Source organism: Brassica napus, chromosome C1 (genome assembly GCF_020379485.1).
Source record: "Brassica napus cultivar Da-Ae chromosome C1, Da-Ae, whole genome shotgun sequence".
Lineage (NCBI taxonomy): Eukaryota > Viridiplantae > Streptophyta > Magnoliopsida > Brassicales > Brassicaceae > Brassica > Brassica napus.
In genome coordinates, this window is record NC_063444.1 from 31955335 (window position 1) to 32099513 (window position 144179).

The 144179-nt window shown below is 40.6% G+C and overlaps 4 protein-coding genes, 1 non-coding gene and 1 pseudogene across 9 annotated transcripts; 2 read left to right on the forward strand and 4 right to left on the reverse strand.

The window, feature by feature from the left end:
• Positions 1-14528: 14528 nt before the first annotated feature.
• Positions 14529-17972, forward strand: BNAC01G28490D (protein RICE SALT SENSITIVE 3). 2 transcript variants are annotated; one of them, XM_013832754.3, is made up of 7 exons: positions 14529-14780; positions 14937-14990; positions 15084-15269; positions 16755-16860; positions 17054-17095; positions 17208-17264; positions 17351-17972. In XM_013832754.3, exons 1-7 carry the CDS (start codon positions 14644-14646, stop codon positions 17894-17896), a joined length of 1128 nt encoding a protein of 375 aa, XP_013688208.1. In that variant the 5' UTR covers positions 14529-14643; the 3' UTR covers positions 17897-17972. The 2 variants fall into 2 exon arrangements, with proteins under 2 accessions (XP_013688208.1, XP_013688209.1); XM_013832755.3 differs by having other exon boundaries at positions 14940-14990.
• Positions 17973-31939: 13967 nt separating this feature from the next.
• On the reverse strand, positions 31940-33312 carry LOC125579940. The gene is made up of 2 exons (XM_048743851.1): positions 32563-33312; positions 31940-32470 (listed from the first exon to the last, which is right to left on the reverse strand). The coding sequence occupies exons 1-2, from the start codon at positions 33310-33312 to the stop codon at positions 31940-31942; spliced, it is 1281 nt and encodes a 426-aa protein (XP_048599808.1).
• Positions 33313-39331: 6019 nt separating this feature from the next.
• Positions 39332-40136, forward strand: LOC125579941 (exosome complex component RRP43-like). Its single transcript, XM_048743852.1, has 4 exons — positions 39332-39355; positions 39455-39518; positions 39687-39995; positions 40081-40136. The coding sequence occupies exons 1-4, from the start codon at positions 39332-39334 to the stop codon at positions 40134-40136; spliced, it is 453 nt and encodes a 150-aa protein (XP_048599809.1).
• Positions 40137-51915: 11779 nt separating this feature from the next.
• LOC106393080 lies at positions 51916-80711 on the reverse strand (annotated as a pseudogene).
• A 23903-nt stretch (positions 80712-104614) lies between these two features.
• Positions 104615-104721, reverse strand: LOC125581005. Its single transcript, XR_007318716.1, has one exon. It is a non-coding gene; the product is annotated as a small nucleolar RNA R71 (small nucleolar RNA).
• Positions 104722-110580: 5859 nt separating this feature from the next.
• On the reverse strand, positions 110581-114514 carry LOC106377222 (probable alpha,alpha-trehalose-phosphate synthase [UDP-forming] 10). Of its 4 annotated transcripts, none has more exons than XM_013817421.3 (5): positions 114263-114514; positions 113632-113738; positions 111570-113553; positions 111197-111470; positions 110581-111073 (listed from the first exon to the last, which is right to left on the reverse strand). In XM_013817421.3, exons 3-5 carry the CDS (start codon positions 113549-113551, stop codon positions 110756-110758), a joined length of 2574 nt encoding a protein of 857 aa, XP_013672875.1. In that variant the 5' UTR covers positions 113552-113553; positions 113632-113738; positions 114263-114514; the 3' UTR covers positions 110581-110755. The 4 variants fall into 4 exon arrangements, with proteins under 4 accessions (XP_013672875.1, XP_013672873.1, XP_013672872.1 ...); XM_013817419.3 differs by having other exon boundaries at positions 113632-113790; positions 114263-114466; XM_013817418.3 differs by having other exon boundaries at positions 113632-113798; positions 114263-114466.
• Positions 114515-144179: the final 29665 nt, after the last annotated feature.

Here is a 144179-nt window from a genome sequence, read left to right on the forward strand (position 1 = left end):
CCATGAACTTTTTTCCGTTGTCAATACGAACTATCTTGGCTACCTTGTTAAACTGTTTCTCAGCATAGAGAAGTTTTCAAAACTGTTTTAACTTCTGATTTTTCGAGTAGAAGAAACGTCCATACAGCTCGTGAGAAATCTTCCACGGCTGTTAGAAAATAAACTGCTCCACAATGATGCATGAATTTGATATGGTGCCCAGACATCCACATGAACTAAAGAAAAAAATAATGTAGTTTATTCAAACTATCATAAAAGCCTTCACGAGTTTACCTAGTTCTAAAACAAATATCACACGGACTAGAGTAAGCTGATTTAGAAACATCAAAAAGAAAAAAAAATCCAAATGTACTCATAATATGGATGTCCCAAACGTCGATGCCACAAGGTCTGATCTAAACTGCAAACAGCCCTATGACTCCTTGCTGAAACTATATCCGTAAAGTAATACATACCATCACACTGTTCACCGGTTCCAATCTGAGTTGTCGAAAAATGGTCCCGCAAAACGCCAATTGTATCAGTGAAAGATGCTAAGCAGTTTGTCTGTTTCAATAACGTTTTGACTGAAACCATTGTGCTATTCAAATATGGTACATAAAGAACTTGCCCCAGAGTTATTTTTGTTGATAGTGGTAACAGTCTAACGTATGCAGCAAAGGCTTTATTTCCATCGGCAAATGCCACTGAACAAGGCTATATATTCTCGATATTTGTCAACAACGAGCAATCGCCAATCATGTGGTGAGAAGCTCATGTATCAAGAATTACATCATCAAAGAATTTTTTACCAGAGAGCTTGTATGAAGAATTTGTTCTAGCTTTTTTATTGATCATTTGATTCAGTATCATTCATTGATCGGAAAAAAAACTCAGGAAAAGGAGACAATTTTGAGCTTGTTGTGTCAGTCACATTTGGCTTGACCTCATCCTCGTCCTCCAAAAGAGCCACAACCACCTCTGCCTCTAAAACTGCAGGACTGACCACTTCCACCACCTTGTTCAGTAAACCATTCCAAAATGCCTATTAACTGCCAACATTCATGTTTGTCATGACCTGCACTGCCACAGTGAGAACAGAGAGATCAAGGTTTGATGATTAAATTCTCTGTTCTGTTTTGACTATCGGATTTTTTGAAGTACATGTCCGACTGTTGATCTTGTCTCGGTGCAAAGGATCCTTGTCTTCCTACAAAACTACATGTATCATGTTGCTGCTCTAGATTCCTTGCAGAAGTAATCCTCTGTTCTTCTCTTACTATTTTGTTAAATATTTCTCAAGTGATGGCAACAGATCAGTACCAATAATAGCCATACAAATACTTCCAAAGCGTGAATCATCTAACCCCATCACGAATTTGTGTATCTTCTCATGTTTTTTTTTCTTTTGCAATCTCTGTTGCTGATCCAAAGGAGCATACATGAATAAATTTGCACACCTGCAATTATTTCCATAAACTGATAGCCACCCAAAATAATACAAGACCCTCTGCCCTTCCTGTCTGCAAGATGCAAGTTGAGCTTTCATTTTATGTACTCTGAGTGTGTTTTCAACTGAAAAATGTTGCTTCAAGTCTCCCCATAGTTGGTGTGCATCTGTTATATATGTAACAGATGATCTTACGTTCAACTCTTTGGAAGCACGGATCCACTCAACGATCACTGAATTAACTTTTAAACAGTTTTCAATATTAACACTATTTTATTCTCTTTTCTTCAAAGTACATTTGATAAAACCCATCTTTCGTTTAGTCTGGAGAACATTGAGCATCTCCGACAACCATTCATTGTAATTTTCTCCGTTCAACTGAACCGAAGAAACTATCGCTCTTGGATTATCAGAAGCATAACGTAAATATGGTGAGTTTGACATGATTTCATCTTTCTTCTGCGTTTCGCTAGACATAATTTGATAAGGATTTTAGAGTAAGTGGACAACAAATTCAGAAAAAAAATTCTTTTAGGTTTTATGCTCCGATATCATGTAAGTTTAGATATCATAATGACTTGGTTTATTAGAAAGCTCATACAAGATTTTATATACAACTCGATTCATTCCTAAACATGAGTGAAATAAATCCTTGTCTTAAGATAATTTAAACGATATGTTAAGATAACTCCAAGCTAGAGGACTTCATGTTTATCTTCTTATTCTTCAATGTTGAGCTTTCATTTTATGTACTCTGAGCGTGTTTTCAATTGAAAAATTCTGCTTCAAGTCTTCCCATAGTTGGTGTGCATCTGTTATATATGTAACAGATGATCTTACGTTCAACTCTTTGGAAGCACAGATCCACCCAACGATCACTGAATTAACTTTTAAACAGTTTTCATTATTAACACTATTTTATTCTCTTTTCTTCAACGTACATTTGATAAAACCCATCTTTCATTTAGTCTGGAGAACATTGAGCACTCCGACAACCATTGTAATTTTCTTCGTTCAACTTAACCGAAGAAACCATCGCTCTTGGATTATCAGAAGCATAACATAAATATGGTGAGTTTGACATGATTTCATCTTTCTTCTGCGTTTCGCTAGACATAATTTGATAAGGATTATAGAGTAAGTGGACAACAAATTCAGAAAAAAATTCTTTTAGGTTTTATGCCCCGATAACATGTAAGTTTAGATATCATAATGACTTGGTTTATTAGAAAGCTCATACAAGATTTTATATACAACTCGATTCATTCCTAAACATGAGTGAAATAAATCATTGTCTTAAAGATAACTCCAAGCTAGAGGACTTCATGTTTATCTTCTTATTCTTTAATGTTTATCCTCTAATAATTGAACAGTTTATATGATTATAACATATAAAAATCAAACATGAGAGAGAGAGAGAGCATGTAAAGTAACATTTTTATTCTATATTTCTTAAAAATATAGTCACTTTAACTACTATAAATAAAATTTATAAAAATATATGTCTCTTTTAAAATTTTCAAAACATATCATAATATCATATGTAAGAAAAATATATGTGTTTTATGTATAAATTATGAGATTCCATAATTGTATTTTATAAAGTTAAAGATGATTAAGATTAGAAGGGGAAAACATTTTGTAATTAAAAAAAATCATGTGTGTATAAAAAGGGTAAAATGGTAATTAATACACATTATACATAGTATATCATAACTTCTATATTGATATAGTCATTTCATGAATTATAGTTTCTTGGGTTATAGAGTCAAATTTCCCTAGAAGAAATTTTAATGTGTCTTTGTGAGAAACAAAAAATTCAATGTATGTGCCTATCTAGAAAATCTAAGAGGTACCGACAAATTTATAGACCTATGAACATTAAAGACTATGCATGTGAAATTTTCATATATTTTTTCTCATGAATTAGGAAACATATTTTTGTTTTTTTTATACAAAATACCCCTGTTTTTTTTTTTTTGCAACAAACGGCTATTGTATTACTCAAACATGGGTGGTCTGGATAACCGTATCGGAATAGAACAACCAATAAAACATAGAGATCTGTGAAAAGAACAAGCATTCCTAGCTTCTCAAATTCAAAATTAAGAGTATATTTATATATGATATATTTACTTACATTTATAGTTTTCTATCTACCTGTTTCATTGACATAATATAATCATCTCCCCTAAAATTATGAGAAGTAGAACCAATATGTCTATCGATTCTTAACATTTAGACCAAAAAAAAAAAAAAAAATATGTGTATCGATAATTAGATTATCAGAGAACCTGGTTAGTTGAAAATAAGAGGAGAGAAGGTAGGAAGAACGGTCAAAGACAAGAGCATATAATGGTCTGCCCGAAACACTTTCTTGGTGTCAGCCTCAGAGCTGAATTAAAAGCACTGAAAGCTCCTTTTAGTCATCATGTCCTTTTCCTCCAATCTATTTTTTTTTTTCAAAATAAAAAATATATCCTCTAATCTATTTTCATTATATACATGATTCTAACATTTTCCTCATTTTTTATTAATTAGTTATATCCGTATAGAGAGGGATGTATGATACATTAAATGAAGCACACAATCTTCGTACTAAAATGATATATACTGTTTTTTTTGTAACTTATATACACTGTTTTTTATGTTTTTTTGTTTCAATGTATGGAGGGACTGTTCCAATTCTAGCTTAGCAATTATCTTCGAATCTTTCATATATTTAGAATATTTTAGTAAATAGCTTTAGTTTAAAAACACGTATCTGCAAATATAACTATGATTTTCTTACCACGCTGACGCTCCTTCAAGTATGTGAAGCATAATATTTGATGATGCATGCATGCCATCTAAAATTAAAATTAGAACAAAACAAGCAAGACTTGTCTAAAGAAAAAAGAAAAAGAAGACAGGTGGCAAGTTTTACTTAGTGAATGTCTGGATAAAAGAGAAACGAAGAAAAATAATATTGATTCCTCTATTCCCGAAACTAAGATTTTCTAAAGTGTTCACATTTATTAAGAATTCAATAAATGTTTATAATTTAATTTTTCTTTTCCTTTATTATACATTTTCCAATAATTTTTCACCAATGAAATTTAATCAATTCAAATATTTTCATTTAATGTTTCTTAAAAATATAAAAAGTACCTTAAACATATAGAAAATCTATCTTTGTGGAACAAGTAAAAAATCTAAAACATCTTATCTTTAAGAACGGAGAGAGTAATTAAAATGAGTAGTATTAGAAATGGAATACTGTAACAATATGATCGAGTATTAGAAACACTATTTGAGAAAATTAATTTCTATTTAGTAAATGTTTGGATAAAAGAGAAGCGAAGAAAGATAATATTAGATTTTTTTTTTTTTTGATGTCAAATAACCATTCTATTACTCAAGTTTGAGGTGGTCTGGGTAACCAAACCGGAATAGAACAACCAATGAAAAGTAACTCTCTACGAAAGGTCCTAGCAGTCTTAGCTAAAAAGTCCGAAAACTGATCGCGCACTCGCAGAACATGGGTGATTTTGAAGTCTGGAAAGCAAATCAGCAACGTCTCTATCTTCTCCAATTCTGTCGCAAATCTTGGCCACTTTTGGGGTTCCTTTACCATTGCAATCAGCTCCTTACAGTCTGTTCCAAAGCTATGGCATGGCGAGTGTTGAAGCATATTCTCCATCGCCCAGTGCAGTGCTTCCACCTCAGAATGTAATGCTGATTCACATCGAGTGATGTTCCGTGTACCCATAAGTTGTATGTTCTCCCCACTATCCATCCAAGCCCATCCACATCCACTAAAGCGATCAGAAGCTGTCCACGATCCATCCAGGAGGCAAATATTACCCAAGCTTAAGACTTGGTTATCCTCACCATTGTTGACTTGCACTACCGATGGTATCATCTCGTTTGCACTGAACCAGGCTTGGCATTCGCTTTCTGCATATCGGACTAGTTCCAAAGGATCTCTGTTTATTCCCCTGAAGAGCTTATCATTGCGGGCCTTCTAAATATATCATATTATCCAGGGATAAGGATCTCTGTCTTGATCTAGTTCTATGATATTCTTCTTCCTCCAGAATAGATAGTCTATGTTTGTATAGACGCTTGACACTGGGAATGTGCCTGGACCGGTAGGAGTTGCCGATAAGGACCATGCTTGCAGAGCAGGAGGGCATTCAAATATAGCATGAGTTACCGATTCCTCTGCTTCCCCACACCTCGGGCAGTATATATCACACCTCATATTCCTCCTTACTAGATTTCTCGTTACTGCCACCTAACCCGTTATCACTTGCCATATAAGATGACACATCTTCCTAGGCGCTTTCAACTTCCAAGCAAAGGCTTGAAGTTTAGTGATACTTGGTTCCAGTATCTCCTTTTCCTCATCTGCTTCAACAAATTTTGAGCAACCCAATATCCAGACTTAACTATGTATTGACCATTTCTCGTGTATTCCCAGCAGAAAGTATCGTGGCGATGAGTAGAGCTTATGGCCATATTGCGAATGAGTGGTATATCACCAGGATGGACATAGTCCTCTAATACCCATTCGTCCCATTCCTTCGATTCCTGATTAATGATATCGCTAACTCTCATATTCAGGTTCATCACAGGCGCTACAGGTATAGCTGGTCTAGCAGGTCTCGTTGGGATCCATGGATCCTCCCACACCCTGACTTCATAGCCAGAATGAATCTTATGTCTGATCCCCAGGAGTAATAGTTTCCGTGCGGAGGAAATGCTTGTCCACACATATGATGGACTACATGTAGAGACTGCTCGCAATGGCGAGGTCATCCTATAATATCTGCCCTTCAAGACTCTGGCAACAAGTGAATCAGGATACTGGACCAATCTCCATAATTTTTTTGCCAGTAACGCTAAATTGAACTCATAAATCAATCTGAACCCAATCCCTCCCTCCTCTTTTGGTAGACAAACCTTTTCCCATTTCGCCCAGTGTATGCCTCTTTTTGCGGATTCGAACTCCACCAAAATTGTGCAATGGCACTAGCAAGGTTCTCACAAATCTCCAATGGGAGCAAAAACGTCGACATGACGTATGTCGGGAGAGCGAGTAAAATGGACTTGATCATTACCTCCTTCCCCCCTTTTGAGAGCCATCTACCAGTCCACCCGTTTACCCTGTGCATCAAGTTGTCCTTTAGAAATGCAAAGAGTTTGCATTTGGATCTACTAATATCCTCTGGGATTCCCAATTACTTCCCCATCCCACCATCATTATGAATTCCAAGTACATCTTTAATCTCCTGCCTTGTAGCTGCATTAATCATCTTACCAAAGAGTAAAGAGGATTTGTCGAAGTTAATACATTGGCCAGATGCTTTACCATATGTCCTGACTACTTTTATTACTTCTTCACATTCACGGGGCTCTGCCTTACAGAAGAAAAGGCTATCATCAGCAAAGAGAAGGTGGGATACAGAAGGACATGCGCGTGTGACGCGCATCCCCGTTATCTTTCCTTGGTTCTCTGCATGATTGAGAAGGCTAACGAGCGCTTCCATGCACAGAATAAAAATTAAAGGAGACAAAGGATCTCCTTGTCGTAGGCCTCTACCTGGAACAATATTCCCTCTTGGTTGGCCATTCATAAGAACCTTATATTTTACTGACGTGATGCACCTCATAATCCATGTGACCCGTGTTGAAATCCCATCTTTCGCATCACAGCTTCGATAAACGACCATTCCATCCTGTCATATGCTTTACTCATGTCTATTTTGATGGCCATCCTCTTATTACGTCCACTCGGTTTGGTTCGCAGGGCGTGGAACATTTTTGAGCAATCATGATATTATCTGATATCTTTCTCCCAGCTACAAAGGCTGACTGGGTTTCTGATATCAACCCAGGTAATACTTTCTTTAGTCTCTGGCATAAGACATTGGAGACGATCTGGTAGCTGACATTGCACAAACTTATGGGTTTGAATTGAGCCATATCATTAGGCTTTGTTGTCTTTGGGATAAGACAAATATTTGTATCGTTCAACCCATTGGCGATATTCCCTTCAAAGAGGAATTTATTAACCATAAAGTTAAATCCTCCTTGACTATATCCCAAAACTTCTGGTAAAAAAGTGCAGTCATCCTGTCTGGTCCCGGCGCCTTATCTGGATACATGGCAAAGAGAGCTAGTTTGACTTCCCATTCAGAAACGGGAGCCGTGAGGCTGTCATTCATATCTCCTGTGATCGTCGTGGGAACTTATGATAGCGCCTCTTCAATGTCTTCTGGAATAGACGACTCAAAGATTTGCCAAAAATAGCTAGTCGCAATGGCTACCAGACCTTCCTCATCCTCAACTATGTTGCCATCTGCATCCAATAGCTGCGTGATTTTGTTCCGTGCTCTCCTTTGCTTCGTCAATGCATGAAAATATTTTGTATTCTTGTCCCCCTCTCGCAGCCAAAACACTCTACTCTTCTGTTTCCAAAACATTTCTTCTGCCTTAAGAGCATCAGAAAGTTCCTTCAACGCTGCTGCAATTTGCTCAGTTGTCGCATTATCATCTGCGTATAAGCCATCGACCTTCTCCTTTAGTTCATCCACTAACTTTGCAGAGTTAATGTTATGTTGTCTCCTCCAATCACTCAAGGCTTTCCGACAGCTAGAGATATGTTCCATTATACTCGCATCCGGGGGAAGATCAGGAGATTTCCATCCCTCTAAAATGACTTGCCTTAGCTCTTCGTTATCTAGTCATCTTTTGTCGAATTTGAATTTTTTATCTTCTCGTTGGCTTTTTGAGTATGTCAGCGAGAATCGGACGATGATCCGACCCCCATAACCTAATGTACTTAACATTAGAATGTGGGAACTTCTCATGCCAATCAGCATTTCCTACTGCTCCGTCTAGACGACATCGAACAGTGACATGTCATGCTCTCTTCCCTACCCATGAAAGCATGTCTCCCGTAAAAGGAAACTCTAACATCCCACAATCTGTAAGCATTTGCTTAAAGGGTAGAAACGAGCTATCAGGGCGCTGTCTCCCTCCTTCCTTTTCATTATGACCTATAATTTCATTGAAGTCTCCTGTCATGAACCAAGGTCCATTTCTAGTTGTTGAGAAACGCGTAAGACGTTCCCAAACTTGATCTCGTCGTTCCAAAACAGGGGCACCATAAACAAACGTCATGAAAACTTTTATTCCATCAATGACTGCCTCAATGTCAATCATTTTGTTATTCGAAAATAAAACATTAACTTGAAAATCATCCATAAAAATTAAAGCTAAACCTCCGCTGAGTCCAAGTGGATCAACGGTAAACAACTGGTCAAATCCTAAGTCGGCCTGAATGTTTTGCAATAGCAGCCTTCTGTTGATAAAATGAGTAGATAATATTAGATTAAAATGAGTAGAACTAGAGATAAAATATTGTATCAGTATGATCGAGTATCAGAAACACTATTTGAAAAAATTCATTTTCTATATGACGCTTCCATGATAAACACATTTAGCTACACCATGTTAGAAATTGGAAAAAAAAATATTATTTATCGTTATTGATTTTCGGATAAAAGTCTTACATGCTTTTAATTAAAAAGAAAATATATATAAAATTCACACACTATTAATGAATCTACCGTACTTTTTCTTTAATTTGCTCCTAAGAAATATGATAAAAATAAATTATATCATTATTTCATCTATCGAATCAAGTGTTCTCGTCTCATTTCTCTCTCTTCTTATTCCTTTTCTTCTTTCTCCTCTCATATTCGTGCTGTTCTTTCTCTCTCTTCCTATACACTATTGCTTCGAACTTATTTTCCATTTGATTCAATTAATACCCACCACTACATTAAGCATTTTTTTACGGTTATTAGTGTACATTCATACCCATAACTACATTAAATGTTACATGTGTACCCAACACTACATTAAACACTACATATTTTTTCAATTGATTCAATTAGAGCACCATTAACCCTTAAAACCCCATTTGGGTTCTTTTTTTTTTTTTAATTAAAAAAGGACCGCCACGTGTCAGTGGGGCTCGCGAACAGTACAAGAACCCTACCAAACTTGGCTCTTGCAGAAGAGAAGGAAGAGGTGGTTTTAAAAAAAAATTGTGGGACCCACCTCTTAAGAACATACTTAAGAGGTGGGGTTAATCATGCTCTTAATACCCAACTCTAATGTTATAATTTTGTATAACTTGGTATTAACTATATTGGTAAAATTGGTATAACTTAGTATTAGTTGAACAGTAAAATCGTAAAATCGTAAAACTTGTATAACTAGATTAGTTAAACTGTAGAACCAAACCGAAATGAAATTATTATATTATAAAACTTATATATTTTATGAAATTACATATTTTATTAGATGGTTAGATGAGAATTGATTATAGAAACCTGAATATAAATAACACTACATGTGTACTCAACACTACATTATGTACTACATCTTTCCCAATTGATTCAATTCGTACCCATCACTAATGGTATAACTTTTTATAACTTGACAAAACTACATTGGTACAACCGGTATAATTTAGTATTAGTTTAACCATAAAACTTGTATAACTGACATTTTTTTAAAAGGTTTTTCCCATTTCTACAATCCTCCCGATCCTTTCAACCTTATTTTCCCTCATCTCCTCTCTCTCTCATAATGAGCAGTCCGTCTGGTTCCTCTTCCACGAGTGGTGTTGTCATAGGTGTTGTCAGTTCCTGTAAACCAAGTAATAGGTGTTGTCGGTTCTTACTCCTCTTTCGATGGGTAATTCGATTTAGGATTGACCCGATGGATATACAATTGGAATGGATAGTCCACCTGGATGGATTGTAATTCGTTAAATTATACCCTGATTTTGTGGTCTTACACTCTGATTTCGGAATTAAATTAAAAAAAAAATAGAAAAAGGAAATAGAGCATATGAAAAAAAAAATTGGCTGGGGAGAGCCAGCCATCGACGAAACTGAACTTACAGTTGCAATTCACATCATTGAGACCTATAGTGAGAAACTGATGTTGCAGATTATACAATAGTAAAAAGGGAGAATTGGCAAAAAGAAACAATTTGATTTTTTGTTTGTCTAAATAGGATTTTTCATACATTTGGTCATTTTGGATAAGTTTTACCCTTTTTAATGAGAAAAATAGTAAACTTAGTTTTAAAAATTGGGAAAAATATGAAAACCATTGGAAACATTAGTATTACTATTTATAAGTTTAAATTTTACTTTTAAAAATAGTGGAATCATGTTTAATTTAATGTTCTAGCACGGACATAATACTCATTCTAACCATCTACCTAGTCTACAAATCGTATAGTAAGTATTACACACAGATTTATCCTGGGTAGAGAATACAAACAAAACTTTCTTCTATATTCTACTAGAGCTAGATTACGTCAGCTAGTATTCTAACTAGATATCTTTAGTCTACTTGTTCTTTTATTACAACTTATAACCCCGACTCTGTGAAATACCTTTCTTTTTTTATGTGTCATAACATTTTCTGCCTTTTACGTTATCATACGCGTAGGGAAGAATAAACCTCATACTCTCTCTTCAGTGCTCTGCTATACGTAGAATATATATTATAGGGAAATCACGAAAAGTATGGAAACTTTCATATTTCGATAAATATATTTTCTAAATCTAAATTAAATCTACCCTAAATCTCTCATAGCATCTTCTTTCAGAAATAAAAAAAAATCATCAAAACTGCTTTTTCCTTCATTCGAACCCGAGTTATTCAAGAGAAAAATACACACGCAAGCCACTAGACCACACATGATTTAAGCTACTTTGATATGTATACCAGTTTAAATACTATCAAGTATAATAAAAATCTTAAAATTGATCCTTGATTAATCCAGAATTAGTTTCTGACTTTTGTATATTTTGAATTTTCATATAACCGGGTCAAAAGTGCACGTTTGAAAATTTAAGGCAAAATTGTAAGGACATTTTTGTAAATTTGGAAGATTGGGGCAAACATTACACAGAAAATTCATGGACCAAAGCTGAAAATAGGAATACTGACTGGTCTAGATTGAACAACTGAAAGTTTTGGAATTAATTTGAGGAGCAATATGTACAAACAGAACGTTATGGGACAAATCTGTGATTAGTCAAACGTTTGAAGACCTGTCTTGCAAAATTACCCAAACTGGCCATTGTTGCTTTTCGAGAAGCTTTCCTTCGATCCGCGACAGCGAGGGCTGATTCCAATATAACAGAGACAGTGGAGTGAAGCTGAGAGCACGACGAGATTGGAGCCTTCGGATATGAGACGGAGGAGTGACATCACGAGTTGACGCCGTGGAGGAAGCTTGGTCGCAGCGATTGGAACAGAGCATGACCACGAAATCGACGAGACGAAACCGACACGAAGCACATAGCACGGTGGTGAGGAGCTAAAGAGGATGACCTCCGGTCGGGATGAGCAATATCTCTTCCGTGGATGTTTTTCTTTCTTCTGTTTTTCCTTTTTTCCTTTTTAATAAAAACTTAAATCAATTACAAATTATCAATATTAATTAGGTTAATTGAAGAGTATAATAGTATTAAAGAGAATATAAATCATAATCACCTAAATAATTTTCTACAAGTTTTATCGAGACAAACCTAAATTGAAAGTGTCTATTTTTACGAGGAAAGTCTATTTTTTCCAATTTTTCCTCGTTAAAATCAATTTGTAGCTTTGACCAACAGAAGAATAATCATTGGACTATACTTATATACTCCTATTAATTATTCTATTCTTAAGTAGCTGTAAGAATGAATGTATACAATTTTCGAATATATTTGTCGGTAGCATTGTCCAAAAATGAATCATTTAATTCGTCAAAACTATCATACGGATCCATGTGAGGTTTGAAGTTGTAGCTCTACTACAAACTGTAGGGTCCGTTAAATGTAATATTCACAAACTTAACATCTCCATATGTAGATAGAGATGTTTTGGTATAATCCTAGAAGTGTTACGTGTAATGATTTCGATTTTGATTTGACTTGAATATATAATGGATTTTCTGATTTTGGTGTGTGGTATACCAGTATATGTAATTTCTTGATTAAGTCCTGAGTATCATCAATGAGATTTTGATTCCTAAGGCCATCGCATGTGCATAATTTCATACACCCATGCATGTATGTTTTGAGTTTGTGTGCACGTAAAACAAGGTTTTTGAAAAGAAAAAATGATAACATTGCATCTACTTGAAATTGGAATATGGTTGGATGAATAATCAATGAAATCTTGTGCATGTAAAGACATTTTTCTTTACTTTCTTTTCATAGCTTAGTTAACGTACACACTAATCATTTGTTGCATTTGAAATCATAATGTTCTATAATACATATTGATCACACTATTGTAGAAACTAAAACATGATTTAAATCGGGATAACTTGGCACAAAATAATGGTTTCTCACTTACATATACGTAAATATGGATGAAATAAATTAATGTACAAAAGAATCAAAGAAAGACGTACAGTTTCCGTTAGCCCACTGAGTTGAAAATAAATGAAAAGAAGAGACCCCAAACTTTATTTCATAGGATTTAAAATTAAATCAGTTTGACAGTTTTTTTTTTTTTTTTTTTTTTTTTGTAACTTAGTTTGACTGTTTTTTTGTCAGAAGGAACACTTATTCAATGCAAGTAAACATTAACTTACATATGATTGTTGACCCAAAAAAAAAACTTACATATGATTTACAGGTAAATAGACAGTTTCTCATTTTGCGTAAAACCCAATAATTATGAATATGTTACTTCTACATTTTAGTGAGAATTAATGGTATCATAGTCATGTACCTTACAGAAATTGATATACTTGGTATACTACCTGGTCCGGGCTAAGAGTAGGTTTGTATATATTCATCTTATAAGGTTTTGGTAGTTTACATGATGGTGATCAATTTGTTGATGCATGTACCAAACCAAAGTATCTGATGTAATTTGGTTTTTGATAGGATAAAGAATATATATATGACGAATGACGAAATGGGTTTTTATGTATCAAATGGTACCAGTACTACATTGTACATGTTGTTTGCTTGATTCTTTTGTTATACATGCACACACATAAATATGGAAACTATTATTGGTTATACTATTTCAGCTTTGCTCACTAGAGAAAAACTTCAACGTCTACTGCACTACCACTGTATGCTAGAGCACCTCCATCGTGGATACGAAGAAGTGGGAAATCTCAAAATATTTTAACATTTAAAAATGAAAAGCAAATGAGAGACTAGCCAAAAGTATCTTAATAGAGAACTTTTCAAAACTTCTCCAAAACTCCATTTGATTGCGTGTCTGTTTTTCATTGGTGCTATATTTTCTTTTTAATTTAAGTTGTAGTTATTTAATTAATAATAATAATATACTACTCAGATACTCAACTTAAAAATTCAACCGATAAGGATGCTCAAAGATATCAAACCTTCGTTTTTAATTAGTGGATAAGTTACATAAGAAAATTTGAAAATAACCATTTTTATTGTACTATTTAACAATCTTAAATTAAATAGTATATATACAAATATACATGAACTTACGTTTTGACATAAATTATTAAATTTATATATTGATATATATATATATATATATATATATATATATATATATATGTATTTAATTACAAACACCTAATTTATCATTTACCTAGATCTAAAATTGAGTTTAAGATTGTATATTATATTAAATACTAATTTAATAGGAATATGAGTGTTACTTAAGTAAATTTTAATCTGTAAACATGTTTAAAAATCATATTTATAAAACAGATGGTGTAATTTTTTTTGTTTGGTTAAAGGGTAGAACATGTACTGCAAAATAAACCATTAAAATGGACTACAACTTGTAAAGAAGTGATATATCTAAGGAATCGGGTCTGAATACAGTTTTACAAGCGTCAGAATATTATGTGGCTTTTACTTGAATTTAAAAAAAAATGTAAAGTAAACAAAAATAAGATGACGTTGGGTAAATAATTTAATTTCTTACCTCCATCGAAATTTTAATAAATAATAACAAAAAAGATGCTTTGGGGGATGGATCTATCATCTATAAGCTTATTATATAAAGGAGGATAGATGGTGAGGGTTTTCTACCTTCTTCTATCTAAAAAAAGCCTTTACACACAAAAAAGAGTCTTTGCACACCAAACAAAACAGAAAAGAAAGAACTCAAAGAAAAACTTAGAAAATTCAGATTAAATGGAAGAACATCTGAATCCATTACCTGTGACTCATCTTCTTCAACACACACTAAGAAGCTTATGCATACACGAGAATTCCCAATGGGTTTATGCTGTTTTTTGGAGGATCTTGCCCAGAAATTATCCTCCCCCCAAGTAAGCTTATGATTAAACTCTAAAACTCCTTTTTCTTTTACATTTTTATTTGGCTTTCTTGTTATTCTCTTCCTTTGCTAGCTTTTCTTCTGTAGTTTTGTATTTGTATTTTTTTATTTGAATGATGAATATGTTCTGATCATTTGATGCTACAAGTAGATGGGATGGTCAAGGAGCTTATGATAGATCAAGAGGGAACAGGAGAAACTGGTACTAATTAAACCAAGTATACAATCTATTACAGATATAACGATTTCTTAAGTGTATATAATTAATAATAAGGTTGAATATTATTTATTGGAGGATCTTGGTTTGGGAAGATGGGTTTTGCAACTTTGCAGCTTCTGCCGCGGAAGTTAACTCCGGTGAATGTAGCGGCGGTGGTGACAGCTCTACGGCTTACGGAAATAGTGATTATCAGCAATATCAAGGGCTTCAGCCTGAGTTGTTCTTCAAGATGTCCCATGAAATCTACAATTATGGAGAAGGGTATGTGAGGATAATATATATATATATATAATATTTTTTTTCTCAGCAGAAGTTAATTATAAGATTTGTTACGAAAATAGATCCTTTTCCTCAATTTTCCTTTTCATATAGTACTTTCTCTTTTTGGTTTAACTTTTTTGGTAAACAGTTTTTTTGGACCCGAGTCCATACTTTTTCATACCTATTTTTCTATTCTGTTTACATCCCCCAAATTTTAGAAACGACAAAAAAACTCAGTTTAAATCCATATGTATGTATATGTAACTAAGTTGGTTTTAAAAAGTTATATGGGTCAACAAAGTTCCTCTCTACTTACAAGTCTTCGGGATTTAATCTTTTTATTCAAAGTTTATGGGTCAAAGTTTGATCAAAAAGTTGCTGAGAGGGGGGTATTTAATCATTTTCTGGCAAATGGAGTATTTATTTAATCATTGTCAACTTTTTTTTTTCCATCAATAGTTTTTTAATTTATAGAAACGGGCCCAGCCCAGAAACATATTACAATATAAGCCCACTAAATCTATCGGGCTAAAACTCGTTACACAATTGGGTCCATTTCCAGCGGCCCACCTTGAGAAACCCTAGACACTACACGGGAGCGAAGCGCGGCCGCCTCGCAGATCAGTCTTTTTGTCGCGTGGACACGTGTTAACATCCTCGACGTCGAGGGTCACGTGTCGCGAGATCATCGCATCACACCCGCATCTCGTCCTTACCGGAGATCCAACTTTCGGATCAAACCGGCCACACCGGAACTCCGTCGTTCCGAACCTCTTCACCGTAAAGAGCTTATGGGACTTTAATACCGGAGAGAATCAATCGCCGTGGCGAGATCTCATCCACCCCCGTTCACCGCAGCCGCCCAAAGCCTCGCATGCAACCTCACTCTTTCCGTCGGAGATCTTCCTCTCCTCCGACGCGACCAGAAACAACTTAAAACCACAACTAAACCCCGAAATAAAAAACCAAACGGAAAACCTAAACCCTAAAAGACTAGGGGACGGAAGCCGGCGACGTAAAGCTGAGATAGCCTTTACCCCTCGGAAGCTGGATCCGACGACGGCATAACTAAGGAAGCTTCCCCGCCGCGGAGACAAAGGACCGGCGGCGACGGATCTGTGAGAGCCTCCGTCTCCCGGAGCTAGAACTCGAACTATTGACACCCCCCCCTCCTACCCGCAGACCCCGCCGTGACTCCCGGACCAGAACCACACCGGTTGGTGGCTGATCAGAGCTCCGACAAACGGAAACCGAGTAAGAGGAAGAGCGACAGGACCGGATGATTTTATCGAAGGGAAAAGGGCTCCGGCGGCGGCACGGACACTCACGCGCCGGCCGACCGCCGGATCCCCTTTGTAAAGACTTTTCTCTCTCTAAGTAATAAGTAGTTACATAATCATTGTCAACTTAAAGTATTATTTTAATAATTGTTAATTAATTTAATTATTCTCTCTAATGATTGAAGTTTTATTAAATTTTGTGCAGGTTGATAGGAAAAGTAGCTGCAGATCACAGTCACAAGTGGATTTACAAAGAACCTAATGACCAAGAGATTAATTTCTTATCTGCTTGGCACAATTCTGCTGACTCAGTAAGCATATGCTAATATACATATGCACAGTTTTATATACACCTTTTTATATATGGCCTTTATATGCATACACATGCATAATCGGCTTAGAAGAAGAAAAAAGTATCCATACATCTGAAAGTTACAAATTATACACACAGATTTATACAGCATTGTATTAACCACATACTAATTAAAATTTGTAACTGTGCAGTACCCTAGGACATGGGAAGCTCAGTTTCAATCTGGCATCAAGGTATATTTCTAATTTACTACATCAACACACATACAAACTTCCATATATAATTAATGCATGATCGTACCTTTAAGTATTCAGTTAAGCATATTTACATGAAAATGTTATGCAGACAATTGCCTTGATTTCGGTTCGAGAAGGTGTCGTCCAGCTAGGATCTGTTCACAAGGTTTCCCTCTCTATATACATTATACTTTTTATTTATGTTTATATAGACAGGACAATTTACATACTTCAATTCCTTATAAATTAAAGGTGGTTGAAGATTTGAGCAATGTTGTGATGCTAAGAAAAAAGCTGAGCTATATAGAAAGCATCCCTGGAGTACTTCTTCCTCATCCTTCTTCTTCTGGTTACCCTTTCATCAACGCTTCTCCTTCTGACACGTGGCATTTCCCCGGAATAGCTCCTCCTCAGTCGCAGACTGAGCATCACCAACAGCATTTCTACCATTCTGACCACAACCACCGCTTCTTGATGAGCAACCACCACCAGCCGCAAGCGATGAAGATAACGCCGTCGATGAGTAGCCTCGAGGCTCTTCTCTCGAAGCTTCCGTCTGTTGTACCTCCGGCGACGCAGCCGGGGTACTTCCCGTTTCACCACAGTGCTAAGGAAGAAATGAGTCAAGAAGATCCAAACGATGCGTTTAGGGCTCAACGTAGGGACTTGGTTGGTGAGGGCAGTAATAGTAACAACAATAATCATTACAATAGTAATGATAGTTATAACAATAATTGCAGCAATAATAATTACGATAGAGAGAACAAGATCAGTGGGTTTCTTGGTCAGGATTATTAAGTGTAATAAATTTGTTTGTTCGTATAAATTGTACTAAGATTTTCGTAGTCTGACATTTAATAATTCTTAGATTTTATTACTTCTCTTAATTGGCGAAATAAATAAACATTTCTCTTATAACTTTGTATGTCTGTCTGTCTTGTTTCTAACGTAGTACGTTGATTTCGACTGTACTTGTGTAAAAATTGTTGCAGAATCCATGTCCTGAATAAATATTACGTTTGTACTGGAAAATAAAATAATAAAAAACAGAGATCCCTACAATAAATATTATTTTCGAGCAATGGAATTTCCAACGTTCTGCTTCTTTAGGCTTGTTTTGGTCAAGATTCTTGACTCAAGGACTCACGGAATTATTTTGTAGTTAGCACCAGCAGTTTGGAAAATCGCATTGCCTGTTAGTTTTTTTATTTGATCAAAATGCCTGTTAGTTTTGAAGTGAGCAAATATTTAGATATATATATATATATAATCTGATTGGATTTCTTAAATCATGTAGAATGTATAAACTCTTTCTAAATACGATTACAACTGTAAGTTATACATATCATAACTTTTAAATTCTAGATAATCATATATACACACATAATGCAACAAAAAAAAGGTAATATGGATCTGTTTAATTTTGTTTTGTTTAGCTACAACAAATGCAGGAAATGAAACTAATTATTCGTTTGATGGATGTTCTTATACCAAAGTTATAAACTGGAGAGCTAAACCACATAAACCGCGAAGATGATGGTTATGAAGCCATATATCTGGTTTTTCAGTTATTATTTTTTACTCTTGTTTGAGAAAATGGTAGCCATTTTTATCCATTTTTACCTAACCTTTTTTATATCTCAAATAATAATTGAAGAATGGAAAGAAAGCTGAAGTTTTCTTAACTGAAGATGTATGAACTAAAACCCCAATTCCTTTGGTTACATAACAATTTGGTTTTTGATAAATCTGTCAAATGGTCCGTCTAAATGTCCAATTGGATTTATCCAAATGATACATTTTTCCTTTAACATTTATTAATCGGTCCATAATAGACATTGGTCAAGAAAAAAAATACGTCTTATGTCAAACAATAACATGTCCAAATAGGTATATCTATGGACAACTCATTTCAATATAATTTTAAATTTCATCTAATAATTGCATAAATTTTAATTTTCACCAAGACAATAAAAAATTGTGATTTTCTGTAACAAAATTAAAATTAAATATTCCTCTAATAAAATAAAATTATGTATTCTCATAAGAACTTTGAAATTACATTTTTTCCTGTAAAACTAGACAATTGTATTTTCCATAAAACCGTAAAATGTTATTTTTTTCACAAAAGCTGCGAAAAATTATGTTTACCCATCAAAAATAGAAAAAAAAATTGTTTTTAAAATTAATAAAATAAATCTTCAAATCAACAAAATCTTAGATTGAAAAAGTTTGAACATGGACAAATTCCATTTGGTTTTGGTCTTGTCCAGTTATATACCAATTTGGTTTGTAGCCCATTTCGAACGCGCTTTAATTTGTCTCGTCAGTGAGAAATTATGACAGCTATAGTTATCGGCAGGATCGAACTCAAAACTAATGGATTTAAGGTTTGGCCCCATGCCAAGGCAACCCCAACCACCGCTTGGTTACAGTGAAGCTGATGTTCTTGTATGTTTTCGCTTCTACCCATTTCCAGGCCCTATTTGTTAGAAGCAAATGTTAAATGTACTTTCATTGTAAAAAATAAAATACTTTCATTGTATCAAAAAAAATAAAGTACTTTTTTTTTTTGTTAAAGATAAATAAAGTACTTTCATTGTATCAAAATAAAAAAATTCCATGTGAGGAAAAAAAAACGACTACTGTGATTCTTAAAAAATGGATATTTGAACTTCTGCTACCCGTGAGATAAATAAACATGCAAATTGATTATTTATGAATATGTTCTGATTGGTACCATGTTTGGATGTTGGAACAATGAATCAACGAAAATTGTTATACCATATATGAATAACGAGCCGATCATATATAAATACAACTAGAGAGCTTTTCCCTTTTTCATCTTCACTAAAAAAACAAATTAAAATCAAATTACATCTCTATAATATTACGTGTCGTTCTTACTTTAATTTTCATGATGATTGATTAAATAGATATCTTTAATGAACAACTATTCATAACAACTATTTTTATTTCTTTTCTCTACATAAATTTTAAATAATTTTTTATTAAATTTTCTTTTTATAAAAGCAAAGAAATAAGAAAAAAAGAAAAATTATAAAATATACACTTATAAATTTTTAGATGTAAACGACTTTAAATGTATAATATTATTTGTGAATTTATTTTTCGCATTCGATCTCTCACGTTAAAAGTTAGAGCGGTTAAAGTCATTGATACTCTTAATGAATTTTTATATATAATTTAAAATAAATTTTAAATTAATAATATATTTTTTAAATAAAATAACTCATATATATTGTGTTGTTATCTTGAAATAATATTTTCTATTATAAAAGTTAAAAATTAAGATATTTTGAGCTCTCACGTTAAAAGATAGAGCGGTTAAAATCGTTGATACTCTTAATGAATTTTTATATATAATTTAAAACAAATTTTATTAATTATATATATTTTTAAATAAGATAACTCTTATATATTGTGTTGTTATCTTGAAATAATATTTTCTATTATAAAATTTAAAAATTAAGATATGAAACAATTTATTTATAGTTAACTATTAATAATTCTTATATATTATGTTCTTATCTCGAAATAATATTTTCTATTTTAAAATTTAAAATTTAAGATATTAGAAAATTTATAATTAAATATTAATCAAGTAAAAACATTTTTATAAAGATATTTTATGAAATATTTCTAATATCTAAGTGTTTTTAAAATTTCAACACAACAATAAACATATATATTTAAATGAAATTTTTGTCCTATAGAAATAATTTGTTGTTTTGATTAAACTTTTTGAAAACATAAATATTAAACTATCATACTTGTTTTTTAATTCATAAAAACAAATTAATAAGTATTCGTAAGAAAATTATGTCTGCATGTTGGGAAAAACATAGTACCACTTTTCATGTTTACACTAATATCACTTTTACCATCACTTTTAATGAAGGGTAAAAGACACTTATACCCGTAGGGTTAACTAATCTAGACTTAGAGTTTAGAGTTGAGGGGTGGAGTAGGGTTTTTGGAATGTGAAATTTAGGATTCTAATAAATATATAAATAAATACTTAAAAAATTTTTAAAAAAGTTTCAAACATAATTTTCGATTTTCAAAAAGAAATTATGAAAAAAAATTAAAAAAAAATTAAAAAAACAATTCAAAAAAAAATTCAAAAAAATTATAAAAAAAATTCGAATTTGAAAAAGTATAATTCGAAAACATAAATTTTTTTTATATATTTTAATTTAAATAATGATTTATTATATATATATATATATATATATATAACAAGTGTATAAGAGTCTTTTGTCACCTGATGAAAAAGATATTTTTGAAAATATCCCTTTAGTGGTGGTAAATATAAAAAGTGGTACCATGAAAGTGGTAAACATAAAATTTCCCAAAAAAACACTTAGTTTTACTACCTATTATCCTTTCCCAAATACCATAAATGAAAAAAAATATCTATTATTTTATTTTAAAATATTTACTTATATATAAAACAAGACTTCACATAAAAAATTGAAAAATTAAAATAATTTTAGACATTCTTTTCTGTTAAATAATAATATATTATCAAATTTAAATAATAAAATAATTTAAAAAACATAAATTCATCACCTAATATAATTTATTTCACAATAATTAATTACATAGATAATCTTAATGAACTAGAAATTATACCTAAATACCATAGTGATAATTATTGTATTTCCTTTTTAATTAAAATTTAATTAACTTTTAACTTAAATTTCCTTAATAACAATAGCACATAAATAATACAAGTAAATATTTATAAAAATTCATCAATATATAAATTATAAAAATTTCTTTTTAACAATAAATTTTAAAATATAGACTTCTACTCCATCTTATCGAAATAACATCAAATTATACATAAATAAATTTATCAATCTAAAGAAAACCTGAACAAAAACTGATTAACAAGATTTTTATTATTTCAAGTCTAATTATAACCAAAAAAGTATGATTCATTTCAAAAAATTGTTATAACCCAATATACCCAAGATAAATAACAAAACCAATCAAATATGAACAATCAAATTAACCAGTTTTTATGATATATATATATATATATATATATATGTATATATAAATATATTCATATATCTGCATTAATTTTAAAATATAATAAGTTATATTTATTAATGCATATCTAATTTAATATTTAATATTTTTATTTTAAACATGATATACCAAACTAAATATTTTTTGTAAAACATATTTACAAATATAAGAAGATAAACTGAACTACCTAACTAATAAGAAAATTTGACCCTAACTAAAAATCATCGCCATTTGAAAAAAAAATAGATGCAACTCAACATACCAAAATGAATACTTAAACTAATACAAATATTTTATTTGAAATCAAATATCTAATTAAGATGGAAAAATAAAGTTATTCAATACAATTATTAATTTATCATACATACAAATTACAAAATTACTTAAGACTTATCAGCAAACAAAAAGAAATATTTATCAGTATTATAATTTATTTATTTTGTAAATGTTTATCGCTGTATATGAGCATGGAAGAATCACCTAGTTATTAATATTGAAAAAAGAACTTGGAAGCAGCTAGGAGAATAAAATTAGCGACACACATTCTCCTAACTACCATCATCAAAACAAAGTTTTCTTTAAGTCTATGGGAAAAAAATTATATAGTATAAGACAAGAGTTAGGAATATGAATATGAATCTTGCAATACCTTAATACTTTCTCATAACTCACGAGGGAAATTGTTGATTTGTCCTTCCTCCAACACATCTTTACCGTCAATCTTGTAACCTAACCTACCCGCATCCGTAACATCATGAGTTTCTGAAAACAGTGAACGCACCAGAGATTATTCTCAGAGTTTTGCAACTGATCGAGGTTTTTGTGCAAAAAAAAAGAAAGAGGGAGGAACAATACCTTTCCGTGCTGGCTATTTGTAACTGTGGAAACCGAAATTCACATCGTCGATTTGTAAAATAAGGAAAGCTAAGAAACCCTAACTTTTCCAGAGATCCAGATTTCTGCTGAGCCAAATGTCATACAATCGGCCGAGGCGCAACAATAATGACCCAAATCCATTATTCTCAGAGCTAAGCCTTGATACTCCACTCGCGAAGAACCTCACGAGCGAACTAGGGATGGCTTACTGTTGGAAAGGAATCTAACATTCCTCCACAAGACCCATTTAATAATAGGTTTGCCTCATTAACACTAAGGGCCTAGTCAAGATCAGCTCGGCTAGTAGATCGACCGGCTCAAGGAGTCATTTGATCGGCTTAGCCTGATGGTCGACTGAATTACCGGCTTAAGATCGGCTCAACAAACCTCGGTTTGGCTCGAAAGCCCATCAAGCACGGTCTTAGGTTTGGGCCTTTAGGACGAACGAATCTGAGGACGAAGGGATGGAAGCTATAAAAAGACCAGAGAGGGGGAAGAAAAGGGGATCCGTAAATAGACACCAAAACACTGACGGCAAGGTTTAGGATTTTACAACCGATCGAGCCTTTTTGTATCCTCGTCGGTGCTTTCAACAAAGCTCCGACCTTGTTTTTTTTCCTGAATCTCCTTATAATCATGTTTGTTATCTCATACTGATCAATAAAATGTCTTTAAAGAATCCACAAATCGAGTTTAGTTTCCTTTCGTTCGATCTAACCAAACTCGGATTCAACAGTTAGCACTGAAGGAGGTAGGGGCAGGAGCATCATCAGAACTCAGGTCGAGTAAATCTACAAGAGGAGCTGCAGCTTTAACAACACCGTTCGGAATACTAAGTGAAGACTTTCCGGAAGTTGACACAGCTATTGGTAAAGAACCAGCTCTCCTTCCACTAAATGTTGCCTCATCAAGGACCGGCATTTTTTCAACCAGAGAAGATCTGAATAAATTTAGATCCATTGTGACGAGTAATTTAGTTGATTAATATCCGTGGAACTCTCTCATACAAATTGATCAAAACAGATATGTCCAGTAATTTCAAAAGAATTACCTTATGTTCTGATGCTTTTGGATAACTAAACTGAACTGAACTCCATAGATCTTTGTTGCAGTTCCAAGACAAAGCTACCTTTGTTCTGTCCTATAATACTTTTAACCCTCCTGCAAGCACATACAACAAACCCATCGGTGAGAAGCATCATTGGCTAATTTCCACTGCGAACAAATTATAAATAAAATTACAGGGCCGTGAAATGAATCGATGCATGGTTATACCCTAATAAAGGACAAAGTCTAGAATCAGCTGTGAAGACATAATCAATCTAGCTAGGAGTTGGCATTCTCTGAACAAAAAGGGAAACGAGATGATATCTTTAACAAAGCAATGAGTGCCATTGCCTTAGTTGTGACATCTGATGAATGATGCTTAACAGCAGTCTCGAAAACATCCACTGCATCTGATTCTGTTACCTGATTACAGAAGTTTGAGAACATAAATCAATATCTACATACCTGACTAAACAGTATTATCTTTAGCATGTACAGATGATCAATCAAAAAGTTGCATGCAGAAAAGTTTAGTAATAAACCAATATAAATGAGCAATCTAAATATTAAGGAATAAGTATCCCTTAATATGTAGACTCTATAACAACTTAAACCATTTTCTCCACTTTCTTAAAAAGCAGAAGAACGAGCTAGCGCAGAAAATCAACAATTCAAGAGTTTAACATTTTCGAAGATGTGAGGAACGCATAACTTTAGTATCAGTCACAAAAAAAACCGCCGGATGATGGTACTCACCGTAATTGGTTCTTTTAGTTCAAGCATTCCATTATCGTTAACCAAGAGATCAGCATATTCTCCTATGCGCCATATTGCAACCCGCTCAATGGTTTCCTACCCAAACATCATAGTGACCGTCTTACTCCTAAATTACAAGATCAAATTGGGAAATGTCTGACTAAAACAAGAATGCCATTTACCTGTTCAGAAGATGTATGTAATGCTCTGTACAAAGCCCTGACAGTGTACCCATGGAGATCAGGAGCATTTGATATAACAACAATCAGCACGTGCCATACATCATCTTTCACATAATTACCAGCCTGTTATGACATAATCAAGATTAGAAATCTCAAATTAAGATCAACTTATTTTCATAACATGTAAAGAAACATCAGTTAAAGAAACCTACATGACCATTGGTGCCAATAAATTGATGGAAAATGTAGCTTCACTATATGAGTCAAAAATATACCTCAGATAGAACCTTTACCATTTGATCAATGTACCAGATTTTCTCAGGAGCAAACCTAGTCAGCAAGGAAACACCAAAAGTTAGCACACATATAGCCAATCACGTCTGATAGACACCATTCATCCAGGCTAGCATCTAATAAAATTTATGGATGACTTTTAATAGAGCATAAACTCATCTATGTTGCAAATTACAATGTTCAGTTGCTAACTTTTAGAATTATGAAATCTCATTATTGAAATGTCGTGCAACTTACTTCTCTACAATGGAATATATCTTTGCAGTAAGATCGCCCGTAAAATCTTGTTCGCTTAATTCCAAATATTCTATTAGCTCCTTTGCTAGTGGCTTCACGTTATTCACATTCATCAAAAGGTAAATAAGTTCAAGTGCCCTTCTCTGAATTGAAGCAACTGAATCCTAAACCAGAAGATATCAAAGAACACATATTCCACTTAATAAAATCTCAGGCCATTTAAACAGAATTGGATGGTTAAATGTTAAAACGAAAAACAAGATACAGTCATTCTACTGTGATACCAAAGCTGGGTAGCATGCTTTAGCTCTGAGGAATAAATAGCATTCCATAACCAGTAAAAAAAATACGCTGGTATTTCAGTAAGATACACCAAAAAGGCAACTGGAACACCACATTAAGTACCTTAACACACTCCAGTATTGTAGCTCTGTGTCTCTGAACCGCTATGGAATCAACGGTTAAGGCTCTCATCAGCATATTTAATGCTACGTATCTGAGAAAGCAAAGCTTAGGTTTATTTTATTTTTTGTGGAAGATAGTCAATGGAGAGCTGGGAAAGGCATCAGATGAAGTGTGTTATCACTTGTTTTCAACATGCAATTGTCCCAATTATACACAAAACTATCAAAACATATCAGGTTTGGTTTCTTTTACTATCTTTTAACACCCCTACTCCTTGAAGTAGACAAATAAAAAATCACTGAAAACAAGACATATGAATGAACAACTTCTGATGGCATTTAGAGTAAACGAAGAGCTGGAAGACTAATGTCGACGAATAATAAAATAACAGAGACAAGGGTACAGAAAACTCAGATACTAGTACAGTCGATAAAAACCTGATGTTATTATCTCAGTTGGACAAGAATTTTCCCAAGATATTGATTGCAAGGACACGTAAACCACCATTTTCTTCGATGCTCATTATCGTTTGAACGCATTCATATGCGATAGCGTTGCCTGCATTTTTGTTTGACTCGGTTTTAGATGCCACCTAAGACATTGAAAATCAAGTTGGGAGTCGAGATATATTATACTCCTTCCGTTTCAGATTACTTGTTGTTTTAGATTTAGGCACACATATTAAGAAAACATTTAATTTTGTATATTTACTAGATAAAAACATTATTACCAATACACCTAACTACATTTCAACCAATTAAAAAATAGATAAAAATATAAAATCAATAAATTTTGCATTGAAATAAACGACACTTATTTTAAAACAAAAATTTTACCATACAACGACAAGTAATCTAAAACGGAGGGAGTATGAAATAATGATCCGGACTGATATAGATCAAAAGCTTTTCAAGCCAAATGTAACAAAAATTCTGAGTAGGTATGAAAAAGGCTTCATTTGTTACCATTATTTATTTGTGGAATTATTTAATTAGTTTCGAAAGCTATAAAGAACAAACGGTATGAAAAAATCAAGAAACAAAAAACCTTTTTTAAAACAAATAGAAGACAAGAAACATAACAACCATTCAGGACAACATACGCCTGCAGATAATTCTCGACAGACAAAGTACAAACAAACCTGAGCAAGTATATCATTCATAAGGTCACTGGCCTCTGCATCCCCTCGGCCCAAAATACGCAACAGTATGAGCAATCTGACGTGAAGAAATGGATCGGTAATTCCAGCTACATCATAGGCAGTGTTTGAACCGAGACTGTGAATAAACTAGTAAAGAGAAAGGACGAGTTCTCGTCGGTGGCTCAAGACAAAGACGTGTTTTATTAGATCAATGAGTCGAAACAGTGTTACAAAAGGGGGAGAGAACAAAGGAATTAGTCCGGCGAAAGCTGGTTCGTCGGACCGTACAAGTCGGCGAGAAGTCAGATATGAAACCCTAAATCTAGCCGGAAGTGAGTGTAATAGTTTGCGGATCCCCTTCTTGTTGCCTTTTCTCCTCCTTTTATAGACACATGCTCGTTAACCTAATGTGTCCTGTCCTGACAGGCCTCCTCGAGTGGTTGGGCCGAGGTGTCGGGCCGCTGACTCGAGTCATCGAGCCGAAGACTTTCGGTTGGTCGTCTCGCCGATCAAAAGCAATCTAAAGCCGAGTCGATCACCGGCTCGCAAGTCAACTTTCTTTGTTGTGATCATGTGTCTGGATAATTGTCTTGTGGGCCTTTTGGGAGGGCTAGGCCCATACCCAACAGTAAGTCCCCCCAGTTCGCTGGTGAGTAGCGTAGCCGACTCAGCGAATTTGGAAGTAGGGTTTGCAAGACAATTGTTCCAGGTTTATGATCTCACTCGATTCCTCGACTGTGTGAGCAGCTCGTTTATTCTCACTCCGTGATTTGACCGATTCGATTTGGACCAGCGCTTTCTTTCGGTTTTGATTTCGACTGTTGGTCTCGATTCAAACCGGTCTTGGTTTTCCTCGAGAAGTCGAAACGTCGCGAGTCGTGGTGAGCTTCACGCACCCAAATGGGCCGGTATAGGCCCATCTAGGCCTAATGATGACGCCTCGGGGTGCGATGCGCTCCTTCCCTTATAAATACCCCCCTCGCATCTCATTTTCTCCACTCTTCATCCAGTTCAGGTACTTTCTCTCTCTTGCTTTCCGCTTCTCTCTCCAACTTTGTAGTCTTAGTCCTTTGAGAATGTCGTCGGGCGGTAGCGGTAGGCTTTCCAGGGCACGGAAAGGGAAGGCTGTGGCGAGAGCGACCGAATCGAGTCCTGCTCGTGTCGTCGAGTCGAACTCCCCCTATGACTTCGAGACGATTCATCGTGAAGACATGATGGATACATAGAATATGGATACGCCTCAGCGTGTCCTCGTTGCTGAGTCGGCACGTCAACTCCGCGAGGAGAGAGAGGCTGCTTCATTGATTGCGAGAGACGGTCAGGGTGGGGAAAGTGAAGGAGAGGCTTCTCTCTGTGACTTCGTTCCATGTTGTTATCACCCCGAAGGGATGTTCGAGGATCTCCCAGCTTTGGCGCCGGAATAGATGCGTTCTCCTGTCGTGGAAGGACAAACGTGGGAGAACGTCGAGGAGACTCGTTCGACTCCTAGCAGCGTGAAAGCTTTGCTGAGAGAGTGCGGAGGAGTCGGAGTGACTTTCCTAATCCCGACGAGGTCTCAGAGGCCGTGGTCCCCTCCGTTGGGGTTTCAGTGTGTCTACGAGTCATACTTTCAGAGCGAGACCAAGCTCTGGTTTCCGATTCCTCGACTCATCACATCTTATGCGAGACGTCGTGACACAGCGATGAGCCAGTTCTTGAATGGCGCGTTCCGTATTTCGGTAGCGTTTATTGTGACGGCGGCGGAGATCGATATCTCGATGAGCGTGCGGACTCTTGAAGTGCTGACCTACGTTAAGTCTATGGGGGACGAATTGTTCTCGATTCAGATGAGGCCCAACTACAATGTGATTGTTGACCACCCCAGCAGAACGGCCAATTGGCAGCGCTTCTATTTTTACGTCAAATCTGATGGTTTCGCCTTCGAGGAGCCGCCTGGCGATTCCTTTCAATTTTTATGGAATCATAAGCTCGGCAGAGCGCTATTGTTAGCTTATCGACTGTTTCTTTCTTTCGTTTTTTGACTGACGAGTCTTCGTTTGATTGCAGTCGATCACCCAGATTTGGCCTCCTATCCAGAAGAGTTCATTGCTAACGCTCGTGCCGTCGTGTCGCGTGTTCAAGTAAGTTGGAAAGACATCACCGTCGAGAGGATTCGAGGGGCCATCGATAGGATTTCGAAGAGTAACTTTTCTTTTCGTGATTACGTATTTTTCCTGGCTCACGTCTGTTCACTCGAGGCCTTTATCCGGATTTGACTCGTCGACCTCTTGCAGTGGACTGGAGATCCGATTTACCACCTTTGATTACCGGCAACAAGCGGCGCTTTTCGATATTCAATCGTGCCGAGCAAAAGGTGATCAACATAGCTAGGGAGATGAAGGAACTTCCGGACTTGAGCGCACTAATCAAGAAGAAGCTGAGCGGAGGGAAAAAGACGTCTTCTGCGACTCCTGGCGAGATGACTCCAGATGACTCCTAGTAAGACGACTCCTGGTGAGATGACTCCTAGTAAGACGCCTCCTGGTGAGACGACTCCTTCAGGGCCTCCCCCTCCTGCTGTTTCCTCGGGACCACCTGTAGGCCCAATCAATATCGAATCCTCGAGGGAGGATCTCGTGCAGTCTTCTGAACGAGAGACTGCCGAGCCATCTGTGACAGACGGTAATAAGAAGAAAAGGTCTGCTCCCGATTCTTCTGCTAGTCGGAACCTATCGGGAACGATGAGGGTCACGAACCTGTTGTTCATGAGGGCTCTTCTTGTGATGCTGCGACTCGAGCTGTCGTTGAGTCGAGCGGCTCCCCGAACATTCCACTAGAGAAGAGGAAGAAACCTTCCTGTGGGAGTGACGCGTCCGCTTTTGCTGCAAAGACTCCTTCGGTGGCGCCTCCGAAGACCACAGGGGGTGGTTCAGCCTCGGAGGAACGTCGAATCAAATTCCGCGATCGCGTTGAATTCAAGTATGACGGCGACACTCCACTTGCTTACGCTCCGTCGGAATGTGCTGAGCTTATTCGACAAATTCGAGGTGGCGCCAAGGACATGCCTTTAGTTAAAGATCTCCTCTTCAAAGACGCATATGTTGATGCAGCGAGGACCAAGGTTTTGGTAAGGATTACTCTCCTCGTCTCGCCTTCTCTATATTCTTAGTTCTGATCCTCCCCTTTGTTTGTGCAGAGCGATGGGAGCATGAACTACGTCGTTGAGATGTACGACACAGCCCTTAAAGAGACCATCTCCAAGCTGAAGCAATCTGACAGACTCGTGCGAGTGAGGGACACGGTTCTCAACCGCAAGACGAGTGAATTCAGGGCGGCGATCGACAAGGCAGCAGCGTAGCAGAGTCGGTTACTCGCAGGAAAGAAAGCTCAGAAGGAGAAGTTTATGGAGAAGTTCGGGGAGCTGAAGGACAAATTCAAAAATGCCGCTGAGAAGATCAGAGGACTCGAACGAGAGAGAGCTGCTTTGGAAAAAGAGAAAGCTGCTTTGGAGGAGAAGAGGGTGGCTACGGCTTTAAGGCATCTGAAGCAGGTCAACCGGTTGAGGACTCTCGAAGTTACGAGGTTACACATGAGCGAGTCCGCGTTCAAACGGCTATGATTGTCAAAAGCAATCATCGTTTTGCTAAAATTCGAGACCTCGAGAAGCGTCGTGGTGACTTCGAGACGGCAAGATCCCTGCAGAGCCAAGCCTTTGGAACGAAGAAGTGTCTTGAAGCACTTAAGGAGAGTGGGATTGATATCCCGCAAGAGACGATCGACCTGTTTGCTGAGCAGAGAAGGAGTTCGAAGCTGAGGCTAAGCGCTTAACTGTTGGCGGGATTCCCGAAGAGCTTTTCTGTTTGTCTCCACTTCATCTCCCGTCCACCTTCTTGAACGTGGACGTTTTGGAAGCGATCGACCCGTACGGGGCGAACACAGGTCTGATTGATGCAGGAACCGCGGTTTCCCTCCAAACTCCAACTAGTTCTCAGGGAGATCAGGCGACCGAAAGGTCGAACGAACCGACCGAGAGAGAGCTCGGGGAGTCTTCTGTTCAGGGACATGAGGTCGTTAGCAGGTTGAAAGGTCTGAGGATGCGACTGCTCCACTTGTATTGGACCCTGCCCCGTCAATGGCCAACCTCATCGTGAGTGAGGAGTCATTGATCCCGATACTCGGAGTTAGCGACGCGAATCCGACTCCTCCTTTGGGACTCGAGGAGGCGGGATCGGAGCCTGTTGACCTGCTCGAACTCTCAGACTCTTCAGCTAAAGAAGAGGGTGGTGAAAAATCGGACGAGCGGGTCCCCGGGGATAATCCGCAAGGAACAGAGGAAGGAGTGGTCGACGAAGTTGAGAATCCGCCTGCTTCGACAACGGACGAGGCTGGAGGCGCCTCAGATCAGCTCTAAGCTCGAGTCGTTGAGGAAGACCCCGACCGTGCCGAAGACTAACCTCATATGTTGTTGTTGATTTTCTTAAGCTTTATGTTTTTAGCCTTTGAGGCTTTTGTTGATGTAATTTCTGAACTCTTTACTTTGCGGCTGTTTTTCGTTTCAGACCTTCAGCAAGCCTTATGGTTTGTTTTCCTTTTGGACCATAGAAATTGTCTTTTTTTTAAAACGAAGTTTGCCTTAGTCGTGAAACACAGTCTCGTGGACTCGGAAGTGATAGTTGCCTTTCGACGAGTCGCTGAATTGTCTTTCGGACATTAGATTCTAACGATTTTGACTTGGCGATTCGGTCAGTGTTTCGAATTAAACCGGAGAGTCGATTGTCCAGTCTTATAGAATCTTGATGCGTTATGCCGTCAGTTTGAGTCCTCGAATAAGTATAAATTTTTGACTTCGAAGATAATCGTTTATAGTTTCGAGCGACAGCGGTTCTCATTCGATCTTAAAGTAATCCCTAAAAATGTTAGGTTGTAGTACCTTTCGATCTTAAAGTAATCCGATCTTAAAGTAATCACTAAAACCTTCTTGTTGTAGTACCTTTCGATCTGATGTTGATAATTCTGGATGCGGAGCAGGGCTTGGTCGCGGCGCTCTTCTATAGCGTCCAGAGCGTCGAAGAACATGTCGCTGTTGAGTTCAATGTTCTGCGGCATTCTTGACCATCGTAGATTGGTTACGTTCACTTCGGCGGGGGCCATAGCTTCGACTCTGTGTACCATTGAGAAAGGAGTTGATTTTGTTGCTCCTCGAGGAGTTGTTCTATGTGACCAGAGAACGCCGTCGAGTTCATCGGCCCAACATCCTTTTTTCAAGTCGAGGCATTTCTTCAAACCGTCGATTATGATCTTGTTGGATGCCTCGGCTTGACCGTTGCTCTGCGGGTATCGCGGACTCGCTGTGTTGAGTCGGATTCTCCATCTCTCGCAGAATTCTCGAAACTTGTTCGATATGAACTGGGAACCGTTGTCAGTCACTATTTCGTAGGTAGGCCGTGGGGACAGATGATGTTCTTCCACACGAACCGTTGAACCTCTTTTTCTGTTATGCTAGCGAAGGCTTCCGCCTCAATCCATTTTGCGAAGTAATCTGTCAAAACTAGGACAAAACGCTTCTGTCGAGAGCTTGGCATAGGGCCGATTATGTCCATTCCCCATCGCATAAAAGGGTATGGAGCAGTCATCGTTCGCAGCAACTGCGTCGGGGAGTGGATTATCGAGGCATGTCGTTGGCATTGGTCGCATCGTTGGGCGTAAGCTTCGCAGTCTGCATTCATTGTTGGCCAATAAAAGGCGAGGCTTTTGACTTTTAACGCGAGTGCTCGACCTCCGGAGTGATTTCCTGCGGCGGCTTCATGCGTTTCGGCCATGACAAGGTGCGTCTCCTCGTTGTTGATGCACTTCAGAAGCACCTTGGTTGCGGTCCATCGATGGAGTTCCCCATCCAAGACGACGTAGTGGGCACTCCTTGTCTTGAGCCATCTTGCAATCCATTTCTCGGGAGGTAACTTTCCGACGACCAGATAGTTGATGAATTCTGTCCTCCAGTCGGTAGCTTCAATTTGTTCTGCTGCGGGGTCCTCGTCCATGGGGATGGCTTCGGTTATGGGTGCTACGACGGTCACTTCGCTAGGCGGGAGCTCGATGCTTGGCTTGTCGATCTTGTGGATGGGAATGGTCCGTTTCACCTGATCGCGCAGCCTGCTACTCAAGGCAGCGAGGGCGTCGGCGCACACGTTCTCTCCTCTGGGGAATTTGGTGAGTTCGAAGAATTTGAAGTCCATTCGTTCGTTACGAGCATCGTAGTCGCCGCTAAACTGACTGGTAATGAGTTGTGAGTCACAGTATGCACTGAGGCGTTTTACTTTGACTGCCTTAGCGAGTCGTATTCCGCTTTATTGTTTGAAGCGGTGAAGCCGAAACTGAACGACTGTCTGATTAGCTCGCCTGTTGGAGACTGCAGTTGGACTCCTGCTCCTGATCCTTTGTTTGTTGACGATCCGTCGACGTGAAGTATCCAGTTCTGACTTGGAAGAATTAGGTCTTACTCTAGCTCTAGCTCTGGTGCGAGCTCGATCAGGAAGTCAGTGAGGACATGGGATTTTGCTGCTGTTCGATTTTTGAACACAATGTCGTGCTCGCTGAGCTCGATAGCCCACTTCGATAATCGTCCGGAGTGGTTGGTGTTCTGCATGACGGTGCGTAGCGGTTGATTCGTTAGTACTTCGATCGTGTGCGATTGGAAGTAAGGACGCAGCTTCCTTGCTGACGTAATAACTGCAAGAGCCATCTTCTCGAGGGTGGGATATCGCATTTCCGGATCTGTCATCCGCTTACTCGTGTAGAAGATGGGCTTATGCTCTCCTCGATCCTCTCGGATGAGGACGCTGGTGACCGCGGTGGAGGATACTGCGATATAAAGAGAGAGTGTATCACCGGATTCTGGTTTCGATAACACGGGAGGAGTCGCAAGATACTGTTTGAGTTGTTCGAACGCCTCCTCGCACTTCTCGTCCCAGACGAAACGTTTGTTTCCGCGCAATAGCTCGTTGAAAGGGAGGCATTTATCTGTGGACCTGGAGATGAAACGGTTCAGCGCCGCGATCCTCCCCGTGAGTCGCTGGACCTCTCTGCTATTCTTTGGACTAGGGAGGTCTAGTATGGCGGTGATCTGCTTAGGATTTGCCTCAATTCCTCGCTGGGTGACGATGTATCCCAAAAATTCGCCTGAGGTGACGCCGAAGGTGCATTTGGCGGATTGAGTTTCATTTCGTTCTCGTTCAGCGTTTTAAAGCACTCTTTTAGATGGTTCAAATGTTCCGTCACGTGGAGTGACTTTACTAGCATGTCGTCGATGTAGACCTCCATCGTGTTCCCCAGTTTGTCGGCCAACATTCGATTGACGAGTCTTTGATAAGTCGCGCCGGCGTTCTTAAGACCAAACGGCATCACTTTGTAGCAGTACGTCCCTCTATCAGTGATGAATGCTGTCTTCTCTCAATCATCCGGATGCATCATGATCTGATTGTAGCCTGAGAATGCGGCCATGAAGGTGAGGAGCTCATTTCCGGCAGTCGACTCGGCTAGTCTGTCGATATGCGGAAGCGGGTAACTGTCTTTGGGGCAAGCCTTGTTTAGATCGGTAAAGTCGACGCAGACGCGCCACTTCCCATTCTTCTTCTTGACGACGACCGGGTTAGCCAACCATTCGGGATATCGCACTTCAGTGATTGAACCAGCTGCGAGGAGTCGCTCGACTTCTTCGTTGACAGCTTTGCTTTGGTCGTGGCCGAGCTTGCGTCTCTTCGGGCGAATAGGCTTGATGGTTGGAACGACATTCAACTCGTGGGACGTGATGGCGGGAGTTATTCCTTTCATATCTGATGTCGTCCAAGCGAATGTTGATACGTTCTTCTTCAGGAAGTCGACGATTGCCTGTTGCATCTCTTCGGAGAGGAAGGCGCCGACTCGAACTACTTTGCTTTTGTCGGAGTCGTCTATCGCGACTTCTAGGATCTCGTCTCTTTGAGGTTAGATTTGCTTTGCTACTGCATTGATGCACCTGGCCGTTCAGTCCTGGAAACTTCACGCACTGATGATACGTCGAGGATACTGCCTTGACCGAATGTAACCAGGGGGTCCCGAGGATCGCGTTATAAGGGGCCTTTAATCGGATGACGGAGAACTTGACTGTGCGTGCCACACCGCATTCATAGGCTGGGAGTTTGATTGTCCCGATCATCGTCTTGGAAGCTCCGTTGAATCCCGTGAGGGAGTGGGATGACAGTTTCATGTCACGCAAGTCGACTCCCATCTTATCGAGCGTATCTCGAAAGATCAGATCGACCGAACTGCCAGTATCGATCAGAACTTTAGCGACGTCACACTTCGCGATTCCTACTTCGACGAGTAGGGGGTCGTTATGAGGTAGGTGGACACCGATGGCATCGTCAGGTGAGAAAGTGATCGAGGAATCATTCAGGTTTCGATGGCCATTTCTTCGAGGTTATTGCCTACCGTTGATGGTCCTTTACTGACCGGACCGAATCGCCGCAAGGAGGTGAGCCACCTATAATTACGTTTTAGAAATTCGGCTCGACGATCCGTTTGTTTCTTAGTTGAGTTCTCAGGTCGCTAGGCGAGTCCTCGACAATGGGTTCGTGTTTGTCGTCGTTTTTGGACTTCGCTTCCTCGAGCCTTCATCGTAAGTCTGAACGTTTAGGTCGACTGAGCTTGATCCTGAGATCTTCTGATTTCGAGTTGAGCTGATCGCGAAGATCGATGACTCGGGGCCTGAGATGGGATCGAGGCACTGGAGTCCTTGACCTTTCTGGCCTTGGACTCTTCAATGATTGAGCGAAGATCGTCGTTAAAGTCGTGGATGCGATCGGTCGTCTGCAACTTTCGCCTGAGCTTGTTCCTCAAGTCGTTTGATCCTTCTGGTCCGACATTCTCGTTCGGTCGCTTGCTGGAGTATTCGTCCGAGTCGTGGACCTGTTTGTCCTCTTCTTCATCTGAGGAGGGACTTGGTCGTGCGAGGATGACTTGGACACGTCGACGATTACGAGGTTGCTCTTCTTCGACTTGTGCTTCGCCCTCGTCTTCGTCTCGCTCTTCTGGTTTGTCATCCTCTGTGCGCTTTGGCCGAGTTCCAGGCTTATCTTGATTCTTCTGAGCTTTCTTTTCTTTGTTCTTGCTCCAGCTCTTGGTGTTGTTTGGCCTGGGCTTGGGAAGCTCGACGTTGGCTGTTCCGTTTTCGTAGAATGAGAAGAGGGCATCGACCAGATGCCTGCAGTTCCTCGTGTCGTGCGCCTTGGACTTATGGTAGCTGCACCATAGGTTTCACTCGGCCGGGCCAGGACTCGAAGTTAAAGGTGCCGAAGAGGATTGCGGCCTTTCGTCGTTCTCCCAAACGTTCCAACCTTTCTCGTGTACGACGAAAGTCAATCCCGGGGACGGATTTTTGTCTTCGACCACATAGACGAAGCTCTTTGGATGGTTAGACTTGTTGCCTGAGGCGTGCTGTCAAGGTTCTTGGCGTGCCTCAGAAGCTTTTGGAGCAGTCGCCGGTTTAGCGACCGTGTTCAGTTTCTTGAGTATCGCTGTTGTATCTTCTTCCATTCGGATGAAGTTGTTCGACCTCGCGATAGCGTCCTGGAGCGAAGTGGTGGGCTTTCTGTAGAGATCCTCGCGAAATAGGCACTTGAAGTAGAGGGTATTCATCAGCGCATCGACGGCGACGCTGTCTGGAATTTGCACCTTCGAGTTGACCGTTTTGACCTTTTCCATGAAGTCACGGAGGCTTAGGTTCACCCCTTGAGATAGATTCCAAAGGTCAGATAAGGTGGCTCCTTGTCTCGTAAACATAATGTACTGCTTGGGGAATGCAGTCATCAGGTCGTGAAAGTCGTGGATGGAGTCTCGCTCCAATCCAGTGAACCACCCGAGGGCTGGTCCTTGAAGACTTTAAAACGAAGAGGCGACAATAGCCATCATCTCTTTCCTCTTCGGAGAAGTTAGTTCGACCCATCGCGATGTTAAAAGCAGTGATGTGGTCGGTTGGGTCTGCCTTTCCGGCGTATGTAGGAAGGCGGATTTTCTCGGCTGGTCGGTACCGAACGTCGGTGAATCGCCGGGAAAAAGGGGTTTTTTGGGTTTCGGCCAGGACGCGTTCGATCAGCGGCGCTGCCGTAGGCTTTTCGAGCATTCGGTCTTTCATGTCCAGGAATGACTGCTTAAGCTCAGCGAGTTCCCGGACGGTGACGAGGTCTACGCCACCGGGTGTTTGAACCTGGGCGGCGTTTGTGTTCGTCGTGTTTTCTGCGCCGGCTGTTCGGTAAGTGTCGAACAGCTGTTTTTGGACCGTCGAGGCCGGATCTCCTGAGTTTCCGGCCAAAAGAGCTAAGATGGCGGCGATGGCGGCGAGTTGTTCGTTCGTCGCCTTCTGGACGGCGTCTTGCTGTCCCATCCTCTCGAGTATGGTATCTGCGAAGGCCGCTGCTGTCGGAGCGCCTCCAGTCCTAGGTGACTCGTCGTCGGACGGCGAGTCAGGTCGAGCCATGATCTTTGCTGACACTACTCTGTCTGCCCCATGGTGGGCGCCAACTGTTTGAACCGAAACTGTCGATAAACTAGTAAAGAGAAAGGACGAGTTCTCGTCGGTTGGTCAAGACAAAGACGTGTTTTATTAGATCAATGAGTCGAAACATTGTTACAAAAGGGGGAGAGAACAAAGGAATTAGTCCGGCGAAAGCCGGTTCGTCGGACCGTACAAGTCGGCGAGAAGTCAGATATGAAACCCTAAATCTAGCCGAAAGTGAGTGTAATAGTTTGCGGATCCCCTCCTTGTTACCTTTTCTTCTCCTTTTATAGACACATGCTCGTTAACCTAATGTGTTATGTCCTGACGGGCCTCCTCGAGTGGTTGGGCCGAGGTGTCGGGCCGCTGACTCGAGTCATCGAGCCGACCACTTTCGGTAGGTCGTCTCGCCGATCAAAAACAGTCTAAAGCCGAGTCGATCACCGGCTCGCAAGTCGACGAGCCGACTTTCTTTGTTGTGATCATGTGTCTGGATAATTGTCTTGTGGGTATTTTGGGAGGGCTAGGCCCATACCCAACAGGCAGGCGAAAATAGACTGTTTGCAATACCCCTCAGGGTTTTAACCAAGCCCTCTGTGCATTTCTGTCAAACAGAAAAGGAAACCACTATTTTCCATCACGACAAGATGAAAAAAGAAAGAAAACATTTAAATCAGTTCACTGTACAAGCAAAATTTATGCAACTGTCCCAAGAAGATCATGAGTCTTAAGAGACAAAATGAAGAATGCAGGGATGATATAGATTTCAGATACAAGAATCATTGAACCATGAGAAAGTAAGAGGCTAAGACTAATGACCAGACATAGAGCGGCTTTCAGATTCCCCAACTGATAGGGTATAATTAAGAGATTACCTTCCGGAAATATTCAAGGGCTTCGCATCTGACTATACATATTTCCGTACAAAGGTGAAATGAGAACAGCATGTGTAAATGTAAGAACTATGGCACATATGTAAAGCAAATGGCACACCAGAGAATATCTTTACAAAGATATGTGTATTAATAGTATTTTTTTAAAGTGAACTTACAAGTCTCTCCTTAAACATAACCTCAACAAGATCAAAACACCATTGACTTGTTGCCGTAGACTCACACGTCCTAAGGTCGAATACAATACCTCTAGAACCTCTTCCCTTAACCCTTAGTGCTTTCACTAGCTTACAAGCTTATAAAACCCACTCTTATGCTAAGAATACAATTCCGGTGACAACCCCAATACATAGTTCGTAATGGACTATATATATACAATAGTTAAGTCGGCTAACCTAGCCTATCCAATATTTACTAACTACCCAAATATCGTAAATTCCCTAAAACTCATACAAAGTCTTTAATGAACTTCCCATTGTGAAATCTCTCTTTTCTAAGGTGAATCTCTTCATGCTTGTCCTCCAAGATGTCTCTGCGCATTAACTCTAACTTGGTCAGCAATCCTTTCTTCAAGTCTTGATCTTCATTTCGTTTTGTTCATCCGCATGTGCACTCATTGTCGTAGACTCTGCTCCATTCGTTGTTGTATTTGCGTATGTATCAGAACGTCCACCTGACATTTGCATCTTCACCATGATGCTTTTCTTTGAGTAAAGAAGCGGCATGATTAGTAAAGTTGTCAGAAATATCCGGAACTTTTCTGATGATCCGTATGGCGCAAAGAGTTGCCTGAACTGAAAAACCAAATTTAAATTAATGAATGAATAATACATGATAACGTATATTTCTACAGAAGTAAAGAGAAGTTTCGAGAAACTAATAGACATTTCTTGAGGCAACATCTCCTTTCTTCTAGTAAGTTGCTTACTGAATGCTCTCTGGAACTTATTATAGGACATTTATTGCCTGAATGCTGATGGCGCTCTTTACGATGCTGCTGTTGCTGCCTTTTCGAATTGTATGTTCCCCATTATTTAGCTCTGTGGTCTAAAGACATTTCAGAGTCTGCAGAGAAGAGAAGGCCTTAGATAGATGCCTATGACATTATCTATCTTTAGAAAAGCAGCTTGAATTCCCGTTGATATTCAGACCTATTCTGATGCATAAGATAAATTTTATATTGCAGTGCAAATTCCAGTTGTTGCTCTGAACGACAACGGAAGAATAGTTTCCATCAGTGGAGAAGAAGAGAAGAATGCATCTATCACCATGAAAGAAGCAGTGAACAAGGAGAAGAGAAAACTCACGCACAAGAACATCCCTTTCTCTTTAACTTGCAAACTCCACAAGAAGTATATTCTAGCAGACCCAACAGCTGAAGAAGAATCCATCATGGACACTCTCGTGACTGTTGTTTTGGACTCTTCGGATCAAATTGTTGCTTTCAATAAATCAGGAGGAAACGCCCTTGCTGGTTCATCAGCCATCAATCAAGGTGAGAGTTTTCACCAGTCTTTTAAATGAATACACAAGCCTTTTTTTTATTTGGTTGTGATTTTTGCATAGCTTCGTTGAGTTAGCAAGGAAGAGAGGAAAGGAGCTTAAGCAGATACTGGCAGATATGGATATCGACTGATTAAAACTGCAATGGACTCTGTGAAACATTAACATTATGAAGAAATGTTACATAGATTAATCGGAGAGCCACCACACACCAGAACCAGTACGAGGATAAGAAAGCCTTCACCATTTTGTTAACAATATTTCACTGTTTTGGTGATATTAATATAACGAGTTTGATGTTAGTGGAAGTATTGGATTGTATCCTCTGATTTCAAATGGATTTAGATCACATTGACAATGTTGTAGAACAAACCTCCTGGATGAATAAGACGTTTTGATTTTAGTAATAATTTAAAATTATTTGGACAATTTTATTGACGGTCGTTTGATAATTCTGTTCTGACCAGCGAGTCAGCTAGTAATTTTCCGTTTTCCTTGACGAAAAAAAACACGCACACCAATCTCTATGTTCATCTTTTTGTATCAAGTGTTACGAAAAAGAACTTTCAGATCCCAAGAATGACTCTTTCTCCTTCTTCGATATGGAAATTAAACTCCGTAGATCCATGATTTGTCGACTCTCTCGTTAATATATTGTCATCCCGGATCTTATTTCAGCTTCCTACCCCTTAGGTGTCATGGATACCTCCTTGTTTTCTGGCACTTGTCTCAGGTTTGGACTCTGTTTCTTCGATCTATATTTGCCATTATTGCGTCTCTATTTTCTAAAACCGTAATGCAGCTTTCATTCTTCCACTTTTACTCGAGATTCTGTGTTTTCATTAGTGATTTTTGATATCCATGTATTTTACCCACTTTTAGCATAGTACTAGGATAATGATGAGTTTATTTGTATATATTATCGATAGTTTATTTTATATATTTGATCATTTTATTTATATAAATAAAATATTTTTGTTGTTATTATATAATTTCTTTCCGATGGATCGGATCAATTTTTATTAAAAATAATGGAACAAAACTATAATTAATACAACATGGTTGATCGGATTGGACATTAAACAAATTATCACATAAAAACCTTATTTTTTCCATCCAACACATTCTTGAAAAAATTGAACAGTATTGTTTTCACAGTTGAATTATTTTGACTTTTATCTTCCATATGATTTTGAAAGCTTTCAAATCAACCATCGAATTGATACATGTCATTTTAATGTTTTTAATCGTATATTTAAGGAAAACTTAAATTTTTGTAATTTAAAGTTGTTTTAAAAAATTCAAAATATAACATATAAGAAAAAATATAACATATAAGAAAAATATAACATATAAGGTGTCCTCATTTTTGTATTTTAAAGTCGTTTTAAAAAAAATATAACATATAAGGTTTCCTCATTTTTGTAATTTACAGTCATTTAAAAAAATTCAAAATATAACATATAAGAAAAAATCTAATTTTTTATTATATGGTTAAATGGATTGTTTATTTTTTTTAATAATATAAAATTAAACAAAATGAAGAAGGATGCAAAAATTGTTATTAAATCTTTATTATTCATAATCATTAATTGCCATATATATGTAAATCATATTAGGTAATTTCGTAGCTTTTATTTAGGGAAAGAATACACACTTCTTATATTTTAGGTTAATATAATGTTCTTTAGTGGACATTAAACAAATTATGACATAAAAACCTTATTTTTTCCCTCGAACACATTCTTGAAAAAATGAACAGTATTGTTTTCACAGTTGAATTATTTTGACTTTTATCTTACATATGGTTTTGAAAGCTTTCAAATCAACCATCGAACTGATACATGTCATTTTAATGTTTTTAGTCGTATACTTAAGGAAAACTTACATTTTTGTAGTTTAAAGTCGTTTTAAAAAATTCAAAACATAATATATAAGAAAATATCTAACATATAAGAAAAATATAACATATAAGGTGTCCTCATTTTTTTATTTTAAAGTCATTTTATAAAAATATATAACATATAAGTTTTCCTCATTTTTGAAATTTAAAGTCATTTTAAAAAATTCAAAATATAACATATAAGAAAAAATCTAATTTTTTATTATATGGTTAATGCGATTGTTTATTTTTTTTAATAATATAAAATTAAGCAAAAATGAAGATGGATGCAAAAATTGTTATCAAATCTTTATTATTCATAATCATTAATTGTCATATATATGTAAATCATATTAGGTAATTCTGTAGCTTTTATTTAAGGAAAGAATACACACTTCTTATATTTTAGGTTAATATAATGTTTTCTAGTGGGACATTAAACAAATTATGACATAAAAACCTTATTTTTTCTTTCGAACACATTTTTGAAAAAAATGAACAGTATTGTTTCCACAGTTAAATTATTTTGACTTTTATCTTCCATATGGTTTTGAAAGTTTTCAAATCAACTATCGAGTTGATACATGTCATTTTAATGTTTTTAGTCGAATACTTAAGGAAAACTTACATTTTTGTAATTTAAAGTCGTTTTAAAAAAATTCAAAATATAACATATAAGAAAATTCTAACATATAAGAAAAATATAACATATAAGGTGTCCTCATTTTTATATTTTAAAGTCGTTTAAAAAAAAATATAACATATAAAGTTTCCTCATTTTTGTAATTTAAAGTCATTTTAAAAAATTCAAAATATAACATATAAGAAAAAATCTAATTTTTTTATTATATGGTTAATGTGATTGTTTATTTTTTTTTAATTATATAAATTGAAACAAAAATAAAGAAAAATGCAAAAATTGTTATCAAATATTTATTATTCATAATCATTAATTATCATATATATGTAAATCATATTAGGTAATTCCGTAGCTTTTATTTAAGGAAAGAATACACACTTCCTATATTTTAGGTTAATATAATGTTCTCTAGTGTTATATAATTATGAAATAATGTGACACCATTAGATTAAACTATATTTTATATTAGATGTTCTAGAATTCTTTGAAATGGAATTTAGAAGACATTTAGAGAGCCACCTAGGATTTGGGGTTTTTTTTAATTAATACAAAATTAAAGTTCTAATTTTTCAAATGCTTCTCAATTAATATACAGGGGATATATGTGTTTTTTTGTTATAAATTAATTGGTGGATGTCCATAACCGGCCCGGTCATAACCGGCCCATACACTTAGAGAGAGAGACGACCCAACCCTAGAGAGAGAAAGGCGGCCGCGAGACTTGGAGAGGAGAGAGATGCGGCTACAACTTGCCAATTTCCTAATTCGTTTATGTTTATGATTTGTAATCTTTCCTATTATTGTATTTTCATTTATCTCTCTTGTAAACCCTATATAAAGGAAACACTTATTCATTACTAATATACAGAAACTTACAGTTCTAAATCCTAAGTTTCACAACACGTTATCACCACGAAAGCCTCTAACACCCTGAGCCTAAAACCAAATCGCTAAAACCCTAAAACCCTAAATGAAAAGGAATCTGCCTCGAAACTTCGAAGAGGCCGTTCTCCCAAACCGTGAGGACCCAAAAAACGATCAAGATATCAAATCGAAGCCCTGGCTGAGACGAATCATTCAGTACAAACCGCTTGTCGATCTGACCACCGACGCGCCCTCACGCACAGATACAGTGCGCGCCGATTTGCTTTGGAACCCTAATCTGAACCCGACGATACCGACGAACCCTAATCCGTTCGCGACTCCGTTCCAGCTCGCGTCCAAGACAGCCTGTGTCCAGCTCGCGTCCCAGCCAGCTCGCGTCCCGATCGTGTCTAAGCTCGAGGTTCATTCTTGGTGGTCCGGTTTCTACAAACAACTAAACTAAAGGTATTTCGAATTCTAAGAACATAATGAATCGAATTTGGTTGATTTTAAAGAATGAAACCCTAAAATATAATCTCTAAGATGAAAGCCATAGGATAATAGATCAACTCCTAAGCGAGTAAATCGAAGCTCTATAAGTTCGATCCCCAAACCCTAAAAATCGAGATTGATCCATTGATCAATTAAAATCAAAACCATAAAGGTTTTGAATCTCAAATCAAATCCCTTTGATCTAAGATCAAATTTTCGAAATCCCTAAACCCTAATTCGAAAACTATTGATTAATTAAACTGATTGATTGATTGATTGAGATTGAATTTGATCATCCTGAAATTGAAATTGCTTGTTAATAAAATCGAAACCCTAAAACCCTAATTCTGAAAAGCGATTTTGATTGTTTGAAATTGAACATTGATTGGTTGATTTGATCACCTAGAACTATTGTTAGGATTGTTCAAACTCGAATCTGATTGTTTGGCTTGTTTAAAATAAAACCCTAATGACCTAGTTAAGATTATTTTAAAATCGAAATCTGAAACTACATATTAAGTTAAACTGTTCTAGACTTGATCATACTCGTGGCCGTGTGGCCTTGTTGCATTCGTACCATAACTTAATCACATTGATTGATTTCAATTATACTTAGAACTTATTTTAGGAATGGTGTTGAATTGAATCAAATAGCCGTGCGGCTTGATCTTTGCTTGGCCGATAGGTTTGCTTGTTTTGATTGCATCATGAACTGATAGAAACAAACCATGTTAGGATTGCAATTACACGACAAACTAAATGCATAAAAACGAACTAGTTTGCATCAATGGCCGTGCGGCTTGCTCATTGGCCGTGAGGCATAGATCTTGGCTGTGAAGGCTTGTTTGATTGTTTGGATATAAAACCCTAATCGTTTAAACATTAAAAACTATTCCTAAAAGATCTAAAAATATTAATCGATAACTTCAGATGTCGAAAATCAACAACCTTGATTTTGCTGCCCTAAATCTATCTGGAGACAATTACCTTCAGTGGACGCTCGATGCTAAGATCATCCTGAAATCCAAGGGACTCGGTGAGTGTATCACCGAGAACAATAATGCCAATGAAAATGATCGTTACAGAGCCATCTTGATCATTCGTCATCATCTAGCTGAGAGTCTCAAGGATCAATACCTAACCATTGAGAATCCACTAGATCTTTGGAATGAATTGAAATCGAGATATGATCACCAGAGAACGGTGATCTTACCAAAAGCTCGGTTTGATTGGACGAATCTGAGGATCCAAGACTATAAGTCTGTGGACGTATATAACTCTGCACTGTTTAAGATTGTTTCTAAAATGAAACTGTGTGGTGAAAGTATTACGGAACATGATATGCTTGAGAAAACCTTTTCCACTTTCCATGCAAGCAATGTGCTGTTACAACAATAGTACCGAGAGAAAGGTTTCAAAACCTATGCTAATCTTATTTCTTGTCTCTTGCTCGCTGAGCAGAACAATGAATTACTAATGAGAAACAGTCAGATGAGACCACTTGGATCAGCTCCACTACCTGATGCACACGCTACAGAGGACAATAAAGAGTCCAACCACGTCCAAGGAAACGGCAAGCATGGCCGTGGTCGAGACAAATCGAACGGACGTGGCCGCGGTCGAAGATCCTTTGGCCGCCGGCGAGGAAATGGTCGAGACCATGGACGGAACCATGGCTCATTTGAACGAGGCCATGGTCGTGGCCGTGGATCTTCTTTCAAACCCCAACACTCGACTAAATCAGAGAAATATGTGTGCCATAGATGTGGAATGAACAATCATTGGGCTAAGACTTGTAGGACTCTCAAGCATCTAGTTGACCTCTATCAAGAGAGCTTGAAAGTGAAGAATCCTGAAGCCCATATGACTTACCAAGATGATGAAAACGACTTCAATCATGAGAAGGACGATCGTATTGATTATGAAACTTCAGATTGTCTATAAAAAAACTGAAGATTGATTTTTGACATTTGTAATCTAAATTCTATGTTCTTTGTTTTGATGTTTTTCATTTCTATGTTTTTCATTTCTATGAACTTGTTTTATTAAAACTTAATAAAAGGAATGAATGATTTTTGAAAACGCCAATATGATTTGCGGGTATGGTACACATTAAGGGCTATGGCCAGATATGTATAAGGGCAAGCATTTAGATGCTTTATATTCACCCAGAAAACCCCATTGAGGTTATATAGTGATATAAGAATGAATGGTTTCCAAATTGAAACAATGGGCGAAGGAAACAAAGAGTTCCTTCAGATATATATATAAAATCGCCCAAGGCCATAATGAGTCCTAAAAAAAACTATACATGCATTCTCTGTTGATCTAGACTATGCCAAGATCAGTATGATAGAGGCAATAGTCATGGTAACCAGAATGGTTTACCCATGAAATTATACACTTTATGGTATGACCGGATTGGCCATCCTGGTCCAAAACATGATGCGAATTTGATATTGGAAAGGGCACAAAGAGTTATCCCATAGAATCACACGTGTGTAGCATGAACACAAGGGAAACTCATTAGGCCATGATGTCCCAAAGCACTTAAAGATTATAGTATGTTCATGAGGGGGCAGTGAGGACAAATCCGCACATGTCCATACTATATATAGCTTGGCTGATTATAAATCTGTATTGGCCATTACCCATAGGTCCAAACTCTCAGTCCAAGGCTTGGGGACACACGAATTTACATGCATCTTAACTAATAAGCATCAGACCATTAAGTGAGCATAGATATTTTCATCTCAAATTTATTATGGGTCATGAGCCAGACATATAACATCTTGAGATATTTGGATAAGCCACCACAAATATATGTGCCATCTTAGAAGAGGATGAGGATGGAGATATATTTTGGATATGAATCTCCCACAAATAATGAAGTACCTTGAGCCAAATATGGGTGATGTATTTAGTGGCAAAGAACACGGATTGCAAAGTTTAATGGATCCGACCATCCAACATTAGGGGGAGAAAATAATAAGCTGGTAAGAGAAACAAAATGGCATCGACCATCATTGTCTTGGCAAGATCCTCGGACTAAAGAATGTGAAATAGATGTCCAAAGATTATACATTTACAAAGCTAGCTAATCAAATGCCAGACACATTTGCTGACCCGAAAAAGAATGACTAAGTCATATATAAACCAGCTTGTAAAGCACCAACTAAATTGATGTCCAAGAGAGACACAATCAAGTTGCTACAGAGTCTATACAAGATAGACCAATAAGTTCCAAGAGATAAGAATCCTCGGAAACAAAAGAGAAAGGTGCATAGAATGATAAAACAAATCCGAGGTCAAGGAAACCATCCCAGACATAGAGATAAGGCCGGCCGGCTCTAAGGTATAGGTACCAAACAATGTAGCTTGGGACGCCAAGCTGCAAAGTATTAAAGGTTATGATAATAATGAATCTCAATCGATTATATCATGTCTGGAACATAATGGAACACAATAAGGAATGTCGACAAGGTAGCACTTGAATTTATGAATATAAGCGAGGATCATGAATCCACGTCAATATAAGAGTGCGCACTCGTAGAACATATTGAATGGAAACGTGGGGTTAAATAGTTTAAAGAAGAAAGACATATTTGGCCATATAATTAAGACGCCATATGATGTTAAAACCAGTGTATATAAATGGGTCTTGTGAGGAATAGAAATCATGAGATATAAAGCTAATATTGCACAAGGATTCTCACAAAAACCAATAATAGATTATGAGGAGATATACTCCCATGTGGTGGATGCAACTACTTTTAAGATTTCTCATAAGTCTAGCTATATAAGAGAGAAAATTAGACTTGCAGCAAACTGATGTAGTGACTGCATATTTATATGGTCCACTGGATAATGAAAGTACTAGAGGGTATTGAGCTGAATGTACAACAAGTTCTCGAGAATAATATTGATAATCATCGAAATATATGATCTGAATATCTTAGGAACCTCTGGATATAATTTCCCAAACGGTTGAATACCTTAAGAAAGAATTCGAGATGAAAGATCTCGGAAAAACAAAAATTTGTTTGGAATTACAACTTGAGTACATAAATGATGGGATCCTTGTGCATCAGATGGCATACACTGAAAAGGTACTCAAGAGATTCAATATGGCCGATTGCCATTATCTGACCAGTCCCATGGTCGTGAGGTCTCTCGGCCTGGACACCGACCCATTCCGTCCCAAGATGGACGATGAAGATGACCTAGGTTCCGAAATGCCATATCTCAGTGCCGTAGGAGCTTTAATGTACTTGGCAACTCACACATGGCCTGATATAAGCTTTTTCGAGAACTTACTATCTAAGTTTAGCTCCTGTCTGACCCATAGACATTGGAATGGGATCAAACATGTTCTTCGTTCCCTGCAAGGAACGAAAGACTTGGGTCTATATTATACTAATCATAACAAAGATGGTTTAGTTGGCTTTGCTGATGCTGGTTATTTATCAGATCAACATCAAGCTCGATCACAGACAGTATATGTCTTTACATATGGAGTTATGGCCATACATGGCGTTCCATGAAACAAACCATCGCGGCCACTTCATCTAATCACTCGAAAATCTTGGCCATACATGAGGCCAGCCGCGAGTGTGTTTGGTTGAGGTCGATGACCCAACACGTCCGAGCTGATTGCGGGATGGTCGAGTGCAAAAAGTCAACTGTGATGTATGAGGACAATGATGCGTGCATTGCTCAGCTCAAGGACGGTTACATAAAAGGTGATAGGACGAAGCACATATTGCCTAAGTTCTTCCTTACTCACGAGCTTCAGAAAGCCGGTGAGGTCCAGGTCGTCCAAGTACGATCCAGTGACAATTCAGCTGACCTATTCACCAAGGCACTTCCTACCTGCACGTTCAGGAAGCTCACGCATCAGATTGGGATGCATAGGCTGAAGGACCTCCGCTGAGGTTCACATCAGGGGGAGTAGTACGTGTTGTACTCTTTTTCTTTCATCATGGTTTTGTCCCACTGGGTTTTCCTGATAAGGTTTTAATGAGGCAACATTAAGCGTATTACAATCCCTGTATGGTTATGGCATCCATGGGGAAGTGTTATAAATCAATTGGTCGATGTCCATAACGGGCCCAGTCCATAACCGGCCCATACACTTAGAGAGACGGCCCAACCCTAGAGAGAGAGGCGGCCGCGAGACTTGGAGAGGAGAGAGAGGCGGCCGCGAGACTTGGAGAGGATAGAGAGGCGGCTACAACTTGCCAATTTCCTAATTCGTTTATGTTTATGATTTGTAATCTTTCCTATTATTGTATTTCCATTTATCTCTCTTGTAGCCCCTATATAAAGGGAACACTTTTTCATTAATAATATACATAAACTTACAGTTCTAAATCCTAAGTTTCACAACATTTTTAAATATATTATAATTGTTTTGGAGTCTTTTTTAATATGTTTTCAAGTTTTGGAATGATTTGGAGAAAAAAATATTGATTTTGGTGCATTTTGGAGATAAAATGATAAAGACACGTAGCTGACTATTGAACAGCCTAGCGATGATGATTGAAGATGATAATCGATCGACACACACTCTGTGTTGTCGATCGACAGCGAAGCGCACAAATGCCAGATTTGGTTTCAGCCGACTTTAAGCCCAAGTCCCATAAGAATTACCAGATTACCCCTAACGAGTTTTAACTTAATATTTATGTGCTCTGCCATTGTTCTAGGCAACACACACTTTCATACTTTCATAACTTTCATACAGCAAAATACTTATAGTCTTAGGTTTAAAAAGAAGATCCAAGAACTCCTTCAGAGATTTGTGATTGGAACTCAAAGTTTTTCTACTCTTATCTATATATGCAGCTTTCATATTTCTTTGTGATGAATTGCTTAGTCATGTCTGAGTAGTTCTCTTTGTTAGATTTAGAGTTCAAATATTCATAAGGGATTAGCCCAAAATATAGAATTGCTAAGTATTAGGATATCCATCAATTAAATTGTTCTTAATGCATGTGTTCTATAATAGCTAATTAGAACCTTGCCTATAGATATTAGTGCGCAAGCGGAAGCTTGGTTCTCTGTCTGAATTAGTTTAGACTGTGTTAGGATTGCTAGAAACAAGCGGAAACTGAAGTTTAGGGTATATAACTGAAAAATTTTAGGGTTTGGTATATAGTGTTTTGGGTTTCGATTTAAGATTTAAGATTATATTTTTAAATAACAAAAATATTAGAGTTTTAACATTTGTAGTTAGAATTTATGGTAGATGATTAATTAATTTTTTAAAAAAGTTTGAAGTTTAATGTTTTACTAGATTTTGACCCGCGCTTCGAAAGCGCGGGTTTTTGAGATTATATTATAATATAAAGTCATATACTGAAGAAGAGAATTTTTTAAAAATATATATTCTATGAGTAGTTTATTTAAGATATTATATGTACATTTTATATAACTTTCCCTTAGACCTAAATATTTAATCAGGACCAAAGACCAAACCGAAACCGACTCAAAACATAGGTTTGGTTTGGGTTCGGGTTCAGAGAAAATTACTTAATCGGTATTTTTTTTGGACCCGCGGGTCTTTGTTTGAGTTTGGATCCTACCCGATATCTAGTCGGAAATATTTTGTGTATATTAAGTATATTAGGGTATTTCGAATATGTTTCTGGTATTACATATATTTTTTAAGTTTTGAGTTTGGATTTACAATAGTTTTGGTTTCAGGAAAAAAATTAAATTTTTTTAAGGAAAATTGGGTAATCAGATAAAACTTTGGGTATTTTTTGGTTCATCGGATCAGATTTTGAATAAAATTTTAGATTTTTAGGTATTTAAATATTTTTGGATTTTATGGATTTTAAATATTTTTCATGTTTTGAGTATTTTTCATATTTTTAGATAATTCGAATCTTTTTGAATCCTAAATACCCTAAATGATATGTCCAGATCTAATATACTTACCATTGAGTTTGTGGAAATATTTGAAATATATACTGCAAAGCTTTTTTTATACTTATAGGTTATAACCCGTTCTATGACGTGATATTGTAAAAATTTATAACCAAAGAAAAAAACACTTTAGCAACATGGTTAGACATGGAACTATAAACCAAGAACCAACAATGAATCAAAACCAAAGCAAAAAAAAACTCAAAACTAAATTGATATTCACAAATAACTAAGTGGTTCCTATATATCTAAAACCAAAAAATAAAAATCGAACCTTTAGAAAATATATTATTTTTTTGATAAATACAGATTTCAAATATGGTGGTCCTATGATTGAAGAAATATACAAATTTTAAAAATGTGTTTTTTTCTTCAAAATATAGTGGTTTCCATTTCTCTATTGAATTTTTTTATATTAATCTACTTATGTAAAGTATTCGAAATTTAATAACAATATAATTTTAGATAATAATTTTTCAATCATAAAGATATTTAACAAAACTGTGAAATTGTTTTTAGAACTAATTTCTGAAATACTTAAAGAAAGAAACCATAGTACTTTTCTATTCAAAGAGACACTTAATCATATATAACATGAATATGTTTGCATGTCACGTAATTGCAATAGGAGGTGGACTTGAGAGGTTATAATATTTCATGTCTAACTATTACATAATACATAATTAAGAATATTATAATATTTTATAGTTTTCATGTGAATATTATATATTTTAGATGCCTCACCATTTTGTAGTGCAATTGTATTGCGGTATTAATTTTTTGTTTTATAAATTTATATTTGTTTTCCGTTTTAAGTGTTCTATATTTTTTTTATAAATTTATATTGCAGATGTATCATATATTTGTCAAAATCTATTTATTAGTTATTCTTTTATTGTTTCCATATTTAAAAGTGGGATCTATTACGTGTATTTGAGTTATGGTATCTGAATATATTTGATGAAATATTGATTACAAATCATATTTGATGAAATATTGTTTACAAATCGATTTTTTTTATATTACTAAAAGGCCATATTTTTTTCTAAATGCTATTCATGTTTCCAAACAATATAGATACATAGTGCTATTCTTGTTTCCAAACAAATCTAAAATGTACTTTAGTTTTAATAATATAGATTTTCATATTTAAAAGTGGGATTTATTACGTGTATTTGAGTTATGGTAACTGAATATATTTGATGAAATATTGATTACAAATCGATTTTTTTATATTGCTAAAAGGCCATAATTTTTTTTAAATGCTATTCGTGTTTCCAAACAATATAGATATATAGTGTTATTCTTGTTTCCAAACAAATCTAAAATGTACTTCAGTTTTAATAATATAGATAGTATAGGTCAAAGTATGTGGTTCAGGGTTTAGGGTTAAAGGTTCGAAATAGATATGGTTTGAGATAATGTTTTGAAAATATTTAACTTTATAATTTTATATTTAATATTTGTAGTTTAAATTTTAAAAAATTATTTTATTATTTTATAAAATATTATAATTTATATTGAAAATATTGAACCCTTAGACTAAAATCGATCAATGGTCATGAAAAAACAATATAATTTGTAATTTTAGTTCTTTTCAATTTGTTTTAAAAATTGGTTAAATTTAAAAAATGTAGTTACGGGTTTAAATCAAATTTTAAAATGGAACTTTAAATTAAAGATTAATTTTTTTTAAATGATTAAAATTTGAGTTTAACTCTAAACTATAAACGTAAACTTTAAACCTAAACCTTAAACTTTAAATAATAATAAAAATATTGGATTTAATGTTCAAAGATAAACTTTAAATTTTTATAACTTTATAATTCTATAGTTTACGATTTGAGGTTTATATTTAAGAAAAGATTAAAGTTAGAGTCTTGTAAGTAAGAATTGTATAAGTGATTGTAAGAGAACATATATATCAAGATCAATTTAAAGTCTCAACTTGAAATTCAAGAAACTATACACATTCAGTTGATTTATATTCACTTGATATTGATAAGATGATCTTCAATATAACTTCTTAAAGTACTTGAATTCAGTTTTCCGATTTTAGGGTATGTTTGAGGTATTGCTGATTTATATAAACGATATGGTTGAGTTATCTAAACATTTTCTGATTTTAGGGTATGTTTGAGGTATGACTGAATTATGTAAATGACACGACTGAATTATGTAAACGACACGGCTGAGTAGTGTAAACATAGCATAAATCAAACACACAATACATGGGTGAATTATGTTTTTTACATAGAAAACCAAAAATACAGGTTTTCTGCACCATTCCGGTATTCGACCATGTATCTAAGCTTCAATGAACTACTTTGTGCCGTCTCTGCTGAATCCGTCACTTCTTTTCGTCTCCTTCATTTTCTTTTTGTTCAATTTTCTCTTTCACTCAGATCTGAAAAAAAAAATAGATTATCCAAATATGGGTATGAAATCACAAACAAACTTAATTAAATACATCCCACAATTGCCAATCTGGGTGTTTTTTGGAATATATTTGTCTTTTCTCCTCTGAATGCACACTTCTTATAGCTAGGTTTTCGGAGATTGGCGGGAAGTAACTCAGCCACAACTGCATATATAAACCATCAGTAAAAGAAAAGTAACTCAGCCACACATAAATTAAAACTCAGCCACAAACTCGAAAAACGCAGCAGAGAAGATGATTTCGGGCGATTGCAGGGAAAAATATTTCGTAAAAATTATTGGAGACGACGATTTCGGGGAAGACGATATCGGAGAAGACAAGACAGAGAGTTAGTTCGGGGAAGAGGGAGTAAACACAATGTTTATGACGATTTCAGGGAAGAGGCGGTGAGGGTTCCTTTAGTTCTTCGACGAAGTTGTGCTGTGTTGTTGTGTTTTTTTTCAACGTTATGTAATTAAAGAGATGGTTGATTGTTCTCTAATGCTGATGTGAATACTTAATTAGTGATGTGGATTTAATGTTGAAAAATAATTTCAATTAAAAAAAACTAACCAAAGACCTTTATTGTCATTTACTAGGGATATCCAAACACTCTAATAATTTTTAAAAGATGTGTAACACTCCAGTAATAAACCAACTTTTCTATAACATTCTGGTCATTTTCTCTTCCACTTTTTGCCAAATAACCAAACCGAAAGCTTAAGCAGATTTGTCGGAAGGATCAAATATCTGACCAACAAACAAAACAGTTCCAGTTTTGTCTTCTCTAATTAAGAACAAATATGGATGATCTGCCACAAAATCTATCCTCTTAGGAGGCTCCAGATACATGGAACATCCATCACTGTATGCAAAAGTGACAGCAGCAGCTTCAGCGCCTTCTTCATCAATCTTCACACATGCTTTATGATACAACACCATTGAACGTAATCCCAAGTCTTGGCCGTCTAAGCCATAAGCGATCTTAAACTTTGGATTCTGAATTCATTAACTAAAACTTTGCATCTTGGAGTGTGACAATTCAAGAATCCAGAAGTAGATGCCATTGTCTTCACAAGATCTTCCAATCCATCATTCTTGTCTGGGAGATAAAAGTACATCGAGAAGCTGCCATTGGTACTATAACCACCTTGTCCAAAAGGGAAGCTGTGACTGGTAGCATCACCGAAAAGGCCTTGTTGATAAGAGAAGCTGTGATTGGTCTTCATCATCGCCTTGTCGATAAGGTATCCTGAGGACCTTGAAACCATTATAAGCCTTTAAGTATTGGTTCTCGTAGCTGCTCATGAATGGCACAGCCACTGAGGTTCCATAGATCGTGTTGGACTTGACGAATGGAACTTGCCATGCTCCTTTGAAGTACAAGGCGTTTCCATAAACACAGTTGGTTAGACTCGAGATGGATCCATGAGGAAGAAGATCTTTGATGAGACCATTGGTATGATCTTCAGCCCATTTATTCAGCTAGCTACGCACTTGTTCGGCCTGTTGTGTCAAAGTTATGTCAGAATGTATGAAGACAGAACACAGAAACAAAGTTCAATCAAGAAACAGAGCATAGAGACAGAGAGTTAATTCAAGAAACAGAACTTAGAAACAGAGTTTACTTAAAGAAACAGAGCATATAAACAGTAACAAAAAGCTTACCTTTGATCGGAAGTCTACGCGATCGAAAACAGCTTTGAAGAAATTCTAAAACAGATCCTTGAACGATGAATCAATGGGTAGCGTTTTCTCGATCCAGACACCATTGACGGACGAGATCTTCGGTCCACCATTCGCGCTATGGTCAGCAAAGACAACGGAAACGATCTTGCTGAAGACGGCGTTGAGTTCATCGGTTGAAGAAGATCTCAGAAAGGAGAGTGTTTGATCGGAAAACGGTAAATAATAAGATGTGGGTTTAAACAAAGACGTCTTATTAATGGTTGGAGAAAAAACGTTCGGTCGGTTACAAGGGAAAATAAGAGAGTGCGACAGAAAGGAATCCGGGGGCTCGACGAGCTACCTGAAAAGTAAAACTAACGGCGAGATGAAGCAAAGGTGAAAACCCTAATCTAGCCGTCAAGTGTTAGTCAGTGATTTCGGATCCTTTTCTCGTTGTCTCCCCTTTCGCTTATATAGACGTCCTGATACCTCGTCCTTGACCTAATTTACGCCATCTTGGTGGGCCTCCTCTGCTGGGCCGAGAAGCCCGTAGGCGTCCGAGCAGCCGCTGAGCCGAACGTACTTCAGTCGATGATGATCAACTAAAAATACTCAAGAGTCAAGCCGAGAGACCTGACTCTTGAGCCGACCGATCGAGCCGTCGCTCTTCCTAATCCGGGCCAGGCCTTCCTATTCCTCGGGCCTTGTGGGATGGTCAAATCCATCCTCTACAGTAAGTCCCCCCCCAGTCCATTAGTGAGCGAAGTGCTTTCCAGCTCGTGATGGATTCTAAGGTTTGAAGGTTTGAGGGAATAGGAGGCCTGTCGGAAGGTTGGAGCGGTTGGTCGATGAGTCGCACAGCGTCGTTCTCTCGGAAGCGAGCAGTAGAGGCTTTTATCTCTTCTTTTGATCGTCGTGTCACAGGAAAGGTTCTGGAATATTTCCACTCAAGGCCGATTAGTCGCGGATATTCAGGTCCCGACTGACATATCTAGATTAACCGTTGGTTTATTCTAATTTTAAGATGACCGACATCCGATTTAGACGAGAAGCCGAACCGTCGCGAGGGTCCGCTGGACATTTGGGAGAGTTTCAAGGCCCATTTAGGCCCGTTTAGGCTTAATGACGACACCTCGAATTCCCCCCTCTTTTTTTTTCTTTTAAATGTACCGAGAAGTCGAAACGTCGCGAGGGTCCGCTGGATTTTTAGGGAGAGTTTCGAGGCCCACCTAGGCCCGAATAGACCTAATAATGATGCCTCGAGTTCCCCCCTTCTCTTTTCCTTATAAATACGCCGATCCCCTCTCATTTCTTCAAGTTTCCTCCGCGATCAAAGTTACTTTCTCTCTCTCCTTCTTTTATCTCTCTAAGTGTTATAGTCTTCACTCGACGCGTTCTCCGCCGCCTTGTTCTATCATGTCGTCGGCTCAGGGGTTATCGAGGCAGCAAAAAGGGAAATCGGTTGCGGCGGCATCGGCTCCGGCAAGGGGTTCTGGCGGAGGTTGTATCGGGGGTCTCGAGTCGACCCATCACGAGGCGATGATGGACACGGTCGATTTGTCTCGCTCCCAGAGACTTTTGGTCGCAGATGCCACCTGACTTGCGAGGGAAGGGAGCGAGAACGTCGTCGTGAGGGACGTGATGGAGTGTGCGAGAGACGGGCAGAGCGGGGTGGTGCCCGTTGATTCGATTATCTTGAGAGCTCGCGCAGTGGAGGGCGATCCTTCAGAAGACGACGACTCTGAAGCCGAGTTGTTTCCGACGACCTTCTATCCCGAAGGGATTTTCGAAGAGCTTCCACGACTACATCCCGACTTATTGCGCCCTGCTTTCGTGGCTGGTAAAGATTGGGACGGTGTGGAGGAGATTAAGTCGACCCTGAGAAGCGTGAAGAGGGTTCTTCGGGCCCAGAACGCCACAGGCGTGACTTTCCTTATTCCTACAAAGGAGCAAAGACCTTGGTCTCCTCCGATCGGGTACCAAACAGTTTACGAATCTTATTTCCAGCCTCCTCGAGAGGACTATCGGGTCCTATGGAACCGTTCTTGTGGTAGAATATCTTGTCGCGAGCTACGTCTGATTCTGTTGATCTTAACGAAACTTTCTTTTTGTTGCGCTCACAGTTGGCCATCCCACTTCTCCGGTCAATCCTGAGGATTTCCTAAAGAGCGTTCGAGCCGTCGCTTTGCTTCGGATCTACCGTTTGTCCGAGATTACCGTCGAGAAGATTCGCGAGCTTAAGGATCGGATCGCTCGAAGTGCGTTCTCTCGCCGTTTCTAGTTATTCTTTCGATCGCAAAGTTTATTTATCGCGTCCTGACCTTTCTGCCTTATGTTTTCAGGAGAGTTGAGATCTGACCTTCCGACCATTCTTCCTATTCGCACCAAGCGACTAGATATCTTCCCGAAGGACATCCAGAAGCAAGTTTCTGAAGCAAAGAGGACAGGAACTCTTCCCGATTTGAGCGCGATGTTAGCCGCCCAGCTGGGACTGGCTAGCGAGGAAGGACCCTCAGCGACGGTTCCTCGCACGGTTTCCCCTTCTGGCGCTAGAAGCGCGGGGAAGGGTAAGAAAAGGAAGAGGGGCGGCTCGGGAGTCGAGGGGAGTGCCGAGGAGGCGAGCGACGTTCCTCCTTCTGGCGAACCCCAGAAGAAAAAGAAGAAGAAGAAGAAGAGGACGAAGAGGCCTGTTGACGAGCAGTCGGAGAATCCCAAGGAGCCGACTGAGATTGAGGAGGGTGATGTTCAAGAAGAAGAACTTCAACCCGAAGAGGAGGATCCTGAGGCTGAAATCTCAGGAGAACGGGACGACGCGGCGGAAGCTGGCGAAGGGGAGGAATCTGAAATTTCTCTTAACGTCGCCCGTCCGGACGGTTCTGAAGATGACAGCGGGGAGTCGCCGCTTTTGATCAGGAGACGCAACGACGAGGTCGGCGATGAGGGGCGATCTACTATTCTGGCGTCTTCTCGCGAGGGAACTCCGGCTCCCATTGGGGAAGGGGTCGCTCAGATCGGCACTTCTTCTCGCGGCTCCGCTATCTTGAGGAGGGTGCCCGGAGTCAACTTTTCAGACAAGGTTTCGTTTCACTACGAGGGACCGGCCCCTCTAGTGTACGTCCCCGAGAAGTGTGGAGAGTTCCTTCGCCAATTAAGGGGGAGGGCGAAACCTTTGCCTGCTGTGAAGGACCTCATTTTTGGGGGTGAATACGAGGAAGCCGCAAGGGCCAAGCTGCTGGTAAATGACTCGGCCCCCTTTTTTTTTTTTTTTTTTTTTTTTTTTTTTTTTGCTTCGTCCTTTAACTTTTTCTTACAATTTTCATCTCCTCGTTTGTTTAGGGGGATAGTGCGACGAACGTCGTGATCGATAAGTATGACACTGCCCTGAAGGGAGCTTTGGGCGAACTCGAGCTGGCTAAGAAGGAGCACGCGGCGAAAGAGGAAGCTTCTGCTCGCCAGCTGAACGCATCGAGGGCTGACGTCGAGAGGCTTAACGGGATGGTTGCTCGCATCATCGCTCGGAGTGATGAGCTCAAAGCCGAGTTGGAGGTATCTCGGGGAGTCGTTTGTGAGCTCGAGCGGAAGAACGCCGAACTTGAGGGCGAGAAGGTTTCGCTCGTTGAGTCTCATGAAAGAGAGATGAGGTGCCTCAGAGATTCCAGGATCCTGGAAGTGACGAGGGAAAGAGGAAGAGTCGAGGCCGAGATGGCCGCAAAAGCTAATCGTCTCTTCGCTAGGATTCGCTCCTGAGAAGAGCGACGAGGTCCCTATGAAGAGGCCCGGTTGCTTACTAGCCAAGCCTTCGGAACCAGGAAATGCCTCGAGGCTTTGAGGAGGGCTGGGAGCGACATCTCGCAAGCTACTATCGAGATATTCGCCGAGCAAGAGAAGAAATACGAGGAGGAAGCCGAGAGGCTTAGGGTGGGCGAGATACCCGAGGAAGATCTCACACTTTCTCCTCTCGTATTGGACTCTCAGTTTGTGGATGCTCGAACCTTGGCGAGTCTCGATCCATATGGTTCCAACGCCGGCTTGATCGATCCGGAGACTGCAGCGAGTCTTCACGTTCCGCCTACTCATCCGACTGAAGAACGGCGCGAAGACCCAGCGCCTCTTCTTGAAGGTCCTTTGGCTGATCCAGAGGTCGTCCCGAGACTAGACGAAGCGCATGTTTCTCCGGCTGCTCGTGAGTCGAGCGTCAGGGCTTCGGAGCTCTCAGTCCTCAACAAACGCGAGAGTGATCGGGAAGCTTAGTCTTTTTTGTTTGTTGTTTCTTTTGAGTCTCGTAGGACTTGTGTTGTTGCCTTTGGATTTTTGCCTTTCGAGGCTTCTACTTTGTTGTGTTTTCTTCTGTTTTGTTCCAACTCGTCGAATTGTATTAACTGTTTTCCTTTAATTGTACTTGTCTATCAAATGCATGATTTCTTAAGATTCGAAGTGACTGTTTGCTTGGTATAAACGTTGTCCGAGATATTGAATCGTCGTAGTGTTTAGCTCGTCATGACTTTGTCTCGGTCGATTTGTTTGACTCGCGACCGTTCGTCATTTGAGTTTGGTTGTTAATTATGAGTTTTCGACTTTGACGGTTCCAAGTCGACCCTAACGTAATTTTCAAGCGTTCGGCGGGCCAAATCTTACTTAGCAAATTACAGGGTGAGTTGGAGTCATTGTCTCGGCCGTGTTGGTTTAAATCGCAACACGGTCGGCTCCCGTGAACGCGTGCCTGATCAGAACATATCCAACGTGGGATGCGAGTACCAATACGCTTGTTCGGGAAGCCGGGGCATGCTCGTGTCGGCATCGCTTAAGTGATCGTCTGCTTCGGAGATCGATTCCTCGGGGAGGAGTTTTTTTTTTTTTTTTTTTTTTTTTCGGCTGGACCCCTTTTTCTTTTGGGCTGCCTACGTATCCCTTTGTGGGAATCAAGTCATTCGTAGTTCTTAGATTGCGAGTAAAAGTGGCTTTTGAGGCGCATTTACTCTTTTTTTTTTTTTTTTTTTTTTAGCGAGAGAATGTGACCTTTGGTCGTTCTTTCGCCCTTTTTTTTTTTTTTTTTTTAAGAGACCGAGTAAAAGTGGCCTTAGTGGCGCATTTACTCGGTAAAGTGTTCGTCTTGACTAAGGATGGAAGAGAAGGAGATGTTTGGAGTTCCAAGCTCTCGGTACTGCTTCGCCCGTTGAAGTCTCGAGGCGGTATACTCCTGGTTTGATGACTTTGACTATCTTGTATGGTCCTTCCCAATTGGCTCCAAGCTTGCCGGCTTTCCACTCCTTAGTATTTTCGAAGACCTTTCTTAAAACAAGATTGCCCATTTTGAGGGGACGCGACTTAACCTTTTGGTTGTAGTAGCTCTCGATTTGATGCTGGTAATTTTGGATACGGAGTAGTGCTTGGTCGCGCTTTTCCTCGATGTCGTCGAGTGCGTCGAGCAGCATGTCACGGTTGAGTTTGACGTTTTCTGGCATTCGTGATCGGCGCAAACTCATCACATTCACTTCTGCGGGAGCCATTGCCTCGACGCCGTAGGCCATTGAGAAGGGCGTAGCCTTCGTCGCTCCGCGAGGAGTTGTTCTGTGGGACCACATGACACCATCTAGTTCATCCGCCCAGCAACCCTTCTTTAAGTCGAGTCGTTTCTTCAGACCGTCGATGATGGTCTTGTTCGTCGACTCAGCTTGGCCGTTACTCTGCGGGTTTCTCGGGGTCGACATGTTGAGTCGAATGCGCCATCTGTCGCAGAATCCCTTGAAATGATGCGAGATGAATTGTGAACCGTTGTCTGTGATGATCTCGTATGGGAGCCCGTGTCGGCAGATTATGTTCTTCCAGACGAAGTTTTGCACCTCCTTGTCGGTGATGCTGGCATAGGCTTCGGCTTCAACCCACTTGGTGAAGTAGTCTGTGAGGACCATGATGAACTTCTTTTGGCGAGATGCCGGCATTGGACCGATGATGTCCATTCCCCATCGCATGAATGGATATGGAGCAGTTAGGGTATGAAGGAACTGTGTTGGGCTGTGTAAGGTGGGAGCGTGACGCTGGCATTTGTCGCACTTGCGCACGTATCTCTCGCAGTCGGCGTTCATGGTTGGCCAGTAGAATCCGAGATTCATCACTTTTAATGCAAGAGCTCGTCCGCCCGAGTGATTGCCTGCTGCTCCTTCATGTGTTTCGGCCATGACTAGTTTCGTTTCTTCGCCGAAGATACATTTGAGTAGCACCTTCGTCGCGGTCCATCGGTGTAGTTCCCCGTCCATGACAACGTAGTGTGCACTACGTCACTTCAGTCGCCGCGCGTCCCATTTCTCGGTGGGCAATAAACCTTCAGCGAGATAATCGATGAGTTCCTTGCGCCAATCTGTTGGCTGATCATCCTGCGAAGGAGGTTCTGCTTCGTCGATGTCCATCTCTTCGCTAATCGCTGCTGCAATTGCAGTCTGTTCCGCCTTCATGTCGATGCTCGGTTTCTCGATTTTATGGATTGGGATTGTCCTCTTGACTTGATCGTGTAGCTTGCTTCCTAGAGCAGCGAGGGCGTCGGCACAGACATTTTCTCCGCGAGGAACCTTCGTGAGTTCGAAGAACTCGAAGTCTCGCGTGAGGTCTTGGATGAGTTTGAGGTAGGCGTCCATCCTTACATTGCGGACGTCGTAATTGCCGAGGTACTGGCTTACAACAAGTTGAGAGTCGTAGTAAGCGCTGATTCTTTTGGCCTTTACTGCCTTGGCAAGGCGGAGCCCTGCGATGAGGGACTCGTACTCAGCTTCGTTGTTTGACGCCGCAAAACCAAAACTGAATGACTGCCGGATGAGTTCTCCTGTTGGTGATTGCAGTTTCACTCCTGCCCCCGACCCTTTACTCGTGGATGAACCGTCGACGTGGAGGATCTAGTTTACACTTGGTAGGATGAGGTCTTGCTCCAGCTCTGGTGTTAACTCGATCAAGAAGTCTGCAAGGACCTGTGACTTTACTGCTGTGCGATTCTTGTACATGATGTCATGTTCGCTCAGCTCCATCGCCCATTTAGTCAACCGTCCTGACTGGTTGGTATTCTGCATAACCGTTCGGAGTGGTTGGTTTGAGAGCACTTCAATCGTGTGCGACTGAAAGTAGGGTCGCAGTTTCCTGGCCGAGGTGACGACAGCTAAGGCCATCTTTTCGAGTGTTGGGTATCTCGTCTCCGGCTCGGTCATTCTTTTACTTGTGTAAAAGATTGGTTTCTGTTCTCCCCGATCTTCTCGAATGAGCACGCTGCTGACAGCGGAGGATGTGACGGCTATGTAGAGAGACAATGTGTCGCTGGCTTCTGGCTTTGATAGTACTGGGGGGGTTGTGAGGTAGTGCTTGAGTTGATTGAACGCCTCTTCGCACTTTTCGTCCCAGACGAACCTCTTGTTGCCCCATAGTAGCTCGTAGAAGGGAAGACACTTGTCGGTTGATCGCGAGATGAACCTGTTGAGGGCTGCTATGCTTCCGGTTAGTCGCTGTACTTCGCGGCTGTTCTTTGGGCTTGGAAGATCGAGGATCGCTGAGATCTGCTTGGGGTTAGCCTCGATTCCTCGTTGAGTGACAATGTAGCCGAGGAATTCTCCCGAAGTGACACCAAAGGTACACTTGGCTGGGTTGAGCTTCATCCCGTAGTCATTCAAGATCCTAAAGCAGTCGCGTAAGTTGTTTAGGTGATCGTCGGCCTTGGGCGATTTGACTAACATGTCGTCGATGTACACTTCCATGGTGTTGCCTAGCTGATCAGCGAACATTCGGTTGACGAGTCGCTGATAAGTCGCGCCGGCATTCTTTAGCCCGAAGGACATCACCTTGTAGCAGTAGGTCCCTCTGTCGGTGATGAATGCCGTCTTCTCGCGATCGTCGGGATGCATCAAGATATGGTTGTATCCCGAGAAAGCGTCCATGAAGGTTAGGAGTTCGTTACCAGCAGTTGATTCGACGAGACGATCGATATGATGGAGTGGGTAACTGTCTTTTGGGCACGCCTTGTTGAGGTCCGTGAAGTCGACGCATATGCGCCATTTGCCGTTTTTCTTTTTGACGACAATTGGGTTAGCCAACCATTCGGGGTATCGGAATTCGGTTATGAAACCTGCGTCGAGGAGCCTGCCGACTTCTTCGTTTACGGCTTTAGATCGTTCTGGACCGAGTTTTCGTCGCTTCTGTCGGATGGGTTTGAACGTCGTATCGACGTGCAGTTCATGAGAGGTAACTGCGGGGTCGATCCCCTTCATGTCGGAAGTCTTCCAGGCGAACGTCGAGGCATTGTCTTTGATGAAAGAGATGATCCTTGAACATACGTCGTCGGACAGGTAGACGCCAACTCGGATGATTTTCGTCGGGTCGGATTCATCAATTGCGACTTCGCGAACTTCTTCCTTCTGAGGGTATATCTTGTTGAGTGGTTTACTGACGGAGTTGACAAGGGAAGCTTGTTGCTGCATATTTACAGTTGCGATCAGTAGTTCTCTTGCGGCTTGTTGATCTCCCCGAATCGTCTGAGTTTTGCCGTCTTTTCCGGGAAATTTGATGCATTGATGATAAGTTGAAGGGACGGCTTTCATGGAATGCAGCCATGGTGTTCCGAGTATGGCATTATAGGGTGCTTTGGCGCGGATGACGGAGAACTTGACGGTGCGGGTTATACCACCTGCGTAAACTGGAAGGCGAATTGTCCCGATCATTTGCTCCGAGGCTCCGTTGAAGCCGGTGAGCGTGCGAGAGGAAGGCTTCATATCCCTTAAATCAACTCCCATTTTGTCGAGTGTGTCGCGAAAGATGAGATCGACTGAGCTGCCGGTATCAATAAGGACTTTTGCGACCAGACATTCGCCGATGTCAAGGTCGACGAGGAGAGGATCGTTATGTGGCATGTGGACGCCCTTGGTGTCTAGTGCCAAAAAATTGATCTGGTGATCATTTTCGACTGAAGAAGGCCACTTCTGAGAGGTGGTTGCTTGACGTTTGTAATCTTTGACGGCTCGAACCGAGTCACCGCAAGGTGGTGATCCGCCCATTATGACACTAATGTGCGGGGCTCGGTTAGCTCGCATTGATTCGAGTTGCTTCCTCAAATCGTCAGTTTTGTTCTCGAATGTAGGAATTTCTGCGGGCTGTTTCTTTTTTGACTCAAGACGTCGTCGCAGATCGGACCCTTTCGAACGGTTGAGTTGGATTCGCAGGTCGTCGGCCTTCGAATTGAGCTGGTCACGAAGGTCGCCAGTTTGACCGACTCTCTGAGCGTTGCATTTTGAGATGGTCGCACGGAGGTCGGTGGTTCCTGTTTTTTCGTTCGTGGTGCTTTTTCGCTTCAATAGAATGCGTAGGTCTTTATCTGCTTTCGAGGGAGCGAGGGACTGCTTATCCTTGCTGTCCAATTTATCGCGCAGATCTGGTTGCACTGTCGGGACGTCGTCATCAGAGGAGTCGCAAGGGCGAGAGAGTATGACTTCCACTCGTCGCCGGCGACGCGGGTGTTCGTCTTCTGACGAATCGTTGGCGGGGCCGACGTTGTTGACGGGAGTGCGCTCAGGGCTTGCTCTTTCCTCGCTCGGGGCCGTGTTCTTTTGGGACTTCTGTGCCTTCTTCTCCTTATTCTTACTCCAGCTTTTAGTGTTTTTCGGTGTCGTAGGAGAAGTGGGCATTTGGATTGTCCCATTAGTGATCCCGTCGAAAAACTGCCTGATGAGGACCTTGCATTCCTTCATGTCATGGGAATCCCTTTTGTGGTAGAGGCACCATTTTTTCGGCTCCTCGGAGTTTGAACTCGCTGGTTCGGTTGGGATTGATTGCTTCGGAGCGGAGTCTCGATCCCAGTGGTTCCAGCCTTTCTCTCGCGTGATGGCTGCTGATTTTGGAGATTCCTCATCATCGACCGAGCTAACGTAGCCTCGCTTCTGAGTGGTATTTCCACTGGAGGAGTGCTGGCGAGGCTCGGGGCGGGTGTCGTTCATTCGGGAGGATCGCTGTCTCGCTGCTGCTTCTTTTGCGAACTTTTCTCTGGTGTCTTCTTCCATGCTGATGTGGTCATCAGATCAGCAACTGAACCAGAGGTCAACCCAAAGTCCTACTCAACCAGCCAAGGCGCCAGCCAGGACATATGTGCACTAAAAATGACATATATTACAAACGGGGAGGGTTAAATGACGAGGCTAATTGTTATGGATTCTACACTCAAGAAGAAGTTCAGGCCAATTGGAATTGGGCCAAAATATTCACGGAGACAGAAGTTATGAATTTTACAAGTCAGAGGTTTCTCAGCCCGTCCATCTGCGAGTACCCGACTTTAGAAGGAGATTCAAGCTCAAATAAGGAGCGTCCTGAAGCAAAGCCCATCATAGGAGTTAAGAGGAGTTTATCAGCTTTCCAGAAAGCCCAAGATCAGGAGAAATGGCCACGGAATTATGAAGTTATGATCCAATCTCCAAAACCGGTCAAACCAGTTCTACACTTGCCTCAATTGGAAGCAAACCGGTTCAATAAGCTTCAAACCAGACATTGGCGACCAGGAGATCATTTAAAACAATCAGGAGATATTCTAGGAGTACAGGAGGAGTTCTACAAGTTCATACCATGCACCAGCAACCATTGGATCAGGAGGATCCTCATTTACTCAAACCTGCCTTATTTGGAGCAAACCGACATTAATGTCCAACAGCTCTTTTCTCTTCAGAGCAGGCACGAGATCAGAACCTTTCAAGCCATCCAGAAGATCCCAAGGAAGCTCTCTTATCCCCTTAAACCGTCCAGGTTCAAGAAGAATCAAGTTTCTCACTTGGAGCCAAAATCCCATAAAAGGCTCCAACGGCTAGTTTCCGATTTTGTTAGTTTGCTTGATTTGTTTCCTTTCTTTTCTTCTTATGAACGTTAGAATTAGTTTCCAGAGCATTATATAAGCTCTTAGATAGTCATACTAAAAAGACACCCTTAATCACCAAGTTAATAGAAAGTTTATTCAGTTTTATCAAAGTTGTTCTTTGTATAAAATAACGGTCTTTAGGATTCAAAGAGAGATTCTTTGTTGTCTTATTGATTTCGTGAGTCTAGTTTATTTGTGCAAATCAAACAAGCTCAGTACACAGATTGAGAGAGTCAATCACTTCGATCCATCATTCCATCAGATTGAGAGATTCAATCAAACCTTCCTCCGCAAATCCACTTCAGTTCATCATCTAATCAAGCTGAGAGTGATACACATCCAGCAGCTTGATTCCATCCTATCCTTTGTTTATTTATCATTTTATCATTATCATTATCATCATCATTTCATTCGTTTTCATATTTGTTTCTGTTTGCATCATAAAAACTCTAAACTCATAAAAATCGGTTCTCTTTGTTTTCAGATTTAAACCTTGGTTCCACCATTTTTATCAATTCGTGGGTTACCCCCGTGTGCCTACAACATTTTGGTATCAGAGCTCAAGCTCCTGAATCAGGTCATTCTATCCTTGCATCATTTATTGCTTGCATTTGTTTTTCCATTCATAAACCGAAAATCCATAAAAACTGTCTTTTTGTTTCAAGTTTTGTTGCTTCATATTTTTCTGTTCTTGCTGTTCATCATTCCTATAAACCATAAAAGAAAAAGAAAGAAGAAGTTTTTATTTAGTTTGATCCACGAAAATTCAAAAAAAAAAGTCATAGTTGTTTGCATTCATTAGTTTCCATAAAAGAAAATCCCATAAAAATTTCTGTTTTGAATTTGATTCCTTTTCATTTGCATTCATAAATTCAAAAGCCAAAAGAAATCATCCTAGTTATTGTTTCATACCATTTCTACTTGTACATTTCGTGATTGCATCAGAAAAGAAAAAGAAAATATTTTTAAGCTTTAGTTTATATCATTTGCATATTTAATTGTTGCATTTCATCCAAAGAAAATTCAAAAACAAAAATTCAGCATTAGTTTGCTTTCCATATTTTCTTTTCATTTGTGTTAATTGTCATTTATTATTGTTTTATTTCGAGATTTGCATTAAGAAAACCAAAAGAAAAATCATTTTGCATAATTTATTTCATTTCGGTTCATAATTGCATAGTTTCTCGGTTTAGTTTTAATAGATTGCATTTTGTTTACTTATTTTGGTTCAACCAAAACTTCCCATATCTTTCACTTGATCTTTGAGATTGTTTTCAGGAAGCAATGGAAGAGGAGAGACACAGCCAAATCATGAAGACCAGACTGAACCAACACTTAGTAGCTACACAAGAGCTCCATGATAATATTGCTCAGTTGGGAAAAAGAAATAAGCCACAAGGCAGACGACCACCACATGGAGAAAGAAGATTTGGAGATGCACTAGATGCTGGCTATGTTGAGCCCAAGCCACCAGATCCTTCATGGATCACCAAACACCAAACTTCTTATACTCATGAATACTCAAATTATTCTTATCATGATTATAACTCTGCTGATGATGTTAGTATTTATTCTTTTTCAGGAAGCAGTTGGTCAAGTGAGTATCTAACATGGGAAAGAACCATGGATGATTGGTTTACATACTATGGCGTGCCAAAGAAGGAGAGGCTAGCTCATGCCATCAAGCAACTTTCCGGAAAAGCTTACTCATGGTGGAAAAGAGTAGATAAGACACATGGTAAAAGTCCAGAAGAGGTTGTCACCAACTGGAAAGATCTTAAAGATGTTATGATCAGGAAGTATGTGACTACACTTCCCACGCAAGAAACCAGAAGAAAATACGCAAGGAGATTTTCAAATGGTGTGTCCAAAGAGGCAAAGAAAGTTGTGCCACAACAAGGCCATAGAAGCTTGATCTATCAAGACCAGATTCGGCCAAGCCAGATGCCCATGATTTTATATGATAAATACCAACCTTATGAGGTCCCAAAGGCCATGGAGAAGAAGAACCTTGTCAGCCAATACACGTTGGCCAGACACAAAGAAAAATCAGACAAACCGATTTTTCAAGAGCAGGCCAAGGTAAGTCTTATACTTGATAAATTTGTTTATAAATCATCTCCCACTGGTATGAGTCACTTGTCTTTGTCCAAGGATGTTAAGACAGGTCCTGAGGTTCAGAAAGACACGATCACCCAATCCTTGTTGAGATCAAAAGCTGTCCATGACTTAAGGAATAAAGAGATTCCAAGCCCAAAGAAAGAAGAGACAACAAGCCAATGTAAGTCTTCTAACTCTAAAAATTTAAAAGATCAGACATGTTATAGATGTCATAAAAGAGGACACTTTGCTGTAGTTTGTCCAAGAAACCAAGTATTGATAGAGACATCACTAGAAAAGAAAACAGATTTATCTTTGAAAAGTGATAGTTTTATTCAATATGATTTATTGGTTCCAAATTCTTGTATAATGCACTTGTCTTTGTCAAAGGGTGTTGTAACAGGACTTAAGGAGCAAGAATTTAAAGAAGAATAACCACCAGGCGTGACTCTTGTGATGGACCAGAAGATTGTTCAAGAGACAATGCAGTCCATATTGCTTAAAGAAGCAAAACCAAAACATTACCAAGGTAAGGCTTTAGAATCTCAAAAGAGAATGACAGCTGACTTGCTCTATCTTGGTGCAGATTATACAGTTTCGAGGTCAAAACCTTGTCAAGAGGGAGGGGATGATGTGGTCATCAGATCAGCAACTGAACCAGAGGTTAACCCAAAGCCCTACTAAACCAGCCAAGGCGCCAGCCAGGACATATGTGCACTAAAAATGACATATATTACAAACGAGGAGGGTTTAAATGACGAGGCTATTTTTTATGGATTCTACACTCAAGAAGGAGTTCAGGTCAATTGGAATTGGGCCAAAATATTCACGGAGACAGAAGTTATGAATTTTACAAGTCAGAGGTTTCTCAGCCCGTCCATCTGCGAGTACCCGACTTTAGAAGGAGATTCAAGCTCAAATAAGGAGCGTCCTGAAGCAAAGCCCATCATAGGAGTTAATAGGAGTTTATCAGCTTTCCAGAAAGCCCAAGATCAGGAGAAATGGCCACGGAATTATGAAGTTATGATCCAATCTCCAAAACCGGTCAAACCAGTTCTACACTTGCCTCAATTGGAAGCAAACCGGTTCAATCAGCTTCAAACCAGACATTGGCGACCAGGAGATCATTTAAAACAATCAGGAGATATTCTAGGAGTCCAGGAGGAGTTCTACAAGTTCATACCATGCACCAGCAACCATTGGATCAGGAGGATCCTCATTTACTCAAACCTGCCTTATTTGGAGCAAACCGACATTAATGTCCAACAGCTCTTTTCTCTTCAGAGCAGGCACGAGATCAGAACCTTTCAAGCCATCCAGAAGATCCCAAGGAAGCTCTCTTATCCCCTTAAACCGTCCAGGTTCAAGAAGAATCAAGTTTCTCACTTGGAGCCAAAATCCCATAAAAGGCTCCAACGGCTAGTTTCCGATTTTGTTAGTTTGCTTGATTTGTTTCCTTTCTTTTCTTCTTATGAACGTTAGAATTATTTTCCAGAGCATTATATAAGCTCTTATATAGTCATTCTAAAGAGACACCCTTAATCACCAAGTTAATAGAAAGTTTATTCAGTTTTATCAAAGTTGTTCTTTGTATAAAATAACGGTCTTTAGGATTCAAAGAGAGATTCTTTGTTGTCTTATTGATTTCGTGAGTCTAGTTTGTTTGTGCAAATCAAACAAGCTCAGTACACAGATTGAGAGAGTCAATCACTTCGATCCATCATTCCATCAGATTGAGAGATTCAATCAAACCTTCCTCCGCAAATCCACTTCAGTTCATCATCTAATCAAGCTGAGAGTGATACACATCCAGCAGCTTGATTCCATCCTATCCTTTGTTTATTTATCTTTTTATCATTATCATTATCATCATCATTTCATTCGTTTTCATATTTGTTTCTGTTTGCATCATAAAAACTCTAAACTCATAAAAATCGGTTCTCTTTGTTTTCAGATTTAAACCTTGGTTCCACCATTTTTATCAATTTGTGGGTTACCCCCGTGTGCCTACAACACATGCGGATAAAGTTGTGCGAGGGAGCGATGGCGTCGGAGACAGATTTTGTCGGATATCGGTAAAGATCCTGGCGGAATGTGGAGTCGACGTGCAAGGTGTTCATCAAAGATTCGACGGCGATATGGTCGGGAATATCAATCTTCGAGACAATAGCTTTGAATTTTTCCATGAAGTCGCGGAGACTTTGGTCGCTGGCGTGAGTGAGGTTCCACAAATCTGACACGGTCGCTTCCTGGTTGGTGAACATGATATAGTTCTTAAGGAAAGCCGTCGAGAGGTCGTGGAAACAGTCGACGGAGTTCTCTCTGAGGCCGGTGAACCAAGTAAGGGACGGTCCTTCTAGGGTTTCGACGAAGAGTTGGCAAAAGCCAGCGTCTTTGTCTTCGTCTGTCAGGTTTGCGCGTCGCATCGCTATGTTGAAAGATGTGACGTGAGTAGAAGGGTCAGAGAGACCTTTGAAGGTTGGAAGACGGAGTTTCTCCATCTTCTGTAGCCGCACGCCGGTAACCTTTTGCGTGAAGGGTGTACGAAGAGATTCCGCGAGTACATGCTCGATTTGGGGCGCGGACGTCGTCACCTGGTGGATCTTCGAATTGATATCGAGGACCGACTGTTTCAACGCGGCTAGTTCGCTTGCGGTGTGCGCGTTGGTGTCGTTACCGGCGCCTTGGTTATCGTTATCCCGCGTAGGTGCCAAGTCGGTGGTTCATTCTGTGGCGAACAGGTGTCGACGATACTGCACCGTTGAAGCTTCGGCGTTTGCAGCGAGAGGAGCAAGGATCTTTGCTATCGCCGTGATTTGGTCAACTGTCGCCTTCTGCGCCGCTTCTTGTAGGGCGAGGCGTGCCAGGATAGTTTCCATAGATGCAGGATGGGGAAGTGGAGTTACTGGTGTAGGCGTAGGTGTCACCTCTGGAGCCGGTGTCACCTCGAGAGCTTCGCGCTCCTCGCCTGACGAAGAACTGTCGTTGCTAAAGACCATAGTTCTGACGTTACTTTGCCCGAAAAAAAAAAAAAAAAAAACTCCTCCCCGAGGAATCGATCTCCGAAGCAGACGATCACTTAAGCGATGCCGACACGAGCATGCCCCGGCTTCCCGAACAAGCGTATTGGTACTCGCATCCCACGTTGGATATGTCCTGATCAGACACGCGTTCACGGGAGTCGACCGTGTTGCGATTTAAACCAACACGGCCGAGACAGTGACTCCAACTCACCCTGTAATTTGCTAAGTAAGATTTGGCCCGCCGAACGCTTGAAAATTACGTTAGGGTCGACTTGGAACCGCCAACGTCGAAAACTCATAATTAACAACCAAACTCAAATGACGAACGATCGCGAGTCAAAGAAATCGACCGAGACAAAGTCATGACGAGCTAAACACTACGACGATTCAATATCTCGGACAACGTTTATATCAAGCAAACAGTCACTTCGAATCTTGAGAAATCATGCATTTGATAGACAAGTACAATTAAAGGAAAACAGTTAATACAATTCGACGAGTTGAAACAAAAAAGACTAAGCTTCCCGATCACTCTCGCGTTCGTTGAGGACGGAGAGCTCCGAAGCCCTGACGCTCGACTCACGAGCAGCCGGAGAAACATGCGCTTCGTCTGGTCTCGGGACGACCTCTGGATCAGCCAAATGACCTTCAAGAAGAGGCGCTGGGTCTTCGCGCCGTTCTTCAGTCGGATGAGTAGGCGGAACGTGAAGACTCGCTGCAGTCTCCGGATCGATCAAGCCGGCATTGGACCCATATGGATCGAGACTCGCCAAGGTTCGAGCATCCACAAACTGAGAGTCCAATACGAGAGGAGAAAGTGTGAGATCTTCCTCGGGTATCTCGCCCACCCTAAGCCTCTCGGCTTCCTTCTCATATTTCTTCTCTTGCTCGGCGAATATCTCGATAGTAGCTTGCGAGATGTCGCTCCCAGCCCTCCTCAAAGCCTCGAGGCATTTCCTGGTTCCGAAGGCTCGGCTATGAAGCAACCGGGCCTCTTCATAGGGACCTCGTCGCTCTTCTCGGGAGCGAATCCTAGCGAAGCGACGATTAGCTTTTGCGGCCATCTCGGCCTCGACTCTTCCTCTTTCCCTCGTCACTTCCAGGATCCTGGAATCTCTGAGGCGCCTCATCTCTCTTTCATGAGACTCAACGAGCGAAACCTTCTCGCCCTCAAGTTCGGCGTTCTTCCGCTCGAGCTCACAAACGACTCCCCGAGATACCTCCAACTCGGCTTTGAGCTCATCTCTCCAAGCGATGATGCGAGCAACCATCCCGTTAAGCCTCTCGACGTCAGCCCTCGATGCGTTCAGCTGGTGAGCAGAAGCTTCCTCTTTCGCCGCGTGCTCCTTCTTAGCCAGCTCGAGTTCGCCCAAAGCTCCCTTCAGGGCAGTGTCGTACTTATCGATCACGACGTTCGTCGCACTATCCCCCTAAACAAACGAGGAGATGAAATTGTAAGAAAAAGTTAAAGGACAAAGCAAAAAAAAAAAAAAAAAAAAAGGGGGGCCGAGTCATTTACCAGCAGCTTGGCCCTCGCGGCTTCCTCGTATTCACCCCCAAAAATGAGGTCCTTCACAGCAGGCAAAGGTTTCGCCCTCCCCCTTAATTGGCGAAGGAACTCTCCACACTTCTCGGGGACGTACACTAGAGGGGCCGGTCCCTCGTAGTGAAATGAAACCTTGTCTGGAAAGTTGACTCCGGGCACCCTCCTCAAGATAGCGGAGCCGCGAGAAGAAGTGCCGATCTGAGCGACCCCTTCCCCAATGGGAGCCGGAGTTCCCTCGCGAGAAGACGCCAGAATAGGAGATCGCCCCTCATCGCCGACCTCGTTGTTGCGTCTCCTGATCAAAAGCGGCGACTCCCCGCTGTCATCTTCAGAACCGTCCGGACGGGTGTCGTTAAGAGAAATTTCAGATTCCTCCCCTTCGCCAGCTTCTGCCACGTCGTCCCGTTCTCCAGAGATTTCAGCCTCAGGATCCTCCTCTTCGGGTTGAAGTTCTTCTTCTTGAACATCACCCTCCTCAATCTCAGTCGGCTCCTCGGGATTCTCCGACTGCTCGTCAACAGACCTCTTCGTCCTCTTCTTCTTCTTCTTCTTTTTCTTATGGGGTTCGCCAGAAGGAGGAACGTCGCTCGCCTCCTCGGCGCTCCCCTCGACCCCCGAGCCGCCCCTCTTCCTTTTCTTACCCTTCCCCGCGCTTCTAGCGCCAGAAGGGGAAACCGTGCGAGGAACCGTCGCTGAGGGTCCTTCCTCGCTAGCCAGTCCCAGCTGGGCGGCTAACATCGCGCTCAAATCGGGAAGAGTTCCCATCCTCTTTGCTTCAGAAAATTGCTTCTAGATGTCCTTCGGGAAGATATCTAGTCGCTTGGTGCGAATAGGAAGAACGGTCGGAAGGTCAGATCTCCACTCTCCTGAAAACATAAGGCAGAAAGGTCAGGACGCGATAAATAAACTTTGCGATCGAAAGAATAACTAGAAACGGCGAGAGAACGCACTTCAAGCGATCCGATCCTTAAGCTCGCGAATCTTCTCGACGGTAATCGCGGACCAACGGTAGATCCGAAGCAAAGCGATGGCTCGAACGCTCTTTAGGAAATCTTCAGGATAGACCGGAGAAGTGGGATGGCCAACTGCAAGCACAACAAAAAGAAAGTTTCGTTAAGATCAACAGAATCAGACGTAGCTCGCGACAAGATATTCTACCACAAGAACGGTTCCATAGGACCCGATAGTCCTCTCGAGGAGGCTCCTCGAAAGCCGAGTCGTCGGACTTAATGAAGAAGTAGGAGCGCTGCCAATTCTGCATTTTGTTTGGATGACCGGCGCACACGTTGCAGTTTGGTCGCATCTTTACCGAGTAGGTTCCGTCCTTCATATCGGTTATCGAGGTCATCTCCTCGAACGACCTGACGCTCATCGGCATGTCGATCTCTTCCGCCAGAACTGATAGAGTGATGGCTAGTCGCAGCGAGCCGTTCAGTAACTGACTAATCGCGAGATCTCGCCGCCTAGCGTACGCGGTGATCAGTCGCGGGATGGGGAACCAACAGCGAGTGTCGTCCTGGAAATAAGATTCGTAAACTGTTTGGTACCCGATCGGAGGAGACCAAGGTCTTTGCTCCTTCGTAGGAATAAGGAAAGTCACGCCTGTGGCGTTCTGGGCCCGAAGAACCCTCTTCACGCTTCTCAGGGTCGACTTAGTCTCCTCCACATCGTCCCAATCTTGACCAGCCACGAAAGCAGGGCGCAATAAGTCGGGATGTAGTCGTGGAAGCTCTTCAAAAATCCCTTCGGGATAGAAGGTTGTCGGAAACAACTCGGCTTCAGAGTCGTCGTCTTCTGAAGGATCGCCCTCCACTGCGCGAGCTCTAAAGATAATCGAATCAACGGGCACCGCCCCGCTCTGCCCGTCTCTCGCACACTCCGTCGCGTCCCTCACGACAACGTTCTCGCTCCCTTACCTCGCAAGCCGTGTGGCATCTGCGACCAGAAATCTCTGGGAGCGAGACAAATCGACCGTGTCCATCATCGCCTCGTGATGGGTCGACTCGAGACCCCCGATACAACCTCCGCCAAAACCCCTTGCCGTAGCCGATGCCGCCGCAACCGATTTCCCTTTTTGCTGCCTCGATAACCCCTGAGCCGACGACATGATAGAACAAGGCGGCGGAGAACGCGTCGAGTGAAGATTATAACACTTAGAGAGATAAAAGGAGAGAGAGAAAGTACCTTTGATCGCGGAGGAAACTTGAAGAAATGAGAGGGGATCGGCGTATTTATAAGGAAAAGAGAAGGGGGGAACTCGAGGCATCATTATTAGGTCTATTCGGGCCTAGGTGGGCCTCGAAACTCTCCCTAAAAATCCAGCGGACCCTCGCGACGTTTCGGCTTCTCGGTACATTTAAAAGAAAAAAAAAGAGGGGAGAATTCGAGGTGTCGTCATTAAGCCTAAACGGGCCTAAATGGGCCTTGAAACTCTCCCAAATGTCCAGCGGACCCTCGCGACGGTTCGGCTTCTCGTCTAAATCGGATGTCGGTCATCTTAAAATTAGAATAAACCAACGGTTAATCTAGATATGTCAGTCGGGACCTGAATATCCGCGACTAATCGGCCTTGAGTGGAAATATTCCAGAACCTTTCCTGCGACACGACGATTAAAAGAAGACATAAAAGCCTCTACTGCTCGCTTCCGAGAGAACGACGCTGTGCGACTCATCGACCAACCGCTCCAACCTTCCGACAGGCCTCCTATTCCCTCAAACCTTCAAACCTTAGAATCCATCACGAGCTGGAAAGCACTTCGCTCACTAATGGACTGGGGGGGGACTTACTGTAGAGGATGGATTTGACCATCCCACAAGGCCCGAGGAATAGGAAGGCCTGGTCTGGATTTGGAAGAGCGATGGCTCGATCGGTCGTCTTAAGAGTCAGGTCTCTCGGCTTGACTCTTGAGTATTTTTAGTTGATCATCATCGACTGAAGTACGTTCGGCTCAGCGGCTGCTCGGACGCCTACGGGCTTCTCGGCCCAGCAGAGGAGGCCCACCAAGATGGCGTAAATTAGGTCAAGGACGAGGTATCAGGATGTCTATATAAGGGAAAGGGGAGACAACAAGAAAAGGATCCGAAATCACTGACTAACACTTGACGGCTAGATTAGGGTTTTCACCTTTGCTTCATCTCGCCGTTAGTTGTACTTTTCCGGTAGCTCATCGAGCCCCCGGATTCCTTTCTGTCGCACTCTCTTCTTTTCCCTTGTAACCGACCGAATGTTTTTTCTCCGACCATTAATAAGACGTCTTTGTTTAAACTCACATCTTATTATTTACCGTTTTCCGATCAAACAGGCCCCACGGTGGGTGCCAACTGTTTGATCGGAAAACGGTAAATAATAAGATGTGGGTTTAAACAAAGACGTCTTATTAATGGTCGGAGAAAAAACGTTCGGTCGGTTACAAGGGAAAAGAAGAGAGTGCGACAGAAAGGAATCCGGGGGCTCGATGAGCTACCGGAAAAGTACAACTAACGGCGAGATGAAGCAAAGGTGAAAACCCTAATCTAGCCGTCAAGTGTTAGTCAGTGATTTCGGATCCTTTTCTCGTTGTCTCCGCTTTCACTTATATAGACGTCCTGATACCTCGTCCTTGACCTAATTTACGCCATCTTGGTGGGCCTCCTCTGCTGGGCCGAGAAGCCCGTAGGCGTCCGAGCAGCCGCTGAGCCGAACGTACTTCAGTCGATGATGATCAACTAAAAATACTCAAGAGTCAAGCCGAGAGACCTGACTCTTGAGCCGACCGATCAAGCCGTCACTCTTCCTAATCCGGGCCAGGCCTTCCTATTCCTCGGGCCTTGTGGGATGGTCAAATCCATCCTCTACAGAGAGGATCTCATAGGAGACTGAAGAACCGTCGGGACCAGAAGCCGCCAAAGTGAGCGCGGAGTTTATCGACACTGAGAAAACGGAGTTCGAGTGTTTGGCTTTGGTAGAGAAGAGATTCTTCGAAACGATCAGCGCTATGTCCTTGTTGGGTATGGATCTGACTATCCCAAAAGACCCACATGATAATTGTCCCGACACATGATCAAAACATGTGAGCTCGGCTCGTCGACTCGCGAACCAGTAGTCAGCTCGACTTCAGACTACTTTTAGCCGTCGACGACTCGGTTCAGCGGCCCGACATCTCGGCCCAATCGTCGAGAAGGCCCGTTAGGTCAAGGCGAATTAGGTCAACAGGAGATCGTCTATAAAAGGAGGAGAAGAAGCAACGATGAGGGGATACGCAAATTACTACACTCACTTTCGGTTAGATCTAGGGTTTCATATCTTATCATCTCGCCGACTTGTACGGTTCGACGAACTAGCTTTCGCCGGACTAATTCCGATCACTCTCTTTTCTCTTTTTGTAACTCCGTTTCGACTCATTGATCTAATAAAACACGTCTCTGTCTTGACCCACCGACAAGAACTCGTCATTTTCTTTTTACTAGTTTATTGACAGTGTGGGTTCAAACAGTCCTTTTGGTTGTTAATGGCTTTCTCGACATCAATGGTTCACTTGGATGGGAAGCTAGAGGGCTTTCATTATGATCTAGCTACAATTCTATGATTTAAGAAAACTTCGTGGGGTTAAACAATATTTATAGGTTTTGATATATCCTCTTTAGGATTGGAAGTCGGTTGTATAATGTTTTATTTTTTATTTTTATTTTTCCTTTCGTTGATATAGATAGTTTATTTATCCTTTTTATTTTTACTTTTCCATTGATTTATCATTTGACCTCCTTTTCTGATAAGTCTTTTTACCATTTCACAAACTTTCCATCTTAAATTATATTTTTACTCATGTACTTCGTTTTTGTGTTCTTTTGTTACAGTTTTTTCCTTTTTAGTTATTTTGATATGTTTTAAAATAAATTGTGTAATATTTTTTTTTTAAATGAAAGAAAACAATATATTCTTATAAAGAAATAGCTTTAAATAACCAGAAAACAAATTTTTGTTTCTAAACTAGCATTTAAGAGTCAAAATGACCAAAATATATTTCTTGAAAAGAGATAAAAGATAATTACAACGCCTTCTATATATATATATAATAAATATTTAGATAAATATTATTTTTTTTAAATGTACAAAAACAATTTCGAATTTTCTTTTGAAAAGTTTTTTTATAAATATGACTAGGATAGGCCCGCCCTGCGGGCGGGGTATACTTTACTTGTGATTTCGGTTTTTATTTTTGTTTGATTTGGTGGTTGGTATTTTAGGTTTGTATTTCCAAAAGATGTTTATAATAGTGTTTATTGTTTGTTTTGCTGGTTTGTGTTTTGGTGTTTTAGGCGAATATGACATTTTAAGTGATGAATGATTATATCTATTTTAGTTAATTTTTGATGTTTGCTTATTTTCACTTGTTTTTGTATTTTTATTTGCTGTCAAATATATTTTAATTACATAATATTATTTTAGTTATTATCTTTTTTTTTGTTATATTTTTTATAATGAGAACACATTTTACATCATCTTCGCATATGTCTAACTTTTTCTTTATTTTTTATTATTCTTGTTAGAGATTATAAAGTTTTATTAGCATGATACGATTTTAATGATTGAAATGGTATACATTTATTAAATGTTTGTTCAATTTTTTTGTACATAGTAAGTATTATTCAAGTTTTTATTGTTGTGGTTAGATTAAATACTCAAAACATTGATTAGTTTCTATTTTGTTTATATCGAATGTACTCGTATTTTTAATAAAATTTTATTATTCAGTTTCAGTGTATTATTAGTGATTGTATGAACAATAGCCTTTAGAAGTTTCAGTCGACAAAGACAAATAGTGAACCAAATCGCAGCTAAACCAAAAAAGTAACTTATAAGTAAATGTAGCCCCTGGATCCGATTCGCTCATATTCCCCGTCATATGGCTGGAGGAGTATTACTTCTGCTAGATCTCTGGTTTGTAAAGGACTAATTAAAAGGGTGGGAACAGGATCATCTATTTCAGTATGGAATGATCCATGGCTCCCATCCACTCGCCCGAGACCAGCTAACAAAAACCTTCATAATAGTTACCCGGAGCTCACAGTGGATTCTCTCATTAATTCGGAATCCCGCACATGGAATTTACAGGCAATTAGGGATTTGGTGGATCCACACGATGCAAAAATAATCGAAAGTATACCATTGTGTAGAAATCGGATGGAAGATAGGAATGGATGGCATTTCACCAAGAATGGGAAATATACAGTACAATCAGGGTACCAAGTGGAAAGGATTTATCCTGATAAGGAAAAGCCACCAGAATTTTATGGACCCAATGTTGATATACTTAAAGCTTTCTGCTGGAAAGTGAGGTGTCCTCCAAAGTTAAAGCATTTTTTATGGCAGTTGATATCAGGATGTATGGCGGTAACGAAAAATCTAAGGGCAAGAGGAATACAAGGAGATACGTGCTGTGCACGGTGTGGTGATCCTGAAGAATCAATAAACCATGTGTTTTTTGAATGTCCCCCAGCTCGTCAAGTCTGGGCACTATCTAAAATTCCATCAAATCCGAATATTTTTCCTATTGGCTCTCTTTTTGCTAATATGGACCATCTATTTTGGAGAGTTAATCCAAAGATGGAGGATCATCAGTTTGCATGGATACTATGGTACATTTGGAAGGGTCGAAACAATAAAGTATTCAGTAATCTTGATATTGATCCCAGGGAAACACTTCGATTAGCAGAACTAGAATCAACACTTTGGGCTGAGGCACAGGTTAGTAACAACAGGTGTGCACAAGAAGTACAAGTTAGGCCTAACGTAGGAACCACAGGAAGATGGTGTTTCACAGATGGTTCTTGGAAAGATAACGACCTATTTTCAGGACAAGGTTGGCTCAGTACATTATCAGGGTTTGATGGTTTACTAGGAGCAAGGAATGTAAGGGCTTGTCTTTCACCGCTTCATTCGGAGATGGAGGCATTAATTTGGGCAATGGAATGCATGAGAAACTTAAGACAGTTTCAGGTTACGTTTGCAACGGATTGTTCTCAATTGGTGAAGATGGTTTCAGAACCAGAAGAATGGCCAGCATTTGAAAGCTACCTGGAAGATATTAAGCTGTTGAGAAGAAGTTTCGTCAACTCAGATATTGTTCATGTACCTAGGACGGAGAATACAAGGGCGGATAGTTTGGCACGTAGTGCTCGGCAACAACCGTCTTTCGTCGTACACATGGATTCAGAGTTACCACTTTGGTTTACAGGGTCTATATGAGTCTGTAATCTTTTTGCTGTCAAAAAAAAAAAAAAAAAAAAAAAAAAGTAAATGTAGCCAACCTACTAATAATTTGTCCTCTGTGGCTTGGCAAATACCTAAATGTACACGCAAAACCCCATCATCAAACTATCTTCTTCCTTCTCTTCTTTACCTCTGCTTCATTCTCTTCTCTCCTCTGCTTTGATCTGTGTTTTTTTAAGTCATACAGCCATCACTGCCAAGCCGTGACCACACCACCTCCTCGCCACTCAGACTCTGCCGTCACCATGACCCTACCACCATTTCTCAACCGTGCTATAACAACTTTCATTATACTCATGATAATAGGGTTTTTGCCTATTGCAAATGTTGTAGTATAGTGGGGTGAATGTTGAACCAGTCCTAGTGATGTGAATCAGTGAGAATACAAGTCATTTCTTAAGCTAAGCAGATTCAATAGTGGTGAGTGTGTGACAAGTAACAATAGCAAACAGAGCAATACAACAAGGTTTTAATCAATTTAGACAAGTGAATCCATGGGTATTGGGAATTGACTTCAAGTAACTGTTTGATCGAAAAACGGTAATAAATAAGATGTGGGTTTAAACAAAGACGTCTTATTAATGGTCGGAGAAAGAACGTTCAATCGGTTACAAGGGAAAAGAAGAGAACGCGACAGAAAGAAAGTCGGTGGCTCGATAAGCTACCGGAAAAGTACAACTAACGGCGAGATGAAGAAAGGTGAAAACCCTAATCTAGCCGCCAAGTGTTAGTCAATGATTTCGTATCCTCTTCTCGTCGTCTCTCCTTTCCCTTATATAGGCGTCCTGGTGCCTCGCCCTTGACCTAATTTACGCCGTCTTGGTGGGCCTCCTCTGCTGGGCCGAGAAGCCCGTAGGCATCCGAGTAGCCGCTGAGCCGAACGTACTTCAGTCGATGATGATCAACTAAAAGTACTCAAGAGTCAAGCCGAGAGACCTGACTCTCGAGCCGACCGATCGAGCCGTCGCTCCTCCTAATTCGGGCCAGGCCTTCCTATTCCTCGGGCCTTGTGGGATGGTCAAATCCATCCTCTACAGTAAGTCCCCCCCTAGTCCATTAGTGAGCGGAGTGCTTTCCAGCTCGTGATGGATTCTAAGGTTTGGAGGTTTGAGGGAATAGAAGGCCTGTTGGAAGGTTGGAACGGTTGGTCGATGAGTCGCACTGCGTTGTTCTCTCGAAATCGAGCAGTAGAGGCTTTTATCTCTTCTTTTGGTCGTCGTGTCGCAGGAAGGGTTCGTCGCGAGGGTTCGCTGGACATTTGGGAGAGTTTCAAGGCCCATTTAGGCCCGTTTAGGCTTAATGACGACACCTCGAATTCTCCCCCATCTCTTTTTTTTTAATGAACCGAGAAGTCGAAACGTCGCGAGGGTCCGCTGGGTTTCTAGGGCGGATTTTGAGGCCCGTTTGGGCCCGAATAGACCTAATGATGTCGCCTCGAGTTCCCCCCTCTCTCTTTTCCTTATAAATACGCAGACCCCCCTTCATTTCTTCAAGTTTTTCTCCGCGATCAAAGGTACTTTCTCTCTCTGTCCTTTATCTCTCTAAGCGTTGTTAGATTCATTCGAAACATTCTTCACCGTTCCGTTCTGCAATGTCGTCGGGTCAGAGGCTATCGAAGCAACAGAAGGGAAAGGCAGTCGCAGCGACGTCGAATCTGACTAGGAATCCCGACGGGGGTCGTGTCGGTGATCCGGAGGCGATTCATCGCGCGGCAATGATGGACACGGCGAATCTATCCCGCTCTCATCAACTTCTGGTTGCGGATGCTGCGAGACTCGCGAGAGAAGGATGTCAGAACGTCGTTGCGAGGGATGCAATGGAATGTTCGAGAGACGGGCAGAGCGGGGCAATGCCCGTTGACTCGATCACTCTGAGAGCTCGACCTGCGGAGGTTGGTCTCTCGGAGGACGATGATTCTGAGGCCGAGTTCTTCCCGACCACTTTTTACCCCGATGGGATTTTCGAAGAGCTTCCTCAACTCCATCCCGATTTATTGCGTCCTGCCTTCTTGGCCGGTCAGGACTGGGAAGGCGTAGAGGAGACAAAGTCGACTCTTGGAAGCGTGAAGAGGGTTCTTCGGGCCGCGGGTGCCGTAGGCGTGACCTTCCTTGTGCCTATGGAAACGCAGAGACCCTGGTCTCCTCCGATGGGGTACCAGACGGTGTACGAATCCTATTTTCAGGAAGACACTCGTTGCTGGTTCCCCATCCCGCGACTGATCACAGCATACGCCAGACGTCGAGATCTCGCGATCAGTTAGCTGCTGAATAGCTCGCTGCGTCTAGCGGTCACTTTGTCGGTTTTGGTGGAGCAGATCGGCATGCCGATGAGCGTTAGGTCGTTCGAGGAGATGACCTCGATAACTGACATGAAAGATGGCACTTACTCGGTGAAGATGCGACCGAACTGCAATGTGTGTGCCGGTCATCCGAATAAGACGCAGAATTGGCAGCGCTCCTACTTCTTCCTTAAGTCTGACAGCTCGGCCTTCGAGGAGCCTCCCCAAGATGATTACCGAGTTCTTTGGAACCGTTCTTGCGGTAGAATACTCTGTCGCGAACCGTAAGCGATTTGTCGATTCTAACCAACCATTTTTTTGCTTTGTATGCAGTTGGCCATCCTACCTCCCCAGCATATCCCGAAGATTTCTTGAGGAGTGTTCGCGCCGTCGCTCTGCTTCGAGTCTATCGTTGGTCTGAGATCTCCGTCAAAAGGATCCGTGAGCTTAAGGATCGAATCGCTCGAAGTACGTTCTCTCGCACCTCTAGACAGTGCTCTTTTAGTCGCAAGTTTTTCTGTCGCGTCCAGACCCTTCTGCCTTATGTTTTCAGGAGAGTGGAGATCCGACCTTCCGACCGTTCTTCCCATTCGTGCTAAGCGACTGGACATCTTCCCGAAAGACATCCAAAAACAAATCACCGAGGCGAAGAAGATGGGCACTCTTCCTGATTTGAGCGCAATAATAGCGGCCCAGCTGGGGCTGACTAGCGGGGAAGGGCCCTCAACGGCGGTTCCTCGTTCTGACGAGGTTTTCCCTTCCGATGCCAGAAGTGCGGGGAAGGGCAAGAAAAGAAAAAGAGGCGATGGTTCGGGAGCCGGGAGGAGTACTGAGGAGACAAGTGATGTCCCTCCTTCCAGTGAGCCCCGGAAGAAAAGAAGAAGTCCACCGGCGAGCAGTTGGAAGATGCTGACGAGCAGATCGAGCAAGAGGAAGAGGATGCTCGAGGAGAAGAAATTCAGCCCGAAGAGGGGGGTTCTGGGGCTGAAGCCTCGGAGGGACGGAATGACGAGGAGGGAGTAAGCGAAGGAGGGGAACGCGACACTTCTCTTAACGCCGCCTGCTCGGGTGATTCCGAGGAAGATAGCGAAGGGTCGCCACTCCTGATAAGGAGGGGAAACGACGAAGACGATGATGAGAGGCGGTCTCCTGTCCTGACGTTTCCTCGCGAGAGAACTCCAGTTCCCGTCGGAGGAGGGGCCGTCCAGATCGGTACTTCTTCCCGTGGCTCGGCTATCCTAAGGAGTGCTCCCGGATTCAGTTTTCCCGATAAGGTCGACTTCCATTATGAGGGACCGGCTCCCTTAGTGTACGTTCCAGAGAAATGTGGGGAGTTTCTCTGTCAACTAAGAGGGAGGGCGAAACCTCTTCCTGCTGTGAAGGACCTTATCTTCGGGGGTGAATACGAAGAAGCTGCAAGGGCCAAACTGCTGGTAAACGGCTTGGTCCTTTTTTTTTTAAATTCCTTGACTCCTAACCTCTCACGATTTCCATTGTGTCGCGTGTTCAGGGTGATAGCACGATGAATGTCGTGATTGATAAATACGACACGGCGCTTAAAGGAGCCTTGGGGGAGCTCGAGCTGGCCAAGAAAGAGTTTGCTGAGAAGGAAGAGGTTTCTGCTCGTCAACTGAACGAGTCAAGGGCCAATCTGCAGAAGCTCGACGGGGTGATGGCTCGCACCGTTGCTCGGCGCGATGAGTTTAAAGCCGCGCTGGAGTCGTCTCGAAGAACCATCCGCGAGCTTGAACAGAAGAATGCTGACCTCGAGAGCGAGAAGGCTTCGCTCGCTGCCACGCACGAGCGAGAGATGAAACGTCTGAGAGACTCCAGAATCTTGGAGGTGACGAGAGAAAGGGGGAGGGTTGAGGCGGAAATGACCGCCAAGGCTAGTCGTTGCTTCGCCAGGATTCGTTCTCGAGAGGAGCGTCGGGGTCCTTACGACGAGGCTCGGTTACTTCACAGCCAAGCCTTCGGGACTAGGAAGTGCCTCGAGGCCTTGAAAGGAGCCGGGAACGACATACCGCAAGCCTCTATCGATATGTTCGTCGAGTACGAGAGGAAGTACGAACAAGAGGCTGAGCAGCTGAAGATTGGCGAGATCCCTGAAAGCGATTTTATACTCTCTCCTCTCGTGTTGGAATCTCAGTTTGTGGATGCTCGGATTCTGGCGGGTCTCGATCCGTATGGTTCCAACGCTGGCTTAATTGACCCGGAGACCGCGGCGAATCTGCATGTCTCGTGTACTTTTCCGGTCGGAGAAAGGCGCGAGGAACCGACGCTTCCTATCGAAAACCCTTTGACTGTTCTTGAGGAAGGGGTGCCTGGTCGAGGAGCCCGAGTCGATGGAAATAACGTTCCTGTCCTCGTGCTTTCGGACACTTCAGTCGAGGGTCGCGATTCGCTGCCTCCAGAAGAGTCTCATCGGGATGGCGAGGAAAACACTGGCGAGGTGTCGGAGGATGCTGCGGTGCAAGTCTCTTCGATTGCCCGCGAATCGAGCGTTAGGGCTTCGGAGCTTTCCGCCCTTAATGATCGCGAGAGTGATCGGGAAGCTTAGTTTTCCTTGTTTGTTGTTTTCTTTTGAGTCTCAGAGGATTTATGTTGTTGCCTTCTAGACTTTCGCCTTTCGAGGCTTTTGCTTTGTTGTTCTTCCGTTACAACTCTTCGAATCGTATTATCTGTTTGTCTTTTATTGTACTCGTCTATCAAATGCATGATTTGTCAAGATTTGAAGTGACTATTTGTTTGGTGTAACAGTATTCGAGATATCGAATCGTTGTAGTTTTGGGCTCGTTATGACGTTGTCTTGGTCGATTTCTTTGACTCGCGATCGTTCGTCATTTGAGTTTAATTGTATTCGAGACAGTTGTATTGTTAAGCTCGTCATGACTTTGACTCGGTCGATTTCTTTGACTCGCGATCGTTCGTCGTTTGAGTTTAGTTATAAGTCCTCGACGTTGACGGTTCCAAATCGACCCTAGCGTAATTTTCAAGCGTTCGGTGGGCCAAACATTACTTTAGTAAATTACAGGGTGAGTTGGAGTCATTGTCTCGGTCGTGTTGGTTTAAATCGCAACATGGTCGACCCCCGTGAATACGTGTCTGATCAGGACATATCCATAGTGGGACGCGAGTACCGATACGCTTGTTCGAGAAGCCGGGACGTGCTCGCGTCGGCACCGCTTAAGTGATCGTCTGCTTCGGAGGTCGATTCCTCGGGGAGGGGGTTTGTATTTTTTTTTTTTTTCGGCTGGACCCCTTTTTTTTTTGGGCTGCCTACGTATCCCTTTGTGGGAATCAAGCCATTCGTAGTTCTTAGATTGCGAGTAAAAGTGGCTTTTGAGGCGCATTTACTCGTTTTTTTTTTTTTTTTTTTTTTTAGGAGACCGAGTAAAAGTGGCCTTAGTGGCGCATTTACTCGGTAAAGTGTTCGTTTTGACTAAGGATGGAAGAGGCGGAGATGTTTGGAGTTCCAAGCTCTCGGTACTGCTTCGCCTGTTGAAGTCTCGAGGCGGTATACTCCTGGTTTGATGACTTCGACTATCTTGTATGGTCCTTCCCAGTTGGCTCCAAGCTTGCCGGCTTTCCACTCCTTAGTATTTTCGAAGACCTTTCTTAAAACAAGATTTCCCATTTCGAGGGGACGCGACTTAACCTTCTGGTTGTAGTAGCTCTCGATTTGATGCTGGTAATTTTGGATACGGAGCAGTGCTTGGTCGCGCTTTTCCTCGATGTCGTCGAGTGCGTCGAGCAGCATGTCACGGTTGAGTTCGACGTTTTGCGGCATTCGTGATCGGCGCAAACTCGTCACATTCACTTCTGCGGGAGCCATTGCCTCGACGCCGTAGGCCATTGAGAAGGGCGTGGCCTTCGTCGCTCCGCGAGGAGTTGTTCTGTGGGACCACAGGACACCATCTAGTTCATCCGCCCAGCAACCCTTCTTTAAGTCGAGTCGTTTCTTCAGACCGTCGATGATGGTCTTGTTCGTCGACTCAGCTTGGCCGTTACTCTGCGGGTTTCTCGGGGTCGACATGTTGAGTCGAATTCGCCATCTGTCGCAGAATCCCTTGAAATGATGCGAGATGAATTGCGAACCGTTGTCTGTTATGATCTCGTATGGGAGCCCGTGTCGGCAGATTATGTTCTTCCAGACGAAATTTTGCACCTCCTTGTCGGTGATGTTGGCATAGGCTTCGGCTTCGACCCACTTGGTGAAGTAGTCTGTGAGGACCAGGATGAACTTCTTTTGGCGAGATGCCGGCATTGGACCGATGATGTCCATTCCCCATCGCATGAATGGGTATGGAGCAGTCAGGGTATGAAGGAACTGCGTTGGGCTGTGTAAGGTGGGAGCATGACGCTGGCATTTGTCGCACTTGCGCACGTATTTCTCGCAGTCGGCGTTCATGGTTGGCCAGTAGAATCCCAGATTCTTCACTTTTAATGCAAGAGCTCGTCCCCCCGAGTGATTGCCTGCTGCTCCTTCATGTGTTTCGGCCATGACTAGTCTCGTTTCTTCGCCGGAGATACATTTGAGTAGCACCTTCGTCGCGGTCCATCGGTGTAGTTCCCCGTCCATGACAACGTAGTGTGCACTACGTCGCTTCAGTCGCCGCGCGTCCCATTTCTCGGTGGGCAATAAACCTTCAGCGAGGTAATCGATGAGTTCCTTGCGCCAATCTGTTGGCTGATCGTCCTGCGAAGGAGGTTCCGCTTCGTCGATGTCCATTGCTTCGCTAATCGCTGCTGCGATTGCAGTCTGTTCCGCCTTCGTGTCGATGCTCGGTTTCTCGATTTTATGGATTGGGATTGTCCTCTTGACTTGATCGTGTAGCTTGCTTCCTAGAGCAGCGAGGGCGTCGGCACAGACATTTTCTCCGCGAGGAACCTTCGTGAGTTCGAAGAACTCGAAGTCTCGCGTGAGGTCTTGGACGAGTTTGAGGTAGGCGTCCATCCTTTCGTTGCGGACGTCGTAATCGCCGAGGTACTGGCTTACAACAAGTTGAGAGTCGCAGTAAGCGCTGATCCTTTTGGCCTTTACTGCCTTGGCGAGACGGAGCCCTGCGATGAGGGACTCGTACTCAGCTTCGTTGTTTGACGCCGCAAAACCAAAACCGAATGACTGCCGGATGAGTTCTCCTGTTGGTGATTGCAGTTGCACTCCTGCCCCCGACCCTTTACTCGTGGATGAACCGTCAACGTGGAGGATCCAGTTCAAACTTGGTAGGATGAGGTCTTGCTCCAACTCTGGTGTTAACTCGATCAAGAAGTCTGCAAGAACCTGTGACTTTGCTGCTGTGCGATTCTTGTACACGATGTCGTGTTCGCTCAGCTCCATCGCCCATTTAGTCAATCGTCCTGACTGGTTGGTATTCTGCATAACCGTTCGGAGTGGTTGGTTGGAGAGCACTTCAATCGTGTGCGACTGAAAGTAGGGTCGCAATTTCCTGGCCGAGGTAACGACAGCTAAGGCCATTTTTTCGAGTGTTGGGTATCTCGTCTCCGGCTCTGTCATTCTTTTACTTGTGTAAAAGATTGGTTTCTGTTCTCCCCGATCTTCTCGAATGAGCACGCTGCTGACAGCGGAGGATGTGACGGCTATGTAGAGAGACAATGTGTCGCCGGCTTCTGGCTTTGATAGTACTGGGGGGGTTGTGAGGTAATGCTTTAGTTGATTGAACGCCTCTTCGCATTTCTCGTCCCAGACGAACCTCTTGTTGCCCCTTAGTAGCTCGTAGAAGGGAAGACACTTATCGGTTGATCGCGAGATGAACCTGTTGAGAGCTGCTATCCGTCCGGTTAGTCGCTGTACTTCGCGGCTGTTCTTTGGGCTTGGAAGATCGAGGATCGCCGAGATCTGCTTGGGGTTAGCCTCGATTCCTCGTTGAGTGACGATGTAGCCGAGGAATTCTCCCGAAGTGACACCGAAGGTACACTTGGCCGGGTTGAGCTTCATCCCGTAGTCATTCAAGATCTTGAAGCAGTCGCGTAAGTTGTTTAGGTGATCGTCGGCCTTGAGCGATTTGACTAACATGTCGTCGATGTACACTTCCATGGTGTTGCCTAGCTGATCGGCGAACATTCGGTTGACGAGTCGCTGATAAGTCGCGCCGGCATTCTTTAGCCCGAAGGGCATCACCTTGTAGCAGTAGGTCCCTCTGTCGGTGATGAATGCCGTCTTCTCGCGATCGTCGGGATGCATCAAGATCTGGTTGTATCCCGAGAAAGCGTCCATGAAGGTTAGGAGTTCGTTACCAGCAGTTGATTCGACGAGACGATCGATATGAGGGAGTGGGTAACTGTCCTTTGGGCACGCCTTGTTGAGGTCCGTGAAGTCGACGCATATGCGCCATTTGCCGTTTTTCTTTTTGACGACAACCGGGTTAGCCAACCATTCGGGGTATCGGACTTCGGTTATGAAACCCGCGTCGAGGAGCCTGTCGACTTCTTCGTTTACGGCTTTAGATCGTTCTGGACCGAGTTTTCGTCGCTTCTGTCGGATGGGTTTGAACGTCGGATCGACGTGCAGTTCATGAGAGGTAACTGCGGGGTCGATCCCCTTCATGTCGGAAGTCTTCCAGGCGAACGTCGAGGCGTTGTCTTTGATGAAAGAGATGATCTGTGAACATACGTCGTCGGACAGGTAGACGCCAACTCGGATGATTTTCGTCGGGTCGGATTCATCAATTGCGACTTCGCGAACTTCCTCCTTCTGAGGGTATAACTTGTTGAGTGGTTTACTGACGGAGTTGACAAGGGAAGCTTGCTGCTGCATCTTTACAGTTGCGATCAGTAGTTCTCTTGCGGCTTGTTGATCGCCCCGAATCGTCTGAGTTTTACCATCTTTTCCCGGAAACTTGATGCACTGATGATAAGTCGAAGGGACGGCTTTCATGGAATGCAGCCATGGTGTTCCGAGTATGGCATTATAGGGTGCTTTGGCGCGGATGACGGAGAACTTGACGGTGCGGGTTATACCGCCTGCGTAAACTGGAAGGCGAATTGTCCCTATCATTTGCTCCGAGGCTCCGTTGAAGCCGGTGAGCGTGCGAGAGGAAGGCTTCATATCTTTTAAATCAACTCCCATTTTGTCGAGTGTGTCGCGAAAGATGAGATCGACTGAGCTGCCGGTATCAATAAGGACTTTTGCGACCAGACATTCGCCGATGTCAAGGTCGACGAGGAGGGGATCGTTATGTGGCATGTGGACACCCTTGGTGTCTAGTGCCGAAAAAGTGATCTGGTGATCATTTTCGACTGGAGAAGACCACTTCTGAGAGGTGGTTGCTTGACGTTTGTAATCTTTGACGGCTCGAACCGAGTCACCGCAAGGTGGTGATCCGCCCATTATGACACTGATGTGCGGGGCTCGGGTAGCTCGCATTGATTCGAGTTGCTTCCTCAAATCGTCGGTTGTGTTCTCAAATGTAGGAATTTCTGCGGGCTGTTTCTTTTTTGACTCAAGGCATCGTCGCAGATCGGATCCTTTCGAACGGTTGAGTTGGATTCGCAGGTCGTCGGCCTTCGAATTGAGCTGGTCACGAAGGTCACCAGTTTGACCGACTCTCCGAGCGCTGCATTTTGAGATGGTCGCACGGAGGTCGGTTGTTCCTGTGTTTACGTTCGCGGCGTTTTTTCGCTTCAATAGAACGCGTAGGTCTTTATCTGCTTTCGAGGGAGCGAGAGACTGCTTATCCTTGCTGTTCAATTTATTGTGCAGATCTGGTTGCACTGTCGGGACGTCGTCATCAGAGGAGTTGCAAGGGCGAGAGAGTATGACTTCCACTCGTCGCCGGCGACGCGGGTGTTCGTCTTCTGATGAATCGTTGGCGGGGCCGACGTTGTTGATGGGAGTGCGCTCAGGGCTTGCTCTTTCCTCACTCGGGGCCGTGTTCTTTTGGGACTTTTGTGCCTTCTTCTCCTTGTTCTTACTCCAGCTTTTAGTGTTTTTCGGCGTCGTAGGAGAAGTGGGCATTTGGATTGTCCCATTAGTGATCCCGTCGAAAAACTGCCCGATGAGGACCTTGCATTCCTTCGTGTCATGGGAATCCCTTTTGTGGTAGAGGCACCATTTTTTGGCTCCTCGGAATTTGAACTCGCTGGTTCGGTTGGGGTTGATTGCTTCGGAGCAGAGTCTCGATCCCAGTGGTTCCAGCCTTTCTCTCGCGTGATAGCCGCTGATTTTGGAGATTCCTCATCATCGACCGAGCTAACGTAGCCTCGCTTCTGAGTGGTATTTCCACCGGAGGAGTGCTGGCGAGGCTCGGGGCGGGGGTCGTTTGTTCGGGAGGATCGCTGTCTCGCCGGCGCTTCTTTTGCAAACTTTGCTCTGGTGTCTTCTTCCATGCGGATAAAGTTGTGCGAGCGAGCGATGGCGTCGGAGACAGATTTGGTCGGGTATCGGTAAAGATCCTGGCGGAATGTGGAGTCGACGTGCAAGGTGTTCATCAAAGATTCGACGGTGATATGGTCGGGAATATCGATCTTCGAGACAATAGCTTTGAATTTCTCCATGAAGTCACGGAGACTTTGGTCGCTGGCGTGAGTGAGGTTCCACAAATCTGACACGGTCGCTTCCTGGTTGGTGAACATGATATAGTTCTTAAGGAAAGCCGTCGAGAGGTCGTGGAAACAGTCGACGGAGTTCTCTCTGAGGCCGGTGAACCAAGTAAGGGCCGGGCCTTCTAGGGTTTCGACGAAGAGTTGGCAAAAGCCGGCGTCTTTGTCTTCGTCGGTCAGGTTTGCGCGTCGCATCGCTATGTTGAAAGACGTGACGTGAGTAGAAGGGTCGGAGAGACCTTTGAAGGTTGGAAGACGGAGTTTCTCCATCTTCTGTAGCCGCACGCCGGTAACCTTTTGCGTGAAGGGTGTACGAAGAGATTCCGCGAGTACATGCTCGATTTGGGGCGCGGACGTCGTCACCTGGTGGATCTTGGAATTGATATCGAGGACCGACTGTTTTAACGCGGCTGGTTCGCTTGCGGTGTGCGCATTGGTGTTGTTACCGGCGCTTTGGTTATCGTTATCCCGCGTAGGTACCAAGTCGGTGGTTCGTTCTGTGGCGAACAGGTGTCGACGATACTGTGCCGTTGAAGCTTCGGCGTTTGCAGCGAGAGGAGCAAGGATCTTTGCTATCGCCGTGATTTGGTCAACTGCCGCCTTCTACGCCGCTTCTTGTAGGGCGAGGCGTGCCAGGATAGTTTCCATAGATGCAGGATGGGGAAGTGGAGTTACTGGTGTAGGCGTGGGTGTCACCTCTGGAGCCGGTGTCACCTCGAGAGCTTCACGCTCCTCGCCTGACGAAGAACTGTCATTGCTAACGACCATAGTTCCGACGTTACTTTGCTAGTGGCCCCACGGTGGGCGCCAACTGTTTGATCGAGAAACGGTAATAAATAAGATGTGGGTTTAAACAAAGACGTCTTATTAATGGTCGGAGAAAGAACGTTCAATCGGTTACAAGGGAAAAGATGAGAACACGACAAAAGTACAACTAACAGTACAACTAAAGATGAGAACACGACAAAAGTAGAACACGACAAAAGAAAGTCGGTGGCTCGATAAGCTACCGGAAAAGTACAACTAACGGCGAGATGAAGCAAAGGTGAAAACCCTAATCTAGCCGCCAAGTGTTAGTCAATGATTTCGGATCCTCTTCTCGTCGTCTCTCCTTTCCCTTATATAGGCGTCCTGGTGCCTCACCCTTGACCTAATTTACGCCGTCTTGGTGGGCCTCCTCTGCTGGGCCGAGAAGCCCGTAGGCATCCGAGCAGCCGCTGAGCCGAACGTACTTCAGTCGATGATGATCAACTAAAAGTACTCAAGAGTCAAGCCGAGAGACCTGACTCTCGAGCCGACCGATCGAGCCGTCGCTCCTCCTAATTCGGGCCAGGCCTTCCTATTCCTCGGGCCTTGTGGGATGGTCAAATTCATCCTCTACAGTAACTAAGATCCAATCTAGGTGACAAGCTTTCAATCAAAGTAATCTCTTAAGTCTAAACACAATTTTAGACAAGTCCTATGTCTAGGTAAATGTCCATTTGCTTAGAAATCATTAAACATCAAATGTCTTTGGCTTAATTCAATCAAGCAATCTTTAAGTTTAAGTTTAATAACTATCTAGCAATTTTAACATCAAGTGTCCTTGGCTAATCTCACTAGAGCTTAGTTGAGTTGATTCAAACACTTCATCTTATCATGTCTGATGAGAAGTGTTTAGAAATCAGGTTTAGAGTGATCAAGACTAAACAAGCATTAAAAATACTCAACAAGCAAGTTCATACAAGGATCTAATACAATAACACCATAGATCTTCACTAAGTTACTCTAATCTCCATAACCCATGAATTCTTAAGGAAACTACTCACTAATCTCCATGAAAACACTTAATCTCATAATAGATTGAAGCATATTCAAGTAGATACAACCGAGAATAAAGATAAACAAGGATTAAACAAGCAAAACGAAATTAAAACTCAAGAACAGATGATGAACAATGAAGAACAGCTCAAGAACAATAAGAACAATGATATTTCAAAGAGAGAGAGAGTTTTGACAAGTTAAATTATTACTAAAGTTGGATAATGATGTTTCTTGGACACTCCTTTAATAAAAAGAAAGCAGATATTATACAGAAAAGTAGGAAAACTCGTGCAAAGGAAAGGTAGAAGAAAGTGGCAAGTTGGGACATCCCATTAACTTTCCAGTGGTCCCCCGCTAAGGGTTGATACACCTATAGTAAATCGATCATAACTTATCCAATACAGCTCCAAATGACTTGAAACCACTTCTATTGGAAAGCTAACTCAATTTTCAGTGTCTCCACAAATTTTGAGCTTCAGAAGAGATCTTTAAGGCCTTCATCCGTGTTCATCTTTCACTCTTTGGACTCAAAATCCCTCCAATGGTCCTCTAACTCATCCATGGTGCTCTCCAACACCTGATATGTACAAATGCAATGATATGCAACCTAAATGTGCCTAAATGATGCTCTAAATGACCAAACCATGCAAGAATAAAAAGTTAAAAACATGTAAATTCACAAGATATCAACTCACCATGAAAACTTTGGAATTGACTCACTTTTGTTGCTTTCTATAACTTCTAAAGTACCATTTGATATGGGACTCTTCATCTCATACATTAATCTCACAGATCCTTTTTAAAACACATTATCTCCCACATGTTTGTTTCTTCTTCTTACATGGGATAGCTGAACAGCATCATGAGGTTGAGGATGGAGAAGTAGCTGCAACAACAAAGAAGAGTATCTTTTAAGCATCCATTTTTTTTTGCTTTGGTGTAAAACAAAGAGAAGTCTCATGTGGACCTATTTCTTAATGAATGGAGGAAGATATCCAAATATCCTCCAGCATATGACCAAAGTAAGAGCTGAGCAGAAATCTTGGCAGCAACTACACCTTGCAGAAGGAGCCCGAGAACTTCTTGAAAGTCAGATTAGAGATGACTCATGAGATATCTAATACTATAAAGTAGAATTTTACTCTCTTCTTAGAGTTGAATGTAATGTTTTTTACAATGTAATGTTTTTTTATACTATAAAGTAGAACTTGTTAGTTTGGATCGGTCTGCGCTACTCGCATATTATATATTTCAGTTCGTTATATATATTATCTATATCATGTTTTTGTTTATTACTTTTTATATTTTATTTAATCTTTATAATATATTTTCTTACGACTATAATATATTTTATTACGATTATAATAGGTAAAAATAATATAAATACTTATTAGTTTAAGTAAAACTAAATTTAATCTCTTATCCAAAAAAATCATAAAAAGTTAATAAAAAACTTTTAAAATTGTTGTATAAGTTAAATACACTAAAACTTCTATGGAATTTTTTAATGTTTACTATATTATTTGTAAAACTATAAACAGAAAACAATATATTACAATCTAATTATAGTTAAAATATAATTCTGGATTAAATCTAAGTGTAAAAAGAGAATCAAAATATTCTCAATATATATGCTCAATTTATTTAATTTTTATTATAAAATATTATTTTGTTGCAGACAAAGAAAAATATTATTTTGTTGCAGACAAAGAAAAATATTATTTTGTTTTACAGTATTAAGTATTAATGCATCTGTTTGATTGTTTTGAATATATTCAGTCCAACGATGTGATCCAAAAAAATTATGTTCATATTTTTTATCTCTAGTAAAAACATTCTACAATCTAACAAATACATATATATTCTTATTCTATTTTATGTAAAAAAAAATTTCCTAATTCTGATAAATATATTCTTAAAATTTTGAATTGGACAATCTAGTAAACAATAAAAAAATTGTAGGTTCAGATCTAGTTTCCAAATAGATACACTTTTGAATGATATTGTGATTGAAAAATTGGCGAAATCACATTTTTAAATTATGACAGCGTGATAAAAAAATTCTAAAGTATTCACCACGTGTGTTTTCAAGTAACATTTGCGTTTTAACACTTTCAATAATTCCAAAGACCAAAACAGAATTTGCTACAGAGTAATTGAATCAGCCAAAAAGACAAAACATGAGAACTAACGGGGTGGACCCGTCAGTATAAAAAGACATTGATTAAAACTACTGTGCTCTTGTATCAAGAATTTCCACTTTCTTGAGCAAGCATCGACTGCAACCAGGCTGGACCAGCCACAGCAATGTAGGAGTGATGCCTATTCTCGCACGTAACACTCTGTATATTCCTCCTTGGAATAACATATTCAATACTCCAAGACTTCAACCATAGTAATCTTGAAAATATATATATCATTAGTTATGTCCTGAAACCAAGGGAAAATGCGAGGATTTAACATGACTTCTCTCGACCGGATCATAGGAGATTCAAAATAACATTTGCTATAATACTTAAAAGTGACACTAAAACTGTTACAATGTGTTGTAAAATTATAATGGAGTTTAATAGTCATCTAAATGTATGTCATCTAATACGTGTCATCTTAAAAAAAATCATATTTTGTGCTTGTAGCTTTCACTCTAAATATGGAAAAACATTCATAAACCTAAATAATCTTAAAAGACATTCTTCGGAAGAAGATTGATAGTAACATACTACAATACAAATATATTAGCAGGAGCTGATGAATGTTACCAGTCGCCAAGGTTAAGATGTGGAGAAGGAGAGCCTCCATAAATGCATTGGTGAGACATTTCTATCTGTATCAGTTCTCACATGAGCTGTTTTTACTCTGATTATCTGATGTAATAGTCTGCACTAAACAACAGAAGAGAATGCATCAGATGTCAATATTTATAATAAGTTGCTTCAAACCATTATTGGTATGCTTATAAAGGAAACTAAATCTCAACCCTGCAATTAGGAAATAATATTAATTTGAGGGTTACACGATCCTTCCCAGTGAAGTCATTGGGAGTAATGAAAAGCATTCTTCCTGATGACAAAATATTTAGTACATGAGCATTATCAGAATCTTACATTTGTTCTGTATTACAATTTGGTCAAGAGAGCAGCCTGTCCTGGCTTTGTCAGGACTCAGGACACAACTATTCAATTGAACTGACTCTCCTCATTGGTTCTATATCCCTTGGTTCCCTCGTCATCCATTTCCAATCCAACAGCTTCTTATATCTATTGGTTCTATCTATGGTTCATGTAATTACGAACTGAAACACAGATTGATCATCAAAACTTGTGAACATCATTACTTTTATTTTCTTCTTCCAACCTGACATCACTCTCTTATAGAACTTGTTTGAACATGAGGAGATTGTGTATCACTTAAAATAAAAATAAAAAAATGAATAACAAAAGAAAAAGAAGTACATATTTTTTCTTTGGTGGTGTATGAATAAACTCTGGGAATGGTTTGCAAGTGCTTTCGTTTGAGAAAGCAAAATTTTCCTATGTCCGTAGATATTGTGAAAGCACCTTTCAAGCTTTTGAATCTCTTTGTTTTGGTAGATCCAAGCATCTCGTGTAGCAACCCTGAAATGTCATTAGACTAACCACATCATAACCACAACCAACAAAAGATCAAAAGAGAGGGATTACGCTTGCAGCTGATCCGACCAAAAGAACTTATAATCTCATCTGTCACGGGCGTCCCATGCCCACTCTGAATCAGAGAAGGACATGTTGATGGAAAACAGAAGTGATAGAGATGAACCTACAACTACTTTGCTATCATTAAATAACATATCGTGCTCTTAGGGGGTGATGAAATAAGAGGATGAATTATTTAGGGAAGAGTTTCGTTTACACAATTTACACAAAGAGAAGACATAACACCATATCAAAGATTTACAGAGCCATGATTAACTTGGATTGGTAACATCGAAACTCTATCGATGTATCAGAGAAGAAACTCTTAGCTAAGAACGCTAAACCCTAATCCTCTTGCAGCTAAACTCATTGTTTTGGGCTAAATCATGGAATAAGGCCCACTAAATTATGAAAAAACACATAACTGAAACGGTGAGTTTGGCTAAGGAAAACATGTGTCACGCACTCAGAGACCTATTTGATGACGTGTCTCTCTAAGAAGAATGTAAAGTTCTACTTTAAAGTATTAGATATCATTCAGAATCTAGGTTTATAAAAACTTTAGTGGACGCCCTTGACCAATGGTTCATTAATGCTTTTACACTAGAAGGTCTAAGTTTTGATTCCCAGCAAAGACGAATTATGCAGAATATTAGAGAAAAAGGCTTATCAGAGATCTTCAGCATGGCACAAAGAGTCCCGTCAGGAATGGATCTCATACGGTGGCTCCGGAGTGATGCAGTTAGACGTCAATCCTCGTAAGACAGATAGAACTGTCAGCTGTAATATCGTCTATGTAATGTTTCTCGTAGTTTGTAATAGCATAATTAACAAAAATGATTTATAAAGACTTTCCTGAATAAGTATAATATTTCATAAAATTTAGAAATATATTGATAAATATGTATAATATTTTCGTAAAATTTAGGAATCCATTCATTACTAAATATTTTAAAAACAAATAAATGTGTATTTAGAAAAACCTTCATGAACCTTAGTGAAGTTGTATTATATATATATATATATATATATTTAATAAAATATTGTTTTTAATATGTATAACATCTTCCTATTCATAAATTCTTTTTTTTAACTTTATTATACATGTTTGAAAGCATTTTCATAAATTTTCGAAAGATGTTATATACTGAGTAATATTTTTAATATACATATAAATTAAATTCAGGAAGATGTTACACATTTAGGAAGAATTTCCTAAATATATATATAAGTTACTTTCAAGAAGTCTATTTACATATTTAAGAAAAAAAATTTTGAATTCAGAAAAAAATTGTAAATTCAAGAAGATATCACACGTTCACGAAGATTTTCAACTTTCTCTTTTAAGAAATATTGAAAAAATATTTTATTTATTATTTTAAAATTTTATAATATTTATTTATTTTTATATATTTAAAAAATAATTATTTTTGTAAAAAAATTATTAAAATTATAAATGGGGAAAATCTCCCAAAAATAAATGTATTTTGGACCAAAAGAACACATAAGTAGGAAAAATAAGCAAAAGATGTTTGATTAAAGAGGTAAATGACAATTATAAACTTTTTTAAAAAAATTATTCAATTAGAAACTTTTTTGGAAATATTTTTCGGTTTTTTAAATTTTATTTTAAAATCCAAAAATCATTTTTGAAAATATTTTTAGAATTATTATTTTACTTTTCTAAATATTAGTTATATATTTTTAAGAAATCTTAAACCCCACCCCCATATCTAGACCCTAAGTTAGTTAACCCCTATTTAGTATAACTGTCTTTTATCTCTGTAATGAAATCTATTTTTTCTTCTTGGTGCTATGATTCTATTGTGCGCGCGTTGCTGACACTCTTTGCCCTTGTGCAATCTTCTACTGCAATATGCACTCCCCTACATGTATTCACTCCAAACTATGACATTATCAGGTGGCTTTTCTCTTTTTCCTTTGTGGCAATGTAAAGAATTATTGATTGATATATTCACTTCCCCGTGAATCTTGGTGTTTTCTCAACATTTTCCTTTCTGGAACTTGTTTTCTTCCCATACTCTCCACTTGCGTTTAGTGATTGTGTTGCATGAAGTATTGTGTTGAAGCTTTGACACTTTATGATGCATGAGCATCTACTATGTTGGCGGTAACCTAATTACTTGACGTTTACGTTTTCCTTTTTCTATTAGGTTTGGGCTTTTTAAACGTTTTTCTAAATAGGAAATTTTAATAATTATGCTCCTTTTCCAAAGACGGTTTGTGTCTAAGAATTTCTCTATATAAGCTAGTCTTAACGCTTATTGTTATGTACGTTTGATTTTAATAAGAAGAGCTTTGCTTTTATCCCTTGTTAGGTTCGATTCAATTCATCAAACATGAAGTTGGTCTCAAGAAGCTATCGAAAGAAACTCTTGATCGATCCAAGAACAGGTCTCGAAGAACCCTAAATTCTTAGATCAACCGTTCACCCATTCGTACGCTGCGCCAGGTTGGTATCAGAGCTTTGCTACGCTCCGAAACTTTCTCAACCGCTACGATGGTCCGAAAAACTCGTTCTCAACAATATCAAGTTGACGACGACATTCCCGCAACACAACAGTCCGTTAATGATCTTCAAGCACAAGTTACAGCGCTCGTCAACGCGGTGGCTGCACTAACCACGCAGAATAAGACACCGGCAATTCGACATAGGCGCAACACCCGTCCCAGTATCCATGACGACTCCGAGGAAGAAGATGACAACCCATTCGCACCACTTCATCAACAACCAGCATGGCGTCGTCAAACCAACAACAGTGACTCCGATGCTGAGGACGAACGCAACCACCCAGCGTGGAAGTCGAGTTTCAAAGTTGAATTCCCCGAGTTTAAGGGCTTAACCAAGGCTGAAGAATTACTCGATTGGTTTTTTACTGTTTAAGAAATCCTTGAGTTCAAGAAAGTTCCATTAGATCAATGTGTGTCTCTTATTGCAATCCGCTTTCGCGACCGCGCAGCTGCATGGTGGTCACAATGTAAAACAACTAGAGCACGATCTCGGCAAATCTAAAATTACTACATGGGACAAGCCAACCGAGAGATGCAAAAACATTTTTTGCCATACAACTACAACTAGTTGATGTTCCAAAAGTTTCAGACCTTACGACAAGGAACAAGGTCCGTAGATGAGTATGCAACAGAATTTTTCCGAATGATCAATCGCGTGGAAACACAAGACTCAGAACAACAATTGGTCATGAGGTTCGTTGGAGGGCTCCGGCAACAAATTCAGCTCACTATAAATCTATTTCAACCTCAATCGATTTCAGAAGCCATCAACAGGCCTTAACAATAGAATCACAGAACCGTAATGGATTCCCTACATGGAGTTCCAGCAGACAAACTCGCACTACTGCGGCAGCAACCACTCCACCCGAGGATTCAACACCAAAAACAGAAACAGCTAGTGTTCCTTTTGATCCACAAAGACAGACACGACCTGGAAGTTTACAGTGTTTCTCGTGCGGAGAGCTCGGCCATAGGCAATCAGCATGTCCGTCTCGCAACAAACAGGGGTTACTTCTTGATACTTCTGGCAGAGATATCGAGGTTGTTTATGAAGACAGCCCTGATGAAGAAACAGAGGAGTTAGAAGCAGATGAGGGCTTGATGTTAATGGTTCGGAGAACATGTTTAACGCCGAAGGTATCTGGGGAAGCTCCTCAACGCAAGAATCTGTTATCCTCCAGTTGCACTATTAATGGAAAGGTGTGTACATTCATCATTGACTCTGGCAGTAGTGAGAATGTCATTGCAGAATCTGCAGTCCCTAAACTCGACCTTGTAATCGAACCACACCTGTATCCTTATAAGCTCGGTTGGTTACATCAAGGGAACGAGCTTACCGTCACTAGGCGTACTATGGTTCAGTTCTCAGTTGGTAATTCATATAAAGACCAAGTGTTTTGTGATCTCGTTCCGATGGACGTGTGCCACCTTCTCTTAGGCCGACCTTGGGAGTTTGATCGCCATGTCATACATGACGGGTTCCTCAATACTTATACGTTCCAGTTCAACGATCGTACCTTTACCCTCAAACCAATGGCACCTTCCATACTCGACAATGCCACACCCACGGACGTCACACCAAACCCGGTGCTCCTCCTACACCATTCGGCTTTTTCATCTGCATTGCGTAGCGCTGATAAGCTTGTGTTGCTACTGGCAGTACCGTCTTCTCCGTTCGAGGGTCATGATGTTCCAGACGTCTACAGACCATTACTAACAGTGTTCGTGGACGTATTCCCGGCAGATTTACCATCTCATCTCCCTCCTCTTAGCAACATACAACATCATATCGACTTCATGCCAGATGCTTCTCTACCTAATCGATCTCATTATAGGATGAGTCCAGCCGAGCATGAAGAATTGAGGCGAAAAGTCGAGGAGTTAGTGGAAAAATGATTCTTACGGGAAAGTATTAGTCCTTGTGTTGTTCCTGCCTTATTAATTCCAAAAAAAAGATGGATCATGGTGTATGTGTGTCGACAGACGTGCCATCAACAAAATCACTCTTAGGTATCGTTTTCCTATCCCTCGTCTGGATGACTTCCTGGACCAGATCGGCACAGCAATGGTGTTTTCCAAATTGGATCTTAAAACCGGTTATCACCAAATACGTATTCGTCCAGGAGATGAGTGGAAGACAGCATTTAAAACTAGAGAGGGTCTCTTTGAATGGCTCGTTATGCCATTTGGGCTATCTAACGCTCCTAGTACGTTCATGCGTGTGATGAATCAAGCACTCCGGCCTTTCATAGGCAAGTCGTGGTCGTCTACTTTGATGATATTCTGGTCTTTAGCAAAACAACCGACGAGCACATTCAGCATTTACGTGACGTTCTCTTGGTGCTCAGGCGTGACCAGTTGTATGCCACCCTCAAGAAGTGTGAGTTTGGATCGCCTCAGATTCATTTTCTCGGCTACATTGTTTCATCTCAAGGTCTTGCTGTTGATCCAGCGAAAGGTTCTGCAATTCAGACATGGCCTCAACCTACTACAATCTCCGAAGTAAGAAGCTTTCATGGCCTTGCATCGTTTTATCGCCGGTTTGTGCCCCAGTTCAGTATCTTAATGGCACCTATCACGGATTGTATTCGCACAAGCTCGTTCTCGTGGTCACCAGAGGCATCCTCAGCTTTTTCTGTTATTAAAAACAAGCAGAGCTCTGCACCTATCCTTGCGCTACCAGACTTTAATATAGTCTTTGAACTCTATTGATGCTTCTAAAACGGGTATTGGAGCAGTTTTGAGTCAACTCTCTCGACCCATCGCCTTTTTTAGCGAGAAATTGGCTGGTGCTCACTCTCGCTACAGTACATATGACATAGTGTTTTATGTTGTGGTTGAAGCAATTAAACATTGGCGACATTATCTTTTTCACAAGGAGTTTGTTCTTTACACCGATCATGATGCTTTAAAGCATTTACATAGCCAGAATAAAGTATCTTCTCGCCATGCCTCTTGGACCGCGTATCTCCAGCAATTTACCTTCGTCATCAAGCACACCGCGGGTTCCTCTAACAGAGTTGCAGACGCACTTAGCCGACGTCAGCTTCTCGTTACCATGTTACATACTGCAGTCCCTGGCTTCTCTTCTTTAGCAGACCAGTACGAAACTGATCCATATTTTGGGCGTATGTTTCACGAAGCATCCACGGGTTTCTCGACTGAGTACACAATACATGAAGGCTTTCTTTTTCGTGGGGATAGGCTTTGTATACTAGAGGGAAGTCTCCGATTGCAGCTGATCACCGAGTTACACAATGAGGAGCATGTAAGACGCGATCGTACTCTCGAACTGGTCGCGATGTCATACTTCTGGCCGTCCTTACGAAAGGACGTCGCGCGCTTCGTTGAGAGGTGTGTAACTTGTCAAAAGGCTAAGGGTTCGGCGTCTAATGCAGGGTTATATTTGCCTCTGCCTATTCCGACGCAGCCTTGGACTGATATAAGCATGGACTTCATGCTAGGTCTTCCGCGAACACAACGGGGTTTTGACTCTATTTTTTGTTGTGGTTGATCGTTTCTCCAAGATGGTCCATTTTATACCATGTAAGAAAACGACTGATGCTCTGCAGGTCGCAATCTTGTTATTCAAAGAAGTCTATCGCCTTCATGGCTTACCTTCCTCGATTGTCTCTGATAGAGATTCTCGTTTTCTCAGTCATTTTTGGCGATCTTTATGGAAGATGTTCAATACAAGTTTGGACATGAGCTCAGCATATCATCCTTGTTAATCGTTCTCTTGGTAACCTTCTACGGTGTTTGGTGGGCGATGCTATTAAAACGTGGGATCAGCGCCTTCCTCAGGCCGAGTTTGCTCATAACCATGCTATAAACCGCAGTACGGGTTTTAGTCCTTTTCAGGTGAACTACGGTATTGTCCCAAGAGCTCCTACAGATTTATCTTTGTTATCGGACAGAACAAGAATCCATGGCGAAGCTTCCACGTTTGTGGAGACTGATATCTTGCATATTTCTATTGTTTTATCCATTCATCCATGTGCATTTTGATCATATAGATTAGGATTTAGCCATGTTTAGGTTGCATTTTGCATACATGAGTCCTTATCAGGTATTGGAGTACCACATGGAGTTCTTGGAGACACTTGGAGGCATTTGGAGCTCAAAAATGAGTGTTTAGAGTGGTCATTGGGCGAGCAAGGCATGGGAGCGACCAGTCTGGAGCGACACCACCAAGTCGCTCTGATCACCCTACTGGAGCGACCTAACCAGAGCGACAGGGAAAAGTCGCTCGCGGTTTCATCACTCGGAGACGCGAGAACGAGCCCGGAGCGACCTCTCGGAGCGACACAGCGAGGTCGCTCCAGCTGGGAGCGACGTTATGGGAGCGACAGGGAGAAGTCGCTCGCGGTTTCATCACCCGGAGACGCGAGAACGAACCCGGAGCGACCTCTCGCAGCGACACAGCGAGGTCGCTCCCGAAGCCTAGAGCGACTTGTCGGAGCGACGGGCTGAGGTCGCTGCGCGTTTTATTTCTACTCGAACTTGTGATTTCTCAAGGGCCTTTTGGTCATTTCATTATGCACGTTTTTATTTTCTAAACCTATGTTTTAAACATCTTTGGCAGCCACCAGAGAGATTATCTTTGGATCTATTGAGAAATACACAAAAACTCTCTTGAGAAGTTCATCTCTTGGATTTTGATTGTTATGTTCTTGTGTTCTTGTTGATTTCTTATCTATTTCTCTACATGATTAATCTGAAATCCAATATGGGTTTAAGAGGAATCATGGAGATTAGTGAGTAATCACCTTTTGAATTCATGGGTTAGGGAGATCAAGGGTGATTAGGTTAGTTCTAGGATGTTTTAGTGTAGATCATTCTTGTTCCTTGCTAGTAGAGTATTCATAATGCATCTTCTGAGTTGGCCACTCAAAAGTTGATCAATAGGCATTTCCCACCCAAAAGGTGTTTGATGAAATGCCTGAGACAACTCTCCTAGGCTTTTAGTATACTTTGCCAAAGACATTTGTTGTTAAAGATGCTAAGATAGCTAATAGACTTGTTAGTAATGATTGCTTTCATATTATTCAACCAAAGACATTTGATGTTTGAGATATGTTAGCAAATGAGCATTCATCTAGACATAGAGCTTGCTTAGAATTGTGTCTAGGCTTAAGGTTGATAGTTTGATTGATCATTTGCCATCCTTAGTTCGATACTTGATCACCCAAGGTCTAATCCCTATGCCCATGAGTTCTCTTTTCCCTTAGTCAAGAAGTATCATTCTGTTATTGCTTTCTAGTTTTAGTCATAGCTTAAAACCCATCTAAATCATTGGTTGCACTTAGATTAAGTGAGTACTTGCATTCTCAGTGCTTTGATATCCCTCAGAACTGGTTCGACAATCACTATACTACAACATTTGTCTTAGGAGCCTTGAAAACTCCTAACATCAAATTGGCGCCGTTGCCAAATTCTGAGTAGATTTGAACATTGAGATTTAGTCACTTACTTGAGACTAAGTCATTTTTATTTTCTTTTGTTACTGATTCTTCTTCTTCACCTACCTTTAACTTTCAGGTGTATGAACTTGAGGAGCAGGGGTCCATCAAACCTAGTTCCAATAGTAGCAGACATCAGAGCTTTAGAGAGGGAGTGTGTTAGAGCTAGAAGAGAAGAAGAACAACAAGCCCACTTGCAGCGATTGGATATTGATATGGCAGATCCACCGCAAGGGGCAGAACACCAACCGCGGGCAGCTCGACCCATTGGTACTTATGACCGGCCCAACATTCATGGTCATAGACTAGGAATCCGAGCACCGGCTGTGGCAGCCAACAACTTTGAGGTCAAGTCAGGACTCCTCAACGTGATCGAGAACAACAAATATCATGGCTTGGCTTTAGAGGACCCATTCGATCACTTGGACAGGTTCGACAGCTACTGTGGGTTGTCAAAAACCAATGGTGTGTCAGAGGATGCCTTAAAGCTGAAGTTATTCCCTTTCTCTTTGGGGGATAAGGCACGTCAGTGGGAGAAGTCTCTACCCAGCGACTCTATCACTACTTGGGATGAGTGCAAGAGAGCATTCTTGGAGAAATTCTTCTCATCCTCAAGAACTGCTAAGCTGAGAAATGAGATCTCCAGTTTCCAACAGAAGAACTTGGAAGGCTTCAGTGAAGCCTGGGAGAGATTCAAGGGCTACCAAGCTCAATGCCCACACCATGGTTTCTCTAAGGAGAGCTTGCTGAGCACATTCTACCGTGGTGCTCTTCCTAAGTACAGGGCCAGACTGGATACAGCTAGCAATGGGTTCTTCTTGGGGAGAACTGAGGAAGATGCAGAGGAGCTGGTTGACAACATGGTAAAGAGTGATGCAGTCTACAGTGGAGACCACGACAGAAGCAGTCGAACAGATGATAAGCAGACGAGGAAGGAGTTGAAAGCTCTACAGGATAAGATAGACATCCTCCTTGCTGATAAAGCCACACAAGAGCAGCTGCACTTTGTTGGTAACCCAAGCCAAGAGACACCACCTGTTGTCCATGAGGTTGAGGGTTTGGAAGGTCAGGAAGAGCTGTGTTTCATCAACAACAATGGTAGCTGGTACAAAAAAGAGCCAACTTTCAGTACAACAACTACCAACAGAAATCCTACCCCAACAATCAACAGAGTGGTTATCCGCCTCGAAACAACCAGCAAGGCAGCTATCAACCTCATCAAAACCCCTCATCTGGTTCCTCTGCTCCTCAAGAGAGCAGCACTGACACCCTGCTGAAACAAATCTTGGAGTCTCAGACTAGAAGTGAGAAGCATGTTGGTTATGAGTTGAAGAACCTTCATTCCAAGATTGATGGGAGCTACAATGAGCTCAACAACAAGTTCTCACATCTTGCTTCTACAGTCAAGAATTTAGAGAATCAGTTTGCTTCCATGAACACTCACCAGACTCGCCAGCAAGGATCTCTACCTGGAAAATCTGACCAAAACCCCAAGGAGGCCAAAGCTATCACCCTTAGGAGTGGTAAGCAGTTACCTCCTACAACCCTCACCAGGGATGCTGAGAAACTAGGTGAAGAGGTGGCCATCAACTTAGATGATGAAGTGGTGATTGTTGATGAGAAAATCAATGATGAAATCTTGGAGAAGATTGTGGAAGCCAAGGGTAAAGGAAAGGTTGGGGAAGCGAAGAAAACAGTGAAAGATGGTGAAGTTCTTGCTCCAGCAAGTGAGAATTCTTTTGTTCCTCCTCCCTATGAACCCAAACTACCATTCCCTGGTAGATTCAAGAGGCAGCTGCTAGAGAAGTACAAGGCTTTGTTTGACAAGCAAATGAGTGAAGCTCAGGTTGCAATGCCCATCATCGATGCTTTCATGTTGATTCCTCAATACAACAAGTTCCTGAAAGATGTTGTAGCTGCAAAGAAGAAGGAAATGGAAAGCATGATGATTCTTACCCATGAGTGCAGTGCCATCATCCAAAGGCTTGATGTTCCAGAGAAGTTAGAGGATCCAGGATGCTTCACACTACCTTGTGCTCTTGGACCTATGGTATTTGAGAAATGTCTCTGCGATTTGGGAGCTAGTGTCAGCGTGATGCCTTTGTCTGTTGCAAAGAAGCTTGGATTCACTCAGTACAAGAAGTGTAAACTCTCTCTGGTGTTAGCTGATCGTTCAGTGAAGTACCCTGTGGGCATCTTAGAGGACCTACCTGTGAAGATTGGAAAATATGAGATACCTACAGATTTTGTGGTGCTTGAGATGGGTGAGGAGGCTCAAGACCCATTGATTCTTGGAAGGCCATTCTTAGCTACAGCAGGAGCAATTGTTAAGGTGAAAGCGGGCACGATTGATCTCCATTTGGGTAAAGGGCATGTTCTCCACTTTGACATCAAGGAGAAAATGAAGAAACCAACTGTGTTCGGGCAAGCCTTCTACATTGAAGAGATGGGCACTCTTGCTGATGAGCACCTTGAAGAGTTACCACCTGAGGACGACGAGGAGGGAGCATCTCCCTCTACTCATTCCCCATAGAAGGTAACCCACTACTTTCCCTTGTATATACCATTTCGTTTTTGCATATTAGTTTTCTCTTTTTGGGTATCTCTCTCTCCTTGACAACACAGAGACTGTGTCATTTAAGTTTGGGGGAGGTACCAAGTATTTGATCACGTTTGCTTTGATGATTTTGAGTCTCATGCATTGCATTATACATATATATTTGCATAAAAAAAAATTCATTTAGTTTGCATCATTGGCATTTCTAGGAGAGTCTAGAGCATATAGGTTGCATTTACTTGCATTGGGAGCAATGATTTGAAATGCCTTGTAAAGAACATTACTTTGCACCTGAATAGCTTATGCACCTCTCAAAAACACTTGTATGCTTCGAGCCTTGAAGACTCTTCCTGAAACTTGTTGATTGCTGAAACTCAGTCTTTGAAGCCAACTACAACCTTATTTGAACTGAACGAACTTAATGCTTCTTGCTCATGGTCCCTTGTGTACTGAGTCATGGCTATACACACTTGAGTTGTCACATCCTTTATGCCAATCTTATTTTGACAAACTCTAGTGGTAGACCACTCCCAAAACCTTTCCCTTCTTTTAAGCTTTCATTGTTTGATGAGTGAGGCCTTCTTCGGAAAGTCTTACATGTGCATAATGTTGAGAGTATCGGGAACGACAATGCTTGATCTTCATTCTTGCTAGATTGGGCACTCTATTGTCTAGCTATAGGTGGGGGGTGAGAGTTGTGATTATGATTTGGGAGCAATGAAAAAGGAAAAGAAATGACTCTTTGTGTTTAAGTGAATTGTCTTACTGGGATAAGTAGAAAAACCTCTAGCTCAAGTTATGAAAAGTCTTGGCCCCCATTTAAAAAAAAAAAAAAAAAAAAAAAAAAAAAAAAAAAAATATGAAAAGAAAAGAAAAAGAAAGAAAAAGAGGGCTAGCAAAGTTGTTAGGAGCTAAGTAATGTTTTGAGGTTGTGAAAAATCCCTTATAGATTTCAAGGAAAAAGAGCTGATGTTTTTAGAATCTTTGGTGAGAGATGTGAGTTGGGTTTGACATTTGAGAGTGAATGTGTAATTGTATGTTTGGGAAAAGGGTAGAACAATGGAGATTGAGCATTGTATGCATGAGTTGGTCCCTTTCTTAGATATATTATGTGCAATGTCAAGGCTACTTGTTTTGAGAGTAAACCACCTTAAAAATCATATGTTTTGAACCTCTTGAATCACTTGAATAAAAGCCTTCCCTTACCCAACCAAATGACTTGGACCAACTGACCATTTGCAAGAATTCACTTGATGTCTTATGCTTAATGAATGTGAGAGTTGGCAGATTTGAATGTGTGGATGCTTGATGATGAGTGTAGGGACAAAAGGAGTTGAGATAGGCCTAGAGAAGCTAGAGTGTAATAAGAGAGTGGGCTAATTGTGTTTGCTAGTGGTGTTTCTTTTGGCTATGAGCTCCCACCTTCAACCTCTCTCCCTATGAGTTCTAGAAAGTTCACTTGTGGACAAGTAAAGAACAAGTTTGGGGGAGTTGATATCTTGCATATTTCTATTGTTTTATCCATTCATCCATGTGCATTTTGATCATATAGATTAGGATTTAGCCATGTTTAGGTTGCATTTTGCATACATGAGTCCTTATCAGGTATTGGAGTACCACATGGAGTTCTTGGAGACACTTGGAGGCATTTGGAGCTCAAAAATGAGTGTTTAGAGTGGTCATTGGGCGAGCAAGGCATGGGAGCGACCAGTCTGGAGCGACACCACCAAGTCGCTCTGATCACCCTACTGGAGCGACCTAACCAGAGCGACAGGGAGAAGTCGCTCGCGGTTTCATCACTCGGAGACGCGAGAACGAGCCCGGAGCGACACAGCGAGGTCGCTCCAGCTGGGAGCGACGTTATGGGAGCGACAGGGAGAAGTCGCTCGCGGTTTCATCACCCAGAGACGCGAGAACGAACCCGGAGCGACCTCTCGCAGCGACACAGCGAGGTCGCTCCCGAAGCCTAGAGCGACTTGTCGGAGCGACGGGCTGAGGTCGCTGCGCGTTTTATTTCTACTCGAACTTGTGATTTCTCAAGGGCCTTTTGGTCATTTCATTATGCACGTTTTTATTTTCTAAACCTATGTTTTAAACATCTTTGGCAGCCACCAGAGAGATTATCTTTGGATCTATTGAGAAATACACAAAAACTCTCTTGAGAAGTTCATCTCTTGGATTTTGATTGTTATATTCTTGTGTTCTTGTTGATTTCTTATCTATTTCTCTACATGATTAATCTGAAATCCAATATGGGTTTAAGAGGAATCATGGAGATTAGTGAGTAATCACCTTTTGAATTCATGGGTTAGGGAGATCAAGGGTGATTAGGTTAGTTCTAGGATGTTTTAGTGTAGATCATTCTTGTTCCTTGCTAGTAGAGTATTCATAATGCATCTTCTGAGTTAGCCACTCAAAAGTTGATCAATAGGCATTTCCCACCCAAAAGGTGTTTGATGAAATGCCTGAGACAACTCTCCTAGGCTTTTAGTATACTTTGCCAAAGACATTTGTTGTTAAAGATGCTAAGATAGCTAATAGACTTGTTCGTAATGATTGCTTTCATATTATTCAACCAAAGACATTTGATGTTTGAGATATGTTAGCAAATGAGCATTCATCTAGACATAGAGCTTGCTTAGAATTGTGTCTAGGCTTAAGGTTGATAGTTTGATTGATCATTTGCCATCCTTAGTTCGATACTTGATCACCCAAGGTCTAATCCCTATGCCCATGAGTTCTCTTTTCCCTTAGTCAAGAAGTATCATTCTGTTATTGCTTTCTAGTTTTAGTCATAGCTTAAAACTCATCTAAATCATTGGTTGCACTTAGATTAAGTGAGTACTTGCATTCTCAGTGCTTTAATATCCCTCAGAACTGGTTCGACAATCACTATACTACAACATTTGTCTTAGGAGCCTTGAAAACTCCTAACATCAGAGACAATCGCGGATGTTCATGCCAAGACCAATGTTAACCTTTCTGCTTCTACTGCAAAATACAAAGCTGCTGCTGATGTTCATCGTCGCCGTCTTGTGTTTAACCCCGAGGACATGGTGTGGGCTGTCTTAACGCGTGACATAATGCCGGCAGACCTCTACAACAGGCTGCGTGCTAAGAAGATTGGTCCCTTGAAGATTGTTGAGCGCATCAAAGACAACGCTTATTGTGTGGAACTTCCTAAAGACATTACAACTTCTGATGTGTTCAATGTTAAGTATCTATCAGCATTTCTTCCTGCAGACACTGCTGGAGATTTGGGGTCGAATCCTTCTAACCATGGGGGACCTGATGCAGGAACATCTACTCTCTTGGCGGTAACCTAATTATTTGACGTTTACGTTTTCCTTTTTCTATTAGGTTTGGGCTTTTTAAATGTTTTTCTAAATAGAAAATTTTAATAATTATGTTTCTTTTCCAAAGACGGTTTGTGTCTAAGGATTCTCTATATAAGCTAGTCTTAACGCTTATTGTTATGTACGTTTGATTTTAATAAGAAGAGCGTTGCTTTTATCCCTTGTTCAATTCGATTCGATTCAATTCATCAAAGAGGAAGTTGGTCTCAAGAAGCTATCGAAAGAAACTCTTGATCGATCCAAGAACTGGTTTCGAAGAACCCTAAATTCTTAGATCAACCGTTCACCCATTCGTATGCTGCGACACTTTATTGTTTGGTTTTCATAAAGGCTTAGAAAATGGTCTCATGTCGCATATGCTTCAACAGCCGAATTCCTGGTTGTTTATTCAACACTCGGTGTTCTGTCGATCTTGGGTTTTAGAGCACTCTACGTGCTATCTAAATCCCTTTGCAGCATTTCAAACCTTTGTATTATTGTGGTCAAGGATAGAGGACTCCTCCGCTCTGTTATAGTGGTTTGTTTAGCCAGTTTGCCGTCGTTGTCATCTACTTTGAACAATTAATTACTCCATGGATGAAGTTTAGTGATCTATAAAATTTAGGTTTGTCCAAAATAGGTACACCTAGTAGATTGATAAAGGAATGAAAAACGTATATCATATATAAACACACAATAGCGAACGAACTCGTTTCTTGCTCATAATTCTTAAATTATTATCAAACCATAACAATGAGTTTTGTCTTTGTTTTCTTTCTGTTTTCTATGTACAAATCATGTGTCTTTTCATGGTTCAGATTCTCAGTTGTCTCCTAAACAACTCTCGAGTTGATCTCTGATTTACAGCTTACTCATACCACGCGTTCGAAGGAGACTCCAAGGTGAGAAGGGTAACTAGGCTTCGGGCTAGAAGAAGTGTTGGCAAGTCCTTGAAGCAGCTTCACCACGTCGCTTACTTCATCCAGAAAGTACTTGGCTTTGCTTGGTTTTCTTCCCACCGTACACGCAAATATCTCTGACGATGGCTGAGCCGAGAGAGTTGTTGTTATGCTCTCAAACATTTCTTCGTCTGATCTGTCGTCCCCAATGCATACCACAAAATCCGGTGCATTCCCTTCTTCGAGCATTCTCCTAAGAACTTTCCCGGTGACAAGACCTTTGCTTACTCCCTATTAGTCCAACGATCCAAGTTTAGAACTATGTTTAATCAGACTACAAGGATTGGGTACGATTCAATGCAATACATTATTGACCATAGAAGATTTGGAGATAGGGGACGAAAGTGTATTTACCTGAGGCTTAACTTCAACGATTTGGTGACCTCTGTTAACCACAACGGGCTCATTTACAAGAACAGATTCTAGATGGTCCAGAAGTTCCTTGGCTTGACAAGAACCAAAGTCCCGGTCAGCATCCTGGTGATGCCACACTAGAGCACTTTCTTTTGCTTCTATCGTAGATCCATCTGTAGTTTCTGTATACAGTCTCATGATAGGTTCCACTATTTTCTTCCATTCAAAGTCATTAGAAAAGCCGCTTGTTTCCCAGTCACAAGACTCATTCCACCTGCATCACACAGATTTGTCTTTTTCTTTTCTACACAACAAAAGTTTGCACAAGACAATCTATCAGAATTATTAAGACAAAACCAGTAGAGTAGCGTACCTTGTGAAGTAACCGTGTTCAGCTGCTATTCCAAGATTCTGACACGGTGCAAGCCAGTCGCTTAAAGAAACTTTCCCCCTCCCGCTAACAATAAACACAGTGTTATTAGGATCATTACACAGTGCCTTCAACGCAGACATCACATCAGCACTTGGCTCCTTTACAATCGAGGTCTCCGGAACTAAAGTACCGTCATAATCAAGAAATATTGCTCTCTTGCTCGATCTTCTATAAGCACTGACGGTTGGCTCAACGGACAGCCTTCTGTAATTAGGAGAGAGAGCGATGAGCCTAAAACCTAAACCCCAACCCACACCCCAGCACCTTTTACTGTAATGATCCCGACACGCCCTCTCCAAATCCTGTGCAAAGCTGTGCGACCAGTACGCCACATCGTGTGTACTTATGTATTGATAGTGCTTCTTATGGCGTAGCTGCTTCTCAGAATCAGGCATGGTGAGAGCAGAGTACATTGAATCAGCCACCGCATCAACGTCCCAAGGGTTAACCCTAATGGCGCCACTTAAAGAAGGAGAGCAACCAATGAACTCAGACAGAACAAGCGTGCTTGTTCGAGGAGGAGAATCGTCACTTAGTCCCATATATTTATCCATTTCAGGAGTTCCCTGTCGACAAACAGTGTACTTGTACGGAACCAAGTTCATCCCATCCCTTACCGCGTTGACTATGCAGCATTCCGCCATGGCGTAATAGGCAGACTTCTCAAACCGAGGAACAGGACGATCAATCAGAACCACTGGCTCATAACCAGGCGAACCATAACGCTCGTTAATTCTGTTAACAGTATAATAGGTCTCTTTCTTGGCTTCTTGAACGTCTTTACCTGATCCTCTTGCTGGGTTTACAATCTGAATCAGAACTATCTTCCCTAGCATGCTGGGATACTGCTGTAAGAGGTGTTCAAAGGCTAAGATCTTTAGACTTAGACCTTTGAATATATCCATGTCATCCACGCCGAGAATCACCTTCTTACCCTGGTACTTCTCTTGGATCTCTTTCAGTTTTTCAGCAGTAGCAGGAAGATTCAGAACGGATTCGAGCCTCCCCATTTGAACACCTATGGGAAGAATCTTGAGGAAAACTGTACGGCCCAAGTAGTCAAGAGCAATATGGCCTCTCTTAGACTCGTACTCCAATCCAAGCATTCTACAGCAGCATGACAAGAAATGGCGTGCGTAATCAAAGGTGTGGAAGCCAATTAAGTCACAGTTTAGGAGGCCCCTTAGTAGCTCCTCTCGAACAGGTAAGGTTCGATAAATTTCAGAAGAAGGGAATGGGCTGTGGAGGAAGAAACCAAGCTTAACCCTGTAGAAACGCCTTCTCAGGAAGGTTGGGAGAAGCATTAAATGATAGTCATGAATCCAAATGCAATCTTCCTCGAGATTAATCGCACCCATCACCTTATCTGCAAATATTTTGTTGGCGGAAACATATGCCTGCCAAAGACTGCGATCAAAGCGTTCACCATGGTCAGGGCACATGGGTAACATGTAGTGGAACAGTGGCCAAAGCTGCTGTTTACAAAAGCCGAGGTAGAATTTTTTATGCACATCTTGTGGGAGGAAAGTGGGTACGCAACCGAACTCCTCAAAAAGTGTTTGAGAGACCTCGTCTTGCTCGCTAAGATCAACATCTATCTTGAGTGATCCAACGTAAATGACTTCAGTCTCTGGAGAAAAACCATCCTTGAGATGTAACATGGGAGAATCATTGTCAAGGCTGAATATCCACTGTCCAGTTTCTAAATCCTTTTTGCAATTTAAAGGAAGAAAGTTGGCGACAACGATCTTCCGTTCGCGGCAAGGTAATGAGATGGCATCTGAATCACGGTCACTAATCCCATATCCATCGATGATGCCAGGAACTGTCATAACTCTTGGAAGAGCTCTCGGAGTGTGAGGAATGTCCAAAAGATCCCCAGAGGCCAAGTCTAAGAGGTTCCCAAATGATTTTGACCCCATTACTAAAACAGAAGATCAGCATTTTTAGCAAATGAACCATATTCAATCGCCACATCAATCAAACTAAATCAGAGACTTACATTAGAGACGAGACAAGTGTTATGTAGAGAGCAATAATAAAGCTGAGAGGTGTGATCCTTTTCACGGGAACAAGGGCAGAGAAGATAAATATGCACACGTGACGAAACTGGTCCAGGGAACAAACAAGTGTCGGAAAAGTCTCAAGAAAACTGCACACACTGTTTAACTAATTCACGACAAGTGATAAACACAATCAGGGTCATACTCAAAACCAAAAAAAGAAAAAAAGAAAGTCAAAGTCTTTAAAGAGAAGGGCTTCAACATAAGCTATGATGCTAATCATTCTTTAAAATTTGCAAAACTACAAAAACATTTAATAGGGTTTTGGAGATTAAAAAGCATAGAGAAGAAGGTTGTGCAGTGAGTGGCCTGAATCATCGTCAAGGAAGTGTAATAAGTGTGAAATCTGAAAATCTAAACCCAAAAAGAAAACTACTTTAAGGAAGCAAATTAAGAAACAAACACGATCCGAAACCCCAAATACGTAGGGCACGTTTACCACAGACACAAAAGGATCAGAACAAATCAATCAGACAAAGAAGCGATTAAAGAGGTAAGATCAGAGGAGAAACCGAAAAAGAAAAGAAGAGTGAACGCTTGGGAACAAACTCAAAAGCAGCTTTTGCTTACCAAAGGAAAGTCACACACACCCAAAAAAATAACCGGCGGTAACCGTGCGAGAGTTAGCCCCGTTGAAGTTTTCCGTCACCTGCGTTCGTTCGATCTGCAGAAAGAGAGAGGAAATGGAATCGGAGGGACGGGGTATTCTGTGAGAGAGACTACGCATTTGTATTTTTTTTAATGCGATTTCATCTACAAAGTTGGATAAGTTGGACAGACTCTTTATTTTTTATTTTTTATTTTTTATTTGTTTATGTTTTTCTTTGTATGACATTTTCTAATCGTGGATTAGATAAGATATGTTGGGTTTTTCAACTTATGTTGGGTTTTTCCTATTCCGAATCCTTATATGTAAGTTGGATAACTTGTCGTTCAAAAAAAATATATATATATATGTTGGGTTTTTCCTATTCCGAATCCCACCGTAAAAATTAAAACCAAACACAAGAAAAAAAACTCTTATAAAATAAAATAAAAATTATCTGAGTCTATTAACAAATAGTTAGCTTCATTTTTATCAAAATAAATAAAAAATAAAGCAACATTCACGAGAAAAAAACAAAAATAGCACTAAATCAAGTTTTTGTTCCTAAACTAGCACTTAAGGTCAAAAATCACAAAAATAGCACTTGATGTTTTATCAAAAGTCACAGACTTAGGGTTTAGAGTTAAAAGGTGGAGTTTAGGATTTAGGGTTTAGGGTTTAGGGTTTAGGGTTTAGAGTTTAGGGTTTAGAGTTTAGGGTTTAGGGTTTAGGATTTAGGGTTTAGGATTTAGAGTTTAGGGTTTAGGGTTTAGAGTTTAGAGTTTAGGGTTTAGAGTTTAGGGTTTAGGGTTTAGGGTTTAGGGTTTAGAGTTTAGGGTTTAGGGTTTAGAGTTGAGAAATGAGGTTTTGGGGATAAGATTTCAAATTTTGAAAAATAAAAAAATTAAAATTTTCAAAGGATAAACTTAGAAAAGTGCTATTTTGGTCATTTTAGTTTTTGAGTGATATTTTTGTGATATAAACTTAGTTTTTGAGTGTTATTCACTCCAATGGTTTACTTCATTTCCTTCTTATAAAATAAATATTCCAAATATATTACATCTTCATTTTATCATTAATTATTAGTAACATCTTCTAATTTCTCATCTTTATTAATTTTGCCCAACTATTTTATTTTAATGTAATTCAACACGTTTAACATTATCTTATAATAAAATTATTACAACAAAGTTAAATTTTCACGTAAAAAATTTATTCTCTGAATCTGTTCATATTGTTGAACATGGTGGACGTGGTTGTACTCATATCGAAATAAATTTCCACGTAAAAAATGTTTGTCTCATTTAGTTTTGCTTATACTATATTCTGGCATTGTTGATGTATTTTCGTCACAGATTCATACAAGTGCGGAGAACAATTATATTTTCACTACACTTTCATGAGCGTATGTTTTTCCAACAGATTGATATTATAAAGATTTGGCTCAGTGGCAGCTTGCTTGTGCAATATTATCCAACATATTGGTATCAAAGCTTTTGGTTTTCGAACTTTGGATTTTCTAAGTTCAGGTTATTGTTTGCTTGTGTGAAAGATGGAAAATATGAGCATGATGATAAGTTTGAATGGTGCTAACTATCATCTATGGAAAAGCAAGATGGAAGATATGCATTTCGTAAATGAATTCCACGTTCATGAATTTAAGGAAAAGAAGCTAAATAAAAAGATGGATGATGAGGGGAAGTTATTGCATCGCCAAATATGTGGACTGATAGAGTAGTGGATAGATGACAATCTTTTGCATTATAATGAGACTGAGACAAATGCTCGTTCTTTGTAGAAGAAGTTGGAACAGTTATATGCTCGGAAGACTGGTGATAATAAGATGTACTTGATCAAGAAATTGATTGAGCTGAGGTATCAGGAGGGAATTCCGGTGGTGGATCACTTAAATGTGTTTTAGGGATTGCTCAACAAGTTTTCAAATATGGGCATGGTTTGTGGTTTCGTGGTACTTTACTAGATTCTTGGAAAGTTTTTAGGATGTTTCTTTGTAAATACGCTTTGGAAGATATTATTTCAAAGGATTCAGTGAAGAACAGTGTTCTTAACGAGGAAGAAAGAAGGCAGTCGGTTGCTAGTACTTCGTGCTCAAAAGTTTTTGTTGCTGATTCAAGGGAAAGAAGCTTATATAAAGAGCCCAAGAAGGACAAGAACATGAATGGAAGAAAATATAATAAATTTTCTAATATGAAATGTTATTTTTTTCGTACAAGAGGGCACATGAAAAAAGATTGTTGGAAACTAAAGAACAAGCAGCAAGGTCATTAAAAAAAAAGTAGCTCAACTGACAGTCACAAAAGATCATTTTCTCATTCTTTTTGAGGGTGATGCCATTAATATCACATATCAAGACACCATTTGGATGGTTGATAATGGAGGTAGGCAAACAATTACAGAGCAGTAAAAGGATTATATAAAAGAAATTATAAACAGACAGAAAAGCCCTAAATCCAGAAAAATCAATCATGTTATTCAGAATTGCAGTTAACAAATGTCAAAGGGTTAATGAAGAACAATTCTAGAACTCAAATTACAGCAATCAAATCAATACATTTTTCTATTGAAGCTATCTATGTCAAGATCTTAGAATCCCAATTTTTTTGTGAATCCAAACTGTTAAGACAAGCATTAAGTTCATGTTTTGTTCACTAAATCCCTAGTTATTTAGCTCATCAAGATTATTTCAAGCAATGAATAACATTGTCATGTCCATAACTTATCATATGATCTAGATTATCAGGGTTGTCAATCCAAATCTAGCATTAGGAACAATCAAGATGAAAAATACATAAGATAAAACCCTAGCAGTTCTATCAACTTAGCAATTCATCATTAAACCCTAGATAACCCCAATCTAACAATGAATCTATTCAGACATAATCAATGCAAACATAATCATATTTTGAATAAATTGCATTATTTAAATAGAGTAATTAATATTTTGACCCAAAAAAAAAAATAGAGTAAGTAATATTGGAGTTCGAAATCGATTTCTGAAAGAGTTCTGATATATCTCTCCAAATCTAGAATAAAACTTAGCCTAAATAATGACTTAAAATAAGTATATATAGGATAAAACACGTTTCAGACTTTTTTCATATTTTATAAAATTCTGGGTCTTTTTGCAATTCTTGAAGACTTAATAAATCATTTCGGCTTCTTTGTAAGTGATGGGTATCACTGTCAACTGACACCTTCCATGGTGTTTCGTGACACCGAGTTTATCTTTCCAGCTCTTAGTCTCTTCAAGCTCTCATTTACTCCATAATCTCCAAATTCTTCTAAAGTGTACCTTAACATGTAAAGATCCTAAAACCAACTCCCAACATATAATATAAGTTCTAAAATATGACTAATATCAGGTTTAAAACCCATAGAACCATGATCAATCATTATGGAGAGACTGATGCATACGATTACGTACTTGTGAAGGTGTTTAGTGATGATGATTTTCTCATCTTACTGATGTATGTGGATGATATGTTTATTGGGAGCAGAAACTTGGACATAATTAAAAAGTCGAAAGAGCAGCTTAGCAAGTCATTTGCCATGAAATATTTGAGTCCAACGAACCAGATTCTCGGTTTAAGAATTGTCAAGATAAAAGTTAGACGTTGATTCACTTGTGTTAGGAGAAGTTCATTGTATACACAAGATTGGTATTCTATGTTTAATTAATGTATTTTTTGCAAAAAAACTTAAAACATAAACTAAAACTAAAAATTAAGAAACCAAAACATAAACTAAAAACTGAAAATGAATGGTAAAATTTTATTGGAAAGCAAATAAAACTAAAAAAAAATATTAATATATCAAAATATGTATTTAATGTTTACTAATATGTATGCAAATCCTAAAACATAAATCTTTTAAGTCTAGGGGGAGTATTTATTTGGACATACTTCTAAGTCTATCTACACTGGTTTACATAACTCAACACCATCTTTTCCTTGTCAACACTTCAAATCCTATTTTTCTTTCGCACCTATTTCTTCAACATTCATTTTACTTTGAACATTTATAACAGTTTTTCTTAGGAAAATTCAGTATTTTACTCCACCGCTTTTAATTTATATTTTTATGTTACAATTTAATAATTACATACTAATTATAATTTTTATTGTACTTAAATATTAAAATGGAAAGTAGAAAAACTTGAGTGCTAAAGGATTACTATATATTGATATCTAATTAAAAATATTTTTTGTTCGAAATCCAAATAAAATAAGACTAGCATGTGATCTTTAAAATGTTAAACTTACAATCTTCCAACTTTTCTGAGAAACTCTAGAACAGTTGTATTATGTGTTCACCACGTGGTTGGTTTAAAATTAATAAAAAGTAAAGGTCCTACCTGGAATCGAACCCAGGTCGCTGGATTCAAGTCCAGACCGCTAACCACTACACCATAGAACCTTCTTATTTTTCATCAAAAAATATGTTAAACTTTGGTATTATTTTTAAAAAATTATTATAAATTTTCTATTTACACATTACAGCCAAATTTTAAAACTAACACAATTTGCCTTATTTAATTGTCACGCGGTTGTTTTTTTTTTTTGCAACTTAACGCGCGGTTGTTTTTGTAACACAATTAAATACTATATACTATAAATAGTAAGAAGCATAATAAATAAAGCAACCAAACAAACTTAATTTTACACTAGAGCTTGATCCGCGCTCCCGCGCGGGTATTGATTTTTACGTTTTTATAAATTGATATTTATTTTTGATGATTAGTGTTATATATTTTAGATGTGTCGTAACTAATTGTATTTAAATCCGGATTGAATCGGGTAATACTGTTATTTTTGGTACTCATATTCCGAACCCGTTTTAGATACATTTGTTATTGGAATATTTTTAGGTTCCTATACATTAGAACTGAACCATTTAAACCCAGGAAGACTCAACCCGAAATCTACACATAAATTTATAATATCCAAGCCGTACCTGAATGGGTATCCGAATGTCCATGCCTAACTGCTTTTGTAAACAAAAGAAAAAGCTATTTTTATGTGTTTAGCTAAATTAAGTGAAATAGAAAGAGTTTTTATTTAGTAAAATAGTTATATGGTGTGAAAAATTAAGTGACAATATATGTAATACGTTTTTTTACTTTGATTTAAGTTATTATTTTTTATAAATAAATTATGTCTTTGAATTAAGTGTTTGGCTATGTAATTTTCCACCGATTGAAATTAAGATAAAAAAGAGTAAAACATACTAAACAAAACTTTTAACCATATTTAAAACCCGGTTATTTTACATTTTGATTTTTATAATTAGTACAAAGTTAATCTTAATTAATTAATAAATAAAAAGTTAATATTATTATTATTATATAATTAATGATGTGATGTATTGTTAAGGTAATATTATTAATGAATTTGTTAAATTGTGTTAAAAATGGAATGCCAATTAATGTAATAACTTGTTGAAAACAAGGTTGGTTCTATTTGTACTTCAGTTTAATAATATAGATGATGAGCATATATAAATTATTTGATTGTATATTTAAGGAATATTTTGTTCAAATATGTAAAACGTGATCTTATGATGAAATAACAATTAATGCTGAAATATATGATTAGTTAGATTTTAATAGCATTTGTTGTAATTAAACTAATAATCTAAGGGTTAGTTCATTTTTGTACTTAAATTTTAATAATATAGATTTACAGTTTTTTACGGTTGTTGGCTTTACATGAAATTCAATTATCATGGTTTATAAGAGGAAAATAGACAAAAATTGGTCATGTGAAAAATTAATGATCAAAGCCGGTTTTTATTCATATAACTATCGTTTACAATAGAATTTATGTTCGTTTTATAGTTTAATACAATTTTATATTAATTTATCTTTTTGCATTTAAAATATATATAAAAAACTTTTTACATTTAATTAAATTTAAAATAGGAATAAATGCTATACCATTATTTTTTGTAATATACAAGAAAAAATTAAACATTTAATTATTTTCTTAATCTACGTGAAGATTTTTAAGTTATATCTAATTTGAAATGGATGGACATTGGATGGGTGTCAAAGTTTATGTTTGATTTTCTTTTTTGCGAATAAAAATATCTTTAGGCTGGAAGAGCATGTGGTCGCCACGGGGTAAGAAGTAAAACATCGTTGGTGACTACTGACTTGTGCTGGTGTGGAGATAATGGGTCCCACTTGTTATCCACTTCGCCGCGTTACACGGTATTGCATAACAAGTGGGACCTACGATTCAATGGCCTCATCCTCATCTCCTCACCGACGAATTCACCGTAAAACCTTCTTTTTGAGATATGAAAGTAAAACAGCAAGCTGGCGAGTTGACAATTGGAATTTTGTTTTCTTCCACAGTTTATGTTCTAGACGTTAAGATAATAAATAAAATACCATTTTAGTCCCTTAATAAAAGTCCCATAAAAGTATATATATAAAGGTTTTGTTAAAAGATTTATTTACGTGTACACTTTGGTGTGTTTATTTTAGGAATGTTCAATCCGATAAAACTGAATCAATTAAAACTAAACCGAATTGAAATAGAAAAAATAATTTAGATTTGGTAATATCGAATGTACCGAATGAATGCTATTCTTAAGAAACCGTGGTATAAACCGATCACACAGAATAAACTGATTAATTAAATATAATAGTATAACTATATACAAATTATATAATACAATTAATAATTATATACATAATTTATTTTATTGATATGATCTTCACACTTAAAATATTGATTTTAGTAATTTAATATTTTTTAAGTTAAATTTTATTTTTTCATATTTATCAAATTAAATAAAACATAATTTTTACTTTTTTCGCTGACAAATATGTGCGCTAATATTTAATTATTTAATAATGTTATGGATTATTGTTTTTCTTATTTTGATTCTATAAAAACTATTATTAGTACTATTATTATTTTAATATATCTACTAATTATTTACCTATTAAGAAAAAAATAGTCTATTTAAAAACTGACATATCTTCATTTATATTATTAAAAATGAAGTATATTTTAGTACTGTTTGGAAACATGGATAGCAATATAAATGATAATTGTTTGGAAACATGGATATTAGTGTAAAAAAAGAAGCATAGTGTCTTTTTATTAATTTCATTAATATAATTACATTAATCGTACTTTTATATTTCATCCAGTTTAACAAATTAAGTAATTATATTACCATAATAATAATAATGTAGATTTTTATTTATTAGTTAATCAACATTAACTTTGTGGCAATTATAAAATCAAAAATGTAAAATAATTGGGGTTTGCATATGGTTAAACGTTCAGTTTAGTTTGTTTTGCTAAAACTTTTTTTTTAGTTTTAGTTTCAATCGGTGGAATATTACGTAACCAAAAACATAATTCAAAGACATGTTTTTGTGAATAAAATAATAACTTAAATCAAAATAATAAAAGGGGTTTTTGCCAAAACTAACCCACAACTTGATTTTAATCCCAAACCTATACCCAAACTTGAATCAAATGTAAAACTAACCTAAAAGCCTAGTGAAATTACAGCTCAACCCCTTGTGACCAAACAAAAAAACAGAAGCCATTTTTACGAATATAGCCCCAGTAAATCGTCTGAGTCGTCTGAGATGTTGGAAGTCGTCTGGTACCAGTTTATTTTAAAAATAATTTATAAATCTTGTAAAAAAATATTTTGATGCGTGAAAAATAAAAATCAAGTAATTATAAACAGTTTTAAGTGTATAAATTAAGATATGATAAAATTGATTTGTTTTGAAGATAGATGAGTGGAAGTAGTGAATCATGAAATACTTTGGTTTAGGAGTTTGGCAAACATATGTTGTAGTATTGTATGTATTGTTAGGGTTAGATTTTGGAAAACTAAAATGTTTTTTTCAAAAATTAGTTTTCACCTATATGTGTTTATTTCTGTGTATAGTAAACACTTTTCAAGTTTGATTTGGTTTTATGAAGTGTTTAATTAGATAATTAAGTTTAGGGGTTATGTTTAGGGTGTGGACGACTTATATTTCAGTCGTCTGTTGAATAATTTACCCGGACGACGTATATTTCAGTCGTCCACATCGTACCGAACCTTTAATTTTATCAATGTACGTTTTAACCTAACCGGATCATTTTACTCGGACGACTTACATTTCAGTCGTCTGGTGAAGAAATTAAAACAGACGACTTACATGTAAGTCGTCCAAATATTCCCGCCTAAAATTTTTTTAAAAAGTTATTTTCCCGCTTAAATAATTTAAACCAGACGACTTGTAAGTCGTCTGGAAAGTCTTCTATTTTAGTTTCCCGCTAAAAATATTTAATTTCCCACTAAAAATATTAAACTCTTCTGGACGACTTACATGTAAGTCGTCTGTTTTAATTTATTCAACAGACGACTGAAATGTAAGTCGTCTAGGAAGTCGTCTGTGTCAAAAATATTTAACCTAATTGGATTTTTTGTTTTTCTATATAAAGAAAAATTTACACATTCTCTCTCCTCCTCTCAAATGGCTGCAACAAAAATATAATGTTTATCATTCTAAAACTCTCCAACCTCTCTCTAATCTCTTTGACTTGAAAACACCAAACTTTATATGAATTTTTCAGTTTTGTCTCATTTATTTCTTACTAATCTATCTCTTTTGCAGGTTTTTAATCAAATGGTACTCATCTTCCACTAATTTAAAGGTAGATCTATTAATTTTAGATATGTATTTTTGTGTGTTCTATAAATGTAGATTTATCTAATCTTCCACTCATTTTCTCTATTTTTAAGTCATTTGAACGTTTTTGGATATGCAGGTTTTTCAGATCTGGAAGACTTCTGAGGAGACTTACTTGTTAGTCGTCTGGAAGTCGTCTGGAAGTCGTCTGGACTTCTTGGAAGTCTTCTGACAAAGTCGTCTGGACTTCCAGGAAGTCGTCTGGAATTCCAGGAAGTCGTCTGGACTTCCAGGATGTCGTCTGGACTTCCAGGAAGTCGTCTGGACTTCCAGGAAGTCGTCTGGACTTCCAGGAAGTCGTCTGGATTTTTCTAAGCGTTTTGGTAAGTTCTTATGTTTGATTTTTCTTCATTTGGTAACTTGTTGTTGTATAAAGTTCTTACTTTTTTCCCAAACTAAAACTCTCCAAACCCACTCTAATCTCTTTGACTTGAAAATACCAAACTTTATATGAATTTTTTAGTTTTGTCTCATGTCTTTCTTACTAATCTATCTTTTTTGCAGGTTTTTAATTAGATGGTACTCATCTTCCACTAATTTAAAGGTAGATCTATTATTTTTAGATATGTATTTTTGTGTGTTCTGTAAAGGTAGATTTATCTAATCTTCCACTCATTTTTTCTGTTTTTAAGCCATTTGAACGTTTTTGAATATGCAGGTTTTTCAAATCTGGATTTAATATGCAGGTTTTTCAGATCTGGAAGACTTCTGGGACGACTTACTTGTTAGTCGTCTGGAAGTCGTCTGGACTTCCTAAAAGTCGTATGGACTTCCTGTAAAGTCGTCTGGAAGTCGTCTGAACTTCCTAAAAGTCTTCTGACAAAGTCATCTGAACTTCCTGGAAGTCGTCTGGACTTCTTAGAAGTCGTCTGGACTTCTTAAAAGTCGTCTGGTCTTGTCTACTCAAGTGGAATCCAAGCTTGTCTTTGTAGAGGAATGATCTATAATAGTTTTGTTTGTGGTATGTTTTGTGAATTGCATGTCTACTCTTTTAGTTGTGAATTTTTTGTAAAATCAGTAATAATGTTTTCCAAGATGTATTAAATGTGCTAACAATGTGTTTACACATTTACAAATCAATGAAATAATAGACTTCAGTAGCCTTTCTCTTATCTTTGGATCTCTCATATGCAATAATAAACTCCAATGGCCTTTTTCTCATCTTAATAAACAAGAATGTTGGTAGCTTTATATTGATACAACATTTTAAGAAGCATTTAACCCTTCTTCCAACTCATAACAATAGTCATCATTATTGTCTATAACAATAATACTTAAGAGATGGAAACAAACAATAGTAACTAGTCAAAGCATATCATATTTTTTATAAGTTTGCGTTGAAAAACTTAGTCAAATTTAGTAAAACTAAGGGAGAGAACATATTTTGTAAATATGAGTTTTACATATCTTGAAGTTACTTATGACTCTTAAAAATACAAGTTATTCAAAAACTAACGTAGAAGACTTAAAAACTAGCGGAGAAGACGCGGACGACTTCAATCTAAGTTGTCCAGACGACTAAACTATACGTCGTCTGGTCAACGCAGATGTTATTTTTGCAATTGACTTTGAAATCTGTTATTTCGGACGACTGACAGATTAATTTTGCAAAAAGAATTAATTTTTCACTCCATATACTTATTTTACTAAATAAAAACTCTTTTTGTTTCACTTAATTTAGCCAAACACATAGAAAGATTCATTTTTATTAGCTTATAAAATCAGTTATGCATGAATATTGGCTATCTATTTAGGTATAGGTTGTTCTTTTCTGGTATCGTTTTTTTTTAAGTTAGGCCCCTCTTGAATATTATAAATTTGTGTGTGGGTATTGGTTGGGTCTTTCTGGGTCTGGATGAGTTTGGTTATGATGTATAGAAATCTAAAAAAAATCTAAATAACAAATGTATTTGAAAGAGGTTCAGAAATTTGTACAAAAAATAATCATATTATCCGATTCAATCAAGGTCTTTTGAATACAATTAGTTATAGTATGATTCATCTAATATATATAACACTAATAATGAAAAACAAATATCAATGTATAAAAATGTAAGAACCAATATCCATGCGGATGTGTGGATCAATCTCTAGTGTTTTATTAAAACCGATATCTAATCATATAAAGTAAAATTCACAAAATATTATAAAAGATAAATATATTTGTTGTTTTGGTATAAAATCAAATAAACCGAAAACCGAAAAACCAAAAAAAAAATGGAACCAAAACTAACCTGAAATCCGGATTGAACACCCCTAGTTTATTTGTATTTTCTGATTTATATAAGTTTTGGTTTATTATTAAAAAAAATAATTTAACCCACAAATGGTATACAGTTGAGTTATTCATGCTGACAAAAAAGAAAGTTGAGTTATTCATATTCGTTACTGAGGAAAACAAATCAAGTGTGCCTTTTTATAATTTAGTTCTGTTATATCAGTCGTTGACAATAATAATATATGCTCATCAATCTTTTCAAAAGGACAAAAATTAAAGGAGATAACATACATGGAGATAAGACCTGACGAATGGATATATACAGACCAAAAAGGAATAATTAATTGTCTTGAAGTTTATTATAGACAAACGTGTAAGACTGTTATGCATATATCGACATAAATCAAAGGTCATTTCAATTTTTTTTTAACACTGAACTTTCATTTCATAATAATCACCACCAGATATACAAACCTTAGAATGGACCAAAACAAGAATGAACCATTGATACAAGAATCAATCTTAATCAAAAACCAAAATATTCAACCAAAAGCCAACAGCTATCTTAACCAAAAAATTGAAAGACAATCAGGGACACGCGATTGAGAAAAATTCTTGGTAACTATACATTTGGCGATGAGATTAGTCGGAACATTAGCCTCCCTGTTAATCAATTCCAGTTTTCACAACCCAAAAGCTTGAAGAGAGCACAAAATTTTACTTGAAATCCACTTAAAGAATGGCCATGCAGGTGGTCTAAACACCGCCCCCAACAAATCAAGGCCTCAACACCAAAAACAATCTTGGTGTATCGAAGGCTAGCCATATTTTCAATATCCCAAAGCCATCCATTACCATAAACCTCCAACTTCGACTTGACACTAACAAACGAATTCCTACTATGCAGGAGTACCTCATCAGCTTCATTCCTCAGAATCCAAGATACACTATTAACCAAGGATGAGTTGTTCCACAAGGATGAGTTGTTCCACGTCACACCTATGTCACACTTAAGCCAAGATGTTTCTGGTGGCACCCATCTATTCCTGTCAGAATCAGAAGGATACAAGGAAAGTTGATCCACCTGAGAATCAATGACTTGAGCCTGTAACCATTCACTCAAATCTAAGAAAAATTTATCTACCATTTCACCAACCTCAACTACACCTCCTTCAAATATCAAAGCATTCTGGTTTTTCCTCAATATCCATAATAGCCAAGGAAAAACCATTATGGCTTCTATCGGGACCTCACCTGTCCTACTTGTTCGAAGAAGGAATTATATATTCTAAAAGGTGGACAAGGAGTAAACCCGTTTGTGAGAACCGAAATTCGCACTGTCGATTTTCGTTTAAATAAGGAAACTAGGAAAATCCTAATTTCCCAAAGGTCCCGGATATCTGCTAATACCACACGCCAAGCAATCAGAACACAAGAATAACAACGATAAAGTATAAGAAATCGAAAAGAGAGCAAAGTAGATCTTATTTCGAATTCACGTTTGGGCGTTACAACAAGGTAAGAGCCTGGGCTACGAGAGCTGTCGGCGAGATTCCTAGTTCTAAAACCATAAGACGGCAATAACCTAGTTGAGTCGCAGCTCGAATAACAAAAACGGAAATATGCCTAATTGCTCTAAGTGCTAAGTTTGCTCTGCCAAAATTCCTCCCCATGCTTCTCGCCTAGGACTCCTTATATATTGGCTCCTAGGTCGGTTTGCGCTTTTCCTCTTCTGCCCTTAAGCTGTCATAGCGTAAAAATGGAGATATTCCATTTTTTCCGATCTTCGTAATTATCTTCAAAATTTCGTATTTATCCACGGAAACTTGACATTTATCTTTCCTTGCGAACCAAGCGTAAACCGTCATGCGGCTTACGGGCTGATGGTTAAGAAATCATAAATTGGGCCTCGAGTCATGTCTTAGGTCCCTTTGGGCCGTCTTCTGACTCGAAGCGTTTATTACGGCTTCTTTCGATAAAGAACTAACTTTCCGCGGTTTTTACGGTAAAGTTTGATCGATGACTTAGAATGGCGGGAAACGTGAAATGGGTTCGCTACGGTCTTCGAGAGATATCATCGAAGGGTAGACGAGAATGCATGGGCTAATGTTGTATCGACGTTTCGGAAGAGCTCGGTCGCTACGTAGCGACCGGGCTTCGGTTCGAGCTAGGTCGCTACGTAGCGAACGAGCGGAACGAACGCTCGGTCGCTACGTAGCGACCGGGCTTTGGTTCGAGCTTGGTCGCTACGTAGCGACCGAGCGGAATGAACGCTCCGTCGCTACGTAGCGACCGAGCTTCAGCTCGAGTTCGGTCGCTACGTAGCGACCGAGAGGAACGAACGCTCGGTCGCTATGTAGCGACCGAGCGGGACGGACGCTCGGTCGCTACGTAGCGACCGGACAGCGTGCATGTGCGGTAGTAGCGTAATAACCGAGCTTGGTTCGTCCGTGTTCCGATCGTCATACTCGGACCTATCCGTAACTGGTCTGGGTATGTTTCCGATGGCTTATGTTTGATCTAAACAGAATTCGAAAGAAATTTTATCTAGGGAACATACGTTGCGACGTTCTCTTGATCGAACATGATTTGTTGCGAAAAGACATACTTGTATTTTGCGGGGATTTGGACGTTATCTTCGTCGTAACCGTTTTCAACCCCAATAGTTAGCCCCCCAGCTCGTTAGGATCGTGGATTTCTAGTGAGATTCCAACGTGCGGTATGGCGAGTTCGGACGAGATTTGTGTATTTGGGCGAAGTTCGTGTCCGAAAATCCGCAAGTAAATAGTAATTTCTCATGCCTATAAGAAGGGAGGTAATTTCTTCACAACCTTTATACTTACTCATTCTCTTAGAGAGGTTTCTTGAAAAATTCTTTCTTCTTTTTCTTTCTCTCTATCATTTCCTTCTTGATTAAAAAAGAAAACACGAGATGTCGAGTAAGAAGAGGAGTTCGAAGAAAGGGTCCTTGCCCGCGAACGTTTCTGAAGAGCTCTGTGTGCCAAAGATAGAATTCGTTCCTCATTCGGTAGATCCGGCCGAGAACGAGGCATGGTGGGTGGCGTGTTATGGTTCGATCACGCCTCCCAAAGAGAAATCGTTCCCGGTCATGAACCGTCGCCCAGTCGAGCAAGGTTCACCAAGTAGGAGTACTAGCGAATTCCTCGAGGTCATGCGGTCGTTCTACCATATTTCGGATGTGGTGGAGTTCAGGGTTCCTCTTCAAGGAGAGCACGCTAGTAGTCCCCCGGAGGGTTACTTTACTTGTTACGAAGCATTCGTAGTGCGCTGCCGTTTGTGGTTCCCGATTCCCGAAATTATCGTCCGTGTGTTGGATCATTTCGGGGTGGCGATAAACCAACTGAATCCCCTTGGCATCCAGCACCTCATTGGAGTCCTGATCCTGAGCTATGAGCATGGTCTCTCTCTTACCGTCGATCATTTCGAAGCGCTTCTTAGGTTGCAGATCATCAAGGATACAGACAAGTACAGGCTGGTCCCTCGGAACTTCATGTCAGTGGTTAAGGGGTTTACTTCTAACTTCAACTCATGGAAGAAGTTTTTCTTCTTCGTTCGTGTGGACGTTGCGTCTGTCGAAAAGAGTTGTATCCCATTGTTTCGGAGGTTGTCGAATGATCGTCCCTTCATCAATCCCCTTGCTCTGTTTCCTGAGGACATTATCGCGGTGAGGGATCTGCTCAGGAACGGTTCTTTCTTCTGGACTTCGAAAGGCGTTGAGGTTTGTGCATCCTAGTCCTGCTTTGGGCGGGGAAACAGGGAGTGATTCCGAGCCTGATGACCAAGGTCCCGACGCTGCTCCCACGGTTGCGACGGGGCTGAATTCTTCGAAGGGGAAAGATATTGACCTCGGTGACTTGAAGTTTTCGGTGGACGATTGCATTCTTCCAGGATGGGATCCGGACCTTGCTTTCGGTGATGGAAGCGGTACGAGCGAGGTCCCTATTCCGGACTTTGATGATTTCTTCGCTGGTCTTCCTTCGGGCTTCGATGCTCCTCCGTCCACGAACGAGTCGGGGAGGCCGAAAGTCGTCGCGGAAGGATCTCGTATCATCAACGGGGTATAGGCTTTAAGAATTTTGACGACCATTTCAAGTGTATATATATTTTATTATTTTTGCTTATAACGTGTCAATCGGTTTTACAGGGCTTGAACTTGCTTGGATCGGCCATTGAGGCGAGCCATAGAGAAGCCATGATCTATCGCTTTAAAGCGGAGAAGGCGGAAAAGGATCTTGCTCGCATGCGAGACCAGATGTTGGCGCGAGATGCTCAACTCGCTCGTGATCATGCGAGGGCTGTTCGTAGGGCGGAACGGAAGGGCAAGAGGGAGATTGTCGAGGTGATGAAGACTCGCGCCTCTCAATTCCAGGTCGAGTACGGGAACCTCAAGGATGCTTTCAACTCGCTGGGCGACTTCCGTGAGTGTCGCGGTTCAGTTGGGAGCCTTTGGAAGACGCGGGCGGATGAATACGTTTTCGAGAGGGAAATGGAGTTAATGAAGGGTGACATTAAGGATCATGCTCAGGCTGAGATGCTCATTTCTCCGGTCGACGGGAGGATTCAGGGATTCTGGGATCCCATCCCGGTTTCTCCTGATACCGTAAAGACCACGACCGAGTTTGCTGGTGACGATGAGGAAGTGAACTATCCCGCGGATGCATTCGGAGCTTCCTTGTCCAGGAACTTTAACTTTGATCTGTGAGAGGTGAGTGTTTGACGGGAAGAAGTTTTTCCCTTATCTAGTATTCTGCGGCCAAGTGTGACCTTTGTTCATATATGTCCGGCTGAGTGTGGCCTTCGAACTTTGTATGGGCCTGTTTTGGCCGCTTTTATTTTTATCAGGACTGGCCGTTGGTGGCTTTGAACCCCTAACGCTATGCGGTTTATATATATAATGGATGTTTGTTTGAGTTACTTTGTTTCGAGTGGGTTTGAAGTAAACATGAGTTGTCTTCTCATATTTAACTTTGTTGAGGCGTTCAATCTGTTGGTTTGTTCGAGACGTGAGTTTTCGTAAAAATTATTTATTCTTACGAACTTTCGGGAACGTTGAGATATGAACAGAGAGACATGTTTTAGGATCACATATCGTTTAGATATCATGTCTTTGAGATGTCTGAGACCAATGCGATGGGTTTAGGGTAAGACCTAGGTTTACTCTCGGTTTTAAGGTTTGTGCGGTGACTAGCCGGCTATCGATTTTCCTGTTGCGATTTCTACCTGATTCGTACCGATTTAAAGCCCGCGATAAGTTCTCGGCTTATATGACTTGTATGGTACAAATCGAGCATCTTTCCAGAGATAATGTTTAAGCCAACTGAAAATGCTAGACCAAAATTTCGGTTTTTTTTTTGTAGCGCGCTTTCGTCCTTATGTTGGACGTTCAAAGATCAAAAGAGTGATCAAGTTTCGTTTGTTTAAGACAGCTGATGTGTTCGTCGGGGCCAATCGACGAACGGAGTGTAAGGTTTTTTTGGTCGCGTTCGGATAATTTGTTCGAATCTTCTCGAATTTTAACTTGGCAACGACTCGCAGTTATTTCAAAGACTATACATATATTTTCGGTGCTGAAGAGGGATTGTTTTGCGATTTTGGGCCGTATGAGGTTGCTGACAAGAGTCTTAACGTTTGTAGATTTTCTAAGCGTGTTCTGAGACTTTTGCGTTAATTGAAGCGCAAGTGTCTTAAAAAGGAGCGACGCATATTGTAGTAAAAATTTTCGAAATCTCTAAAAAACTCGAATAAAATAACGCATCTTTTCCTATGTGGGAGTATACGAGTATACGCACCCACTCCCCCCCCCTTTTTAGAGAGGGGGATAGCTGAACTCGTCTTTCGACGAGCTTCCTACGTACCTCTTTCGAGGATCAAGCCATTTCGTAGTTCTATTTTATGCCGCGAGTGTTTTTACTCGGCGATTTTCGCCATGCTGACCGCCTTGATCGTGATGACCGTGGCCGAGTCAGCGTTCTCTTCCAGATGTTCCGGTTGAGTCGTAGTGTCGGCTTCGGACTCGTGTTGAGTTTCGACACCCGAAGCGTTTGCGTCAGCAGACGATGTTAAATCGTCTTTTCTTCAAACGTTTTTGGCCAAAGATTTATCTATCTTCGTGCGCTTGTGATTTACCGTTGCAGAAGTCGTCATTTGCCTTAACATGTGCTCCGCGAGGAAGCATAGTCGCGACTGTTTCTGACATCCCCAGATAGCTGCGACTCCGTTTGGGGTCGGGAATTTGACACCCAGGTGGTACGTTGATGGAATGGCTTGCATGGCGTTGACCCATGGGGTTCCCATGATCACGTTGTAGATGGCAGGATGATCGACCACCGCGAATTCGATGATTTTCGTGATCTCCTTGGCCATGACTGGCAGCTGGATTGACCCGAGGGTCATCGATACTTCGCCTGAAAAACCCGTGAGCGGTTTCGGCGTTGGAGTTACTTCTACCAGTTCGATGCTCATCCGATTGAGAGTGTCGCGAAAGATTACATTGACCGTGCTTCCCGTGTCAATGAGTACTCTGCCGACTTCCAGATCTCGTATGACGAGATCTATGACGAGCAGATCGCAGTGAGGTTGATCGATCCCGCCGGCTTCCTCTTTCGTGAAGGTGATTGAGCAATTCTGATCATCTCGGGTAGGAAACCATGTAGGCCAGTTTGCGCTCGGTTCCGCCTTCCGCTAGTACGCCTTGATGGCCGAAACTGTATCGTTGCAGAATTGCGATCCTCCAATGATCATGTTGACTCTGCGACGATTGTTATCGTTCCCCTTGTCGTCCGGCCTTCTGCCGCGTTTATCCCCAGATTGGTTTCTTTGAGGAGATTTCTCCGTGGGAGGATTTCTGTCCGCCTTCGGGGGGCGATCGGTCTCGAGGATGAGATCTTTCACGCTGGTCACTTCCGAGAGCTCTCCAGCTAGTAGCTTCGCGGCCAGCCTTGCTCCCAAGACTTTGCAGTTAGTCGTGGAGTGTCCTCGGGACTAACGGAACTCGCAGAAGGTGTTTTCATCATATCCTTGATTGTGAATCCACATATTACCCGTGGTTCGGCCCTGGTCCGAGCTGATCGCGTAATTATGCGCTCCTTGGAGATCTTCCCCCTCGTGATGAACATACTTGTCATTACGAGGGTTCTTCTTCTTCGTTTTTGGATCTACATCTTTCGAGGATGGTCTCGCCGACTTATGTTTTTGCGATAAGACTTTCGTTTCTTCCTCGATCATGATGTAATCCGTCGCCCTGTGTAGGGCGTCCTGGATCGTCTGCGGTTTGTCGAGGGCTATCCATTTTCTGAATCTCGACTTGTACCAGAGCGCCTTTCTGAGCGCATCAATGGCGACCTTGTCGCTTATCCCGCTGACCCTGGACATTACCAACTTGAATCGGCTGATGAACTCGCGGAGGGGTTCGTCTTCCCTCTAGGACAGACTCCAGAGATCGACATCGGAAGTTTCTCTATCTATGAACATAGAGTATTGCTTGAGAAATTCCGATGCGAGCTGTCGGAAACTTCCGATAGAGTTTCGCTTAAGGCGTGCGAACTATTCGAGGGCTGCCCCTTCCAGATTCTCGATGAACAGGCAGCAGTAGCCGGCGTCTTTTTCGCCGTCCTTCAGTCTCGCTCTTCCCATCGTGATGTGGAAAGCCTGAAGGTGCGCCCTCGGATCGTTCGTACCATCATACTTCGGTACTTTGATTTTTCCTGGATTGGATACCCTCATATCTAAGATGCAAGTGGTGAAGGGGGTCTTCCGAGCCCCTTCCAGCAGCCTGTCGATCTCGGGGGCCGCGCTGGTAGCGTGATGGATTTGGGATTTCACAGCTCTTACTTCTGCCGCAGTCTTGGTGATATAGTCACGAAGATCGCGGATATCCGACGTCTCGCCAGCAGATTTCCGAGCATGTCGGTGTTTACTGCGAGTGAGCTCGGTTTGCTTTTCAGCCAGCTCTTCTTGTTCGTTCCAATAGAGGATTTTCTCCTCTTCTGTCATTGGTTTGTCGAACGGAGAGGTTTCTCGAGCAGATCGGCTTCTGGTCCTTCTTGGATGTCTGTCGACGTCCTCATCGGTATCGTTGGAGACTTCGCTAGGATCCAGGTCGACGTGCTCGACTTCTTTATCCTCCGAATTTTTCGCGGGAGGTGGAGGACTTTCAGGGTTCCCCTTTTCGACGAGAGATTTCTCGCTAGGGTTTTGACCCGAAGGTCGTTCCTGCGCGGCTCCAGGCCTGTTGAGTGGGGTTACGAAGTCGAGTCTTTTCCCGCGGACTTTATTGGTTCCGCGGGGGCGGATTGCTCGAGTCCTTGCCGTTAAAGTTTCAACTTGTTTGGTCAAGGTGCTCACGAGCGTATCCTGTTCTTCCGACCTTTTTTCGTAGGTGGCGAACATCTTTTTAAACTCCTCGAGCGCCGCGGCGTTGGCTGGTGCATTGGCCGCGGACACGTCCGCTGCGGGAGTGTAGAGATCAGTGCCAGTGCTTCCGTTAAGAGGAGTCTGCACGTTATCCGCGTCGTCAGTTGACATGTCTGGTTGAGCGTGATGTGGTTGAGAGTTAGATTGATCCGTACCCCCCTCCTTCTAGCGCCAAACTGTGGGAACCGAAATTCGCACTGTCGATTTCCGTTTAAATAAGGAAACTAGGAAAACCCTAGAGGTCCTGGATATCTGCTAATACCACACGCCAAGCAATCATAACACAATAATAACAACGATAAAGTATAAGAAATCGAAAAGAGAGCAAAGTAGATCTTATTCCAAATTCACGTTTGGGCGTTACAACAAGGTAAGAGCCTGGGCTACGAGAGCTGTCGGCGAGATTCCTAGTTCTAAAACCCTAAGACGGCAATAACCTAGTTGAGTCGCAGCTCGAATAACAAAAACGGAAATATGCCTAATTGATCTAAGTGCTAAGTTTGCTCTGCCAAAAGTCCTCCCATGCTTCTCGCCTAGGACTCCTTATATACTGGCTCCTAGGTCGGTTTGCGCTTTTCCTCTTCTGCCCTTATGCCGTCATAGCGTAAAAATGGAGATATTCCATTTTTTCCGATCTTCGTAATTATCTTCAAAATTTTATATTTATCCGCGGAAACTTCACATTTATCTTTCCTTGCGAACCAAGCGAACACCGTCATGCGGCTTACGGGCTGTTGGTTAAGAAATCATAAGTTTAGCCTCGAGTCATGTCTTAGGTCCCTTTGGGCCGTCTTCTGACTCGAAGCGTTTATTACGGCTTCTTTCGATAAAGAACGAACTTTCCGCGGTTTTTACGGTAAAGTTTGATCGATGACTTAGAATGGCGGGAAACGTGAAATGTGTTCGCTACGATCTTCGGGAGATAGCATCGAAGGGTAGACGAGAATGCATGGGCTAATGTTGTATCGACGTTTCGGAAGAGCTCGGTCGCTACGTAGCGACCGGGCTTCGGCTCGAGCTCGGTCGCTATGTAGCGACCGAGCGGAACGAACGCTCGGTCGCTACGTAACGACCGAGCGGGACGGACGCTCGGTCGCTACGCAGCGACCGGATAGCGTGCATGTGCGGTAGTAGCGTAATGACTGAGCTTGGTTCGTCCGTGTTCCGATCGTCATACTCGGACCTATCCGTAACTGGTCTGGGTATGTTTCTGATGGCTTATGTTTGATCTAAACAGAATTCGAACGAAATTTTATCTCGGGAACATACGTTGTGGCGTTCTCTTGATCGAACATGATTTGTTGCGAAAGGACATACTTGTATTTTGCGGGGATTTGGACGTTAACTTCGTCGTAACCGTTTTCAACCCCAACACCGTTCTGCTGAGATGGGAAGTTAGCAACAGTCCACACCTGTTTAGGCAAAGGCAGGTGAACAATAACTGGTTCGTAGATTCAGAACCTTCACCACAGACCAACAAGTAGAGTCAATTCTATCTTCAAGAGAAATATTTTGAGTTTTGGCGGAATTTTGAGACTCAAGATTTGTTCTTTTAGAGGATTTGGGATCCAAACCAGTAACCTGATTTCGATAAATACTCACCACTCTTATTTAACTTCCAAACCTTGAAGCCCTCTGTCCCAACTACAACCTTCATCCTTAAGATCCTCTCAGGTCATTTCAATTGTTTATTTCCATCTTTTTCTCTTCAAGTTGACAAAAAAAATTCATTTTTTTTATTTGTTACAAACTAGTTTGGGATATGATATCATATTCGGTGAGTTGTTGTGATGATCAAAAACAAGTTTCAATCCAAATATCCTGATTTTGCAAATTATTTGACAAAATCCACATCTCTAATGGTGTTAGAACACTAATCAGATTATTATTATTATTATTATTATTATTATTATTATTATTATTATTATTATTATTATTATTATTATTATTATTATTATTATTATTATTATTATTATTATCAACAGTCTTTTAAAAATAAATGATTGATAAAATATTGAAAAAGAAGGCAAAGACGAGGTTGAGAAACAATTCTTATTTGAAAATTTTACAAAAATACAAATTGTTCGCGTAACATTTTCATTGTCTATTTAGTTTAATTTTTGTCATTTAAAATTATCTTGTTGGTGTTGTTGGCGTAAGCCCAAAACCGATGTAGCCTACACTGGACCAATCTCCTGCACAAGCCCAAAACATAAAGTATTAGGGTTTTGTTGCTAGCTCATATGTAAACAAAACTTAAGCTATTTTGTTGCCTAAGGTTTTACGTTTTCTAAGATACAAAGCTTGTAGATACACAAGCTAGATCATAGTTGTGATCACTTCTGTACTCTCTTATTCATAGTGAAGTTTGGGAGGACAGTCTCCCACGAGACGTACCGGTTAGAGGCCGGGAACTCGTGAAATTGTGTGTGTTCTTATTGCTTTTGTTTAATCTCTTCTTAAACAACCATAAGCATGATAAGAACTAGTTAACGAGTAGAGGATTCAAAGGCGTTGAACCTTACAAGTGGTATCAGAGCACTGGTTCTATTACAGGGACTAGTTTGTGCTAGGGTATCTCGTGGGTGTTACGCAAGGAAAGCTAGGTCAGAACAAAAGAGAGGGTCAGGTGAACTTATCTGAAGATTTCACCGGTTGTCTCTGATATCTGAAAGCAGTTTACGGTACCTGAGAAGGAAGTTGTTTTTTGAATCAAAAATCACAAATCATGGAACCTGTCAAGGCTAAGTTTGACATTGAAAAGTTTGATGGCAAAGGCGATTTTGGTTTATGGAAATACAAGATGTTGTGTCAGCTTGAGATTCTAGGTCTAGACAAGTGCCTACAAGAGTTTAAACCAGATGAAAGCGGGAATGATACAGACGGTAAAGGTGTTGATATCAAACCTGAACCAGTCAGTGAAGAGAAAGACCGGAGGTGCAATAATCTGATCTGCATGAGTGTTAACGACACCATACTGAGGAAGATCAGAAAGCAGCCTACTGCACTCGCTGTGTGGAAGGCACTGGAAGGAGATTACCAAACTAAGACCTTGCCAAACCGAATCTACCTGAAACAAAGATTTGCGAGTTTCAGAATGGAAGAGAGCAAGAGCATTGAGGAGAATTTAAATGATTTTCTCAAACTGGTAGATGATCTCGAGAGTCTCAACATTAACATACCTGAGGAAGACCAGGCAATCCAAATCCTATCTAGCCTCCCATCCATGTATGAGCAGCTGGTTCATACCCTGAAATATGGCAGTGGCAAAGACACATTAACAATCAATGAGGTTGTTACTTCAGCTTACTCTAAGGAAGTAGAACTCAAGGAAAAAGGATTGTTAACATGACCCAAGTCTGATGCAGAGGGTCTATATGTCAGGTCAAGAGGGAGATCAGATAAGAAAGGGGATTCTAATAGCAGAGGTAAATCTAAAGGAAGGGGCAGATCACAGTCCAAGCCGAGAAACACCAAGAACAACAAGGGTTGTTTTGTGTGTGGTAAAGAGGACCATTGGAAGAGAGATTGCCCTGAGAGGAAGCATCACAAGGCTCCTGGAGCCGCAAACGTGACGACAAAGCCTCAAGATCCTATGATTCTAACAGCAAGCACCGTGTCTTCTGAAGACAACTGGGTGCTGGACTCCGGTTGCACCTTCCACATCACCCCAGATAAGGGATCGTTGTTTGACTTGGAGGAATTTTATGGTGGAAAGATGCTCATGGGAAACAATGCCCAGAGTGACATTAAGGGCATTGGGAAGTTGAAGATACTGAACCCAGATGAACCAGTTGTGATCCTTACAGATGTCAGGTACATACCATCAATGGCAAAGAATCTGATCTCGTATAGACAGTTAGAAAAGAATGGATGCTATTATGAAGGAAAAGATTTCATCATTCAGTTCTATAAAGGAAGGAAGAAGGTGATCTCCGAAAAGTACAAAGATGGTTTGTACTACCTTAAAGGTCAGGTCGTTAAAGGAGATGCAGCCGTGGTAAGGACCTCAGTAAACTTAACTAACAGATGGCATTCAAGGCTAGGGCACATGAGCATGAAATGCATGAATATCTTAGTTAAGAAAGGATATCTTAGTGAAAAGGAGGTTAATTCACTAGATTTTTGCGAGACTTGTGTGTTAGGAAAATCACATAAACAAAGTTTTCCTAAGGCTAAGCACAAGAGTAATGGAGTTCTGGAGTATATTCACAGTGATTTGTGGGGCTCTGTTTCTAATGAACCAACTGAAGTAGGCTGCCGCTATTTTGTCACATTTGTGGATGATTTCTCAAAGAATATTTGGATCAGATTCCTGAACAACAAAGATGAAGCTTTCGACAAGTTTGCAGAATGGAAATTGTTAGTTGAGAATCAGACAGGGAAGAAGATTAAATGTCTAAGGACTGACAATGGATTGGAATTCTGCAATAATCGTTTTGATGATTTGTGCAAGAAGTCAGGGATTAAGAGGCATAATACTTGTGCCTACACTCCCCAACAGAATGGAGTTTCCGAGAGAATGAATAGGACGATCATGGATAAGGTTCGATGTATGCTGGCCGAGACTGGTTTGGAAAAGAAGTTTTGGGATCATGCCGCATCTACTGCTGTGTACCTTATAAATAGATCACCAAACTCATCTATAGAGTTTAAGATTCCTGAGGAAGTCTGGACGGGCTCCAAAATCAACTATGACCACATAAGAAGGTTTGGAGGTCTGGCTTATGTGCATGTGACACAAGAGAAAATATGCCCTAGAGCTGTTAAGGGTGTTTTCATGGGATATCCTCCTGAGACTAAAGGGTATCGTGTCTGGATCCCTGAGGAGGGAAGATACACCATCAGTAGGAAAGTTGTGTTTGATGAAGAAAAGGTGTTCAAAGAAATCTCAACGTCTGAGGTAGTTCAAGGGAAAGAGAAAAAGAAGAAGAAACGAGTCTCTTTCGACACTGAGTTGATTAAGGGTCCTAGTAATATCAACACAGACGAAGGAATAGGATCTGTTCATGGTGGAGAAGCCTCTGATCCAGATATCTCTTAGTCTGGAAGTTCGGATACTGAATCTCAAGAAGATGAAGTTGAACGGGAAAATTCTGAGGACTTAAACCTAGATGATTATATCCTAGATAGAGATCGACAGAGAAGGGAAATAAGACCTCCTTCTCGGTTCGAAGACACATATTTCGTGGCTTATGCACTTGCCAGTGCAGAGGATATTGATCAAGATGAATCTAGTTCCTACTTCGAAGCAACCAAGAGCCGAGACTGGAAACATTGGGAATTGTCAACTGAAGATGAGATGGACTCACTTAAGAAGAATGACACCTTTGAGGTTGTGAAGAAACCCAAAGGCAAAAAGATCATTGGTTGAAGATGGCTCTTTAAGAGAAAGCCAGGCATACCAGGACTGGAAAATCCTATATTCAAAGGCAGGCTGGTGGCTAAAGGTTTCACACAGGTAGAAGGAGTGGATTATAACGAGATTTTTGCTCCTGTTGTGAAACATGTCTCGATTCGTCTGATGCTGTCAATCACAGTTAACTTCGACCTTGAGTTAGAACAGCTCGATGTCAAAACGGCATTTTTAAATGGAACGCTTGAGGAAGAAATCTACATGAGTCAACCTGAAGGTTTCATTGCAAAAGGAAAGGAGGACTACGTGTGGAAGCTTAAGAGATCCTTGTATGGATTGAAGTAGTCTCCAAGGCAATGGAACCAAAGATTTGACGCCTTTATGAAAGAGCAGAGGTTCCATAGAAGTGTCTACGATCCATGCGTCTACTTTAAAGGTCAGAACATTGATGATATCGTGTACTTATTGCTATACGTGGACGACATGTTAGTTGCATCAAAAGATATGAAAGCTATTAAGAAGCTGAAGAAGAATTTCGAGAAAGAATTCGAGATGAAAGATTTAAGCGCAGCTACAAGAATCCTAGGAATGGATATTGTCAGAAACAGAAAAGAAGGAACCCTAAAGCTGTCCCAAGAGGGTTATCTAAAGAAAGTACTAAGGACGTTTCTTATGGAATATGCAAGATCTGTGGTCACTCCTGTGAGCAGCCAGTTTAAGCTAAAAAGTTGGAGTGATGATGAAGCAGATTTTGAAGCTTATTACATGAACTATGTTCCGTATGCAAGTGCCGTGGGCATCTTGATGTACGGGATGATAGGATCACGTCCTGATTTGTCTTTTGTCGTAGGCTTGGTCAGCCGATTCATGGGAAGACCAGGAAGAGTTCATTGGGATGCAGTGAAATGGATTCTCAAATATCTAAAGGGATCAGCCAAAAGTTGCTTAACGTTCACGAAACATGAGAAGATTGATGTTCAAGGGTTTTGTGATTCAGATTTTGCAGCCGATTTAGATAAAAGAAGATCAGTTTCAGGTTATGTGTTTAAAGTTGGTGGAAATACTATTAGTTGGAGGTCCACAGTTCAGCATGTAGTGGCATTGTCCACCACAGAGGCCGAATATATGGCCCTCACAGAAGCTGTTAATGAAGCGTTATGGCTTAAAGGTATATGCGGTGAATTGGGTTTCAATCAAGATTCAGTTGAGATTCATTGTGATTCACAGAGCGCAATCAGCCTAGCTAAGAACAGTGTGCATCACGAGAGAACTAAACACATTGACTACAAGCTACACTTCATCAGAGATCACATCACAACAAGGACTATCAAGGTTTCTAAGATTCATACTTCTCTAAACCCGGCAGATATGCTAACTAAAGGACTACCTGGAAACAAGTTTGATGTGTGTCTGGGTATCCTTAACGTGATATGAGGAGACAGGGACCTGCAGAGCACTCGGAAGTAGAAGCCAACACCTCACAATCAAAGCAACGAGAACTTGTTAGTATCAATACGGTGGAGTTCTAGGGATTGTGAGATTCTAATAAATTATGTAAGTCAAAAGGTGAAGAGCAAGTTTGATTGAGTAATTACCGAGTGTTCTGAAGCAGGTGGAGTATCTGAAGCCGAAGAAGTGAGCATCAGAGGTAGGTTCTGAAAATTGTTGGAGTTTCAGGGACAAGCTATCAGGCTGGAGCAGAAGAAGTTTTTTCTGGTACATGAGAAGCTTGTGGGAAGTTTGATATCGTCTCGGAAGAAGCTGTAAATGCAAGAGTCAGAAATTAGGGTTTCTGAAATTTGGGGAAATCAGCAGTTGAGAAGAAATCGAAGAGAAAGGAAGCTCAAAGGTTACCTGAGCTAGAGATTCGTAGCCAGAGATAGGCATCGAAGGAGATCCAAAGATGTTGCTCGTGTTGACGCCGACTGATTGTGAAGGCAGAAGTGATTTTTACCGAAAAGTTTGATTGATGACTTCGAATGGCGGAAAACATGAAATGGGTTCGCTACGGTCTTCGGGAGACAGCATCGAAGGATAGACGAGAATGCATGGATTCGTGTCGTATCAACGTTTCGGAAGAGCTCGGTCGCTACATAGCGACCGAACGGAACGCACGCTCGTTCGCTACGTAGCGACCGAGCTCGGCTACATAGCGACCGAGCTCGGCTACATAGCGACCGAACGGAACGCACGTTCGTTCGCTACGTAGCGACCGAGCTTAGCTCGAGCTCGGTCGCTACGTAGTGACCGAGCTTGGCTTGAGCTCTACGTAGCGACCGAGCGGAACGTGTGCTCGGTCGCTACAAAGCGACCGAGCTTGGCTCGAGCTTGGTCGCTACGTAGCGACCGAGCTTGGCTCAAGCTCGGTCGCTACGTAGCGACCGGGCGAGACGGACGCTCGGTCGCTACGTAGCGACCGTGCGACCTTTTTTGGGCTTTTCTCCGATGTCTCGTGTCTCTTCCGTAGGGCTCTTCGTAAGGATAAATCTTTTCCGAAGATTTATTTTTCGTAAAAACGTTCATGCCGATTTTTAAGGACTTTCAGACATTGATTCCGTCGTGACCGATTTTGACCCCAACATGATCGACTCGGCTTTAGACTGCTTTTGATCGGCGAGACGACCAACTGAAAGTCGTCGGCTCGATGACTCGAGTCAGCGGCCCGACACCTCGGCCCAACCACTCGAGGAGGCCCGTCAGAACAGAGCACATTAGGTTAACGAGCATGTGTCTATAAAAGGAGAAGGAAAGACAACAAGGAGGGGATCCGCAAACGACTACACTCTCTTTCGGCTAGATTTAGGGTTTCATATCTTACTTCTCGCCGACTTGTAAGGTCCGACGAACCAGCTTTCGCCGGACTAATCCCTTTGTTCTCTCCCCCTTTTGTAACACTGTTTCGACTCATTTATCTAATAAAACACGTCTTTGTCTTGACCCACCGACGAGAACTCGTCCTTTCTCTTTACTAGTTTATCGACAGTCTCGGTTCAAACAGTTGGCGCCCACCGTGGGGCAGACAGAGTAGCGTCAATAAATGATCATGACTCGACCCGACTCGCCGTCCGACGACGAGTCTCATGTGACTGAAGGCACTCCGACAGCAGCGGCCTTCGCAGATACCATACTCGAGAGGAAGGCACAGCAAGACGCCGTCCAGAAGGCGACAAACGAACAACTCGCTGCCATCGCCGCCATCTTGGCTCCTTTGGCCGGAAACTCAGGCGATCCGGCCTCGACGGTCGAAAACAGCTGTTCGACACCTACCGAACAGCCGGCGCAGAAAACACGACGAACACAAACGCCGCCCAGGTTCAAACACCCGGTGGCATAGATCTCGTTACCATCCGGGAACTCACCGAGCTTAAGCGGTCGTTCCTGGACATGAAAGACCGAATTCTTGAAGGACCTACTTCGGCGCCGTTAATCGAACGCGTCCTCGCCGAAACCCTAAAAACCCCTTTTTCTCGGCTAATCACCGACGTACGGTAAGGACCAGCCGAGAAAATCCGCCGTCTGACTTTTGCCGGAAAGGCAGACCCGACTGACCATATCACCGCATTTAACATCGCGATGGGTCAAACTAACTTTTCCGATGAGGAAAGTGACGCTGGCTACTGTCGGCTCTTCGTTGAGAGTCTTCAAGGACCAGCCCTTGGATGGTTCACTGGATTGGAACGAGATTCCATCAACGACTTTCACGAACTGACGTCCATGTTCCTCAAGCAGTACATTATGTTTACGAGACAAGGAGCGACCCTGTCCGACCTTTGGAACCTATCTCAGGGAGCGAACCCAAACGCGCAGAAGATGACAAACCAGAGGAGCAGGACGAAGACGAGGGCGAAGCGCAAATCGAAGAAGAGCAACCTTGTAACCGTCGATGCGTCCAAGTTATCCTCGCACGACCAAGTTCCTCCTCGGACGAAGAAGAGGACAGCAAAGGCCGCGATTCGCGGGAATCTTCCAACAAGCGACCAAGTGAAAACGGCAGACCGGAAGAGTCAAATGACTTGAGAAACAAGCTCAGGCGAAAGTCGTAGACAATCGACCGTGTGCACGATCTTCGTTTTAAATCGAAGAGTCCAAGGCTAAAAGAGTCGAAGATTCCATTCTTCAACCCCAGCTCAAGCCACGAGTCGTTGACCTACGCGATCAGCTACTCTCGAAATCAGAAGACCTCAGGATCAAGCTCAACTGACCTAAACGTTCTGACTTACGAGGAAGCTGGAGGTGACGAAAGCCAAGAACGGTGACAGACACGAACCTATTGACGAGGACTCGTCTAACGATCAAAGGGTTCATCTACAAAACAGACGGGTCGTGCACGCCCCCTTCTTAAACGTGATTATGGGAGGCTCACCACCTTGCGGCGACTCGGTGCGGTCAGTCAAGGACCATCGACGTCAGGCAGTAACCTCGAAGAAGTGGCCATCGAAACCTGAGAATGATCCCTCGATCACTTTCTCATCCGATGATGCCATCGGCGTTCACCTACCTCATAACGACCCCCTACTCGTCGAAGTAGGAATCGCGAAGTGCGACGTCGCCAAAGTTCTAGTCGATAGTGGCAGTTCGGTTGATATGATCTTTCACGATACACTCGATAGGATGGGAGTAGATTTGCGCGATATGAAACCGTCATCTCGCTCCCTCACCGGATTCAACGGGGCTTCCGAGACGATGATCGGAACAATCAAGCTCCCAGTCTACGCGTGTGGAGTAACACGCACAGTCAAGTTTTCTGTCATCCGAACAAAGGCTCCATAAAATGCAATCCTCGGGACCCCCTGGTTACATTCGATGAAGGCAATATCATCGACGTATCATCAGTGCGTGAAGTTCCCAGGACCGACCGGTCAGGTGCAGACACTTCGCGGGGACCAGCAGGCAGCACGTGACCTACTGATTGCAACGGTGAAGATAATCGACCCCTCACATCAACGCAATAGCAAAGAAAATCCAACCTCAAAAAGATGAGATTCTAGAAGTCGCGATCGATGACTCAGACCAAAGCAAAGTAGTCCAAGTCGGCGCTTTCCTCTCTGAAGAAATGCAACGCGCGATGATCGACTTTCTGAAGCAGAACGCATCAACGTTCGCTTGGGCGACGTCAGATATTAGGGGAATAAATCCAGCCATAACGTCCCATGAGTT

Excerpts from the sequence above, each read along its gene's own strand:
- BNAC01G28490D (XM_013832754.3), top strand. The coding sequence starts at position 14,644 with ATGGAAGAACATCTGAATCCATTACCTGTGACTCATCTTCTTCAACAC. Across the intron at positions 14,781-14,936 it reads AGAAATTATCCTCCCCCCAA|TAGATGGGATGGTCAAGGAG; the intron begins GTAAGCTTATGA and ends TGATGCTACAAG. Across the intron at positions 14,991-15,083 it reads AGAGGGAACAGGAGAAACTG|GATCTTGGTTTGGGAAGATG; the intron begins GTACTAATTAAA and ends TATTTATTGGAG.
- LOC125579940 (XM_048743851.1), bottom strand. The coding sequence starts at position 33,312 with ATGGACTTCAAATTCTTCGAACTCACCAAATTCCCCAGAGGAGAGAAC. Across the intron at positions 32,471-32,562 it reads CTAGCATAACAGAAAAAGAG|TTTCGAGAATTCTGCGAGAG; the intron begins GTTCAACGGTTC and ends ATATCGAACAAG.
- LOC125579941 (XM_048743852.1), top strand. The coding sequence starts at position 39,332 with ATGATAACGTATATTTCTACAGAA. Across the intron at positions 39,356-39,454 it reads TAACGTATATTTCTACAGAA|GACATTTATTGCCTGAATGC; the intron begins GTAAAGAGAAGT and ends AACTTATTATAG. Across the intron at positions 39,519-39,686 it reads TGTTGCTGCCTTTTCGAATT|TGCAAATTCCAGTTGTTGCT; the intron begins GTATGTTCCCCA and ends TTTATATTGCAG.
- LOC106377222 (XM_013817421.3), bottom strand. The coding sequence starts at position 113,551 with ATGGGGTCAAAATCATTTGGGAACCTCTTAGACTTGGCCTCTGGGGAT. Across the intron at positions 111,471-111,569 it reads GAACACGGTTACTTCACAAG|GTGGAATGAGTCTTGTGACT; the intron begins GTACGCTACTCT and ends TGTGTGATGCAG. Across the intron at positions 111,074-111,196 it reads TCGTTGAAGTTAAGCCTCAG|GGAGTAAGCAAAGGTCTTGT; the intron begins GTAAATACACTT and ends TTGGACTAATAG.